This window comes from Rhipicephalus microplus, chromosome 1 (genome assembly GCF_043290135.1).
Source record: "Rhipicephalus microplus isolate Deutch F79 chromosome 1, USDA_Rmic, whole genome shotgun sequence".
Classification (NCBI taxonomy): domain Eukaryota; kingdom Metazoa; phylum Arthropoda; class Arachnida; order Ixodida; family Ixodidae; genus Rhipicephalus; species Rhipicephalus microplus.
In genome coordinates this window covers 299514932-299659110 of record NC_134700.1, presented here as the reverse complement: position 1 = coordinate 299659110, position 144179 = coordinate 299514932, and positions in this window count along the sequence as shown.

Here is a 144179-nt window from a genome sequence, read left to right as displayed (position 1 = left end):
CTGAGGCAACATACTTTGATATCATATCCCCTAGGGTACGGTTGAATCTTTCCGTCAATCCATTCGTCTGCGGATGGTAGGCGGTGGTAGTCCGGTGAATAATACGGCATTCGGCATGGAGTGCGTTGACGACTTCAGAGAGGAACACACGTCCTCTGTCGCTGAGAAGTTCGCGCGGTGCGCCGTGACGAAGAATCATCGGAAGTGCCGCAAGAGAAAAGAAGATACGTCGCGTGCTGTGGCAGCAGGCAAAGCGGCTGTTTCTGCGTATCGCGTCAGATAGTCGACGGCGACAACAATCCAACGGTTTCCGGAAGCCGTGAATGGAAGAGGTCCGTACAGATCGATCCCAATGCGGTCAAAAGGCCTGGCTGGGCAAGGAATTGGTTGGATCGGACTAGAGGTGTGATGAGGCAGAACTTTCCGTCGTTGGCACTGCGGGCATGACTGAATGTACTTGCGCAAAAATGTGTACATGCCTCGCCAATAAAACCGGGAGGAAATCCGAGCGTATGTTTTGAAGATGCCCGCATGTGCGCACTGAGGGTCAGCGTGGAAAGCTGAACATATTGCAGCACGAAGATGGCGAGGTATGACAAGTAGCCACTTTCGGCCCTCAGACTTGTAATTCCTGCGATAAAGGAGGCCGTCGCGGACCTCAAAGTGAGCCGCTTGACGGCGCAACGTTCGAGAAGATGGAGAAGTCGACGGATCTGAAAGGAATCGCAGAACAGAGCTGATCCAGTCATCCTTGCGTTGCTAAGACGCCATATCACAGTTATCTGGGAACGCAACCATTTCGTCCACGGCAGATAAACATGCAGAGCTTTCAGCGGACATAGGCGAGCGTGATAAAGCGTCGGCATCAGTGTGACGTCGGCCAGACCTGTAGACAACACGCATGTTGAACTCTTGCAACCGCAAAGCCCAGCGAGCTAAACGGCCGGAGGGGTCCTTCAACGTGGATAACCAACAAAGCGCATGGTGATCGGTGACTACGTCGAAAGGGCGACCATATAGGTACGGTCTAAACTTACCTAGAGCCCATATAATTGCCAGACACTCCTTCTCTGTCACAGAATAGTTCTTCTCCGCTTTGGTGAGGGTACGGCTTGCGTATGCGACTACGTACTCCTAGAATCCCGATTTACGCTGCGCGAGCACGGCGCCGAGTCCAACACCGCTGGCATCGGTGTGTACCTCCGTCGGAGCAGTCGGGTCGAAATGACGCAAGATTGGTGGCGAGGTTAACAGACGGCGCAACTTTTCGAAAGCATCGTCACAGGCGGGTGACCAAGCGTAACTTTTCGAGTCACTGCGTAGAAGTTCAGTCAAGGGGGCGGTGATCATAGCAAAATTCCGAATAAAGCGGCGGAAATAGGAGCAGAGGCCAAGAAAGCTGCGCAGGTTTAGGGAACTCTGCAACTGCCCGAAGCTTGGCTCTGTCAGGAAGAATACCCTCTTTAGATACAACATGACCGAGGATGGTGAGCTGACTTGCGCCGAAGCGGCATTTCTTAAGGTTGAGCTGAAGGCCGGCATCAGTTAGGCACTGCAGCACTTCATCTAGCCTGCGGAGATGCGTTGGAAAATCCGGGGAAAATATGATCACGTCATCCAAGTAGCACAGGCATGTTTTCCACTTCAGGCCACGCAAAAGATTGTCCATCATCCGCTCGAATGTTGCGGGTGCGTTGCAAAGACCAAAAGGCATGGCACAGAATTCGTAAAGGCCATCAGGTGTGACAAAGGCCGTCTTAGGCTGATCTTCAGGTGCCAGAGGGACTTGCCAGTAGCCACTCCGTAAGTCAATAGAAGAGAAGAACTCCGCACCTTGGAGGCAGTCAAGGGCATCGTCGATTCTCGGTAACGGGTAAACGTCCTTTTGAGTTATTTTGTTAAGACGACGGTAGTCAACACAGAAGCGAATTGACCCGTCCTTCTTCTTAACGAGAACGACTGGAGATGCCCAGGGGCTGTTCGAAGGCTGGATGACGCCACGCTTGAGCATGTCAGCTACTTGGTCATCGATAACCTGGCGCTCGGCTGCGGACACGCGATAGGGTCTTTGACGCAATGGCGCATTGGTACCCGTGTTGATGCGGTGACACACGGCTGACGTGCGGCCGAGGGGAGTATGCTGGCAGTCGAAGGAATAACGGAACTTGTTCAGTAGTCGTAGAAGCTGAGCACGTTGCGAAACGGTTAACGTGTCGGCGATGGAGCTGCTCAGTACGTCCGGCCATGTAGTCTGCGGCGAAGAGGCACAGGTAACTCCGGCGACTTCGTGTTCGGCGGAAGGACCAGCCGGCATGTCGATAATTGCAGAAGGGTCGAGACTGTAAACACGCCCGACGCACTCACCCCGGAGTAGTGTTACAGGACATGACAACAGGTTCGAGATGAGTAGTCTGCTGACGCCGTCATGAAGTTCTAGAAGGGCATAAGGTAGCGGCGAACACTTGCGACGAACGAAAAGAGCAGATGGCGTGAAAAGGGCACTAGACTCGGCGAGAGAGTTGCAAGACACCATGGTGAGGGCAAAAGAGTGCGGCGGTATGATGACGTCTTCAGCAACAAATAGTTTGTCCCCGGTTTCATGAGCATCATATAATGGAGCGTCGTCAAACACTTCAAATGTCACCTCAGCGCGCGAGCAATCGATGACGGCCTTATTAGCGGAGAGAAAATCCCAGCCCAAAATGAGGTCATGGGAGCAGAAATCCAACACTAGCAATTTAACGACATAAATGAGGCCATCAATCGCGATGCGAGCAGTACAAGCAGCGGCCGGTGTGACGTGATCTGCACTGGCTGTACGAAGTGATATACTAGCTAGTGGCGTCATAACTTTTTTCAGCAAGCGGCAGAGTCTAGCACTTATCACTGAAACTGCGGCACCAGTGTCGACAAGAGCGAGTGCAGCGACGCCGTCCACATGTACGTCCAGAACATTCGTTGGTGAAGTGAGAGGCCTTGGTCTTTTCGCTGGCGACGCAGTTCCTGCCTCTGGAACTGCGGCAATTAGTTTTCCCGCTCCGGCGATGAAGGACGACGACGCATCGGCGATGGCGAACGGCGTCGAGGTGATAGCGAGCGGCGGTTAACAGGAGGGCGGTGGTCGGCGTACGATGACATCTGGTCGGGTGGCTGAGAGCCTGTGAACGAACGGCGCGGTGGCACATAAAGGGCAGGTTCGAAGGTCTGGTCGTAGGTCTGTCGGTAGACAGGATCGCGCCGACGGCAGTATCGCGCTATGTGGCCAGGTAGCCCACAGGCAAAGCATATTGGGCGATTGTCGAGTGTACGCCATTGTCCACTACTCTGGACGGACCTTGACTGAGCGAACCGAGGAGTGGGTCGGAGCGGCACGGCTGAGGGAAGCGACGTAAAAGTCTGAAGAGGTGGTCGAGCCGCTACTTCAGCATAGCTTAGAGGTGCATTTACCTCGGCACAGGCAACAGGGCTCGGCAAGGGTGAAGTGTCACGGGCAGATGGCAGAGCCGCGCAAACTTGCTCCTGGATGACCTGGCGAATGTTTGCTGGCAGAGGTGACGCTGGTTGGCCGGCTGTTGATAGCAGCGATAGCTGACGAGCGACCTCAGCACGAACAAACTCCTTAATCTGCGATAGCAGCGACTGAAGGTCAGATGTGGTGGTCAGGCTGGAGAGGGTGTCATCCGGGACGTCAGGGCGTCGAGTGAGAAGACGCTGTCGTCGCAGCTCGTCGAAGCTCTGACACAACTCAATGACCTCAGAGACAGTGACAGGGTTCTTGGAGAGCAGCATTTCAAAGGCGTCGTAGGAAATGCCTTTCATGATATGTCGCACCTTGTCAGTTTCGGCCATCGACCGATCGACACGCCGGCAGAGGTCAAGGATGTCCTCTATGTAGCTGGTGAATGTCTCACCAGTTTGTTGGGGCCGGCCTCGTAGGCGTTGTTCTGCGCGAAGTTTGCGCACACCAGGGCGTCCAAAAACATCTGCGATGCAGGTTTTGAAGGTATTCCAGGTGGGGATATCCGCCTCATGGTTTCTGTACCACAGCTTGGCAACATCCGTTAAATAAAACATCACGGTGCCAAGCTTTGTCGGATCGTCCCATTTGTTAGTAGCGCTGGCTCGTTTATTTATTTATTTATTAGAATACCCTCAGGGCCCGTAGGGCATTACAGAGGGGGTGGGTACAACATATATAACACACAAGAAAAAAAAGACAAAATAAAGAAACAAGTGTCAGATGCGCAAATCAGGAAGGCAACATAAGTCAACTAAAAATGTATAAGAATTCAAGCACATACAAGACAGAAGATAGATAATGGAAACTGCGTATAGTTACAAGCATTGCTGAGAAATTGCAGTCTTGAATAACAAAGGGTCTGTTATTGTTACAACGGAAGAGGGAAGGTGGTTCCAATCGGCGGCTGTTTTCGGTAAAAAGGCTGCTGAAAGGAATTTGGTGCGGCAAAACGGAATGGCAACCTTATGCTGATGATCAATGCGCGATGAGTGGTATGACGGTTGTGAAATGAGGTCTCGCTTCATTGATGGATTGTGAAAAAATATCTTATGAAAAAAATGCAGTCGCGCCAGTTTCCTCCGGACAGTTAAATTGGGTAGGTCAAGGTTAGATTTCATTTCTGATATGCTAGCAGTACGGGAATAATTAGAACAAATGAACCGAACTGAGCGGTTCTGAACAGATTCTAACGCGTTAATTAAATTTTGCTGCACGGGATCCCATATAGCGGACGCGTACTCAAGCTTTGGGCGAATTAGTGATCGGTATAATAGAATTTTGAGGGACAGCGGAGCGCGAGAAAAGTTGCGGCGTAAGTATCCTAGCGTTCGGTTAGCGTTATTACAGATGTAGGTAACATGCGTGTGCCAAGATAGATTGTTGGTAATGTAAACGCCGAGGTACTTATATGAAGAGACATGCTGGAGGGGAACGGCGTTAATTCTGTAGGTACAGGGGGGAGAAATAGATCGCCGGGTTATTGACATGCATTTAGATTTGTTAGAGTTGAGAGTCATAAGCCATTTATTGCACCAGGTTGAGACAGTGTCAAGGTCTGACTGTAGAAATTGGTTATCATATTCATTGTTTATTTCGCGGTAAATTACACAATCATCTGCAAATAACCTTATAGCGGAGTTAATGCTGTCTGGGAGATCATTAATATATATAAGAAAAAGTAAAGGGCCTAATACGGAACCTTGGGGTACGCCGGATGTTACTTTAGAAAGAGGTGAGTTATAGCCATTAGTTGTTACAAACTGAGTGCGATTAGTCAGAAAGCACTCAATCCATTTAAGAATGTTCGGGTCAATGTTTAAGGCACTAATTTTCAGGAGGAGTAATTGGTGAGGTACTTTATCGAAAGCTTTTTGAAAGTCAAGAAAAATGCAATGCACAAGTGAGCCGCGATCTAAAGCCAATGCTATGTCATTAGTAAAATACGTTCATACGATTCCAGCCAATCCTCAACATCTTTCTCGTCGGTGCCGCTGAAGATGTCGGGTTCTCGCAAGAGCTGTGCACCGGGACAGCTCCTGCGTGGCGAAGCCGGTGGGGGTGTGAAGACAGCGTCGTCAGGCATGACGGACGGCAGCTTTCGGCTACGCAGTTCCAGGACTGGGGAAGACCGCAGCACTCTCCACCAAAATATAATGTAAATGCAAGGTAAACAGCGGTAGCGGCGTCGGTACCGAAGCAGCAAGAGCAGGCCGAGTATACGGGCAGCGTCGCAGCAGCAATCAGGCAGTCCTAGCTCGTGCCTCGCGCCCACGTGTCGATGTCGCTGCAGTAGTGGGCATTCCTCTACAATATATATATATATATATATATATATATATATATATATATATATATATATATATATATATATATATATATATATATATATATATATATATATATGAGATCTAACAGACAGTAATGCCAAGGAATGTACAGGGGAAGTTATTAGAACCAATGGAATGTAAATAAGAAGAAAGAAGAGTGGATGAAAAAATAACCAGCCGTGAGCAGAAATCGAACCTACGACCTTCGAATAACGCGTTCGATGCTCTAACCACTGAGCTACCACAGCGGCCTTCCCTCCATCCACTTTTTTGGGGTTTATATGTGAATTTAGGAGTAGGAGTGAGAGTCAGCGCCATCTATAAGCCAAGCGACGAGTGTTAAAACACCCTCACGACACGACATCGCAGTCGTGCCGACACGACATCGCAAACACGACATCGCAGTCGTGCCAGAACTCTCTTCGACTTCTCGCATACGATCGTCGGGGACGCAAGGCTGCCGGTCATCACACGTATGCCTTCACCTGTTTATATCTCCGAACTTTCTGCTCCGTAGTTCTATTGTTGTTAGTTTGTGTAGTTTGTAATAGTTCTCTCGCGTAAGCTGATTTATTGTTTTTATATGTATTTTTTAGTTATATCAAGTGTTGATATATTTTGTTAGTTGTATTGAAGTGTTGTATTAGATCCCGTGTGCTGCAATATCACTAGAGTAAAGTTTGTTTTGCTTTCTCACGTCTCTGATCTTTTCACTGTTTCTGCTTGCGTACGGATCGAACCAACCTGCTGTCAGTCCCGTCGCCGACTTCGTGCTGGCGATGCTAGAGTGGCAGCTTGTAACAATGTACAATAACTGAACCCATATCACTGTACGTGGACAAATTATTGAGCCACATTCCAGGCAGTGTCGCATCATACATAAAAAACACCCCAAATTTTCTACGAGACATTGCAGATATGTGTGTTCTAAGGAACCTTGTACTTGGTTACTCTTGATACGTCTTCACTGTATGCAAGTAGTTTTCACGATGACGGCATAGCTGCATCACATAACAGGTGCACAGACCATAGACAACCTGACAGCCCAGAATTCTCTGTCATTTCAACTTTGAAGATGGTGGTCTTTGAACTAAATTCATTTGTATTTAACCAATAGTATTTTTGACAAATTAGAAGGCCCGCTATGGGCACCCGAGTGGTACCCAATTATGCCAACATAATTATGAAAAAGCTAGAATTCGATTTTTTCGCACAAAGTTCCTTAAAGCCACTCTTACACAGAAGATACATAGACGACATCTTTATTTTCTGGACCCGCAGCGAGGATGAACTTCTCAGCTTTGTCGACACTTACGACGCTGTACATCCAAACATACACTTCACACACATCTACTCAAAAGCAACCGTAAGTTTCTTGATCTTACCATAACAATAGAAGAAAAAAAACTTTCTAAAGCGCTATATCGCAAACCAACGAATCGACAACAATACCTCTATTATCAAAGCGGTCACCCGCGTTACCGTAAAAACAGTATTTCATACAGCCAGGATCACCGGCTTAAGCGAATCTGCTTAAGAGACGCTGATTTTGACTCGAGCTTCCAGACCCTAAAACTTATGATCGATAAACAAAAATACCCCCCACATGTAACTGACGCCGCCGTTCAGAAAGCGAGAAGACTGAAGCGTGATGACTTATGAAGCGACCACCGCAAGAAGACGCGCAACGGACAAACCTCTGCTTAACTTACAGCACGAACTTCCCCATATGTAAACAAAATCCTTTAACGACATTACAACATTCTGGAACAAAGTGAACGTCTAAAACGCGCATTCGTATCCGGTCCAGGAGTCGTATACCGACGACCACGCAACCTCATAGACACAACTGTGCACTCCCAGATCAACACTTCACCTCCTGATTGTTCACGCCGACCTTGTTTAAGGTCACAATGTGTTGTATGTAAAGCGACGCGAGAAACCGACAAAGCACCGAGCACACGATCCAACTTTTCGATTAACATACGAGGCAACCAAATATGCGACTCCTCTAGTGTGGTATACCTACTCGAATGCAATGTATGCAGTATGCAGTACATCGGACAAACAGAAACACCATTTTTGATTCGTTTCAATAATCACAGAGTTCATGCAAAATCAGCCCCAAGTCTACCTCTACGAAAACATCTCGACCTTCCCGACCATGCTTTCGAGAAACTATCAGTAACGCTCTTGAAAACAGAATTTAAATCCAAGCGAGAACGTGAACAACAAGAGTCATACCTCATGCACCGATATAACACCGTCGAAAGAGGAATAAATGAAAATCCGGGTGCACTTGCAACAATGAAAGCATTAGAAAACAATAACGGCAATGAGGACAATAATACCTGAAGAGTTCACGGCACTCAGCTGCGACGGTCACCGGAGAACTGAAAATACTTCTAAGTGTAACTACTCTTCCTAAGTACAGCTGTCGTCTGTACCTGTTTCTATCTTACTAACCAATCAATTGTGCCACGCATGACATATCCAAAAGCAACCTTGTGCACATTCTGAAGCCCTCTACTGTGTAACCCAGGAACGGGCTAGAATTGACATTGCACCCGCTTGCCAGCCCCTGCGACAATGCGCGGTGCCCCTCTTTCGATAACGAGACATGCAAGAGGCACTGCGTAGTTAAAGGCTTCAATTAAAAAAAAGCTCTTGTTCTCCACAATGAACCACCGGTGCCATGCGGCGCCGTCTGGTCTGGAACAATACGTTAGTGGAAGGAAGGATATGCAGGCCGTGGACATCTTCAAGGTGATCGCCCGTAAATAAAGGGTGGAAAGGAACGGCTGAAGGGGGAAGGGGGGGGGGGGTGTCCATCTCATGTTCTCAGTTTATTTTCCTCGTGTACCCTCTGTCGTTTAAGAAAGTATAAAGCTGAGCACCAACGAACTGTACCCTCATTCCTGATGAAGGCCAGATTCTGGCTGAAACGTCGAAACCAACCACGTATTTAATGCTCACGAAGGATCTACTTGACTATTTGCAACGCTACGGCTACTCCACCACCATGCATATATATATATAAATATATATATATATATATATATATATATATATATATATATATATATATATATATATATATGTGTGTGTGTGTGTGTGTATTTTAATGGGATCTAACAGACTAACAGACAATAATACCAAGGAATGCATAGCCGAAGTTGGGAGAACCAATGTAATGTCAATAGGAATAAAGAAAAGTGGGTGAAAAAATGAGCTGCCGTGAGCAGGAATCGAACATACGACCTTCGAATAACGCGTTGGATGCTCTAACCACTCAGCTATCACGGCGGCCATCCCCCCCCCTCCACTTTTTTTTTCGTTTTTTATGTGAATTTAAACGTGGCAGTGTGAATATATGTGAATTTAAACATTCCTTGTTAATATTGTCTGTTATATCTCATTATTATTGTCAAAACACGGAAAAACGAGCGCTTAAGTATACACTTCTTTCCCATATATATATATATATATATATATATATATATATATATATATATATATATATATATATATATATATATATATATATATATATGCCGAACACAAGAAAAACCAAGCCTCTCTTATTTCGTTACGTTATAAATGACGAACCACTCTGCCGTATGTCAGAATATAAATACCTGGGTGTTTACGTCACAGATAGCTTGAAATGGAACCGCCATATAGATTACATCTGTGTAAATGGCAAAAAAAGCTTTGGATGCTTCGTCGGAGGCTCGGTGACGCGACACCTGAAGTAAAGCTTATTGCATATAAAACCACAATACTTCCGTTGCTGGAATATGCATGCCCGATATGGAAGCCATATAAGCAAAATAATATCGGTAAATGTGAACAGGTCCAAAATAGAGCCTTAAGATTTATTTTTAATTCCTACCGTAGAACGCAGTCCGTAACAAGTCTAAGAACTAGGGCTCATATTCTTACATTGCACGAAAGAATCAATATCAACAGCATGAAATTCTTTTTTCAGATATTCCACGGTACCTACAAAACAGATATAAAAAGAATTTTAACTCTAGACACGTCGCATTCGCGGACAAAGCACACCAAACACATTAAACCTCTGAAGCATAACACAAAATCGTTCAAGAATTTTTTTATTGTATCCGCTATTGACACATGGAATAAGTTACGGAATGACGTTGTACTGTGTAACAATGTTAAAGATTTCGAATGTGCGTTTCAAATGTTGAACTGAGCTGTGATAAGGCACTCACTTGCTCACCTGTGTTCTGCCGTATTATGCTGCAGGGTGCGCATTAAATGTTGGATTTTTTTTATTTATTTTTTGCATTGCTTTTGCTTTCTTTGTGTCAAATGTCAAATTGTTAGATGTTCTACTTTTGCATTGACTTTTGAAATTTGTGGGCCCAGATGAGCAACTCCTCTTTTGGCATGTATGCTAACAGTATGAATAAATACATAAATAAATAAATATATATATATATATATATATATATTGTTATGCCAGCGAGTCCTCGTCAAACGTCCGTGCCTCTGAAAAAGGCAATCTGGGTCAAGGCCAGCCCGCAGTCCGCCTGACGCGAACAACTCAACGGCGTGAACACGCGCGGCGCCTCTCTGGCCCACGTGCATTGAGTCAGCAGCGCACGTGACAGCGAGCCGGTGTCCTCGTGTCTGGGGGTCTGACGTGGCCCAGCGGCGACCCCATTGGAGGAATCTGCCCTGACGACCAGCGGCGCTTCTGATTGGACATTTTGGTTGGACCCGGTGCAAATAAAAGAAGCCCTGCGGCGCGTCGCGATCGGCGGTCCTATGAGAGAGGAGTCCCCATGTCGGAGAGCCGACATGTGTGTGAGTCGGCGGTCTTAGGCGAAAAGCTGACCTATGTGTTAGGGAGGAGAGCTCGGCTCTTCGAGTCTCTGTCGGCCCCAGTGCCGAAATTGTAACGCCTCTGTAAATATGCTGTACATAAACCTTGTTTAACTCACCGTCGTCTCGTCCGCTCGTCTTATCAGCTCGGCGCAGAAGCAGTCGCGAGCTGAGAAACATACGCTACCAAACGGCTGGTGACCTTCCCGGCGGAGTTGAAAGCAGTGGCGCCTTCGGGACCGTGTTGGCGTCGCCGTCTTTCGCAACAGTGGTGGCTTCGGCGGGATCGGTCCGTCTTTCGCAACAGTGGTTGGCAGCTGCGGGATCGGCCGGCGTCAGCGACATCGATGCGGTGAGTGCCTGATGTTTTCCCCTCAGTTCACCAGACTACTCTAGCTCAGGTTGTAGTAGTTTAGAGAAGGGCTGTGTGAAGCATTGAAAGGAGCTTTGATCGTTTCAAGCCAAGTCGAAGCTCTTTGAAACCAAAGTTAATGCGGAGGGGGTAAACACGGGAGAGTGAAAAATTGCTTGCGCGTCTTGCTAGTTGACTTATAGTGGGTACGGCAAGTAAATTGTTAACAGGGGCAAACAGCAAGAGGCTAGTGTGAACGATGGAGAACCTTAAATTGAAGGAACTCATCGAAATTTGTGAGGAACTCGGCATTACTTTGGGCCGTGCGAAACGAAAGCAAGCGATCCTTGAGATCATCAAGGATGAGGGAGTGTCGGCTGAGGAAGTCGATGAGGCCTGGGTGGATATTAAAGCACGCCGCGAAGAAGCTGAAAGGCGCGAAGCTCGCGAAGAAGCTGAAAGGCGCGAAGCTCGCGAAGAAGCTGAAAGGCGCGAAGCTCGCGAACGTGAAGAAGCTGAAAGGCGCGAACGTCGCGAGGAGGCCGAGAGACAGGAGCGTCTCGAGTTGAAACGACTAGAATTGGCAATCCTACAGTGTTCGCAGGCGCCTAGCGTAGCTTCTCCAACAATTCAGGTCAGCGGTTTTAGAATTCGGAACCAACTGCCACCGTTCGTAGTAGGCGAGGACATGGCGAAGTATCTCGTCAAGTTTGAACACGTCTGTGAGCGAAACGCTTTGGAGCGGCCTCTTTGGGCGCGGAACCTGCTAGCTCTTCTTCCCGGCGAAGTGTCCGACGCGATAACTTGCTTGTCGAGGGAAGCGTTTGAGAGCTATGACGAGGTTAAGGAAGTGCTCTTGAGACGTTATAAGTTGTCACCCGAGGCTTTCAGGCAAAGGTTCCGGTATGCTGAAAAGGGGAATGAGTCACACGTTGACTTCGCGTTTCGTCTTAAGGCCGATTTAATTGAATGGCTCAAGGGCGAAGGTGCTTATGACGACCGCGATAAAGTGGTGGAATGCGTTGCATTGGAGCAATTCTACCGCTGCATCGAGGAGGATGTCAAACTTTGGCTGCAGGACAGACTTGGGGACGTACAGTTAAACAAGGCAGCTGAGTTAGCTGAGGAGTATTATACTCGCCGAAAGTTGCATAGCAGGGCAGTGCGCGTTGAAAAGGATGAAAGGAAAGAGGGCTTTTCAAAGAAACCTGATCAACGGAGACCCGATCCGCACCGTAATTTCAAGAAGGACCCGTCTCTTACGAAGGACAGTGTAGGGGAAGGGCAAACAGAAGCGGAGAAATCGAGTGAGGTTTCTACCACACAGGCATTTGAATCGGAAAACAAACGGAAGCCGCTAATCTGCTACAACTGCAAAAAGGAAGGGCACATCGCGAGAAACTGTCAGGAAAAGTTTGCTTTCGCAACGATCCGAGAATCAGAAAAAAACATTCGGTTGTTGGAGCCGTATCTCCAAGAAATTAGGGTGAATGAGAAAACGTGCCGAGCACTTAGAGACTCAGCGGCAACCATGGACGTTGTCCATCCTTCATTGGTGTCTCCGGATGACTTCACAGGAGAATGCGCGTGGATCAGGCAGGTCGCCGAGGAGCAGAGTGTTCGCTTACCAATCGCCACGGTTGTCATTAAAGGCCCGTTTGGTGAGCTTCGCACCGAAGCGGCTGTGTCTGCCGCGCTAAATGATCGTTTTCTATATCTTTTCTCCAACAACTCAGAGCAGCTTCTCAAAGAGCAGGGCAAATCGTTCTTCCCCAACTCAGCGTGCATGGCTCTCACGCGATCGCAAGCGCGGAAGCTATCGCGGCAGCTTGATCTGGTTCAATGCGGTGAACTCTCAAGTGACCTTGTCGGCGGGTCGACGGAACCCCAGAAAGGAAAGTTTCCGCATGAGTCATGTGAGCAGTCACGCGAGCGGCCCGTCGCCGAACCGACCGGCGCGGTTTCCGTAGAAAGGGGAGACGACATGGCGCCATTGAGTCAGAGCGAGAGGGTTGCAACGCTCTCGCCTGTAGCGGAAAGTTGGAGCGAGCTGCCGAGAGTTGATCGAGAGACGATCATTCGAGAGCAGCGTGAGGATCTCTCGATTGAAGCGCTAGTGGAAAGCCAAATTGAAGCGCTAGTGGAAAACCAGAAAAACGCGGCAAAAGTGCTGTCGAAGGAGCACTACGAGGAATCGGTGAAGAAGCGTGCTTTTGAAGTAGGGAGTCAGGTAAGGCTGCTGCAGTCGTCCAAAAGGAACAAGCTTGAGGTTCATTGGGAAGGGCCCGCCAAAGTATTATCGAAGCCTTGCGATACAAATTATGAAGTGAAATTAGGAACGCGGCCGCACAAAATTTACAACTTGAAAGCAGTCGTCAATCAGCTGTTGAATGCTTCAGAGGAAGAAGGAGCAGAAATTTTGAGTTCTAGTGAGGTAATTGAAGGGGGATCGAAAGTAACCCGGGAGCAGATAAACCTAGAGCCTAGCTTAAGTGAAGGAGGACCTGAGAAAGAGGACCTGAGAAAGATTGGTTCCGAGTTTGAAGACGTGTTTTCGGACCGCCCCGGAAACACGAGGGTGATCGAACACGATATCGAGCTAAGCGGTGAGGAGTCAATCCGTAGCAAGCCGTATCGTTGTTCCCCTGTGCAACGTCGAAAGTGTGAGCCGCTCTTGGTGCCGCATAGGTATCGTCGCCTAAAAAGTGGCCGGTTACTGAGGTGGAGCACGTTGCTCCACAGCGCAACTTTGACGTTCGCTAAAGAAAAAAAAAAGAAAGCTAAACGCTAATGGAGGTGCATTGAGCAGTGCGTTCTAGCTAGTACCTTCTCAATCTTTCGGTTTCTCGCTGGCGATTCGGGGCAAAATTTTGACCTCATCACGACCTGGGCTGAGCGCTCTCGTTCAGAGTGATCTCAAGGGGCCAACATTATGTGGTATTCTAATTCGTTACGTTGTTGTACGTGGGAAAAATTTGAGTTGTCATTTTAAGAGTCTTTTGTCCCACATGTGCCTCTTGATGTAGAGGGAACAAAATTCCGATAGACACGTAGATAGGTATATGTGGTACTATACTTTGTCTGGTGTTCTGTCGGGTGACCGAAGGCACTTGCGTGTGTCGTGTGTTGTCTGTTGTCGATCCGTTCTTGGCAAGTTGCAGAACCATCGACAAGTGCTGAAACCGAAGGTGGTCAGAAGAGACGAGTGAAGCTGGTCGATAAGTTGTGGCGACAAGCCAGTGGAGCTGGGATCCGTCGTCAAAAATGGGATGTGTTCCCGGAACAGTCTGGAGCTGTATTCTCCCCATGGCCCTGGAGGCGAACCTGGAGGGACCTGGCGAACGAGCGCACCTGACATCCGAGCCCCGTGGAAGCAGCTCGTCTTTCCGGTGCATTGTCTGGCGGCGGGGGTGCTGTTATGCCAGCGAGTCCTCGTCAAACGTCCGTGCCTCTGAAAAAGGCAATCTGGGTCAAGGCCAGCCCGCAGTCCGCCTGACGCGAACAACTCAACGGCGTGAACACGCGCGGCGCCTCTCTGGCCCACGTGCATTGAGTCAGCAGCGCACGTGACAGCGAGCCGGCGTCCTCGTGTCTGGGGGTCTGACGTGGCCCAGCGGCGACCCCATTGGAGGAATCTGCCCTGACGACCAGCGGCGCTTCTGATTGGACATTTTGGTTGGACCCGGTGCAAATAAAAGAAGCCCTGCGGCGCGTCGCGATCGGCGGTCCTATGAGAGAGGAGACCCCATGTCGGAGAGCCGACATGTGTGTGAGTCGGCGGTCTTAGGCGAAAAGCTGACCTATGTGTTAGGGAGGAGAGCTCGGCTCTTCGAGTCTCTGTCGGCCCCAGTGCCGAAATTGTAACGCCTCTGTAAATATGCTGTACATAAACCTTGTTTAACTCACCGTCGTCTCGTCCGCTCGTCTTATCAGCTCGGCGCAGAAGCAGTCGCGAGCTGAGAAACATACGCTACCAAACGGCTGGTGACCTTCCCGGCGGAGTTGAAAGCAGTGGCGCCTTCGGGACCGTGTTGGCGTCGCCGTCTTTCGCAACAGTAGTGGCTTCGGAGGGATCGGTCCGTCTTTCGCAACAATATATATCCCGTGACAAAAAACAACATTCGAAGCATGCAAAGTTTTCTCGATGGCCGAAGGCCGCAGGGCGAAGTTGCCATACCTGAAAATTTCGGTACTTTAAAAGACAGCCATTTTGCAACGATATTATATGACACTGCAGTAACCTAGCCAAGTTATTCGGTGGCTCCTAATATAATGCTCTTTTTAATCTGCCTGTGGTGTGCCATTTTGTAAAGTGCACATAAATTGTATTTCTGTCACTTAAATTTCTGTAGAGGGAATGATTATTCTACCCCACGCCTTCACATTATCTCCTTTCTCGTAATTGCTTTTTATTGAGTAAATTTCTCAATTTAAGTTCAATTTTTCACCCCACATGGTCAATTAACTTGAATGCTTCTTTTTTATAGCGAAGGCGGTATATGGCTAGGCTAAACGAATAACCGTTTACCACGAAAAATGCTAAACGTCTGCATTGGCTTCTTTATCAGTTACGCCATTCTCCACGTCCCACTGAAGCGCGCGGGCCATTCAAAGAGCCATCAGCGGCGTCATTGGTCTAATTGCAGCCGTGCCCGCGCGCACCAGATTCATCGGAGTGACTTTAAGAGGAAAAAAGTGCCGTCTCTTAGTAGATGTTACCTCAACAGCGCTCACGGAGGAGCAGTGTGGGAAAGAAAGCAGTGTGAGAGAGAAGGAAAGTGAGATTATTCGGCCGAGCCCCGACGGTCGTGTCTCGACCAAGGAAAGCCGCAGGCAGGTCGACAGTCGCAGGCCAAATGCAAACAAACATTATGTCTGATAAGCTCGATTGATTGATTGATTGATTGATTGATTGACATGTGATGTTTAACGTTCCAAAACCACCATATGATTATGAGAGACGCCGTAGTGGAGGGCTCCAGAAATTTCGACCACCTGGTGTTCTTTAACGTGCACCCAAATCTGAGCACACAGGCCTGCATCATTTCCGCCTCCATCAGAAATGCAGCCGCCGCAGCCGAGATTTGATCCCGCGACCTGCGGATCAGCAGCCGAGTACCTTAGCCACAAGACCACTGCGGGGGGGTGCGTCTGACAAGCTCACGGGCGCGTGAAGGTTAAACTTGAAAACTTCCACATGGGGAGAGCACGGATCGTATGAACGCCCGAACAGCAGGCATTTTTTTTTCAATAACAGCACTGACAGCCAGATCCGTGTGAAAATTCATTATCGCTGGGCCGGTGTGGCCATCCAGGTACACAAACATACCCGGGTAGCGAAGCCCAAGCAGCAACAGCGTAACGAGGATCCGGCAGCTCTCTGAGCTGAGGAAACGGCGTTGTACGCAGAGCAGACTGAAAGAAGCAATGACGAAAACGCGCTCACCGGGGCTGACGCCCGCTTTCAGCGGGGTTTCTGTAGCGGTTTCAGCTGCGACGTCTGCAACGACAAGTTTGCAACCGCACTTCTGCAACCGCAACCGTCGTCTGCAGCCACAAGTTTCAGCTTCAACGGTGGTTAACCATCTATGCCGAGTGCTTGGGCGGTGATTTTCAGGGGTGAAGCTCCTTATAGCGGCACCCGTTCGTCCCTCGTAGTCATAGTGTGTAACCAGTCTTACACTTTGACCTCCAAGGTGGTGCCGGTGGGAGATTTCTCCTGTGCGTTATTAAACAATAAAAAAATTCGCGGCGTGCGCGTTAACTAAAAGCCGAATTCTTCTGTCTCTCATTCCCCATTAGCAGCCATTGGCATGTTCCAGTAGGAAACTTTAACAGAAGTAGAAGTGTTAAAAGCCGACTTCTGCTGTCTCTCATTCCCAGTAGCAGCCATTGTTTGCCTCCGAGGTAGTGCATGGTGAGATTTCTCCTGCGCGTGATTAAACAAGAAAATTTTTGTTCAAAACGCCATTGATTAATGAAATAAATCAATGAAAGACGCCAGATGTTTTCTAAAAGCAAAACGAAAAGATTCCAGATGTTTCTAAAGCAAAACAAAAAAATTGCCCGCAGCTTCCCTCGGGGGAACACTGAGGAGGATGCGGACCATATAATTGGATAACGGGGTGTTAAAGTGCGACTTACTTGGGTCGATGGCTAAATTGGTTAACGTGGTTGTGAAATGGGGTGTTAAATTGCGACTTACTTGGGTCGATGGCTAAATTGGTTAACGTGGTTGTAGGAGGGGGTGTTAAATAAGTGAACACGTACACACGTATGCGAAAGGGCGGCGCTGGTCGAAGGGACGTCGATCATTGTGTTTGTGGATTCGTTGGAATTCATTTCACCGCGACCTTGGACGTCGACGCGCCGTACAAACCAACCGACGAGCGGCAACTGAGCGAGCGAGCGCCGACCTTGAGTATATATACAGCACGACGGCGCATGCACTGTCAGCTGTTGAATGTTCTCGAAGCGCGACGCCACATGCGCGTCCACTGGAGAATCAGGAGAATTGTAGATGTCGAACGCGGTGTGTAGAGGAGGAAGGGTGCACAGATGGTGGAGGAGTGAAGCGCGCGCGGTGTGTAGAGGAGGAAGGGATGCGCAGATGGTGGAAGAGTGGGCGACGGCGCGACGGCGCATGCGCGCGCGTCAGCTGTTGAATGTTCGAGAAGTGGTGTGGACGGCGCGGACGACGCGGACGGCGCACTACAAGGCGCGAGTATAAGATGCTCCGCATCTAAAAGAAGACGCCAGCTGCTTAACGAAAGACACCAGGTGTTTTTTAAAGCAATGGTTTTATATTCAAAACCATGTCGATACAGGTTTGTAGCTGCCGATGCTCGTTGCCGTCGATGTGTCTCGTATGGATAAAAATGCCGAAAGGCGGGCGCGCAGGGCAGCGGTGGCACCCGCTCGCAGGCAGGACTCTGAAGTGAGAGCACGCGAGTTAGAAGTGCGCCGGGAAGCTGGGCGACGTCGCCGCCGAGATCCTGCTGTACGGGAACAAGAAGCCACATCAGCAATGCAGCGTCGGCAAGATCCCGCGTACGTGAAGAAGAAGCTGCAGCGGCCCGTCAGCGTCGGCAAAATCCTGCTGTACGGGAACAAGAAGCCACATCAACAAGGCACCGTCGGCAAGATCCCGCCGTACGTGAACAAGAAGCTGCAGCGGCACGTCAGCGTCGGCAAGATCCTTCCGTACGGGAACGCGAGGCCGAGGCAGCACGTCAACGTCGCGAAGCAGATCTTGAAAACGTTCGACAATGGGAAGCGGCGAGGAAGCGCGCATATCGCCTGGCGAATTAATGGAAGAACGTTTCATGGTATTAATTCCAGGAGCTTCGCCCAATCTCATCATCATTAACCTCGCGGATATCATATCAATTTTTTTCTTTTCTCTTTGTTGCGAATGCCATATGATTTGGTTGTGCATGAAGGGTGATGAACGTCAAAAAGAGATGGAGAGAGGGAATGTTGCATATCTGAACAGCTGGTAAAGCAGAACTGCCTTATAAGCAAGAAATGGCGTCTATCCTCGATTACGATGCCCCTTCGCCCCGTAAGCATAAAAAACCCGCCGTGACGTTATGTGCCACAAGACCACCCATAAATACCGCAAAACGCAGCCTTATATTTAAAGTACACGTGTCAGAAAGGCGGAGGGGAGGAGCACGTTGGAGAAGTGATGGAGTGTCTCCTCACGATGGCGGTACATACGTGGGGTTTGTCGGTGAGAATTTTCGGTCTAAGCTGTCAGCTGTACAGGACGGAGAAACGTCGTCAGGCTTGTGCCAGAAAAAGCTAGGCTGCGGCACGGCTTTGCAGAAACGGAAACAGCACCTTTATTCATCATCGAGGGCTTGCATCACGTTTACTCTCAGGTACCTCGTTGGCCTATGGAGATCGGTGTGATGCAGGCGGCTGGATTTACTTGTTCCCTTTTTAAAATTGTCGCACTGATGGCAACTTTAGAATTCCTGCGGCTACAGCAGTGCCAGTTGATAAGAAATCAACAGTGGGAAAGGTGTGGTGGCGATTGAATTACGAAGCTTCTGTCTAGCTTTCTTTCGTGTCTTTTCATCTTTCTGGTTTCATTCAAATGCAAATTTTGAGTTGCCGCTTATACGACGGGCCGATACGGTAGCTAGGCAATACCAACGTGTACATGAATATGTCAACGTCCCTGAGACGTCCTGCCCCCTTGCCACTCCCAGCACCCTTGCTTGTTTTATAGTGTTAACTGTGGCTTCTGGCACTGTTATGAGAACAACGTACGTAACATGGCGGCTGAAATATTCTTTATGCAGCAGAATAGACGGTGCCCTGGCAAACGATATACCGAAAAATTGACGATTGATCTAGTGTTGCGAATACACGATGAGAATCAGATAAACTAACCTTGCTGTACAATAAAGGCCTCTATGTTAAAACCTGTATCCAAGAAGATACCGTCGCGCAACCTTCAGAAAAAAGACAAAAGGCGTTCACGGATTCATGCACTTAACATGCGGTACGCTAACCACAGATCCTTGTTAGACTTTAAAGATTTATGGTTGGCTTAAAAGAGTTCAACGCTGAGGATGAGTGAGCACCAAACTCACGGGCCCTATATTAACACGACCGAGGACGAGTAATGGGGAAAAGTAAGACAAAGTTATTTGTTAGCTCACACGTCAACACTGTATCATAATTCAATTGTGCATGAGCCTTGATATGATATGAAAAAAAGAGGTTTCTTACAAACAAATTCGTCTTGTCTTGTTTTCAGGACATTCGAAGAAAAACGATAGGCAGACCCCACGTACAGTGGGAATTGATGATATGAGAAGCAATAATGAGAAATGTTGATATGTCACTTTAAAATGAGCATGACGTTACGAAGTGAAGGTAAATGATGCCGTATATGAGCCCCGCCGCGGTGGTCTAGTGGCTAAGGTATCGGCTGCTGACCCGCAGGGCACGGGTTCGAATCCCGGCTGCGGCGGCTGCATTTCCGATGGAGGCGGAAATGTTGTAGGCCCGTGTACTCAGATTTGGGTGCACGTTAAAGAACCCCAGGTGGTCTAAATTTCCGGAGCCCTCCACTACGGCGTCTCTCATAATCATATAGTGGTTTTGGGACGTTAAACCCCACATATCAATCAATGCCGTATATGACTTCGGTGCCATGATTATCATGTCTGGATGTGCTGTTTACCACTGTCATCTGTTCACGTCTCCTGATACCAAATATAATATATGTGGAGCTAGCAAAACGCCAGTGAGCATGCTATGAGTGTGGTATGTTGTCATGTTCTTACATGACACGAGTGTCAGGATTATCATGGTTGCACCAGTCATTTATTTCGTCATCCATTGACGTCACGTAACACGGAATTTGGTACATGTGGAGCTAGCGAAACAGCCACCAGCGCATCATGAAGGGCCCAATATACTATATTGTAGCGTTGACGCGCGCGCACGATGGGCACAGCGACGCTACGTTAGCAAAACGCGAGCACACTATAGTCTGACGCCAGACGCTAACAGCGTCCGTCGGCGCGGCCCAAGGGCAACTGGCGCGAAATGCGACATGCAGCATTTCGCGCCGATGCGCTAACTCTTTTTGTGAGGGAGGGTTGCCGGACGTGCTGAAATACGCATGCGTCAAAGCAACGCAGCGCAGCGCATGCCTGCGAGTGTATGGTATGACCGGCGCCTGGCGTGGCAACGCCGGCATGACGTGACCAAATGAACGTTGGCGAGCATGTGTACCGCGTCACGCTGAAATGTACTGTGACATGTAGTCATGGTCTCACATAACACGCATCTCATGATTGTTATGTTTGCACCAGTCACATACCTTCGCCATTCATTGGCATCGCGTAAAACCAATTACGGCATATGTGAAGCCAACGAAATGGCCGCAAGCGCATTACCAGTGTTGCATGTAGTCATGTTGTTACATGGCACGCTTGTCGGGATTGTCATGTTTGGATGTGTCATTTACGTATGTCGTCCGTTCGCGTCATGTAATACCGAGTTTGCTGCATGTGAAGCGAGCGAAACGGCCGCGAGCGCATCATGAGCGTGGCATGTAGTCACTTGGTCAAATGACACGCATCTCACGATTATCATGCTTGCACCTATCACATACCTTCGTCATCCATTCACGTGCTGCAATACCAAATTTCAATACCAAATTTGGTATATGTGATGGTGGCGAAACGGCCGCGAACGCATTATGAGTTTGGCATGTGGTCATGTTATTACATGGGATGTATGTTATGATTCATGGTTAGGGCCCGTCGCTTCTATTTGCCATAGAACATGCCAAACCATACCAGTTTTGCAACATGTCATGTGAGCGAAACCACCGCAAGAGCTGCAGGACGCTGAAATGTAAATCATGATATTCGTGACATCCATGTCATAATTTTCATGGTATGACTACTCCAATATGTCCCTAATACTGTCATGTTATGCCATACCAAGTTTGGTATTGATACCAGTATCGGAACGGTCAGGAGAGTAAAAGTTGTAGGCAGATAGATAGATAGATAGATAGATAGATAGATAGATAGATAGATAGATAGATAGATAGATAGATAGATAGATAGATAGATAGATAGATAGATAGATAGATAGATAGAAACGGTCATAGTCACCGAAGTTCAATTATTATAAGCGCACCCTACTTATCCCACGTGTGATTGCCGTGGAAATCAAATTTTGCGAGCTTCAGGGCACTGTAGAATTCACCGAACTCCATCAAAGCTCAACGGAATCTATCTATTAAGCGTTGAATTTTCGTTATGCGCGTGACCCTGCGACAGTATGGATGAACTCCTTCTCCGTTGATCACTCTCAGCTGTCCTCACGAGGTGTTATTTCATACACTCGAGCATAAGATGTCTGATTGAAGGGGCAACAAAGCAGCCCACCGTGGCAGCGAACGCGGCCGTCACCTTGAGCCTGGAACCCCGCGCGCTCCTTTACAGCGCTCGCTCGGCCGCCATCACCGGCTGCCTTCGTTAGCGATTGAACGCCACGTCTCATTGAATCCGCGCAAACCCAACGGATAAAATAAACGAGTCAATTTCTACTTGGGTGTCTCGCTCCGCCCCGCTAACTTTGCTCGCTTTGCTCCCATTTCGCAATGGGAAAGCATTTTCTTTCTTCGCTTGGCTTTTAGCTGTGTACACCATCTCCTTTTCGCGTTCTTCTTTTGCCGCGGACACGTGTCGAACATCGCGAGCAGCTGTGGAGCAAGTAACGCGAGTGCGAGGGTCTGCCTTCCTCCGGTGCCCTATGACTGTGCCGGCGTACCTTGTTTGTATGCCTGTTCAGGACAACCCCTGGGAGAGGGGTGTTGACGTGCACCGAATTAAAGGGAGGGAGTAAGCTTCAAAGTGTGCACTTCGGGGGAGTAAGGGGAGGAGGGGTATTAGCAGTTACGGCGTGAGTTCGAGGTCATGCGCGTGCAAATCTGGAGAGGAGGAGGTTGCGAGCGTCGAGGGTGCCGCGCTTCGGTTTTGTACGTGGGATGCGTTGCCGCACCACGAACGCGCGTCAATGCAGAGACGGTGCAGGAGAGGTAATGGACTGTGGCTCTTGTTTCGACGAGCAATAATTACGTCGTGACTCATCGCGGGCTGCTGCCGCCAGCTCACGAACATCGCGCATTGACGGCGACGCCCCGGCGATCGACCCCCCTTCTAAAGGCACGGTCCGCTTCGCTGCGGACATGGGCGCGTGACTGGGCAGCTTCGGGCGCGTTTAGGCTGATCCCTTCATTTGGAAACTTAGGGCTTTTTTTTTTTCTTGTACGATCTGCGCCATGTTGTAGCTGACTAATGTCGCCTTTTCGGTGCACACAGGCTCGCCTTATGAGGTTCGCACTTTCAGTATGTTCACCTTTTACTTTGAGCCGGTCCACCAGGTATTTATGCTTATCATTTTTTCGCTGTTTAGACTTTAAATAGAATTTTTTTCAGCAAGAGAGTGCCACGTTTTTGTGGCTGTCGAACACATTTCTGTGACAGTAATACGTAAGCAGCTTCGTTGAGCAAAAACGCGACTCTTCTCAGTGTCTGTGAATGCGACAGTGTGAGTATGACATCCTATCTAAACATTAACAAAATTACACCGAAATTCTGCATTGTTTTTCACCCATATATAGCACTTTGGAGCATCGTTCAGCAGTAAACCCATGCAGATGAGGTGAATGCCACCCAGTCTGTGTTCTAGACTAAAGAGTATTCTCGTGTTGATGTTGCGACCTCTGAATATTGGCAAATCGTGACGCGTGAGAAGCACCGCAGTGAGTCGGCTTTTTTCCTCGAGGCTCACACAGTCATTTCCTGGCAGAGGTGCGGTCTATGGACATTACGACTACTAATGATCCCAGATGCGCACCCACAGTTGATCCCCGAGCGTGCACGTTCTCTACGCTTCATTCGCATCCTCAGAGACACAACCTCGACGCCGCCCACTGTGGCTCAATATCATTTCCCATTCTCCTCCTCCTCGCATCTCTTCCCCCTCTCCCGTATCATTCCTATGAAGCCATCAAATCCCCGGGGGCCGTTCATTAGAAAGGGAAGGGGGGTTCTCTTCCTTTCAGATTAATTTATGCCCCTAAGATCCCCTGCGGCCACTCCCGGCAGCGTCACCTTTTTTGTGTGTGTGTTCGGCATGCGGCGGTCTGTGCGAACCCGCGAAAACCCCCGTTCGAGTTACGAGTCCGCTGAATTGGCTGGGCCAGGAATCCCGCCTCGCACCAGGAAACCTGCCGCAACTCCGACTGTTCGGCAGGCCAGCAGAGCTCGTGTTCACCTTCGGCTCTGTTTCTAGCTGCCCCAGGGAGATGTTAACAAACTACTGTCGCGAGGCTTTCGGTCGGCTCAGCGACGCGCACGCGTGAGCACGTCGGGGCGCAAACAGCCTCGGATGGAACACGACGCATCGGGAGCTCTTTTGCATATGTGGGGCTGGGCCGGTCACTGCGCGGTCATTCGTTACGCGAGTAGTTGCCTGCCGCCGACCGACACAGTTACGAAAAGGTGATTCTTGCGTATTTATTTCGCTTTGTGTGAGTGTGTCTCGGAATGAATGAGCGAATCAGATTGTGAGTGGTTCTGGCGGACTTCAGACTGTCAGGCTGCGAGGATTACTGTACAAACAAGTCAGGCAACTCCTAGGCAAGGCTTGACCTGTAGGTGACTGGATAATTTGGTTTTTGCCTGCGTCACTAGCAGAATTATAGCATCGCATTAAAAAAAAGCAGATCTCACGTACAGGAGGAATCGATTATAAGCAAAGAACGAATTGGGAAGGTTGCTATTTAACATTAAATCAGCACAACTTTACGAGCTAAACGTAAACTATGCCGTACATGACTTCCATGTGACGATTATCACGTTTCCAAGTGTCATTTACCTCCTTCGTCTATTCTAGTCACTTGACGCCAAATTTGCTATATCTGGAGCTAGTGAAACACCTGTGAGCACGCTATGAATGTAGCATGTGATCATGTTTCACGTGACACGCATATCATCATTATCATGTTTTGACGTGTCATTTACCTTCATCGTCTATTGACGTCACGTGGGGTGTAATCATGTTTCCCATGACACGAATATCATCCACATCTTGTTAGGACGTATCATTTACCTTCGCCGCCTATTCACGTCACGTGATACCCAATTTGGCATTTGTGGAGCTACCGAATTAGCCGCGGCGCCTCATGAGCGTGACATGTAGTCGTGTTCTTAAATGACACATCTCATGATTACCATGTTTCCACCAGTCATATAGCTTTGACATTCATTCTCGTCCCGTAATACCAAACTTTGTATATGTGAAGCTAGCGAAGCAATGACGATCCACCATGAGCGTGGCGTGTATTCATAACAAGACATAACATGAAAATTATGACTTGCATGCCATGATTTCGACGTTAGGGTCTGTCACTTATGTTCACCATGCAGTCATGTCAAACCATACCAGTTTTGCAAAATGTTATTTTAACGAAACCACCGTGAGAGCAGCAAGACCATGAAATGTAAATCCTGACATTCAAGACATACATGTCATGTTTTTCATGTTATAACTAGTCAAATATGTTCTTCATACAATTATGTTATGCCATATCAATTTTGATGTGCCATAACTTTTTGGATTACTTTCTAATGTTCATCAGGCCAGATCCCCTAGAGAAAAGTGTGAACGAAGTTCTGAACGTGTTTAACCAATATGGATGTAGACTTTACAGTTGAACTTCCCAAGGATGACGAAATTCAGTTACTACATTTAAAATTACACCGTGAAAATAACCACATATGCTGGGCATACATACCACGCTCAAAAAGCCCTTACTAAACTTTAACCCAGGACATTATAAAATCTTTTTAATGGGAGTATACCTCTTTCTGCTAGGATTTTCGCGAATGAAAACTCTGCTCCGATAAAACGACAGAAAGTTCCTCAAACAAGCTTGAAAGATTGAGCAGTGCTGGCTTCCCTCAGGTTGTCCTACTCAAGGTTGCGCAGAAGCTGCTTAAAAAAATAAAACCGGAGGACCGGGACAATGATAATATAAGGAACCAGTCAGAAAGCCCTCTGTCATCCCCTTACCTGATTCATTTATAAATATGTGGGGTTTAACGTCCCAAAACCACCATATGATTACGAGAGACGCTGTAGTAGAGGGCTCCGGAAATTTCGACCACCTGGGATTCTTTAAAGGGCACCCAAATCTGAGAACACGGACCTACAACATTTCCGCTTCCATCGGAAACGCAGCCGCCGCAGCCGGGATTCGAACCCACGACCTGCGGGTCAGCAGCCGAGTACGATAGCCAGTAGACCACCGCGGCGGGGCATCCCCATACCAGAATAAGCTGTCACATGGTATACAAAACGTTGCAAATCTACATAACGTTTAGGAACGACAGACACTGATACGCAAGAAGCCAATCAATGAGCTAGCACTGAGAGGGAAAGTGCAGGAATTCAGAGTCTCGCTTCAGAACAGGTACTCGGCTCTTAGTGAGGAAACCAACCTTAGCATAGATACAATGAATGATAATCTGACGAGTATCATTACGGAGTGTGCAGTGGAAGTTGGAGGAAGGGTAGTTAGACAGGACACCGGCAAGCTTCCCCAGGAAACGAAGAATCTCATTAAGAAGCATCAAATCCTGAAAGCCTCAGCACAACAGACAAAATAGAACTGGCAGAGCTTTCGAAGTTGATTAATAGGCGTAAAGTATTCGATGTAAGAAGGTATAACATGGAGAGAATTGAACACGCTCTGAAAAACAGAGGAAGCGTCAAAGCTGTGAAGAGGAAACTTGGGATAGGCAAAAATCGGATACATGCACTAAAGGACAAAGAAGGCAAAATAACTACCAATATGGATAGGATAGTTAAAATAGCGGACGAGTTTTACAGAGATCTGTACAGTAGCTGGGAAAACCAAGACTTTAGTACTATAAGAACTAGCAGTAACCCAGATGACACCCCACCAGTAATGATAGAAGAAGTCAGAAAAGCTTTGGAGAGCATGCAAAGAGGCAAAGCTGCTGGTGAGGATCAGGTAACACCAGATCTGCTGAAAGATGGAGGACAGATTGTGTTAAAAAACTAGCCACCCTGTTTACGAGGTGTCTCCTGACGGGAAGAGTACCAGAGTCTTGGAAGAATGCTAACATCATCTTAATACATAAGAAAGGAGATGACAAGGACTTGGAGAATTACAGGCCGATTAGCTTGCTCTCTGTTGTATACAAGCTATTTACAAAGGTAATTGCTAACAGAGTAAAGAATACATTACAATTCAATCAACCAAAGGAACAAGCAGGATTTCGAACAGGCTACTCAACAATTGACCACATTCATACTATCAATCAGGTAATAGAGAAATGCTCAGAATATAACCAACCACTATACATAGCCTTCATTGATTACGAGAAGGCGTTTGATTCAGTAGAAATATCAGCCGTCATGCAGGCACTGCGGAATCAGGGCGTCGATGAAGTATATATAAACATCCTGGAAGAAATCTACAGGGGACCAACTGCTACCATAGTGGTTCATAAAGAAAGCAACAGAATACCAATCAAGAAAGGTGTAAGGCAGGGGGAAACAATCTCCCCAATGCTATTTATCGCGTGCTTACCGGAGGTTTTCAGGAGCCTAGAATGGGAGCAGTTAGGGATAAGAGTTAATGGAGAGTACCTTAGTAACCCGCGCTTCGCCGATGACATTGCATTGCTGAGTAACTCAGGGGACGAATTGCAACTCATGATTACGGAGTTAGACAAGGAGAGCAGAAAGGTGTGTATTAAAATGAATCTGCAGAAAACGAAAGTAATGTACAACTACCTCGGAAAAGAGCAGCGCTTCGAGATAGGTAATAGTGCACTTCAAGTTGTAAAAGAATATGTCTACTTAGGGCAGGCAATAACCGCGGAGTCGAACCACGACATTGAAGTAACTAGAAGAATAAGATTGGGGTGGAGCACATTTGGCAAGCACTCTCAAATATGACAGGTAGATTGCCACTATCCCTCAACAGAAAGATATATAACAGCTGTATCTTGCCGGTACTTACCTACGGAGCAGAAACCTGGAGACTTACAAAGAGGGTTCAGCTTAAATTGAGGACGACGCAGCGTGCAATGGAAAGAAAAGTGGTAGGCGTAACCTTAAGAGACAAGAAGAGAGCAGAGTGGATTATGGAGCAAACGAGGGTTAAAGATATCATAGCTGAAATCAAGATAAATGGACATTGGCCGGGCATGTAGCGCGTAGACAGGATAACCGCTGGTCGTTAAGGGTAACTAACTGGATTCCCAGAGAAGGCAAGCGGGTTAGGGGGAGACAGAAGGTTAGGTGGGCAGATGAGATTAAGAAGTTTGCGGGTATAAATTGGCAGCAGCAAGCACAGCACCGGGTTAACTGGCCGAACATAGGAGAGGCCTTTGTCCTGCAGTGGACGTAGTCAGGCTGATGATGATGATGGTGATGGTAACGTAGAGGTAGTTTTTTCTGCTCCAAAAAATTAAACCAGCTATGTAGCATAATAGAAAAAAAATAGCTCAAATCGCTAAGGGTCGAAAACGACGAGGGTAGGCAGTCGTATGTTAAGTGATAAACAGGTGTGTATTTGGTGCCATTGTCTATGGTCTCTTCTACATAGGCCAGGCAGGAAGATGTGCCAACACCAGGGGTGCAATGCAGGATGGCCCGATCTTCTCGGACAGCCTAGTTTGCTGCGAGCTCGCTTGTGGTGGCCATGGCATGAAGACAGTGCGGAGCGCGTGATAGCAGCGCTTATAAAAATGACTACACGAACGCGCGTGGCATTGAAAACGCATGTGGGGCATTTGCGACGGTTATCAAAGAAACACCACGTGCGTTTCATCTAGGGATCTTACGCGTGCGAACACGTCAGTGCCGCCACTCACACAGTAGACATTTTCATAATGCAGCGATGTCAGCGTGATTGCCGTGCTGTATTTTTGCCAACTCAACACGCGCCTCCCACAGGCGTGTTCGGGGGCGTATGTCCTCTTTCACGCAGGTTCTTTCGTTACACCTGAAACATGGAAATTTCCGCTCTCGAAGGCATCAAAGCTGCACACGCAGCACTCGCAAGGTATATGTAAACTGGTAGCATAACTTCCTTAGAACCCCATGCGTCTAGTAGTCGGCTACTCGTTGCCACCGTCACCATCTACGTGAGTAGAAGACAACTAACAGCAAAAAAATAAAGAATAAAATACGATGTCACAACCGGAAGTGGTAGCGACGTTACGCATTTGTCCTACATGGCGCGAAACTGAAATCTTCCTAATTGCTGACCTGCTACGTGCATTTATTATTACGCGAGTTTATTGTGCCTTCATTGCGTCTCGCTAAGTGCATGCGAGAGCAAATAAAGAAAAACAACAAAGATTGATGACGCTAAGTTGTTTTATTAGCCAAGTGACGTATTTGCAATATGCTCAAGAAAGTTCGCCGAGACAATTGTTAGACACCTGTTCACGAGCACAATAGCATAATAGTTCGAAAACGCTCGTTGCGCTATCGTTGAAAACTACTGCAGCGAAACAGCAGCTTGACAAATATAGCTTTCGCAGCCGTAGAGTACACCGTCTTGTTGCTTAGCCTGTCGCGCTTAGTCACCAAAGACGAGAGCACGCCGGCCGTGCGCCCGCGAAAGCAGTCGGCAGTCACAGGAGCAGCTATGTACACATTCTGTGATCTAGTTGAGCTACGAACTGCACATTTTATTTATATTTATAAAATACTGCGGACAAAAAGTCCAAGCAGGGTCCAAGCTGTGAACTGCACAGGAAAAAATTGACCCCGTATCTGCTTGTTACACCGCAAATGTCATCGAAAGACGACAGTCTTGCGTCTGGAGAGAGTGAACAAAACGTTTACTTGAAGTTTTGCGCAAGAAAATCTGTGAATGGTATTCTGGAGGCACTGCGTTAGAGTGCCTCGTGCGTGCAGAGGAGGCAAACGAGCGCATCAAGTCACGTCACACGTGAGACGTGAGTGCTATCTGGCAGTTATCCTGGAAAACAGGGCGCGCGCCATGCGAGCCCGTCTCTGAGTTGATAAGGTGTAGAACACAAGGCGATAGGTACGTGCCACCACAGTGTCGTCTTAGCAAAGCGTTGGAAACACTTGCCTTTTCGTGGAAGCGTTGCATGGCCAGCGCAACGTTATAGAGACTACCATCCTTAAAATCACTTATGCATACCTGTTCTGTTAAAAAGTATACATGCGTAATGTTGACGTGTTGTTGGGTGCCTCAAATATATGCAGCATTGACTTTTTAACTAGCAATCATACAATTATTAACGCTGAACCTTAAGCAATATAGGTGGGCGCTGCGGATCAGGTCGGCCTTTTGAAGGATCGTTAGGTCACGTTGGTGCCGTTTGGGGTACCGTTAGAGGTGGACAAATAGAACGGGTGCCGCTATAAAGAGCTTCGCCCTGTGCTCGTGTTCCCTCGTTGTATTCGTTAGCGTCTACGGGCGTCCCTGAGCTGGCGGACGCCCGTAATGGCAAGCCAGCCCCCGAAGAAGGAGCTAGCCTTCGACGTAGTCATCCCCGAGGGGACTAGTCCCGAAGACGTCGTTGACGCAACGTCTTCAATAGTAGGAATCGAAGAGGTCTACTGTGTACAGCACTTTGGAGGCCGGAATTACAAAGTCACCGTTAACAGTGATGCCGCTCTGGCTCAAATCGTCGACGCGTCCCACCTCATCATCAGAGGAGAGCGCGTTCCTTTCGTACCCTTGGGACCCCAAGTCACTAAAGTCCCCGTTCTGTTCCTGCCGGGCCACGTCCCCAGCGATGTCCTCGCGCAAGCACTGTCTCCCTATGGGAAGGTGCTGCACATCAGCACAGGACTCATGGGGTCGCGCCTAACCGTGACCACTGGGACGCAATTTGTCCGGATGGAAATGAAGACATCGTCGCCGGTGCCCAACTACCTCAAGGTCGCTGGCCATCGAGTGACCTGTGACTATAAAGGGATCCAGCGAGTGTGCCGTCGATGTGGAGACAGTGGGCACTTCCGCATGAATTACACAGCTCCGTTTTGTGGAAGGTGCGGCGTTTACGGCCACGACGGGAAGGGCTGCTCGCTGCCGTGTCGCTGTTGTGGTGACCCGCATGCCACCGTCGCCTGCACCATCAGGCCGTCCTATTCCGGGGCGGCCTCCAAGAATTACCCACCACTTCAATCAGGCAAGAATGAGGACGTCGTATCATTGACGCCAGGCCCGGATATTTGCCAGGACGAAGTTGGGTGCACCACAACGCCACACCAGACGCCACACCAAACGCCCACAGCGTCTCCAGCCAGCCCGACCAGGCAGCCCCTCAAGGTGCGGATGATCCATCTAGCGGCCCGCGACCAGTGGTGGTTCCCACAGAACCACAGGTCGAGCTCTCACCAGAGGAGGCGCCACTTGGCGAACGCGTCGCAGATGCTGACGTGATATCTGTTGCTCACCCCATGGCTGCCCACTCCTCTGTTAGTCCTCCTATCATTGAAGAGACTTAGTCCCAAGGTGACGACGTTTGCATCAACGAGGACTCGAGCAGTACTAGGAGTGACACGGCCCTGCAGATAGACACCGACAGCACTCCAAGCGAGATCAGTCGGGACAGTTTTGACGAATTTGTGCCATCTTCACTCATGAGCCTCTACACCAAGCGCCACTGAATATCCAGCAGCGACTCGGAGGCTCCCAGCAGAGACAGAAGTCCCCTGCGGACTACGATGCGGCCCCGGAAGCCCCGCGCTTCCGGTGGGTCGCCTGGTCGTAATAAGTGAATAAGCTGCTTGCGGGGACCCCGCTCCCGCGTCTGTCAAAACTGTGAGTCTAGTATCCAAATTTGTCTTTATTGTTTACGATGGCTACCGCATTGAACAAGATTTCCTTCAACGTAAAAGGTTTTCGCTGTCCGGTAAAGCAGGCCGAGGTGATTAGTGTAGCCCGTGCTGCAAATTGTGATGTTTTACGCCGGCAGGAAACTAATTTCTATTCACTGTCTGACGTTAGGACTTTTAAACAAAGGTTTAACTTAGATTGCCATTTTTCTTTCGCTACAACTCATTTTACGCGAGTAGGCATCATTATATTTAATCGGGCTTTATTGAGAGGTCACCACGTTGTTTATGATGGCGTCGGTAGAATTATTGCTCTAGATTGTACCTACTTTTCTTTTCGAATGAGGATACTATGTGTGTATGCGAATGCACAAACTGGACACTCTAATAACTTTTTTCGAAATTTAGATGTTTTTTTTCCTAGACGGTCGTCATGTAATTCCGATTGGACACTTTAATTGTGTGCTAAATACGCGATGCGATGTACAAGGTCCTGGCTGCGGTCGGTCTGCTTGGAATTCACGTGAGCTGTGACGCCTTGTCCAGCGTTTTTAATTGCTGGATGCGCATAATGTCATGCACGAGAATACTTTTGTGTGGACATGGCGCCGCGGACACTCCTCCAGCAGACTCGACCGGGCTTATAATCCACATGCTTTAGAGACGTTTGTCTCCGACTTACGTGGTCCGCCCATCCCACCTTCGCCTGCGTACATCTCTGACCATCCTCCGATTCTCTTAGAACTAAAAATTTCATTTTCTTTTTCGGAGAAACCATGGCGTCTTGATGTTCACGTCCTCCAGGACGCGTACTCTCGGTAAAATTTGTCCTGTGCAATACGCGTGTCACTCGCTGCGTCTGATTCATTTGATTGGGATGCGCTTAAAACCCAGTGGCGCCTGCACTGCTCAGTTGAAGGGCGTTCCTTTCGTCGTCGCATTTCTGAGGAGCTGGCCGATACTGCAGCGAAGTTACGCATCGCCTTGCGCTCTGAAACACCGTCTCCCCTGATGCGAGCTTGGCAACATGAACTACGTGAACGCTTCCAGCGTTTGATTGCCAGCTCGTCTCTGGCGGCGGCTGCATGACGTTGTAGGCACAACCCTTGTGCCCACCCCGAGGTGCTACGCTATGCGAGGCAATCGTGTTTTGGGCTGTCACAATCACCTGTTTTTACGACCACGCAGGCACCACCTACACAGCCGCTTCCTAAGCGTGATCGATCTCTCTTTCTGGCGCATTTTGAAGAGATGTCATGTTCGGTCATGCGGACAAACTGTGATATAATACCACCTATGCTTAGAGGTTTGCCTCGCGTTCCTCGACAAGCTGCAGATTCTCTGCGCGTCCCTCCATTAGTTGAAGAGGTAAAGGCAGCACTACGATCTATGAAATGAGGGACAGCTCCTGGGCCAGACGGTTTTCCAGTTGAATTTTACTTGTCATTTTGGAATGAGCTTGGTACTGCATTAACCGCGGTTATCCGGCGATGTTTCGAGGATGGTGTCTTTCCATCAAGTTTTCGAGGTGGACGCATTGTGCTTATTCCAAAAGGTGATGCTTCTTCTGTTAATCCTGAAGATTGAAGATCTATCACGCTTCTTAACATTGACTATAAGATATTCGCGACGGTGATTGTTCAACGTTTGAAGGCTCTGTTGAACACCCTGGTGGGTCATCACCAGGCTTCATCTATACCTGGACAGGAAATACATAGTTTGTCCTTTACCACCCGGGATGTCATAGCCTATACTCTGTCGCGATCTGCGCGTGTTTTTTTGTGTCTTTAGACCACGAGAAAGCATTTGACCGACTAGAGCACACGTATATCTTTAAAGTGCTCACAGCCCTTGGTTTTCCTGGTACTTTTGTTGAATTAATTAGACATACCTACACTGGTATAAAAAGCACACTAGTTCTAGATAGTTTGGGAGAGTGCTGCCTTTTCTATTACAAGTGGGGTCAGTCAAGGATGCCCCTTGTCTCCTGTTCTATTTTTCCTCAGCCTTGAGCCATTTTTGTGCGCTCTAGAAGCGAAGTCGCATGTCCAGGGTCTTGCACTTCCCGGCAGCAGTACCGTGAAAGTCACAGCTTTTGCTGACAACATAACCCTGTACTTTTCAGATGAAGATAGTCTTTCACATAGCTTGCGTTTATTCTTTCAGTATGGGAACATTTCAGGTGCCGCACTAAACGTCTCTAAATCCCGGTATTTGTTCATCGGCTATCCCAACTCCACACTTAGCTCCACATCTCTTCTTCAGCTGGCTGCGTCTTTTCGCATTTTAGGAATTCTGTACAACCACTACGGCGTTTGTAACTCCGTTTGATCAAACGCCCTCGATGAAGTAAAACAAGAAATTGAGAACGCCCGGGAATTCGACTTCCCGCTTCTTGAGCGGAGGTACCTTGCGCAGACGGTGTTCTGCGGTCGCATTTGGTACCTTTCTCACGTGGAACAGCCGCCTTTACGCATCGTAAGGTCATTACAGTCGGCCTTGTGTTCCGTCTTTTGGTCTGGTGGCACTGAGTTGGTTTCTCGTGCGGTGTTAGGACAGCAGCGTTCCCAGGGAGGTTTTGCTTTCCCTTCGGTACCAATACGCTGCCAGCTATCAGCCCTGTGCTTCCTGTTGCGCCTCGTGCAAGAAGAGGAATCCCCCGCCTGAACTCTGGCATATTATTTTCTAGGCACTCACCTTCGGTATTTATTGCCTAATGTGCGCCTTAATCGGGGCCCACAATCAGTAGTACTTCCTTCGTTTTATGCAACAGCTGTCGCGTTTTTTCGTCATATCCAGTCGACTTGCCCTGAGTTAGATGTGTTAGACAAGCCTATCGTTGACACAACAGCCGCTTTGTTGCTCCCGTTAGTTCCTCCGGCACGCCGCACCCGCTCTAGTCGTATATCTTCGAGCACGCTGACGGCATCATTTCTATCTGGCCTCCTCCGGGACTTCATGTGGCGGCTAGGGTGGGGCGTTCTTCCTACCCTTGGCCGCCTAGAAAGGTGGAGAATGGTTCAGTCATCAACATGTCCAAACTGCTCCCTACGGGAAACAAATCAGCATGTTTTAAGACAATGCGTCGTTGCTCGTGTCTTCTGGAAGGCTGTGCATGCAGGATTTCGTGGCCTCGGAGTAAACCGCTTTGTTTCTTCTGGACGTTGTTCTCGAGGCCGCTTTGCCTGCCTTCTCATTGTTGCTGGTGCCTACCGTCTTTGGCGTAACCGTTGTGAAGCTGTTGCAGCAGGTCGTCGCCGCCGGGCCCTCTTCGCGATTTTGGAGCGACTGTACAAAGAAATACTATCTGTTTTGTTGGAGGAATTCTTCTTTCTGGGTGAGGAGGAATTCCTTCGACACTGGTCCTGCCGTTTTGTGTTCGTCTGTGAGAGACGTGTAAGGCTTATTTTCAAGCCTGCCTGGTACTGTAGGTTAATCTTTGTTTAGTAGTCATACAAATACCTTGTAAATAATATGTAAATATCTGACATATAGATCTCTACATTTTATTTGTGTGTTCTTCGTTTACCATGTATTGTGCATATGTAGACATTGATTTTGTAACAATTCCTGTGTAGTTGTGTATGTTGTGTTCCGTTTACATATGTAAACATATCTTTTTGTAACAACTTTTGGTGTGGCTGTGGATGTTGTGTTCTGTCGCAATGTTCTGTTCGATTGTAATTGATGTTAAATTTCTGTGAGAATAAATTTCTCTAAACCCAAACGGACCAAAACTTTGCGTCGAAGGTCCCCAAGAAAGACTATTGTCGTTAAAATGAGTAAACTTCTGAAGCTACGCACGAAACCACCACGGAAAAGTGAGCGATGCGTCTTTGACCTGGTAATGCGTCGAACTAAAAAAAATGTTGCAGCATATCCACGAGTTGAATGATAGACATCGCCGTCCATTCGTTCTTGCTTCGGTCTGTCCATGCGTCCTTCTGTGTGACCATCCGTGTGTCCATCCACCCGTCCATGCGTGTGTCTGTTCGTGCGTCCACACGTCCATCTGTGTGTCCGTTTCTGCGTTCATCCATGCATCCGTCCTTGCTTCTATCCGTCCGTGCAGCGATCCCTGCGTCTGTCCATGCATCTATCTGTGTGTCCGTTCGTCCATCTAGTCAACACTCCAAGCACCACCATCTCGCATCTTTTCATCATATATTCCGCATAGAAAAGCACCGTCATCCAGCGGACATTCCAAGGACTAAACGAGAGGTGGCACACGCACACTTTCTGGCGGCTTGCGCTTCGGTTCTACTTCCCGCCTTTAACCACCTCGAGTTCATGGTAAATACTAGTTCACTGTATTCATGGCACTGCGGCCCAACGCTCGCTAAACCTTTTTAAAATCAAGGAGGTTATGCCCAGCGAGTATAACGTAGCAACCCTTCCTTGTCAGATAGTGCTCAGTGTACATGCCAATGCTTGCTAATGGGGAATGACAGACAGGAGAATTCGGCTTTTAGTTAACGCGCACGCTGCGAACTTCTTATTGTTCAACAACGCACAGGAGAAATCTCCCGCCGGCACCACCTCTTAGGTCAAAGTGTAAGATATGTTACGTACTACGACGAGGAACGAACGGGTGCCGCTTTGAAGAGCTTCGCCCCTAAAACTCATAGGTGCCATTGAAGACGAAGAGGAAGTGATCCTGTTGACGTCCCTGCGTGTTCCACGTCAGGGACGTCCTCCTCATCTAGCCATGGCGCCATCGATGTCGTGGACGCCTTCGAAGGCGCAGGCCTTTGACGTTGTCGTTCCTGCGGGGACTAGTCCGGAGACCGTCGTCGACGCGATGGCCTCAATAGTTGGCCTCTCAGAGGTACACTGCGTTCAGCCCATGGGAGGCGTGAGCTTCCAAGTAATTGTCAAGCGCATGGCTTCCATGACTCTCATCGTCGACGCTGCCTACCTGACCATCGGTGGGGAGCGTATCCCTGTCGTTCCCATCAGCCCGCAGGTAACTAACGTCGCCTGCCTGTTTTTACCAGCCTTCGTCTCCATCGAGGTACTCGTCCAGGCTTTGTCTCCATACGACAAGGTATTGACTGTGACCGCTGGCGTCATGAGCGCAAGACGCGGAGTTCTCACAGGCACACGCTATGTCCGGATGGAAATGAGTCCCACAAATCGCGTACCCAACTATCTTCGCGTTTCTGGTCATCGAGTCATCTTCGACTACCGTGGTCTGCAACGTGTTTGTCGTCGGTGTGGCTCTAGTGGTCATTATCGAGCACAGTGCACAGCACCATTCTGTGGCCGCTGTGGTGTGCACGGACACGAAAGCGAAGGTTGCGACCGCCCCTGTCAACGTTGTGGAGATAACCACCCTACCACCGTCTGCCCTGTGCGTCGTTCATATTCTGACGCTACTGCGGGGACCTTTACTGCTTTACCGTCCGTGTCACCAACGGCAACAGATGAACGAGAACCCGGAGCTGTACTAGAAGAACGCCAGAATCTGATTCTGAGAGCTCCATTAAACGATGAAGAAGTGTGCAGCTTGGCCGACCCGAGCACGCCACGTTCTGCCAATCTCAGCGATAAAAACAGCCACCGCGATTCACCTTGCGTCTGTTCCAGGCAAACATGTCATGCCATGTTTGACGTCGGCGCAAGCGGAGAAAGAAACGCTGGTAGGCACCGAGGCACAGGACTCATCGTTAAACCTAGCAGCTGAGTGCCCAGAAGACGCCGACGTTGCGAGATCTACGGGCGCTGGTGTCTCGCCAGGAGCAGAATTGAAACCGAATGAGCAAAGCCCATTTGATCATTCCGAAAGCCAAGCTCGTGACTTCCTTGAACAAGTAGCAAGACGCCATGGGAGTTCTTTACTGACGCGTCTCGACAAGCAATCCGTGATCAAGGTCGTTGGAGGCGGCGACAACGTTAACGCTGCAGCCCTACCACCATCTGATTCGTCAGACAGCAGCTTCAGCCTCGAAGTCGACAGTAGCATTGGACTCTCTTCTAGCCCAGACGGATGTGACGTGGAAATGCAAGCCCCGCGAGAGGTCAAGCGTGCCCACAAGTCTGGCACCAGCTCGGACGGCACCCAAGATAGCCGCTCCGAGTTCCAGCAACCGAAGAAACCTCGACCATCTTCTAGAGGGTCGAATTGTGCTGTGTAGTGTACGTACTCCAGTTCCCCCGGACAGATCTCCGGGGTATACTGAATCGAAAAACACGACCAGGTCAGTCACCCACCTTTTTTCAATTTGGCTGACACCCATAAAATTCTTTCTTTAAATGTTCAAGGGTTTCGTAACCCAGTGAAGCAAGCCGAGGTTATCAGCATAGCCCGAGCAGAACATTGTGATATTCTGTGTTTACAAAAAGCAAATTTTTTCAACATTGGCCACGTTCGTGCATTCAAACGCGCATTTAATTTAGACTGTTATTTTTCCTTCGCGACATCTCGCTTCTCTGGAGTTAGAATTATTATTTTTAACCGCGCTCTTCTGCGCAATCATCATGTTTACTATGACGGGTTTGGACGGGTATTGGCTTTTGACTGCGTCCTATCATCCTTCAAGCTGCGTATTTTGTGTATTTATGGGCCAGCTTGAGCAGCGATGTTTAAGGACTTTTTCTGTGACCTGTACGTGTATTTTCTAGACAGTCGTCATGTCATACTCACTGGAGACTTTAATTGTGTATTACACACGCGAGCTGACGTTCAAGGTCCAGGATGGGGTCGCTCTGATTGGAACGTGCGAGAGCTGCGTCGCCTAGTGCAACATTTCTCTGATAGATACGTACAGACTAGTGCATGGACCACAGTATGCCTGGACTTGGCGGCGTAGCACGTCGTCTAGTCGTTTGGATGGTTTCTATGTGCCGAGTGCGCTAGCTTCTTACATATCGCACTCTGATGTAGTAACATTACCATCATCGCCTGTTTATATATCAGACCACCGACCAGTGACGCTCGAAGCTCACTTTCCCTTTTCATCATCAGTGAAACCTTGGCGTCTTGACATCCGCATTCTGCACGACGCGCGTACACGCTCCAGTTTATCTAGAATCTTGCGCGCCTGTCTTTTGGGATGCAGTCCGGAAGTGTGGGACGCGCTCAAGACACAGTGGCGTTTACACTGCTCAGTAGCAGTGCGGGCCCTTAGATGCCGTACGTCCGAAGAACTAGCGGACACTGCCACAAAGCTGCATATTGCTCTTCGGGTTGATCCACTAACTCCCTTGATGCGCGCATGGCAGCGAGAGTTAAGGGGTCAATTTCAGCGCCTAATTGCAGCTTCGTCATTGACGGGGGCTGCTTGGCGTTGCAGACGTAATCCATGTGCTCACCCTGAGGTTCTACGCTTTGCGAAAAGCTCGCTTCTAAACTCGTCGAGTCGACTAGGAACTCCGGCTGCCAGATTCTTACACACTGCGTTGCCGCCGACACGTGATCAATAAGTTTTCCTAGCTCACTTTGCCAACATTGCTCGTACGACAATGTCATCACATCGTGGTACCACCAAGACAGCCACAATGTTAAGTAGGCTCCCTCAAATTTCATCTGAAGTAGCTGAACAACTGTGCACAAGTCCGTCAGCTGACGAAGTGAAAGAGACACTGTCTTCCATGAAGCGTGGATCGGCCCCCGGGCAGGATGGGTTGCCTGTTGAGTTTTATTTAACGTTTTGGGACTACATTGGTGCTCTTATCACCTCTGTTATTTGCCGCTGTTTCGAGAACTTTGATTTTCCTGATAGCTTTCGCGATGGTTGAATTGTTTTAATACCTAAACATGACCCATCGTCAGTTCGCCCAGAGGAGTGGCGACCAATAACACTCCTCAACGTTGATTATAAAACTTTCGCGGCAGTTATCACTCGGCGTTTGAGAAACCTGATGCCCTCCTTAGTAGGTGATCATAAGGCGTGCTCTATTCCTGGAAGAGAAATCCACAGTCTCTCCTTTGTTACGCGCGATATGGTTGCGTACACGTTAACAAGATCAGCTCGGGGACTCTTGGTTTCACTTGAACAGGAAAAGGCATTTGATTGCCTCGAACACAGCTTTATATTTAGCGTAATGGCAGCATTTGGCTTCTCACAAAACTTCGTTGAGCTTCTCAGAAACGCATACCAAAATATACGCAGCACGTTGTTTCTTGATGGTTTAGAGAGTGCGCCATTTCCGGTTACCCGTGGTGTTCGCCAGGGGTGTCCTTTATCCCCTGCACTTTTTGTACTCAGCCTCGAACCATTCCTTCAATCGATAATCGCTGATCCTTACGTTAGAGGCCTTCCTCTTCCAGGTAGTGGAACCGTAACAGTGACAGCATTTGCTGATGACATCACGTTGTATTTGAAGAATGAGGACAGTTTATCCCGTAGCCTACAACTTTTTACTACGTATGGCACGATTTCAGGTGCTGCGTTAAATTTTTCCAAATGTCGATATTTATTCACTGGTTCCCCAGACGCATGTCTAAGTTCCTTTTTCGGTCTTCAAAAAAGTGACTCTATTCGCATTCTGAACTTGATTATACTTGCTATGGCATATCAGCCTCCTTGTGGGATTCAGTAGTCGAAGATGTAAAACGACACGTCCAGGAAGCACAAGAGTATGATTTACCGATGCTCCAAAGAAAGTATTTAGCACAGACGGTGTTTTTCGGCCGTGCATGGTGCATTACTTATGTCTTACAGCCCCCATTACAAATCAGCAGGTCGTTGCAATCCCTCATTGGCTCCTTTTTCTGGTCAGGTGGAACAGAGCTGGTTTGCCGAGCAGCTCTTGGGCAACCGAGAAACTGTGGTGGATTCGCATTCTCATCCGTCTCTGTTCGCTGCCGGCGGCTTGCCCTACGATTCTTACTTCGGTTGTTGCATGGTGATCAGTGCCCCGCGCGTGATCTTGCCTGCTATTTCTTAGGCACCAAGTTACGCTATTTACTACCAGATGCACGGCTTAATTCTGCACCGCAAACACTTAACGTGCCTGAATTTTACTCAACGGCAGTAGCATTATATCGACACGCGCAGCAGGTTTTTCCCGATGTGGACATTCTCGAAAACCGCATTGTAGATACAACGGCGGCTCTTCTGCTTCCTCTGGTTCCTCCAGCCCGTCTAGCACGATCGAGACATGTCTCGTGGAGCGCGATAACGGCATCGGTTTCGCCTGGTCACCTCCGTGACTTTATGTGGCGTCTTGGATGGAGAGTTCTCCCAACACGGGAAAGAATGGAGAGGTGGGGCATGGTCTCATCTTCCACTTGTCCTAACTTCCCGTTACAGGAGTCTAACCAGCATATGCTGTAGCAATGTGTCGTTGCAAAGGTGTTTTGGAAGTCAGGTATTACTAGTTTTCGTGGCCTAGGTGTTAATCGCTTTGTAACATCCGGTCGCGGCTCGCGTAGTCGCTTTGCATGCCTTCTAATAGCTGCGGGAGCTTTTTGTTTATGGCGTAATAGGTGCGAAGCTGTTGCGGCAGGTCATCGTCGTCGGGCTCTTTTTCCGATTCTAGAACGGCTCTACTCTGAACTCTTATCGTTTCTGTCGGAGGAATTGTTCTTCCTTGGTGGGGAAGAATTTCTGCGACAATGGTCGTGCCGCTTTCTGTCCGTAGTTGACAGACGCGTTCGATTAGTCTTCCACCTGGCCTGGTTCCTATAACCAGGTCACCTGTCAATGTCTGATTGGTGCATGTAATCAGTATGTGTTTACTATTTTTATGTGTTTGTGTATGTCCCATATGGGTGTGAGCTCTTCTATATATGCACTTCATTCTAACGCTGTAAGTTATGCCACTTTTATGAATATTGATACCTGTTGTACATGTTTTCTAACATCTTCACCAAGTCTTGTAAATTCTGTACATATATCCTGATGTACATTGTCCATATTGTGATTAGTGAATTTATGTAGTGTATGTGTAGTTATTAGTACAATGGACTATGGACATCCTACGGACTTGGACACTTTTGTTTAAATGTGTAATGTATGTTGTGCTTTGTCTTTTGTTTGTTATTGTGCCTGTTATACAGACGCTTGTCCCTTAGGTTTGTTGCGTCCCATGAGAGAATAAACTTTTTCTAAACACACGCCAAACTAAACACAAGCTCTGATATTAATTGCTTGGAGGCTGCAAATACGCCCCAAATCCGTTGGCCCATGTTACCAGACTGCCTGCATGTGCCCGCTGTTTCTGAAACCAAACAAGAAAAAAAATGGGTGCTCAACCACATACCAAACACCAAAGCTTTATTAAAGTGATGTACTAATTTTTGTAACAAATAAAGTTAAACCTTTTGAAAAAAACGTTGAAATATTTTTTTTTTGTTTTTTGCTGGTTATCCCCCCATCACCTAGTCGCACTTCAATTTTCACACGGCTGTTCATGTCTGTCGCAATAGGTTTCAGACCACTTTTCGTTCCAACTTTCACGAATTATTTAGATTGACCTTGGTACACGCGTGCTGCTCGTTTCACTTCTATCAAGTATTTCAAATAAATGTAAGAACAGCTGGTCACCAGGGGCGCTCGCATTTTGTCGGCAATGTGGCTGTGATTCCTTACGTCGTGAGCGCCATGAAATTGATTACGGAACATAGAGAGGTTTAGAATAACGTTCGCAAGTGTTGCGGGTGTTGCTTTGAATAGATTTACTTTGAATATGAGATTTAGAATAGCGCTTGTTCCCCCTAGGGCAAAGTGTAGAGACTTTCGGGCCGACCGCAAACCCAAATGGCCGGAAGCTACACACAGCACTTCGCAAGCCCATTCTAGTACACTCTACTCACGGGCCGCGATCGCTGCATGCCATTTCGGATTTTCTGCGGGGGGGGGGGGGGGGGGGCGGGCGAACGCGAACGGTGGCTCGCATGCGTGCGCTGATGTTGTTTATCACATTCCTGATTTTTCGCAATATTCACTCCCGTATTCACAAACGGTCCTCGACTCGACTTTCACGACGATAGTTTTAGCTCGAGAACAAAACGACGACACAGAAACAAGAAGGACACGAAGGACACGAGCGCTCGTGTCCTTCTTGTCTCTGTGCCGTCGTTTTGTTCTCGCGCTAAAACTATCGTCATGCCATACCAACTAGCCCAAGCTACCACACTCGACTTTGACCTTTCACTTGACAGAGTTGAGCAGTGCGCCGCTGCTCGGCTGAAAATGACGCTGTGATACTCAAGAATCTCAGCAGATTATCCCTATATGCAGTGACTTGCCGTTCTTAGAGCTGGCGCTCTCATCGGCTTTCTCAAGTGAAGGTGAAGCGTTGGGTGAAGGGTCGATCTAGAATGCTGGGGTAAATGACTGTCGCATGTATTCTGAGTTAGTTGTGAAGTTAGAATTGTTCCTTCTTTTATAGTCTGTAAGGCTGCATACATTTGTTATTACTCTGTAAAGCCCAACAAGTCACTGTGATACACTTTGCATATCGTACATGAAATGGCTTATTTGGGTGTGCAGAGCCTATCGAAGTAGCCCATAGTGTTTTTGAATGCCTTGAAATTTGCCTTGCGATCAGAAGTTACTGTTGTGAAGAGTGTGTTTTTGAGAAATGAATGTAGTATCTATTACATAGAAAGGTGCTGAAAAATTAAAACCTTTAAAATGTTAATGATGTGCTGAAGCTTCATGAGGTTAAGGCTGATCTGTTAATCTTATCTTTCTTCAGCCACTGAATGCACATTACCTGTTTGGATACTGTCTGTAAAATGCTCTAAACTGTAGTGTAAAGAATAATAAATCAATACTTTTACAAAGTTTCGTATACATGTAAATGTATATTTCAATTACAGCAGCCGTATTATGCCGCACCATGCAGACAGTGCAACGGGCCTAATTTCTGGCCTGCGTGAAAGGTGGCTACTTACAGCACACATCATGACGGAGACTTAGAGGTGACCTAAAAGCGGCGGCCAAATTGCGACAGCTGGGAGACATACAGAACGGTCACAAAAGGGAAACATAGAGGACGGACATTTTGAGGCGACATAAAAGTGGCGGGCAAATCGCGGCATTTGGAGGCATACAGGATTGTCACAGATGGGAACATACAGGATGATGCCTTGAGGCAACATAAAAGCGGCGGCCAAATCGTTACAGTTGGGAAACATACAGGTTGCGCCCTCGTGTTGCCTCGGGGAACCATACAGTATACCCTTTCAGGACGTTGCCGTTTTCATAGGGGTACGACACATGCGCAGTAGCAGCGACCTCACCGCAAGGGATCGCGGTGCGCTAGTCTAAACCTCCTTTATGGTAGTCACATGGTGATATCATGGAGTTTGCTAAAATTAACTAGAGGGGACTCAGGCGCTGCGATCGTTCAGCGACCATGGGAATGGTGGGTAGTACACACATGTGCCTAGTCAGCGTGCTTGCGGGCGGCGAATCGTACTTGCGGCTTCGTTTATTGCTATGTTTCGGTTTTGTTTTGAAAAAAAATTCAACATTTTTGCACTTCGTGACCATATTTGGAAAGGTAAGCCTCAAAAAATAAAGTGGTGAAGCGCAACCGCTGAACATTTGCTGATTTTTGTTTCGTAAGTAAACAGCTCCAAGCCACACGAACACACATGGAGCCGAAAGCAGTCCAGAAGTACGAAGATTAGACAAAGGTGTGTACTACCCAGCATTCCCATGCTCGCTGAAGCGCCGTGCGTTTCAGCTCCCATAGAGTTACTGTATTTGCTACCTTTAGGTAGCAGAGTTACGCCACTGTTTTGCGGGCACCGCTCGCTCCGCCTCCAGGAGTTCAGTGCCCCTATTCGCCGAGCGCCATCACATGGTCATAGGTGGTTCATTTGCACTGCGGAGAAGCGAACGCTAGGCAGATTCCGGGCAGACCAAGTGGGTTTGACAATGGCTGTTGTCATTCTCGCCGCGCTTTTTCGCTAATGTAGCCATGCTACCTGTTGGTGACGAGATGTGTGGCAGCAAATGCATTCTTTGTTGAATTGTACTACGTAGAGCCCATGCCGTTAGACGCGGGGGCAGCGGGTGTTGCTATACAAAGATTAGTGTTCAGTCAGTAGGAATAAACGCTTGGCCATTGTCGTCGGCAGGATTTTCTCTTGGGGGTACAAACCTTTGTTCCATTGCGGCTTAGAGAGAGCGAGAGCACTAGTATAGCTTGAATGAGGGCAAGCCACAACAGCACTTGCCCTCAAGTCGTGGCTGCGCGTGCCTGCGCAGCCACGACTTGCTTGAGATCGGCAAGTCGTCATAGGCAAGTCGTCATAGGTATGGATTCATCGCAGGCGTCAACCTCGACTGCGATACCTCCAACAACGAGTACAACGCAATCGAATGCGAGCATTGGACGCGTTGTTGAAGATGTCGCGCCGGTTGAAGACAAGACAGCGCGGCGAAGGGCCCGTAATGCCGAGCGCAAGTGGGCGAAGCGGGCCGCGGACATAAACATCAATATAGTGCGAATTGACTCTCACATATACGCGTAAACTCACCAAGATTTCCCAAGAGGGTCTAATGGTTCCTGGGAACCGCAATGTGATCTCACGGGGAAGTTCACGTTAACTCACTGGTGAATGCTAACGGATTTTAACTTTACTCCCCCTCATAGCATCACCCCATGCATTCGCACTTAACCATGTTCACCCTCGGGGAAATACTTGGCAGTTTTAGGGGCGAAGCTCCTTAGGGCGTGGGCTGTGCGTCCCCTGTAGCCTGTATGTAGCCACCTCTAGTTTAGTTCTTGCAGTGTTCACTAGATGGCGGTACCGTCCCCTGTATGTAGCCACCTCTAGTTTAGTTCTTGCAGTGTTCACTAGATGGCGGTACCGTCTCCTGTATGTAGCCACCTCTCGTTTAGTTCTTGTAGTGTTTACTAGATGGTGGTACTTGTAGCTGATGATGAAAAGATGCAAGATGTTATAAGCTAGAAAGCGGTACTTGTTTTCGTACTGCTGTCTCGTTCAAAAAGGGGTGTCACCAAAGCTCATGAAAATCCCGAGTTTCGCCAAACTCGGCTGATCCTGCATAGCACCGTTGGTTGCAAGAACTTAGATATTTCGACAAAAAAAAAAGAAAAAATTGGCAGATCCCACGCACAGGGGGAATCGATGATATGCGAAGCACTAATAAGAAATGGTGATATGTCACTTTAAAAACCAGGAAAAACATTACGAGGTGGAGGTAAATGATGCCACATGACTTCAGTGTCATGATTATCATGTTTCGATGTGTCGTTTATATTCATAATCTATGCACGTCACGTGATACCGAATTTAGTATACGTGGAGCTAGCGAAACGGCCACGAGCATGCTATGAGCGTGGTATGTTGTCATGCTCTTACATGACACGCGTGTTATAATTACCATGTTTGCACCAGTCATATATTTCGTCATCTATTGACGTCACGTAACGCCAAATTAGGTATATGTGGAGCTAGCAAAACAGCCGCCAGCGCATCATAAAGGGCCCAATATACCCCAATGTAGCGTTGGCGCGCGCGCACGCTGGACTCAGCGACGCTACGTTAGCAAAACGCGAGCACTCTATGGTCGTAGGCCAGGCGCGGTCAGCGTCTGTCGGGGCGCCCCGACAGCAACCGGCATGAAATAGGACATGCTGCATTTCGCGCCAATGTGTTACCCAGACAGAACTGCGTCTTTCTCTTTTCGTGATGGAGGGAGGCCGGACGCGCTGAAACGCGCGTGCTTCAAAGCAACGCAGCTCGGCGCGCGCCTGTGAGTATATGGCAGGACCAGTGTCTGGCTTGGCAACACCGACGGGACGCGACGAAATGAACGCCGGCGAGCATGTGCACCACGTCACGTCGAAGTGTATTGGCGGCTTGACTGCGCCATGTCATCATGTTATTACATGACACGTATCTCATGATTATCATGTTTGCGCCAGTAACATACCTTCGTCATCTACTGGCGTCACGCAATACCAAATTTGGCATGTGTGAAGCTAGCGCATCATCACCTCATCAGCACTCTGAGGATCTGATCTGAAGCACGTACGTGTTTTGTTTTATAGCCCTATTTCTGGTTTTCTTCTTTCACCTGTTAAGTCATGTGACAGAAGTGATGTATATGTACCCACCGTTTGTTCGAATAAACTTTAGTTGCGAGTAGGCTCCCTTGGTCTGTGCAATTTCCTCTTCTAGTGACCGTGTCGGTGTGGGCGCCCTTAATCAGTTAAAAGTCGGTAGTGATACCATTCTCTAAACGGTCAGGAGAGCTAAAAGTGGTAGGCGGCTGGGTGGATATAGATAGATAGATAGATAGATAGATAGATAGATAGATAGATAGATAGATAGATAGATAGATAGATAGATAGATAGATAGATAGATAGATAGATAGATAGATAGTCTCAAAGTCACCGAAGTTCGCGAAGAAATGCTTCACATTTAAAAGCTTATGAAGGAAAAGCTACGTGAGTTTGACCCTTTGATTGTTGAACGAAGGGAATTGCTAAACGCGTCATTGATATGGCGAGGGCTACACTAAAATAAGAATAGATAATAAACAACGTGTGCACATACGAAAAAGCTACAAAACGACTGAACATATAAAGATGAGGGGGAATGTGCCCCGTGCGTCACGTGGTGAGCATAATTGATCACGCACCGTGGCTCACGGCGGTCACGCAGCGTGACCACTCCGCTTCGCGAAAGGCTGCAGGGACAGAAAACATCGCTAGGGGGCGGCGAGACGGCGGTGTAGCAACGCCGTATGTGGAAAACTTGGCAATGACCCGCGCGATTAATCGGATTACACGCTACTCCTCCCTTCCCGTTGCCAGAGCTCCCAAGCGTGGCCGCACCACGTTGTTTGTAATCCTCGGAAGCGTCGTAGCATGCAGTTGTCACCGGCTCGTCGTCTAGGTTGCCAAGTGTTGTGTTCAACACGGCTGCCCGGCGGCGTTATCCGCGACGCGCATCTGAATAGCGACCTTTCTGTGCTCAGCGCAAACACTGGCCACGGTGGCGTAGCGCTGGTTTATATGATGAACACGCCAGTGTCCGCAGGCTCATCCGTCGGTCTTGATTCGTAACCTTTCGTATCCCTACCGGGCTTTCTGTCTTAATTAAATAATGGCCTTGGAGTCCGTTGGTTGAATGCGCGCTGGCTAACTTAATTTGTGAGCGATGTCTTAGTTCCCTTGCTCCCTCGAAGTATCAATCCAAATTGCAACGAGTCTTTCGCGTCTCTTTAGAAATCCTGCTGTAGCCGAAGCGGCTTATTCGAAAAGTGTGATGTTGATGGGGTGGCTGAAAGGTCATCACGTCGATATGTTCTTGTCGAGGTGCACTGTACAGTGTCGCTTCGATTGTCCAGGCACTCGGCGGAATGTTGCACCGAGATAGGTAAAAAGAATTAGCTGCTTTGTGCGTCAAGACTTTCGCAGCATCCAGGGCAATAAAGATGGGCAGTAATTTATATGAGGTTTAGAGTTCAGGCCATTGAATAGTGGCACGCTGTATTTTGAACCTTAGAGCCGCTTTACTTGCAATATACCTACTAAAATTACTCCTTTGTTAAAAAAGTGACACTAGTGTATCTTCGGCAGACGATAAACTATGAACATAAGCAGCAAACTTGACTAAAAGTAAGTCGTCAGTGAATATCGACATTAGAAAACCTAAATTCTGGATACTTCAATTGTTGCATTTCATTTCATCTCATGATCATGTCTTTTGAGATCACATAGCTTTAAATTGTCCAGCTTAAAGACTGTGCTGCTTGGTTATCGGAATACATGGAGACTACATGTTTCTATCAATAGTGATTTCATAGCAAACACCGTTTTGTTTCCGATATTTTTTGTGGGAAGTTCATCGGCCGGAACGCGTCTCCTCGAACCCCGCTTATGCATGGGCACACCACCGTATGGTAACGAGAAAATGAGAAAACGAGAAGGTGCGCCATGGTGGAGCTGTGGTTAGGGTTTCGAAAGCATGTTTAAACTGTGCGAAGAAGACAACACGTCAGTAACATAAAACACACACACCAAGTGCAGTGTGTGCGTTTTTTGTATGTACCTAACGTGTTGTCTTTTCTCGCACAGGTTAAACATGTCTTCGTTATCGATAAACCAACTAGCCCAAATGCATGGCGTGCTTCAATAGTTGTGGCGATTCGCTGCTGACATGAAGGACATGGTTTAAACTTCACCCGCGGTGGTCACATTTCAATGGCGGTGAAATGTCAGAGGGCAGTGCACTATACAAATTCACATGACGTTAAGACGTACCAGGTGGTCGAAGTTTGTGGCGCTTCCCACTGTGGTGCCTCCCGTAATCATGTCGTGGATTTAGTATGTAAAACACCCCATAATAGTTGAAAACAAAATTGCGAGAGAGCGCACCAAGATAAGCGAAGCTTGTCACGCTGTAGAACTAACTATACGTGCTATCAACAGCGAAAGTTTGCAGCATGTTGGATCGACTACGAATGCGATTTTATGCTATATCTCTGCTTAATGCTTGTAATCAAGCTGGTGACTATATAGGTCGGAATGCCAAGTGCTTTATGGAACGTTTATTTCGAAATTACATTCCCAGAAAAAGCTTGAATTTACTTTTGTCGAACATTTCGCGTCCCACAAACTTTTGCTATTGGGAGTATGTGTCGGCGGTAGTCGAGCTCCTGGCTTGTTCTCAAGGTTTAAAAAAGAAACAAAACATTTGGCAGATCCCACGGACAGAGGAAATCGATGATATGCGAAACACAAATGAGAAATGTTGAAATGTCACTTTAAAATCAGCAAAACTTTATGAGGTGGATGTGAATTATGCCATAGACTTTCATGTCATGTTTATCATTTTTGTATGTGTCGTTTACCTTCGTCATCTATTCACGTCACGTGATGCCAAATTTAGCATATGTGGAGCTAGCGAAACGGCCGCGAGCATGCTATGAGCGTGGTATGTTGTCATGTTCCTACATGATACGCGTGTCAGAAGTATCATGTTTGTACCAGCCATATATTTTGTCACCCATTGACGTCTCGTAACTCCAAATCGGGTATATGTGGAGCTAGCAAAACGACCGCGAGCGCATCATGAAGGGCCCAATGTACTCCAATGTAGCGTGAGACTGCCGCTAGGGGTCGAACAAGGAAGACGTGCCTCACATGGGCTCCAACTTTAACAAGCTCTGTGAGTGTTGTATACCAGTTTTTTGTACGAGAACTTCGGTGCTGACGTTGACAGTTTCATGGGTGGAACTACCTTTGAGTGTTTGAGCTTTGACGGATCTCCAATCCTTTTTAATTAATTGGCCTCGCTAAGTGAAAAGCGGGTGCCGGCTCCGCTAACCCTAACGCCGGCCGCGTTGACGACAGGAACGCGCGTTCTCCTCTAGTCTGCTGCCTCCATGAAGTACACGGTCACAGGCACAAAGCTTCAGCCATTTGCGCTTAATCTGGATGAGTGGAGGGAAATACTTGATGCTCGACAGAAGCACAATACGCCTAACTCCAAGACTAACACGCTTTCCCAACCGGAAAACGCCAGCGTTGCTGCCCGGCCACAGCTCGTCCACCTCTGTCAAGACGCCAGCGGAGAACACAGGCACCAAAGCGTTCCCGGCACGCCTCAGACGCGGCCTAATACCACAGTTACCGACGGATGATTTCAAGGTTGTTTATCATCCAAACGTTGGCATCAACGAGGCAGCGTTCATAGAGCGAGAATTGTGGGCCGCATTGCTCGACAGTAGCAGCCTTGTGGAGTCTAGCACCCAGGATGAACTGACACGCACCAATGTGGTGAAGAAAAAGAGAGAAACTGGAAAAAAGGAAGGTCGGGAGGTTGACCATATACTACTATTCGGTATGCCAACAATGTCAACGGCGTGCCATGAGACAGTGGCCAAGTACCCACAGATAAGGCAAATCACTCTTCACCGCAAGATAATTGCAGTCAAGGCCTACATAACACCCCCGAATCGAGCCATTCAAGGTATTATCTATCGAGAACATAATAGAGAATCGCCTCAGGAAATCCTGCACGAACTTCAGCGATCTAATCCGCTGCTTCCCATTGTGCCGGCTCGGGACATGGGCCACACATCAAAGTCAATGCTGATCCACTTCATGTCCGACACTTTTTCAGAGTCAGTCAAATTTTTTGGCTCAGCTTTTGGAGTATACTCCTTTAGGCCCAAAGTGGAGGCTTGTACTAATTGCCGACAGACGGGGCAACATTGTAGAGACGTCTGCCCGGAACCCATGCGCTTCCATTGCCTCGACTGCGGACAGCAACGTTCGGCCGACCAGCAGTGCTCCCCCACTTGCATTGCCTGTGGCGGAGCTCACAAGACCGGCGACAGACTTTGCCGCCGTCGATACCAACGTGGCAAGACCCAGTGGGGAAGAAATCCTTCACCACATCAGTCCCAGGAGACGCCGGACATTCACTTCGACCTGACTTCGTTTCCTCCATTGCATTCAGCAACCGGTGGACAAACCGGAAGTAGGAGTCTGAAACAGAATAAAACCCAAGTGATGCCAACGGTGAACGAAGACCCGCAAAAGGTGAGCTGTGTAGGTGGCATCTCCCATGGCTCCAGTAGTCGCTCAGATTCCAGAGATCCCTACTATCAGTCCACTATAGACCGTTTCACCAAGAAAAATCAGGACCTGAAACAACAAATCTCTTCAATCCTCGTACGTTTAACTGCACTCACGCACACCAAATTTTCCTAGCCCACTAAGTGCCAAGAACCAATGGAAAATCGTGACTTTTTTCCGGCAGACGCAGGCGATCATTCAGACCCAAATCAATCCCTAGCTTATGAGCATCCACCCAAAAAAAAGCGTCCTCTAGAAATCACGCATGATGTGTCCGACCCATCAGCTCAAGCTCTTGAGGAGCATATTTATAAAGTAGAACGAAGAGTGGATCTCGGATTCACACAAATTGCGGAACGATTCGCTCCTCTGGAACAGGTGATTACAGACCTAACGACTAAACTTCTCACCCCCGAGCCCCCTCCATTGTCTTCTCCCACCTAATGATGACTTCTAGCCTCTCCGATAAGACCTCATTTCGTCAACCATTCAGGACTTGAAATGGAATAGTAAAGGCCGATAGCGCAAAAAGGATAACTTATTCCTCCACCTGCAGCAGGCGACGCCAGTGCCAAATGTCATCGCCATACAGAAACCAAACAAACAATGCAATTTAACAGGCTACCACACTATACAGCCGCAAACTTATTCCACCCTATGGGTCAACACTTAATGTTCATCGCAACATTGCACATCTCACCAATGCCCTCTTCAATATATATTCTGATGGCATCTTCCTTGTGCTCCTTCCACGCAGTCTTTCACTTTGTTGATATTAAATATTTACAACCACCACGCGAAAAAGTACCTGACCTGTTGCGCGCGCTCACATGAGCCCTCTCTATCGCAGGCACCATGCCTATAATCATAGTAGGGGATTTTGATGCCTCACATGTTGAAAGGGGATATAGGGCTTCTTCCGTTAAAGGACGACAAATCTGCAACTTATAAAACAATGTAGGGTGTCCCTTGCGACGAATACCACGCAAGCCACCCGCATAGGAAACAGTGTTAGCAAGGACGCGTGCCCAGACTTAACACTTGTTAAGAGCATCACCCAGTCACAAAGGGCCTCACCCTATAGGCAGTGATCGCTATATAATTGACGTCAAGCTTCAGGCCGGTATTTTAGACCACGGTACCAGCTCAAAGCTATTGTAGACTGGGATCAATTTAAAAACTTTGTGCGCTGAAACAAGCCACCTCCACTTCAGACTATAATACATGGGTCGCAGAGCTACAATAAGATCTCAAATTAGCGACTGAACAAGCAACAACTGAGCATGCGAACGAGCCGGTGGATAGCCGTTTGATGCACTCATAAGAGAGTTACCAGAGCATGGCTTAGGAAAAAGCACAAGCGCACATTTCGGCGTCGCATGTCGATTCTCGACCTCATTGCAGAGTACGCCAATAATCTTGTCTCCATAGGTCGGCAATCCGAGGAAGTACTCACTCATACTCACTCACCACAATTTTTTCAGCCTTCGCACTCACTCGGGTTCATGCTCCTGCCCACTCACACTCATACGCCCTCACTCACGTTCACACTCACGCCTACTCACACTCACACCTACTTACACTCAGAGTACTTACTTACGTTCATACTCACTCCTTCCCCCACTCAATGTACTCACTCACGTTCATACTCACTCCTACTCACAATCAGATTCCTCACTCACGTTCGTACTCACTTCTACTCACACTCAGATTACTCACTCACATTCATACTCACTCCTACTCACACTCATGAGTACTCACTCACGTTCGTACTCACTTCTTCTCACACTGAAAGTAAGGCGAAAATGCTGTAGGCCCCTGTGCTCAGATTTGGGTGCACGTTAAAGAACCCCAAGTGGTCAAAATTTATGGAGCCCTACACTACGGCGTCTCTCATTATTATATGGTGGTTTTGGGAAGTTAAAGCTTACATATCAATCAATCACACTGAAAGTACTCACTCACGTTAATACTCACTTTTACTCATACTCATGGGTACTCTCACGTTCTGCTCACTTTTACTCACCCTCAGAGTACTCACTCATGTTCATACTCTCTTCTAATCACAGTCGGAAAACTCACTCACGTTCATACTCACTTCTACTCTCACTCATGACTACTCACACTCACCACGTTCAAATGAGTATGAGTGAGTGTGAGTGAGTGTACTCATGAGTGAGTATGCCGAGCTGTGCTTAACTCTCAAAGAGGGACGCAGTTATTTAATCGGCTCGATTGAAACCTTCACTTTGAGAAAACTTGGTCTTTCTACATAACTTACTGGAACCATAAAAATCGAAGGCTGAAACCAGCAAACTTATCACACGACTAATTCACCTAACGAAGAAGCGCGGACAGGACATAGTGCGAACCCTCATACAAAGCTACTTTCCGCATCATGGGACCAAATTCATGTTGGAATACGGGGGCCTTCGCAACCAAGATTTAGAACGTCCCATAACAGAAGTAGAGTGCGCTACATTACATCATCTGCGCCCCACCTCAGCTCTAGGACTTGATCGCTTCACCAATAAATCGCTACGCAACTTACACGCAGGCTCTCACTGAGTATTTAAGGTTCTCACTGAGTATTTCACCAGCACTGAGAAAAAGGCACACTGCCTCCCCAGTGGAAACATGCCAAGGTAACATTCATCACAAAGCCACAAACCCCTCCACTAAGCTAACTTGTGCCCTATAACCCTCACTTTATGTGCATTCGAACTTATGGAGCACGTCACCCTCAATCGCCTTAACAAATTCATGGAGACAAATCATCTCTTTCCTCCTACTATGTTTGGGTTCAGGGCAGGGCTCTCCACCCAAGATGTGATACTACACCTCAAAGAGAAGGTACTGAATTGCAACTCCCCACGTCTTACAAAATCGATATTGGCACTTGACTAAATTATTCAACAATGTCTGGCATGCGACCATTCTAAAAAAAAAAACCTCAGTGCGCTCAATGTAGGTTCCCGCACTTACAAATATGTTGCAGCCTTTTTTAACGAACAGAACCCTCGAGATACACCTAGGATCGGTTAAATCTCCTACCTTCACCCTCGGAGGTAGGGGCACTCCGCAAAAAGCCATCCTATCTTATTTCCTCTTTATTAGAACTCTGATTCCTCTCGCGTGAAAATTAGCTACCATACCGGCCCTACAACACTCACTGTACGCCGATGACATCAAACTTTGGACCACCACGGGCAACTGTGGCACAATCGAATACACCCTCCAGAAAGCAGCACTAATGATATAAGAAAACGCGTGGAGCATTGGCCTCAGCGGCACAGCTCCTAAATCTGAACTCCTTCTCATTCCCTATATTTTCCTATATTTGGAGGATCAAATCATCCCTCAGGTAAACATTATCAAAGTTATAGGCCCCCACATTTCCAATAACGGCTCCAATTCTATAGCCATAGGTACTATACGGCGTTCGGTGCAGAATATATCTGCCTCATAAAGAGGATTTGTAATCGCCACAGAGACATGCGTGAAGTGGACAAACGCCGCCTTGTCCAAGCATTCTGCCTGTGTAAAATTACTTATTCCCTCCCTTACATTTCCCTTTCATGCCTAGAGAGGGATCAGATAGGTCGCCTCATTCGTACAGCATATAAAACTGCTCTGCACCTGCCTAAAGGTCCCGCTACGAGCAATCTTCTCCAGCTGGGGGCACATAACACAATTAATGAACTAATTGAAGGGCACATCATCAGCCACTATGCCGGACTTTCGCTATCCAAAACAGGAAGGCTGCGCCTTCAGCGCCTCAAAATCAACCATAAATTGGAGCAACAGCCGATCGGGCGCATACCGCTGTGCTCTTCAGCCGGAGGAAGGTGCCCTCTTCGACGGGCGCGTGAGCAGCCGTTTTGAGCAAGTCGGAATAGTAGGCCAGGTCCGCGCGTGGAGGTGGGGCATGGGCTAGGCAGGGGACGATGGACCGGGACAGCATTTTTTTTTGTCGGCCGTGAGCAATAATGCCTGCCATATCCTGGAGGTCATCGGCCACAATCTTCTCCGGCAAAGAGTAATTTGCCAGCTGGTCTGCTGCTCCCTGCCGGATTCGCACTCCCATCTCCGCTCAACCCACAACTTACCAAGCTGTACCGACATATCAACGACTCAGTCTTCGTATTCCTCCGATCCCCAAGCACATGCACCCTGAACATCATGCGGATCGTAGCACTGACCGATTGCGCCAACTACAGAAACGTCTCTTAAATCGTTCCGATGTCATGTACACAGACGCTTCGCCACACCCACATTGATCAACAATGGTGGCTGTCACCCTGGCCCCACACCGTGGGTGGAGCACGGCATGTAGCGTAATTCGCTCCACCGATATGACAGTTGCCAAAGAGGTTTCTATTGTTTTGGTAATGACCGACCCAATAACAGAGGTGATCGTGATTCCCAACCCGCCATACGAAATTTCGATTCGGGCCGTATCTCCACACAGGCATACTCAGTCATAAAGCATCCCACCCGCCTGTCTCACCTCGTTTTCTTCTCTGGGCCCCAGCTCATGAATCCATTAGTGGAAATGCGCAGGCACACACTCTCGTCCGAGATCTCAACTGCCAGGCAGAGTTCCTTACGCCTTAAACTTCTCATTCTTCGCCCTCCCAGGCTTGCGAAAAACTCCTTTGGTTACTTACACAGACATTCTACAGCACTGCAAACTAGGCCGTCTCCGTTATCCTCCATCTCACAAAAAAAATTGGCAGCATATCGACAGAGTGAATGATGGAGAGTGGGGCGAAGCATTCGTCCGTCCATTCGTTCTTGCTTCCGTCCGTCCATGCGTCCGTCTGTGTGACCGTCCATGCATCCATCCGCCCGTCCGTGCGTGCGTCTGTTCGTGCGTCCGTCCCTGCGTTCGTCTATGCATCCGCCCCTGCGTCCGTTCATGCATCCATCCATACATCTGTCTGTGTGTCCGTTCATCCATCTATTCAACACTCCAAGTACCACCATCTCGCATATTTTCGTCATATATTCCCCATATAGAAGCACCGCCTTCCAGTGGACATTCCAAGGACTAAACGAGAGGTGGCACACGCACACTTTCTTACGGCTTGCGCTTCAGGTCTACTTCCCACCTTTAACCACCTCGAGTTCATGGTAAATACTAGTTCACTGTATTCATGCAACTGCGGCCCAGCGCTCGCTACACCTTTCTAAAACCAAGGAGGTTGCGCCCAGCGAGTATAACGTAGCAACCTTTTCCTGTCAGATAGTGCTCAATGTACATGCCCATGGCTGCTAATGGGAAATGAGAGACAGAAGAATTCGGCTTTTACTTTCCTACGGCTTGCGCTTCGTATCTACTTCCCACCTTTAACCATCTCGAGTTCATGGTGTATACTAGTTCATTGTATTCATGGCACCGCGGCTCAACGCTCGCTAAACCTTTCTAACTAAAGAGGTTACACCAAACGAGTATAACGTAGCAACCATTTCTTGTCAGATAGTGCTCAATGTACGTGCCAATGGCTGATAACGGGGATCGCAGCGTGCGCGTTAACTAAAAGCCGAATGCTCATGTCTCTCATTCCCCATTAGCAGCCATTGGCATGTACATTGAGCGCTATCTTTTATTGTTCCACAACGCATAGAAGGAATCTCTCACCGGCATCACCTTGGAGGTCAAAATGTTATACTTGCTACACAATGCTACAACGGCTACAAGGGACGAATCGGTGCTGCTATAAGGAGCTTCGCCCCTAAAAACCTCCCTCGTCGTGATGCCGTCCTGTAGCGCAAGCTTCAGACAGGTGTATTTCCCAATCCCTGCCTTCATAGCAAGGTATACCCACACCTCGTGACACCATACTGCAAATACTGCTCACAATCGGCCACCCTCATACAGATGACATGGACGTGCCCACAGTACGCTGATGCTTCTCACACAGAAGATACATGGTAGTCCCTTCTGCATATCGCTGACTCGGCACAGCAATGCCGGGTAATCTCACGCGCATTGTAGGCCACGGTGTCCCAAGGGATCTCCACTGACCTCCTCTAAGCAGCGTAACTGACCTCTCGGCCGGTCCTCTGTTTTGGGAGTAATAAAGTTTTGATCATCACCATCAAAATAAACCTCACAGGATGCACCACCTCCACAAGATCACCCCCAGAACACATTAGCGGCAGTCTCTTGATACCGCCATTGCCTAAAAATACCCACCCCATCCATAATCAAGACCGGTGGATAGCCAGAGCTAGATCGCTTCATAAACGCTGCGCATCTTCGACTCTGGTCGCTTATGTCGATGCCGCGGAATACTCCCATCGTCCTGCCTTTCGGGCGGCAGTATTATAATATACGCACAAATTACTTTGTAGCGCCACCTTTGGCCAAGTGGCTCAACCAATCAAGGCGGAAGAAGCAGCGATTGCATTAGCAATTGCTCACACCCAGGCGGAGTATATCTTGTCAGACTCAAAAACGGCCATTCGCAATTTTTCTATGTGTCGAATTCATGCACCTGCACACCGTATCCTAAAATTCTTCCCTCCCTCTTAACCAATAATCACCATTTTGGGGGTTCCCGCACATTGTGGCCATCCCGAGAATACAGCCGTCCATGAGCAAGCCTGAGCACTCGTAAACTAGGTGGTCGACGGTCTGCCTTCCTTTCGCAGTGCGCAAAAGTGAATATTCACCTACCATGAGATTACGTTACCGCAATTACCGCATGATCTACCCACCAGCCCATAAATCGCTGTCCCAAACTGAGCAAATGGTTCAGCCCCAAATCCAAATGGGCACCTTGATTTCCCCCTTCACACATTCTATAGTTGACCCTCATGACACCTTACCTCAATGTCGCCTCTGCTCGAGTCCCCTAGCCTACTTTCATCATACATATAGAACTGGTCCAAACAAGCCGAATCTCCCCTTTGCGGGGGCTGAGCGACAGGAGTGACGGGAGGCTGCTCTGCGCAGCTCACGACCGGACGATCAACTTCGCATTGTATGATGGGCCATAGGGGTTGCCAAAGCGCACGGACTTTCGGCCACCTAGAGCAGACTGAGGGCTCATTTTATTTGTCTTCCCTGACCCCATCCCCCTCTCTTACCTGACTCATTTTTTGTGTCATTAAAGTTGTTTCCTCCTCCTGCTCCTCCAATGAAGCGTTCACGTGCGCACGCTGGGCACAGTGACGCTACCTTAGCAAAACGCGAGCACTCTATTGTCTTATGATAGGTGCGTTCATCTTTTGTCGGTGCGGCCCGACGGAAATGCAACATGCTTATAGTGAACTAGACTATAATCTAGTGGCACGAACGGCTCGGCTCCAGCCTCAGCTTTCACGCGGATGTCGCCAAGTGGCGCCGCTGCTAATTTTCTTTGGAAAAGTAGCAAGTAGTAGGAAAACAACCAGGGAGACTCTTCGACAGATGGTATGGACAGATACGATTCCAAAGTGGCACCAATATCTAAGATAAGTAGAGTCCGGGGCATAAATAGACGTAGGCACGAGCGCCGAGCCAATTCAGACGTAGGGTATATTAACATGCAGGGTGGTAGGAAGAGGCTGAAGTGGGAAGAGATAGAATAACAGCGAAAGGAAGAGAGGCCGATGGTATACGGTTTTGTAGAATTACATCTCAGGGACATGGAACAACCTCCGAACAATCCGGACTACGCGTGGGAATATTGTAATAGAACAGATGGCAGCAGAAAGGGGGGTGGTATTGGGGCATTCATTCATAAAAGTACAGACTGGCAAAGGGTCAAGCAGGAGTGCAAGGAACATTTATGGCTTAAAGGGAAAGTGGCAGGGCAAATGACGCTCCTTGGTTTCGTGTACTTGTGGACGGGAGCAAAGGCCAGAGAGGAAAACCAGGCAATGGTAGAGTGTATATGAAAGGACATTCAGGAGTTTGGAAGAGAGTGCGAGATAATTATACTAGGAGACATGAATGCGCACAAAGGAGATATGGATGGTTATACCGACCCGACAGGCAAAATGATCATAGATATGTGTGAAAGGCTTGATTTGATCATTTGCAACAGTACCGAGAAGTGTGAAGGGCAAATAACATGGGAGGTAGGAAGGCTGCAGTCGACGATAGATTATGCACTTATGTCACATAGGATGTATGATAAGCTCAGGGGAATGCACATAGATGAAGGTGGCTCCAGAAGTCTGGGTCGTGATCACAAACGTATCAAGCTAAGTTTTGGAAGAGTGGTGAAAGGGGGAAGGAGACAAGATGAGCAACTACAACAAAATTTTTATCCAGAAAGGCAAATTGAAATAGCCACTAAACAAATTGAGAAAGTAATCACGGAGGATAGTAAGACAGTGTGGACAAACATGAATTTAATTAGACTCTTTCAGCTAGAGCTTGCTAAGACGCGTGACAAGTCACCCCGGAAAAGAAGACACAAACCCAAAAATTGGTGGGATGAGGAAGTTAAGAGAGCCATAGCAAAACGTCAGGAAGCCCCTAGGAAATACAGACATGCTAAGCAGTGGGGTGAACCGACACATGACGTTGAAAGAAAATTGGAAACCTTTCTAAGCTATAGAAGGGATGCATCCCTTCTGATCAATGAAAAGATTTGAAGAAAGGGAGCTCAGTGGCTGGCAGAAGTACATAAGAAAAAAAGGCAGCTGCGAAATTTTGGAACCATCTAAACTCCCTAAGAAATGCGACGAGCCTAGAGCAGAGTTTTAAAACTACAGCCCAAGGTGCTAGGCTAGAAGGGGACGAAGCTATTGAATATACAAGAACAAGGGTGACAGAAAAAATTCAACAAAGAAGTACTTTATGCACCACAATAGACAAGGACGAATCAAGTGGTGCAATGGCTCCATTTTCACAATGAGAGTCGGAAAGGGCTGAGAAAACGGTTCCTAGTAGTTCATCAACAGGCCCAGATGGCATTCCAATTAGGCTGATAAAGGCATTAGGTCCGAAGTCTAAGCAGGCTTTGAGAGAGGCAGTGAGCAAAATAATAATCGATGGTAAAGTTCGCGATGGATGGAAACTTAGCAGGACGAGCATGACCTATAAAAGAAGGGGGACAAAGCTGACATAAATAACTACCGTCCTATAACAGTGACATCAGTGGTCTACAGGCTGGCGATGCAGATTATAAAGGAAAGACTGCAGACATGAATAGAGGTTGAGGGGGTGCTGGGGGAACTGCAGAATGGGTTTCGGAAACACAGGAGATTTCAAGACAATCTGTTCTCACTGACGCAGTGCATCGAAATAGCAGAAAAGGAACACAGGCCCCTGTGGCTAGCATTTTTGGATATCAAGGGAGCGTACGATAGCGTGGTTCAAGAGGAATTGTGGGGAATACTGGACACACTAGGCGTGGAACATGTAGTCACTAATCTTTTAAAGGGTGTCTATAAAGGTAACAAGGTAGTTATAAAGTGGGAAAAACAGGTATCCAAGCCTGCAGAGGTAAAACGGGGGCTTAGGCAGGGGTGTCCCCTGTCACCCTTATTATTCATGATGTACCTACAAGGATTAGAGGCCAAATTAGAGGGAAGTGAACTGGGCTTCAACCTCTATTTAGTCAAACAAGAAAAACTTATTGATCAGGCACTACCAGCATTAATGTGCGCAGATGATATAGTGCTAATGGCCAACAACAAGGAAGATTAGCAGAGATTGATGAACATCTGCGGTAATGACGGAGATAGGTTAGATTTTAGATTCAGTAAGGAAAAGTCAGCAGTCGTGATTTTCAATGACAACGAAGGTAGTGAGATTAAAATACAGGAATTCACGCTAGAGATAACAGATATATACAAATAACTGGGCGTGTGGATAAGCAATGGGACCGAGCACCTGAGGGAACACGAAATATACGTGACGACTAAAGGTAACAGGAATTCAGCAGTGATGAAAAATAGGGCACTGTGGAATTACAATAGGTATGATGTTGTGAGAGGAATATGGAAAGGGGTCATGGTTCCTGGGCTGACGTTCGGCAATGCGGTCTTGTGCATGAGATCAGAAGTTCAAGCAAGATTAGAAATCAAGCAACGTCGAATAGGTAGGCTTGCTTTAGGAGCTCACGGGAATACACCAAATCAGGGAGTACAAGGTGATATGGGATGGACATCATTTGAGGGCAGGGAAGCTAGCAGCAAGATAAAATTTGAGAAGCGATTGAGAGAAATGGGGGAGGAGGGTTGGGCTAGGAAGTTTTTCAGCTACTTGTACATGAAGAATGTCGATACAAAATGGAGGAAGCGAACCAGGAAATCGACTGGTAAATGCTTAGAAAACAGCAGGTGGCCAAACCAAAAAGAACTATCGGTTAAGGAGAAAGTGAAGGAAACGGAGACTGACATGTGGAGAATGGGCATGATTAAGAAGTCCACACTAGAGATCTATCGAAGTTTTAAGCAGGAAATTGGCAAGGAAAGGATCTATTATAATACTCGTGGTAGTTCTCTACTGTTTGAGGCCAGGGCGGGAGTACTGCGAACCAAGACATATCGGGCCAAATACCAAGGGGTAGACACAGTATGCAGTGCGTGTGGAGAGGAAGAAGAAACTGCCGAACACTTGATAATGTTCTGTAAAGGGCTTCACCCTATAGTTCAGGATGATGGCGCAGAGTTTTTCAAAGCACTGGGGTTTAGGGACCGGGAGGGCAAAATAGACTTTAGGCGGGTAGATTTAACTAGAAGGAGGTTATCTGATTGGTGGCTGAAGTCAAGGCACGAGTGAAAATTAAACTCTTCACTACAAAGTACGAATCCTCAAACACACTTTTAAAAAAAAATCTAGTTTTTGGTTCATTAAGTATTACGGCTTGGTGGCGCTAGCCACCGCCCGATCTAAAGGTACAGCCATATCCATCCATCCATCCATCCATCCATCCATCCATCCATCCATCCATCCATCCATCCATCCATCCATCCATCCATCCATCCATCCATCCATCCATTGGAACCATCTAATTTTGGAACCATCTAAACTCCCTAAGAAATGAGACGAGCCTACAGCAGAGGTTAATAAATACAGCTAGAGGTGCTAGACTAGAAGGGGACGAAGCTATTGAACATATAAGAACAAGGGTGACAGAAAACTTTCAACAAAGAAGTGCTTTATGCACCACAATAGACAAGGATGAATCAAGTGGTGCAATGGCTCCATTTTCACAACAAGAGTGGGAAAGGGCTGAGAAAAGGGTTCCTAGTAGTACATCAACATGTCCAGATGGCATTTCAATTATGCTAATAAAGACATTAGGTCCGAAGTCTAAGCAGGCTTTGAGAGAGGCAGTGAACAAAATAATCGATGGAGAAGTTCCCGATGGGTGGAAACTTAGAAGCATGAGCACGATCTATAAAGGAAAGGGGTACAAAGCTAACATAAACAACTACCGTTCTATAACAGTGACATCAGTGGTCTACAGGCTGGCGACGCAGATTATAAAGGAAAGACTGCAGGCATGGATAGAGGTTGAGGGGGTGCTGGGGGAACTGCAGAATAGGTTTCGGAAACACAGGAGATTGCAAGACAATCTGTTCTCACTGACGCAGTGCATCGAAATAGCAGAAAAGGAACATAGGCCCCTGTGGCTATCTTTTTTGGATATCAAGGGAGCGTACGATAGCGTGGTTCAAGAGGAATTGTGGGGAATACTGAACACACAAGGCGTGGAAGATGGAGTCACTAATCTTTTAAAAGATATCTATAAAGGTAACAAGGTAGTTATAAAGTGGGAAAACAGGTATCCAAGCCTGCAGAAGTAAAACGGGGTTTAGGCTGGGGTGTCTTCTGTCACCCTTAATATTCATGATTTACCTACAAGGACTAGAGGCCAAATTAGAGGGAAGTGGACTGGGCTTCAACCTCCCTTTCGTCAAACAAGGAAAACTCGTTGAACAGGCACTACCAGCATTGATGTACGAAAATGATATTGTGCTATTGGCCGACAACAAGGAAGATTTGTAGAGATTGATGGACATCTGCGGTAATGAGGGAGATGGGTTAGATTTCAGATTCAGTAAGGAAAAATCAGCAGTCATGATTTTTAATGACAATGAAGGTAGTGAGCTTAGAATACAGGAGGTCACACTAGAGATAACAGATAAATACAAATATCTGGGCGTATGGATAAGCGATGGCGCCGAGTACCTAAGGGAACACGAAATATACGTGACGAGTAAAGGTAGCAGGAATGCAGCGGGAATGAAAAACAGGGCACTTTGTAATTACAATAGCTATGGTGTTGTGAGAGGAATATGGAAAGGGGTCTTTTTTCCTTGTCTGACGTTCGGCAATGCGGTCTTGTGCATGAGATCAGAAGTTCAAACAAGATTAGAAGTTAAGTAACGTGGAATAGGTAGGCTTGCCTTAGGAGCTCACGGAAATACACCAGATCAGGGAGTACAAGGTGATATGGGATGGACATCATTTGCGGGCAGGGAAGCTAGCAGCAAGATAAAATTTGAGAAGCGATTGGGAGAAATGGGGGAGGAGCGTTGGGCTAGGGAGGTTTTCAGCTACTTGTACATGAAGAATGTCGATACAAAATGGAGGAAGCGAACCAGGAAATCGACTGGTAAATGCTTAGAAAACAGCTGGGGGCGAAACCAAAAAGAATTATCGGTTAAGAAAAAGGTGAAGGAATCTGAGACTGATATGTGGAGAATCGGCATGATTAAGAAGTCCGCACTGGAGATCTATCGAACCTTTAAGCAGAAAATTGCCAAGGAAAGGATCTATTATAATAGTCGGGGTAGTTCTCTATTGTTTGAGGCCAGGACGGGAGTATTGCGAACCAAGACATATCGGGCCAAATACCAAGAGGTAGACACGGTATGCAGTGCGTGTGAAGAGGAAGAGGAAAGTGCCGAACGCTTGATAATTATCTGTACAGGGCTTCACCCTATAGTTCAGGATGAGGGCACCGAGTTTTTCAAAGCACTGAAGTTTAGAGACAGGGAGGGCAAAATAGACTTTAAGCGGGTATAATTAACTAGAAGGAGGTTACCTGATTGGTGGCTAAAGTCAAGGCACGAGTAAAAATTAAACCCTTCACTGCAAAGTACGAACCCTCAACCTCACTATTTATTGAAAAAAAAAATCTAGCTTTTAGTTCATTAAATATTACGGCGTGGTGGCGCTAGCCACCGCCCGATCTAAAGGGTATAGCCATATCCATCCATGCATCCATCCATCCATCCATCCATCCATCCATCCATCCATCCATCCATCCATCCATCCATCCATCCATCCATCCATTCATCCATCCATCCATCCATCCATCCATCCATCCATCCATCCATCCATCCATCCATCCATCCATCCATCCATCCATCCATCCATCCATCTATTCGTTTATCCGTCCGTCCGTCCGTCCGTCCGTCCGTCCATCCGTCCATACATCAATCCATCAATCCATCTATCCATCCATCCATCCAGCTTCAGCTGTGTTGTCGGGCTGTTGCGGGCTCCTGCAAAGCTGCAGCTGTGGTTACTTGGAACGCGTGTTTGCTTTTTTGTTCATGCAAACGTAAAATTACGAGGTTAGTTTGTGCGTGGCTAAGTGGTTTATAGATACATATTTTGGCCAAGCTACGCGACCCGAGTTCGTGCTTGACTAGATTTCGGCTGCTTGTCGCCTATTGTTTCATCACGCTCGCCCTCAACTTCTGTAGTGTATACTGGACGTTTACAAATGAATAAATCACGCATGAACGCCCCTTGCGCTGCTAAGATTCGCATCACATGCACATACTCACGGCAGGTTCCCACTATAGTGGGTCTGGCTTTTTGCATATGAGGTCACGGCACAAGACACAGTGGAATGCAGAGATTATGAAAAAAAATGGACAGTTCTTATTTTATTGTGGCCCCGCCGCGGTGGTCTAGGGTCTAAGGTATACTCGGCTGCTGACCCGCAGGTCATGGGATCAAATCCCGGCTGCTGCGGCTGCAATTCCGATGGAGGCGAAAGTGTTGTAGGCCCGTGTGCTCAGATTTGGGTGCACGTTAAAGAACCCCAGGTGGTCGAAATTTCCGGAGTTCTCCACTACGGCGTCTCTCATAATCATATGGTGGTTTTGGGAAGTTAAACTCCACATATCAATAAATCATTTTATTGTGATGGTTGAGAGACGATAACCAATGTTACAATGTAACAAGTTCAAGCTAACTCTTATAACACTTCATGCAAACAATTACGAAGATTCGCAACAAAAAAAACTTAACATCTACTCAACCCAAGGTGCTTACCTACTTCGCGTTTTTTGGCAGTGTTTTCGTTCACGCTTTTATTTAGAAAGTGCAGGCGAGTAGTAATGTAAAAAACTACGACCTTGGCAGCATTGCTTTCACAGTGGTCAAGACAACCGAGCTCATATTCTTGTTTTGCCTTAGCGACGCTGAAGATGTCCCGTATGCCATTAGCGTGTACCTACAGCAAACTGAAACATGTTGTGAAGGCTTTTTCTAAGTCATGAACGAACCTATGTAACAAGCTAGATGGGTACAGAAGGCCACCATTGTTTTTCATTCGTGTCAGCAGTGGGAGGTGTTTCAGACTTTCAGCCGACTCCTTTTGCAATAGAAGTTTTTTTGTACACTCTTGGCACCCAGGCTTCACTATACATTTTCGAGCGACGTAAGCTGATATATAAAATGTAAGCCGATTATCGCTGGTATGTATGACACACGATGCATGGTCAGGTGCACTCTCTGGCAGTGAGCTCTGCGGGGCAGCTACATTATCACTGCGAGAAAACTTCTCCATTAAACGCTGCTTTCCAGATGGAACATTTTCAGCACTAGAATGTGCGGGTAGAAGGGCATGGAGCACTGCAGGCTCACAGTTTCCCTTTGAAACTGAGCGGGCAAGATTGTTGAAGCTCAAGCAGTTGATTGTGGCAATGAAGTGCTGTGGTGCCGGGTGCGTGTTGCATTCAGATGATTGCCTGGCAATGCCGAAAACGTGCTCAACTGGATCTTGGCTTACTCTGAACGTCATTAAGTATGCGTAGCCTTGTTTCTCGGTGAGATATTAAAGCAATGAAAGCACACTAGACACTGTCACTTGCAGCCCTGCAACTGTTGACTGGCTCAAAAATCCTTTCTGTCCCTACATGTCTTCCCGTGATGAAAGATATTCCTGAAATAATCGTAGCTTCTCAAAACTTGTTGAGTTCGGGCGCAGAGCTTCAGCTGGATATCTTGACGTCATGATTTGCTCAAGGTCATTGATCATCCTGTGATATGAACCGAAGCAGACTGAATTAGGTGCCTTGTAACTTACGGTTTTCCAGGTATACCCAAAATACTTTAAGAAAAAAGTTAATATAAAAACACGAAAGCAAAACAATGGCTTTTAAAAGTGTGCTAACACGTATATCTGGTTGAATAAATGCAGTGAGTATTTTTATAAGTAATTACGTGTTGCGAACAGTGCGGACTACGTAACATGTACACTTCGAGCCGTCTCAGGCAAGAACACATTGGACATTGGGTCGTTTTTTTTTTCTGGGCACATGTACTACAAACACATTACAAGCATGAAGACATAGCACCTACTTGAAAAACTTCAATGTAGCTGTGGTGTCACCATAGGTATCTTCAATTCCAGACTTGTACAGCTGCAGGCCATGGATCACCTTTTCTTCGAAAAGCTGGAAAGCTATAGATACTGTCAAGTTTTCAAAATTGTTAGGGTTCGTGTGGGTTCCGGTCATTCCGTGCATTGTCTGCAATGTGACGCTGCTACCATCCAGTGCCAAAGCTTTGCATATGAATGCCAAAAATACCTAAAATAGTACCAAAGTAAGCAACTGCAGGAAGTAAAGAGACTGTGTTCATGAAAGTGTACAGCAAGCTTGAAGATTAAAAAAAATACAAATTACCCGGCCGTCAGGTGTTTTGCAGTCCGACCTTAGTAGTCCATTTCTCAGGCACCTAATAACGTGTGTAAAGTCCGACAAAAAATGTGGCTTGCGCGTTGGGTCCACTGGATGCAATTTGCTGCACTTCGTTTCGGTCAGCGACGCTTTGATGCCCCTTATAGACCACATTTTGCGATACCAAGTGGCACCATCAGATGTTATGAAATTAACATTGAGTCCGGCCTTCTCAGCTCAAATGACTGCTTCAAGCATTATCTTCGTCAGCAGGGCGCCATTTATGTCTCCGTTAGTCACGAATGCAGTAAGTATTTGCGTCCATTTTCCAACAATCGGCACGAAAAGTATGACCATCTCGTTATCACAGACGCTGTGCTTATTTTTGCCACACGTAAATTGTCCCAAGTCGACGAAGCCATCGATGCTGCCTTCACTGAGAGGTGCTCCCAGAGTTCCATTACTTCCACGATGAGTCCTTCATGGCACGAAAACTCGTTCATAGTGCATGTCTTTTTTTCAGTACACCAAAGATTTTTTTGCTAAATTCAAATCCAGTTCTGTAACACTTTAAGTATTTGCGAAGCGTAGTCTTAATGGGGAGAAGCAAGACTTTTTTTCCTTAATGCTCATACAACTTTGAACTTTTCAGCTCCATAATCAACCATTCAAGCACCCACTCATTTGAAGATAGCATGCCTTTAGAACCCTTCCGTGAAGCAGCTTTACATGTGGAGAGTCGCCTCAAGCCGCTTCTCTGGCAGGAGAGCTACTTTTGCATAGAAGTATTTTGCCACAATTGCCAAGTTCTTGACTTGAATGGCACTCAGACTTTTTTAGGCACATTTCCTTGATTTTGAAAATGTGCTGTCTTCTTCAATTCCAGCATAAGCCGTGAAGGAATACCTTTGTTTACAAGCAGATGAACACGGCAATTAATGTACGACTATCTTCACAGTAACGTTTTACTGGGAGACTTGCATTCTGGGCACCTTGAGCCTGAAAATGAAATATTAAATTCATATGTTAAAATCCCACGTCTGAATGTTTGAGGCAATGTGTGGCCATCTATTCACACCTGGTTACCTTCAGAATGAACTTTTCCTACGCAGCGTGCGCTTCAGCACGCTGCGTAGGAAAAGCATGTCTTCAGCATGTCTTCAGCAGTGTTTGCTTCAGCTCGCTGATATGCGGTCAGCCAGGAAGACAGCAGCCCGAATTATTACATACAGGGCTTTCTAGGACTTCTTCCTACGTGGATGGGACCTCAGTAAGAGATTGCACGGCTTTCTCTTCACACAAAACACCTCGATACAAGACTTGGGCCACTACTTCTCTGTCTGTGAACACGATGCATACAGCCTTTTCATGTAAAATCTCCAGCTTTGTACTCTTGTTTATCACTGTCGTTGCAAACATGAGATTGCAGTGGTCAACTGTTTTGATACGATACCAGTAGTTGGGAGAAGCTTCAAGCGAGCAAATAGCTTCATCAGGGAGTCGCGAACTTGGGGCAGCAATAGCGTCCATATCTTCCATTACGTCACACACTTCGTCAGGTACATCAGCCTCGCAAAAGCGTTGGCAAGTCATCAGGAACCAGTGAAGGTTTTCCTTGAGGAATGCGCACTTCGCTGCCGTTTATCATGTGCACATATTGGTGCAAAATCTTTCTTGGCCTGAAATGATGCTCACACACCGCTGAAGTTTCGGTCAGAGGCTCGTCATCCCTCCGGAGGTTGCGCTCCCACTTTCTGTGGAGATCTTCGTCCTGGGATCTGCAAACAGCGATGCCTTCTGAGCGCACCAGTTACCCCACTGGGCAACCCGGAGCAAAGTAATAAGAATCAGTTCTCCGCATCGACATGTCACGAGCTGCATGTTTGTTGGTGCGGAATATCCCACAAAGTACAGCCTCCACCCCGATACTGGCGAAAGCATGCAGAAGATTGCACCAGCACACGTGCAGTAGAGTAGCTTGTTAGAACTGGAATTGCAATAATACGGCCTGCAAGAGACGCTCATTGGATTCTCTCTCTTACGCGGCACGCGTCCTGCAAGATCAATGGTTGAGAAGCGCGCGCACGAACTTCGGGAATAAAAAAAAAAACGCGTCTCGTGCACAGTAACACCTCCCTGTGGCCAGTGTCGCTGGACCTTAATCTATATCAATTGGGCTAAAAATATTTCGAACATCTGCGAATGACGAAAAAGCGACAGCATATTATGCTTCCCCTTTATGGTATCGGCCTTAACGCGTACTTCAAAACGTTCGCATGGGAAAAAAGTGACACCGAATAACACGGTACTAAATGTAACCCAATGCACGAAACGAAAGAAAAGCTGCATATTTACTTTTAGATGCGGAGCATCTAATACTCGAGGCTTGTAGTGCGGCGCCGTCCGCAAGCTTCCTCTTCCTTCTTCCACCATCTGTGCATCCCTTCCTCCTCTACACACCGCGCGCGCTTCACTCCTCCACCATCTGTGCACCCTTCCTCCTCTACACACCGCGTGCGCTTCTCCTCTTCACGAACATTCGCTAGCTGTATAATGTAGCGCGCATGCGCCGTCACGCTTCGAGAACATCGGCAGCTGACGCGCGCGCATGCGCCGTCGCGCTTCGAGAACATCGGCAGCTGACGCGCGCGCATGCGCCGTTGCGCTTCTCCCCCTTCTCGAACATTCGAAAGCTGACAGTGCATGCGCCGTCGCGCTGTATATATACTCAAGCTCGGCGTTCGCTCGCTCAGTTGCCGATCGTCGGTTGGTTTGTACGGCGCGTCGACGTCCAAGGTCGCGGTGAAATGAATTCCAATGAATCCACAAACACAATGATCGACGTCCCTTCGACCAGCGCCGCCCTTTCGCATACGTGTGTACGTGTTCACTCATTTAACACCCCCTCCTACAACCACGTTAACCAATTTAGCCATCGACCCAAGTAAGTCGCAATTTAACACCCCATTTCACAACCACGTTAACCAATTTAGCCATCGACCCAAGTAAGTCGCACTTTAACACCCCTTTAACCAATTATATGCTCCGCATCCTCCCCAGTGTTCCCCCGAGGGAAGCTGCGGGCAATTTTTTTTTCATGTTTTGTTTGTTAGGCAATATCCCCTAGAATAGCCCGTGTCCATGCTTTCAGCGTGCCTTGGTCAGTCGGAAATTCGAATGCATACCTTCACGGCCCAGAGTCATGGTTTCCACAGAAACGTGGATACAACACCTCGTTGACACCGCAGCTGCTCGCAATCTCGTGATTCACCAACGAACATGGCACAACCACAAGCAGCACACATCAGAACTCCGAAGAGCTCAACGGCACTCAGAGAACAATGCAACATTCGTTGCTTCTCCTCGAATCTCAGTAATGCTGCAAGGACTGCAATGCCGATGCGAATGCGCCACCACAGCACACAACGCAACCAGCGTCGTCAGCCCGTTCACACATGCGGTAGAGCTTCCAGACCTTGACAAACTTTTTTCAGGTGGCGGTGGCTCAACGCGCCAAACTCACACACATACTCACGCACACGCACTGATGGACTCGCGCTGCCCAGAGAAGACACCGACGGCGTGCGTTCTTATCGTGCACATGACATGAAAAGGTGCAGTGGCGCCGCGAAAATTTCTAGTGGCCATCCGTGTCGTTTTGGACTGCAGATACAGCAGAAGTGGCCTGCCGGTCGCAGCACTAGATCATATTCTTGTTCAATATACACCTTTTCACAGGAGGGGAAAAAACACCGCCATGATGCGCTGCGCGCGGGAGTACAAAGAACAAAGGCGCCGCCTTGTCAGTGCATTTTTGAGGGGTCTCGCCAACTAGCGCAATTTTTGAGGGGTCTCACCAACAATACTGCCCGAGATATTACAGCTAATGTGATTACAACAAAAAAACCCTACAGCCATCGCTGCAAAACGCCTCAGCAACACAACGACGGTGATCGTACTGTTCGCTGGCCTTCGCGTGCCAACATACGTTCGATACGGTGGGGCAATGTTGAAGTGCTCCCTTTACCGCAAACAGATAGAGACGTGTTACCAATGCGGTCGCCTGGGGCACCGCGCAGATGTATGCCCAAACCCGAAAGACCACGTGTGCCGTGGCTGTGGTACGACCAACCCCCCCCCCCCCCCCCCCCAAGATCACCAATGCCAGCCCACTTGTTAACTATGCGGCGGCGACCACCAGACGGCCGAGAAGGCGTGCAGGGCACGTTACAAGACGCCGTACGTGGCGAAACGCCGGCGATGGGAGCGACAACAACAACAATATGAAGACTACCCGACGAAGCCAACGCCTGTCGACAACAGCCTCGAGCAGCGGGACACTACCCCTCCCGGAAGCCCGGAAAGAAAGCGTGGTCGAGATCTCGGTCACGGTCTCGGTCGTGGTCTCGCCCCCGGCCCCGCTCCCGGCCCCGCTCCCAGCCCTGCTCCCGGCGCCGCTCCCGGTCGCAGTCAACATCTCGGAACCGTACACCTGGACCTGGCGCAACCTTCAAGGTGGGCTGGGTAGACATAGTCAAGGGGGCGCGCTCGGGGTCTGAGGAGGCCGCTTCTCAAGGCAAACTTGATAAATTAGAGGCTGAAATAGCACAGCTAAAGCAGATGTTAGCACAATGTAACCAGAAAATGACAGCTTTAGGAGAGGAAAACAGGACCCTCAAGGTGGAGTTACACAAATATAAAAAAACAAAACATGCTCCACCAGTAGTACCACCGCTCTCAGCTGTTACACCCAGTGAAAAAATGGAGGAAGGTACAACACCACCACCTCCCAAGCGCAGAGCCGAAACCCAGGCCAATGAATACAAACCCTTACGCGTGACGCCCGAGAATAAAGTCCTAAAGGAAGTTCAGCAATCAGTCAAAGAATTAAGTGAGTGGATGAGCAACGCATCCCGACTGATCTCAGCCCTTACTGACCGCGTAGAGACTATAGCTAAAATTACCCAGCAACAAAACGAACACCTACAACAGCGACTCATCGCTGTGGAGGCTAGAATCACCCCTTTGCCACCTAGCGGACTGGACCCCACAGCGAATGTAAAGCAACTTTCCTCGTCGGCATTCAGTGTGATACAGCCGGCGACATTCCTACCCCCTGCATCTCATCATAGCTAAAAATCACGCCTACACAATTTGGCAATGGAATCGTAGAAGCTACGCGAATAAGCAAGCATATCTTAACCAATACCTTAAGGGGAAAGTTAAGCCCGATATCATTTTATTGCAGGAGACACATTGTCTCACTAAATTGGCAGGTTACCGCTCGATCGGACATGCCAACGGGGAGACGACTGTCCTTACCACCCTAGTTAGACGAAACCTTACGTTCACGCAACACGACATGGAAATTACCAATATAGACAATACATTTATTGAACTCGTTCCGCAACGCAAGACACCGGAAAGTCTTTTTATACTAAACATATACAGCAACCCTAAACAAAAGAAGCACAAATTTCTCACACTATTTAAACGCGCCCTCAACATCGCTGGCCAAAATCCCATCTTAATAGCGGGAGACTTCAACGCACCACACACAGCCTGGGGATACTCTTATGTGTTTCCTAAAGGTAGGGCCCTCTGGTTTGATTCGTAGCAAGAGGGATTAACTCTCATCACCAACCCTAGCACACCCACACGTGCGGGCACTAGCTCCAGTAAAGACACAACGCCTGATCTGACGTTCACGAGAAACACATCAGCAGCCACCTGGAAAAATACCCTAGAGGACCTGGGTAGCGACCACTACATCATCGAGGTACATGTTCAAGGTGGCCCACGTAAACCCACGGGAAAAGAGCTAAAGTTGGTAGACTGGACCCAGTTCCGCAAATCACGTGAGAACCAGGTCCAACCCATCAGCGACATAGAGGACTGGATACACACGCTTAAACAGGATAATAATAATGCCACCCGAATCGTACCTCCCGAGGCACACCTCGAAGAGATCGATAGCCGGCTCCTCCACATGTGGGAGGCAAAGCAATCGCTCCAAAAGAGGTGGAAGACACATAAACACAACAGAAACCTCAGGAAACGCATAGCACTCCTCAACACAGAGATAGAGATGTATGCAACACAGCTAAGCCGGCAACACTGGGATGAAACCTGCGATGCGATGGACAGGCAGCTAAGTCTTAGTAAAACTTGGCATTTTCTACGGTTCCTGCTCGACCCAGAAGACAGCAAAACCACCCAACGACAAACCATCAACAAACTAATACATGCTTACAAGGGCACCGACGAGGAGTTTCTTAGGGAGGTAGAGCTCAAATATATCTCTCAGGCTCCTACTCAGCAGCATCCAGATTATACGGGCCAGATCAACACTACTCTAGACGAAGAATTCACCGAAGCGGATATCCGTGCCACCCTACAAAAACTTAACACCAAATCTGCACCAGGTCCGGATAACATCACGAATAAGATGATACGCAATTTGGACGATGAGTCGATCGCGCATATCACAGACTATATTAATAACTGCTGGAACACCGGAATCTTGCCCCCGCGTTGGAAAACGGCCAAGGTGATTCTGATTCTGAAACCAGGCAAACCACTGAATACTGACAATCTTAGGCCCATCTCCTTAACATCTTGCATAGGCAAATTGATGGAACACGCTTTCCTGGCTAGACTGACAAATTACCTCGAAGACAATGATTTTTTCCCACACACCATGATTGGCTTCCGCAGGCATCTTTCAACGCAGGATGCCATGTTGCAGCTTAAGCATCACATCATAGACAGTACGGGACGCTCCACTAAGGCCATACTTAGTCTTGATCTGAAGAAGGCTTTTGACTCTGTCAAGCATATCACCATTCTAAATCAGGTCAATACCCTAAACTTGGTGCTTCGCACGTACAACTATATTAGGGCATTTCTTACGGGCAGAACGGCCACGATCACTGTGGGAACACTCAGGTCGTCCGAAATAACCATAGGAAGTGCGGGCACCCCGCAGGGTTCCGTGATATCTCCCATGTTGTTTAACCTCAGCCTCATTGGTCTTCCTTCAAAACTTCAAACCATCCAAGGACTTCATCACACCATTTACGCCGACATCACCCTCTGGGTGTGCAACGGCAGTGACGGTTCCATTGAACAGAGATTACAGGAGGGGATTGACACAGTCGAACGGTATTTACAAGGAACTGGACTATCCTGCTCGGCGGAGAAATCTGAGCTACTGCTATATCGCCCTACACTTAGAGGTCGGCCACCCAAACAACATCCCCAAGCGCAGGCGCACGCTGATATGAAACTCACTACAAGCGATGGTCACGCCATACTAAACCGTGGACAAAATCAGAGCGCTAGGTTTGATCATAGAAAGTAAGGGTACCAACGGAGAGACAGTTCGCAACATTGAAGCCAGAGTGTCTAACACGATGCGCCTCATTAGGCGCATTACCAATAAACACAAAGGCATGAAAGAGGCCAGCATCATCCGTTTGATCCAAGCGTTTGTTCTAACTCACATCACCTATACGGCGGCGTACCAACGATGGTTCACCGCGGAAAAGTCAAAACTCAACAGCCTAATTAGGAAAATTTACAAACAAGCGCTAGGTTTGCCTCAAAACACCAGCACCGAACTACTCCTTCAACTTGGTTTACACAATACCCTTGAGGAACTTACTGAGGCGCAAGAAATCTCCCAATTCGAGCGTTTAGCCAAGACTAAGCCAGGCCGCCAGATTCTATGTAATCTCGGTGTTACTTACCACACTCAACACGGAGACAAACACGACATACCACGCACTATCGTGCTAAGCTAACAGTACCACCCATATCAAGAAACATGCACTCTGAACACAACAAGGGCAGACGTGTCAGTAGAGCCAGGACCCTGTCAAAGATGTTTGGGCGCAACCATGAGGCAGTCTTTGTCAACGCGGCACGCTACCAGGAACGTCACCACTTCGTGGCTGCTGTCGTAGACCACACACAACAATGCAAAATCAGCGCGTCAATCATCACACGGAACGTAGAAACGGCAGAGGAAGTGGCTATCGCGATGGCCATAGCCCACACTAACGCCTCATGCGTAATCAGCGACTCGCAGACAGCCGTTCGAAACTACGCCAGCGGCAGAATTTCCCCCGAGGCATTGCGGATTCTTAATACATGCAAAATTCACGAGGCGGACAAATAAGTACACATCTTGTGGTTCCCTGCCCACACACCACTAGGTAACGCGGAGGCCAATCCGAATGAAGTGGCGCACAACGTAGCTCGAGGTCTTACGTTCCGAGTCACGTCAGACGAAGCGGCCATCCAAATGAAGCTTTCTGCGCCGGTGTGGGAATGGGACGATCGGCTCACTAAATTTAATGACATAATTCAACACTATCGACTGCAAAGGCGGGAGTACCCGCCGCCTCACTCCAAGCTAAATCGGGCCCAGTCCGTTCAGTGGCGACAGCTACAAACACGCACATACACGAACCCTGTCATCATGCACCACATGACGTCTATAGTTCTAATCTATGCCAGTACTGTACCACCAGAGCCACTCTCGACCATATCCTATGGGAATGTCCAGCATTAGTCAGAAATTCTGGGGTCGCGGCCTCCAATGAAGACCTTCGGGCGCGTTGGCGGACTGCGCTGCTCAGTTCGGGCCTGGACAAACAACTTTGGGCGATCCAGCAGGCCAAAGAAGCTGCCGGGAGACATGGTCTCTCCGTTGGCCCCTGGGTGGGAGCCCATCCCAGCAATCTGCCGGAAATTAATAAAGTCTATCTCTCTCTCTCGCCAACAAACACCCAGAGAGGCGTTTTTGAAAAGTTTCATCGACATGCTGAATTTCGCGCCGATGGGTTACACAGACAGCACTACATCTTCCTCTTTTCGTTATGGAGGCACGCCGGACATGCTGCAACTCGCATGCGTCAAAGCAACGCAGCGCGGCGCACGCCTGCGAGTATATGGCAGGACTGGCACCTGGCATGACAACGCCGGCGTGACGCGACGAAATGAACGCCGGCGAGCACGCGCACGGCGTCTCGTCGAAATGTATTGGCGCCTTGACTGTGGCATGTAGTCATGTTCTCCCGTGGCGCATCTCGATTATCATGTTTGCACAAGTCACATACCTTCGTCATTCATTGGCGTCACGTAATACCAAATTTAGCATATGTGAAGCTAGCGAAACGGCCGCAGGCGCATCATCAGTGTGGTATGTAGTCATGTTGTTACATTACATGCATGTCGCGATTATCATGTTTGGATGTGTCATTTACCTATGTCATTCATTCGCGTCGCGTTATACCAAGTTTAGTACATGTGAAGCAAGTGAAACGTCCGCGAGCGCATCATGAGTGCAGCATGTAGTCATGTTGTTACATGACACGCATCGCATGTTTATCAATTCGCACCAGTATCATACCTTCGTCATCCATACACGTCCCGTAATACCAAATTTGGTATAATTGAAGCTAGCAAAACGGCCGCCAGCACATCATGAGCGTGGCTTGTAGTCATGTAGTTACATAACACACATCTCATGATTATCAAGTTTGCGCCAGTCACATACCTTCGTCATCCATTCGCGTACTGTAATACCAAATTTCGTATATGTGACGCTAGCAAACGCCGCAGCGCATCATGAGCGTGGCAAATTTTGTTACATGACACACATGTCATGATTTTCATGTTAGGGTCTGTCGCTTTTGTTTGCCATGCAATCATGCCATAATACCCGTTTTGCAACATGCCATGTGAACTAAAGCACCGCAAGAGCTGCAAGACCATAAAGTGTAAATCATAACATTCATGAGATACCTGTCATGATTTTCATGTTATTACTAGTCAAACGTGTTCTTCACACAGTCGCGTTATGTCATACCAAGTTTGTTATCGATACCATTATCGAAACGGCCAGGAGAGCTAAAAGTTATAGGTGGCTAGATAGATAGATAGATAGATAGATAGATAGATAGATAGATAGATAGATAGATAGATAGATAGATAGATAGATAGATAGATAGATAGATAGATAGATAGATAGATAGATAGATAGATACGCTCAAAGTTGCTGAAGTTCGCTAAGAAATGCTTCGCATTTAAAGGCTAGTTGTACGAAACCACGAAAAAAAAAACCACAGTCTTGGCGCAAAGGCGAAGCAGTGAACGCGATAGCAACGAATTGGAACGTCACGCACAGAATGCAAGCAGATCAAAACGTACCCCGCGTTTCTTACACACGAATGACGTACAAAACGTACTAACACGTAGAGATGAAAATGAATTAATGTCTCAGTGGTTACTTCGCTGTGTCTGAAAAGCGTGGCCTTTTTGCAAACGGAGAGTGTGCAACGATAGCAGTGACATTTGTGTGACCGGTAACTACAACAGAATCGTTCTAATGGAAGCCCGAGGCCAGCCCAGACGAGCTATTCTCTCCACCGCGAGTTAAGGGCGCGTGAGTGAGCATCGCCCCCTCCTCTCCACGTCACAAAATACGCATGGGAGATGAGAGCGCGCGCCGCCGCATTGTAACGATGTGGCGACGCGCGCTCATGCACCATCTTGCTGGTAATGCATCCTGAAAACACGATTGTTCCCCCCGAAATGCCCGTGACCAGCGGTAATAGGTAGATATAAATAGCTTGCTATTTGCACGTTGAAGGTGGTGCTCCTCTCTGTTGTTCAGTGGTTCACGTCTCGTACCCAAGATTCAGAGGTCTCAAGCTCGATTCCGCCTGCCGGAGTCTTTTTCTAGATTATATTCTATTGCGTTTACATATATAGATAGATTAGTATACATAGACGGTCAGTGATAATGACGTCAACGCCAGCGGCGAAATTTGGCCGAGAGTGTTCGTATCATTTCTATCGCAATAAAAAAAATCGAAAACGTATTGGCGTGCTATGCTGAAGGTGTCGTCGAGAGATGTTAGTCTTTTGCTGGCCGCGGTACATGAGTCCTGGTCTCATGCGCGGCACCCGTAATGCTGTTGTACCAATTCTGTCCTGGCATGGTAAGTTCAATGCATGTTTGTTGCAACCACAGCTGGCATAACATATGCTCATACCCACACCACATGTGAGCAATGTCTTGGTCTCGTGTAGTGCTGCTGTGTGGCTTGATAATTTGCAGAGACGAATTTGTGAGACATGAAGGTATTTTACTGCGTGGAAGCGTCAATGGCTTCGCACATGCACTATTGCTGTGCAAAAGTAGACGCCTGCCGAAGCAGGCAGCACCATGTCATCGGAAGAGGACTTTTATTGCAAAGTACTGCATTTTCAGCACAGTGTAAAAAATACTGGTCTTTAAAATTGATAATAATTGTTGGGGTTTAACGTTCCCAAACCACCATAATATTATGAGAGACGCCATAGTGAAGGGCTCCGTAAATTTCGACTACCTGGTGTTCTTTTAACGTGCACCCAAATATGAGCACACGGGCCTACATCTTTTCAGCCTCCATCAGAAATGCAGCCGCCGCAGCCGGGATTCGAACTCGCTACCTGCGGGTAAGCAGCCGAGTACCTTAGCCACTAGACCACCACGGCGGTGCTTTGCATCTATGTAATTAACAGTAAATCAACACACCACCTCTCACAGCGATATGTATGTTTTGCCTCAGGTAAGCGTTTCATTTGCGTTTCGATACTCAATGTTCAAAGTATCTACGCGGCCACCGGATCAAGATGGCTGGGCGTTCAGCAAGTGCTTAATACTTAATACTCTGGCCGGATGGCTGAATCGTGTGATAAACAAAAGACCGAAATTTCTTCGTTCAAGTATCCCAAGAAGGACCATTGTTTTTTAAACCACTGGTTTCGTGAATAAATCTGCAACGCCCCTGTTACTAGATCCACGCAAAGTAAACTCAGCGTCTTCTTTGAGAGTGCCCCCCGCGCGTGCGAGCCCTCACGCCACCGGATACGCCGGAGTCAAGTGCAACTGCCGGTCGACTCCCAATTCGGCCACCGAGTTCAAAAGGCACGTCCTCGTCGTGACATGACTCGGCAAAAGAGCACTACCCGCCGCGAAAGCGAAGAAGAACGACAGAAGGGGTGGTGTCCGAGTGAAGGGCGCCGTGTTGGAGGAGAGCAGGAACCGACAAGTGTGTTCCACTCGTCTACTATAGCCGCACTTTGGAGCGGCGCCAAGAGATACCTCCGGCTGCGACAGCTACACTGACTCGATGCCTTTTCAATTAGAAGTGAGACCAACGGATTCTCGCGATCGCTCGCGTCTGAAGGCCACGTCTCGCGTTTCTCCTTCGGTCACGTGTTTTACTTATTTCTTTTTTAACACGAAAGTATTTTACGCCGGGGTTCAACGCGGCTCCGCTGACGTAATTACGTACGGAAGCGACTTTGAAAAATATATACTAAGAGATTGCAAAGAAAAAAATCTAGAAGACAAGCATCTGTAGCGGCAAATCGATTCAGCAACCTCTCCATTCTCAGCGCGTGGCAATAACCACTACGCTATAGAGCGCACGTTGTCTGGAATGCTAACGGTAAGCCATTTATATACCCTATACACTGTTTGGCAGTCCTCATAGCTTCTCAACTCTAGCGAGTTTTCTTTATCAGGGGTTACACGGCGTGACAAGCTCGCGTTGGGCGCGCTCTAAAGGTTGTCACCTCCACGAACCACCGCCTCCACAGAGCGTGGTCTCTCCCGTGCGCGCATATCGGACTTAGAATTCGAAAAATGACGAAGGTCACTTCGCACGCTGCCACGACGTGTTTACAAAAGGAGTGCGCTGCTGACACATGACGCTGGAAGGATTGTGATAGTTGTTCGCCCTTGTCCTTTATACACTTGTGCGCCCGTTTCGTGCGTCTTTCTGTTTGAACAGCACGCTTGAAGTGTCGAGATGTGACAGTTGTTTGTCCGCGCTCGTCCTGGGTATGCTATTTTGATGCGTGCCTTTTGCTTTAGGTGTGCGTTGCAAATTTCGAGCTGCTTGGCCTTCCTATCGTGACGTCGCAATTTGTTGCTGTTGCTGAAACAATGCACAACAAACACTCAACTACCTCTTTTGAGACACGTTTCACTTCCATGCTATAGCGATTTCTATATATGGGGATCAGGGACGTTTTTATTCTTTTATACAGTGACCGCGTCTGGCCGCGACTCGCATTGCGGCATGTCTTTTTTTTTGGCCTCTGTTTCTCGCAATTTGCGTTAAACTTTGAGGGTTTGCGTAGATAACGCATAGACTTATCTCTGTATCAGACCTTCCTCTGGAATGGCCACTGGCTGAAACTGTTTTCTTTTACTCGCTGTATTTGTTCTCTAAATGATGTTCGCGGTCGGGAATCATTCTTCCGTTTCCCCACTTTCCTTTGAATTGTACGCGCGTTGTACTTAGTTGCCGAACAGTTTTCCGCCTACCTTTTTGTGTATTATTAGGTCACTGGCTTTGAGCTTGAACTACGTCGATCATCAGCGGCTTTCTCGTGTGTCCATATGTCTTTTCTTTTTCTTTTTGCGATGCCACTGTAGTTGACACACGCGACGTGGTCTTGTCGACAGTCGTCTCTCGCCCACTTACGAAGCGCACCAACCATTGTGCGCTAGCAGTTGTACGCGACTGCTTCACATCTTCTGAGTTCTGTTTTATTTCTTTTTGTGTGTGCGTGTGTTGTGTTGTTCGAGTGTCCGTTGGCCACTTGAAGGGACCTTCATTTTTGGCAGCAGTGGTTGCGGCTGTGTACAAACATTGACCCTTGTGTTCGCTCCGTCCAGGTGGTGAATCTTATCTGCACGGCTCACTGAACAGCACTGCTTAGCTGCTGCTGCTGCATCCTCGGCACGTGCAACTACGTCATTGAACTTCAGCCGCTACGTTCGCCATCTACCGGACAAGGAGCCCTACAAATAGACCATCGTTTGCTATTGCTTGTCATCTTGGCAGCAGTAGTCGCGGCTGTGCACAAGCATTGACCCTTGTGTTCGCTCCGTCCAGGTTCGTTGTTTCTCGGTGCACTCCTTTCTGTTTTGCGTTTTTTCTCGCTTCCACTGCTGCCTTTATTATAGTTTATATAGATTATTTTCTTTTTTATTTTGTGTCTTGTGTTCCGTATTTTGAGTTTACTTTTCTTCATTACTTATCTTGAGAATGCCGGCTTGCGCGGAACAAGCAAAGGAATTAGAGGCTCTTCGGCAGGAGGTCACAGAGATGAAAACAAGCCTTGTGATGTTCAATGACCTCTGTGAGCGTGTAAAGAATGAAAATGAGGCACTAACTAAAGGAAAAAAGGTCCTGAGGGATGAGAATAAGAAGCTCAGTAAACAAATGTGTGATCTCGAACAATATTCGCGACTTAATAATGTTGAACTGAAGGGAATCTCTGAAACAAAGGGCGAAGACTGCTTGGCAGTCGTCCAGGTTATCGGTGAGAAGATTGGTTGTGCAATTGACGATATAGACATAGACGCTGCACATCGGGTGCCCGAAAAGAATGGAAGCAACATTATTGCGCGATTCTGTTCGAGAAACAAGAAGGCTGAATTCGCTAAGAAGGCAAGAAAGGCACGCCTGTCTACCACAGATATAGGGTTTTCTCAGAGCACAGGCCCTAAACCTGTGTATGTGAATGACAATCTCACACCAGAGCGAAACCACCTTTTTGCACAGGCACTTGCGCTTAAGAAAGCCAACCAGTGGAAGCATCTCTGGACTGACAATTGTACAATCAAAGCCAGAAAGGCCGATGACAGTCGCGTGTTTCGAATTGCATGCGCAGAAGATCTCCGAGTATTATCCTATCAGTCCCCATTTTAAACCGACCTTAGATCAACATGGCTGCGTTCTCGTGCCAGCAAACATCAGAATTGCAACTCGAGAAGTCACCATCCCTATAACTACTTCACTTAAACATTCGCAGTCTTAGAAAGCACCAGGATGACCTTGTTGCGTTGATTTCCTTGCTTAAACATTCATTCTCTGTCTTATGTTTATCTGAAACTTGGTTGTCTGGTAATGAGGATAACTTGTACGGATTGCCAGGTTATTATTCTGAATACTGTAATCGGGAGCTCTGTCGTGGCGGTGGTAGTGCCATACTTGTCAACTCATCCTTAACCTACACACGCTGTAGTGACATAACCTTCAACAATATTTTAGGTGAATCTGTTTGGCTTGAATTCAACCATAGTGTTATACCATTTAGAGAGAGAGAAGGAATGTAGGAAAGGTAGAGAGGTTAACTAGACTATGCGTCCAGTTTGCTACCCTACACATGGGGAGGGGGAGGGGGAGTAAAAGAGAGAGAGAAGGATAGACACATGTCACATCACACACACAATGCCGAGTTTCACAGGTGGTGCCTCAATGAAGTTGCTGACAAGTATCTCAGGAGGGCTCGTGTGGCTTTCTGTGCTGATGTGCTGCGCGACCAGGCTCCTAAGATCTTTGCTTCATTAAATGGCCGGTCATCGAGTCTATTTAAGGCACACTGGAGAGTCCGGCGATCTTCATCAAATTGGGCACAGTGGCACAAGAGATGTTCAATAGTCTCTATACAGTTGCAGCTTTCACACATGGATGAATCCGCCATGCCCCTGCGATGGCTGAATGACTAAGTAAGCGCTACCCCAGTCCACAGCCGGCACAGCATTGTAGCGTCACGTCAAGAAATCTTGGATGGCAGTTGTTTCTGACGTAATGACTTAAGATTCGTAGGGTGATGATTGGAGTTAAGTGGAGAATTCCAGTGCGCAAGCGTGGCATTATGCGCCATGTGACGAAGTTCTCTAGCTGCGTCTACACTTGAGAAGGGTATTAACATTGCGGGCGCTCCATCTTGGGCACATCGGGCAGCGTCGTCGGCGAGGTGGTTACCACTGATGCCACAGTGGCCCGGCAACTATTGTAAAACAATGTCATGCCCTTGATCAGCAGCGCGATGACTAATTTCGTTAATACGATACACCATCTGGTGGTAGTTTCCACGTCGTAGACTTCGCACGCATTGAAGGGCTGCCTTGGAGTCGCAGAAAATGGCCCATCTACTAGGGGATTCTTGCGTAACAAACTCCACAGCGGTTCGAAGAGCGGCGAGCTCGGATATATGAACTGTTTATACTGCTATGGCTTTACGTCGCATATCTCAGCACCAACTAGAAAAGATTTACTAGGTTCGAATACCCTAATAGATAATATCATCTCCAACATTTCCACTGAACACGTTGCAGGTGTACAGATCATAGCATTACAGACCATAATCCCGTATTTTTCATTCTGGGCTCCGAAAATATCAAGGCCAGTAACATCTTTACGAAACGCCGATTCGACGCGGAGAAGTTTGTGCAAATAATTAGCACAGTAGACTGGACATCGGTGACTAATCTAGACTGCGCAGAAAAGGCCTTTAATTTTTTCTCAGAAGTAATAGCTTCAGGTATAGATGCATGCACCACTTTCACTACTGTCACGAATTGGTATCGTTCCCCTAGAAATCCATGGATAAGCAACTCGTTGTTGAAGTCCATTAATAAAAAGAATAACCTTCATAAAAAAGTAAAGTCGCGGCCTTGTAACCTCGCATTAAAATGCCGCTTTCACAAATACTCAGCAACATTATCTTCCTTACTTAGGCGTGCTAAGCGCAATTACTACCGGAATCTCATTGTAAAAAACACAGGTAACACGAGACGCTGCTGGGAAATCATTAAAGAATTTTTGAACATGAAAAACTGCTCAGAGCCCACAATAAAAATAAACCAAGGCGACAAAATGTATACCAACCCTGTAAGAGTGGCCGCCACGTTCAGTGAGCATTTCTGCGCATCTGCGGATACGCAGCAATCACCAGGTCATTTACGCAATATACTATGGTGTACTCATTCTTTTTATCTTCATTCCACGTCTGCAGATGAAGTCTTTCAGGTCATCACATCACTAAAGACCACAAGTGCTGGTTTAGATAATATTGATCCTTTTAATGTAAAACAAGTTTCCAACTTAATATCACCACCTTTGGCAGTAATTATTAACAAGCTGTTTTCAGCGGGTGTGTTTCCGAGCTGCCTTAAGGCTGGTAAAATAGTTCCAGTTTTTAAGAAGGGTGATAAGACTTTTGTACAGAATTATAGGCTAATCTGTATCCTGCCTTTCTTCAGTAAGGTAATTGAAATGTTATTCCACATTAGATTATTGCCTTATCTGAAAAAAATTTAATATTTTATCTCCACAACAATTCGGATTCCGTCAAGGATCAACTGAGCTGGCACTAATTACCTTAACGGAGGAAATTAAACAAGCTATTGATAGAGGGTTACTTGTGGGATCTGTGTTTATCGATTTGACGAAGGCTTTTGACACTATAAATCATCAAGCTCTACTTGCTAAACTCGAATCATTTGGTATGTCTGGTCCGCCACTAAGTTTTATTAAGAGCTACCTCAGTAACCGGTCTCAAATGGTTCATGTTAATGGCCATCTTTCAACGCCCAAGTTAATTAACGTTGGTGTTCCACAGGGATTAATTTTAGGTCCACTTTTATTTTTGATGTTTATTAATGATCTACCTACCATTCTTACAAGGACCAAGTGCATACTTTACGCTGACGACACAACCATCTTTCAGTCATCTAAATCAGTTTCTTCACTCCAGTCTGACCTCAACACAGATTCACATAATATAACTTTATGGTGCCAGGCAAATTATCTTCAAATCAATGCTACTAAAACCGTGTTTATGTTGTTCCATTCCCTGCGCATTTCACTTGACATACAACCTTCCCTTCACATTGTAATACCGTCATAAACATTTCCAGTGAAGCGCGGTTTCTTGGCGTCATCTTAAATAGCGAACTAAAATTTCATAAACATGCAGCATCACTCGTTAAAAAGATTGCATTTGGTATTCACGTTACCATCAAGACACGAACTTATTTTTCGCCTAACATCATACGTACTTTGTATTTCGCTTATATTCATAGCCATATTTTGTATTTCGTATCCTCTTGAGCCAACACATATTTCACGCACATCGAACGTTTGCAGCGACTTCAGAATCAAGCAGTTAGATTAATGACTTTCAGCCCATTTTACTTCTCCTGCAGCTCGTTGTTTCCTCAGCTTAACATATCCCATTGAGACAATTATTTTGTCATAGAATGTCCATTGTCGCCTTTAGACTCATCACGCATGACATTTTTATTGCATGCATTGATCATCGTCACTTAACTAATGGTAACATCACCCGGTTTTCCCAGTGCAATTATCTTCTTTTGCCGGCCGTAAGGACAAACTACGGCAAGTTCTCAACCTTATTTACTAGCATAGCCATTTGGAATTCATTGCCTTTCGAATTGAAATCATCGCATAACATACATATTTTCACTTCGCGCAGTAAGAAATATTACGTTCAGGAATTAATCAATTCCACCGATTTGTGTAATTAACTGTTAATAGCTCTCCACAGTTCTGGGCTATTTTACTACTTCAATTTGCCTTTGTATATTGGATAACACTGATAATGAAACGTGTTGCATTTGTCACGTAGAGTTCATTAATATTGTTTTTTGTCTTCACTTACTTTTGACTATTTTCTTGTTATTTTTCAATAGTGAGTATTACCATTATGTTGTGTATTGATCGTATTTTTATTGTTAATCAAGATTATTCATTATTACTCACAAGTCCGTATACTATTGCTGTATTTTTTGTAATTACCCCATCCATCTAGCCATAGGAGGTCCCCCTGTCAGTTTCTCTGAAACTTTGGGACCTCCTGCTGTAATAACGCTAACCATGTAACTCAACTGAACTATTAATAAACTTGACTTGGCTTGACTTGACTTCAACCTTGTTTATGGGCAGCTGCGATCGGCGTGCCTCGCAGGGCTGCGGGCACCGGGTTGAGACAAAGTCGGCAGCCCCGCTTTATTTCACTTTGCGAGTTCAGATGCAAGAGGGGGAAAACATGACACTTTGCGTATTCGTGGTCTGCAGGACGTTCGACACTGCTTCCCCGAATGGCGAAGCGAAGGACATCACCCCCCGGCTTCGTTGTACCATTAGTGCACGTGCGTGTTTGTGTTGCGTGTGCGTGTTTGTGTCAGCGTGCACGTGTGTGTGCTCGGACCTGTGGTCAATAGAGCAGGGCGAAAAAGAGCGGGAAGAGCCAGGCACAGAGCGAGAACAGCGACCGATGAGGAGTCTGTGAATTGCGAGCGACTTCAACGGTTGTGCGTTGTGCGATGTGTGGTATTGAGCGGTTGTGCGAACAATATTGTAACGCAGTTTTCTTAATTGGATACAAGCTTATTTTTTTACACTTTTCAACAGTGCGGGAGTCGTGTGTTGCGTCTTCAATCATATTTTACCTTTTCACGGCCATATATGTGGAACCCCAATATTTAACAAAAGCAGGATAGAAAATTCTAACACAGTGGACGAACGAATGGGCCACGGCACACGGGGTTTTCGCGTGCCCTTGGCGAGGTTGTCTGCAAGCTGAACTAGGTGTTGTAGGGTTGGTTTGTTTCTTTGAACAGGGTTGATGAGCTGAATAGAATGTGTCTACCATGCACCGACACAGAACAGCTCCCCCGGAACTACTACTGTAAGAGGAGTGCCGCCAGTCTTGCACTGACGCAGAAAACAGCACCAACAAAGATGTGACAATATTTGTCTGTTACGCAGCATTTTCTATGCGGTATGTGAAAGAGTAATGTGAGAAGATTTCATCTTCATTTTATGTTTTCGGCACGAAAACTAAGAAATAAAGTTTATGTGGTTGTTTCAGTTTTCGTATAGCCGATGAGCGTAACACAGTCAAACACTAAAGCTAGCGCGAAATCAGTATAATAGGCAACATGAACCCTCTCGTAAGCGATCGTTAATGCAAGCGACTTATTGATGTCACTCCTTTATTTTATGCCAGTGTTATTGACGTAATGCTTCATTCGGTTACAAGTTTTCACCTAACTTCGAGCTTTCAATCTCAGTTATGGTGCGCAGGAACTGCATTCGGTGGTTTGTATGCACTAGTGCTGCTTTTTTCTTCTTCCAGCCATGTAGTTAACGTAAGGAGCCAATGATACTTATAAACATATTGAGGAATATTATCAATGGGTGCCTTCTTTCCTTTCACTCGTGGTCGAATCAAGAAGCCAGCTGACGGCACGCCTTGAGGTAAATATAAGCAAGTTTCGAGCCGCAGGAAGGGAAAACAAAGCGAGCGCTGCCGGGGTCTCCTGGTGACAGCTGAGCTGCGCGTTAAACTGCGCTCATAAACGCTGTAGGCCGCTGTTCAGAAACATTGGTCCTTGTAAAGCTGTTGCCGCTGGTTGACGGTCAAATGAGCATGTGGTCATAAAGGGAGTGCACCGAAGTACAGCCTGAAAGAAAGTGAAGCACATGTGAGTGGCCCAGCTATAGGCATAAATTCCAAAAAAGTCAGCAGGCAGCGATAAGGCACTAGTATTAGGTAAAAGCGGTCAAATGTTCTTGATCGGCCCCAAACAGGGCAGCCTTCCTATAAGCGCACTTGAAGGAAAAATACGCAATATTTTTGGTTCTTGTAGAGGCTCTGCAGAAGTTTTTTCACCGGCTGGCGGCTGAACTGGTTGTAGAGAAAAGTCGTGCAAATAATTGTAGAATGTCATCTGAGTGGGAAAAAAACAAGAATACTAACAGATGAATAAGAAACGTAGGCAAAACTAAGCTCGATGTGGGCAAAAGCAACGCAGCTTATAACCGTAGAGGGACATTTCCTGAGAGAATAAATGGTACAGAAAGAAAGGTTGGGAGGTAAACCCGTCTAGGATTATCAGTTTATCCGTGGGAGCCATATAGGGGAGATTAAAAGAAGGTGAGAAAAGAGACAAAAAGATAGCACATCACGCAACACTTGCATAAGCACCTAGTCCGTAAAAGTCCATCAATCTGTTGTGGAAGGCGACATCACCGTCATAGCCACTTGTCCAGGTACGTCTTCCTCAAAAACCTCAACAGTTCCTTGGTCGCATTCAGCTGCAATATTCCTTGTCAGCGACTTGCTCGAACAGATTCGACAGCCCCGCCGTGGTGGTCTACTGGCTAAGGTACTCGGCTGCTGACCCGCAGGTCGCGGGTTCGAATCCCAGCTGCGGCGGCTGCATTTCTGATGGAGGCGGAAATGTTGTAGGCCCGTGTTCTCATATTTGGGCGCAGGTTAAAGAACCCCAGGTGGTCGAAATTTCCGGAGCCCTCCACTACTGCGTCTCTCATAATCATATGGTCGTTTTGGGACGTTAAATCCCACTTAGTAGTGAGAACAGATTCCACAGATATTTGTATAGTGTCAAGGCATTTGCTGAGGCCTCTTAGAAAAGTATTGCAGCCGAGGTGGTCTAGTCGTTACCGTGCTTCAGTGCTGACCTGGAGGTCACACGAGCGGATTCCGGCTGCATTTTGGTAGAGGCAATATGCTGAAAGCTCATATATTGAGAATTAAGTACATGGTAAAAAAGAAGAAAAAAAAACCTGGGTGGTCGAAGTTGTTGGAGACCTTCACTGCGCCGTCTCTCCATCATATCGGGGTTCTGGGACGTAAAACCTCAGCAGTTATCATTACTACTAAAAACCGCAAATCTCAGGTCCCAGTCAGGAAAAGTATTGTTATATATTGTGCTTTTATAAAACTTGACAATTTTCTATGAACATATGCATTTGTTATGCCGTCTGTGCCAGGCTATAGTCGTTGTTTAAAATGCATTTTCTGACTGCCCCCGCGAGCAGTGTTTAACCATTGTGTTGAAGAGATGAACGGTAAAGGGACACACCACAATGTTCACATGGCTCACAATGTAATTGCCAAAGAAATTCCGTTTGCAGCTCCCAGCGGGAGTGACACAAGGATACCAACCATGATGATGTAAATACTAATAACGATAGTCTGTCATGATGCATTACCATCAATGAACGTTTCGAGACTTTATCAGGGGTCAATTTTGTTGCACGTAGATATTTATCTTAACGAGAACGTCTAGTACACACAGGCTTTTTTTGCTGTATCGACATAAGTGATGGATCTAGGCCCGGTGCAATGCTGATAAGAAGCTTGTGACGAAATATATGAGGTCCTCATTCGTCAAGTTTTCTATGTGGTGTGACAATTGTAAGAAGAAACGCTGGCTAGTAGTCATAATGAACGTGTCAACGAAGGGAGGCGATCAACGACAAACTGTTTTCATGAAAAACAACTCACACAGAATAGGCCCAAAGCTTTGGTAAGTTTATTTCACACGAGAGATAATTGCGGAGATAAAGGGCGCTTTCTGGTTAGGGAGCTTAAGGTGCATCGCACTAGCTCACTTTTTCTTGACTTTAGAATTAACCTTTCGTAAAGGAATGTATTTTAGCATGAATGACCAAACCATGCGTTGATGTCGTTTAACATAAACAAAATAAACGTGAATGTCTTGATTGTCAAGAAGTTGAGAACAATTGTTATAAGTCACATATGGCCAATGAGTGGAAACACCGACTTGGAAGTGTGGTGTTGTATAGAAAAGTAATAGGATAGAATAACGAACCGTAAACTAATGAATTCATGAAGCATGTTTTTGATACAATTACGAGTGTGCAACCTTGTTTGCTAGTAAAAATAAAGTTATATTGACAAAAAACAAGAATGATGCAGCCGACTCGATTTCTAATGCATGGTCGGCGTTTCTCCTCATTCAAAGTTCAGCAAATAGAAATGAATGTGCGGCCACGTAAAGAGGGTGAGACTGGTAACTCAATTAAAAGCAACAAATAACCAAAACTGGTTTTAATCTTGAAACTGTGTACTCTTTTTTTTTGTAAGAACAACTCAATGCTAGCGAGGTTCGTGGAGGTGAGAATGAAAAGCTTGTCGCATCACTCGAAGAGGCTAGCATTTCTTTTAACTGATTTGCAGGACGTTACTGACGAGAGGGTAAAACATGTGCGTTTCTTTTTCTTCCTTCTCGATTGCTCTCCTCGCTGTGCATTTTTAGTTTTCTTCAAATTCGGGCACTCGTTCTTTCTGGTACTTTGGTGGCTGGGCCATTCGGTAATTGAGTTTCGCCTCTGTGCTGGCCTTTGTGTTCCTGGCTTTCGTTTACCACTCAGTGAAGTCTAAATTAGGATTCATGTGCCCGTAATTAAAGTTTGACAAAGGTTCGCCTCGAAGTCATTATTCGGAGGGTTATCAGCGCTCGCATGGTGCTTGCTAAGCGTGCTTTTTTTGCAACACGAGCTTTGCTGAGGCAAAGCCACTGCTTCAGGTGGCAACGAAAACAAGAGACAAGGTCGAGCACCGACTTCCAACTGATTTATTACTTCTAAGACGCACATATATATGTTACAAAAAAGAAGGTAAGATCACTTGCTTAAGCAGAAAGCAGTAGAAAATAGAAATGGGCCCCTCAGTGATCTCTAAAGCTGAATTACAAGAAACAATGTCAATGCTGAAAGACGAAGGTGAAAATATAAGGTTTTGTTTTTGCGACAAAATAGAAAGTTGGGCAAGTTGGATCTGCACAGTATAACTGTCGTTAAGAGAAAACACAAAGGAAGACAGGAAAGCGCCTGTCGTCTGTTCTTTTCTGTTTCTTCGTGCGCTTAAACGACAGTTATACTACTGTAAATAAGGTGTCATCTCGTAGAGGAAATGATCTCGAGCTTCAGCGCTTCCCTGAAGCTCTTGGGGGCGAAGCTCCTTACGCCATGGCTCGTACGTCCCGTGTTTGTAGTAGTAGCCATATCTCATTTGGTCTTTCAATTGTCCGTTGGATGGCGGTACTTGTATAAGATGAATATATGATGAAAAGAGGCGAGATGGTGGTACTTGGAGTGTTCACTAGATGGATGGGCGGACGGACGGATGGACGAACGGACGAACGGACAGACAGGCAGACAGACAGACGGACGGACGGACGGACGGACGGATGGACGGACGGATGGACAGACAGACAGACAGACAGACAGACAGACAGACAGACAGACAGACAGACAGACAGACAGACAGACAGACAGACAGACGAATGGACTTACGGACGGATGAACGCACGGGCGCACGTATGGAAGGACGGATTCATTGATGCACAGACGAACGCATGCACGGACGGACGGATAGACGCATGGACGCTTAACTCTACTTATCATCATTCGCTCCATGGATACGCTGTAATTTTGTTTTCTGCGATGGAGTATATTTAGTGAATACGCTCCAGCGATCAATATAAAAACATGGATGCTATAAAAGAACAGAACCCTCCTAATATCACCCGCAGAACGGACTTTAGTTTATGCTGATTCAAAATGTGAGAACACAATTTGTGTTTCAATTATGCAGCATAAGCACTGGCGTCAGACCACTAGCGCCACGGAGCTTTATTCTTTAGGCTTAGTACCACAAGCTCTCTCATTATTTGTCACTTCCTTGTTATTTTTCTTGTACTATCACAGTCAGATGTAGCGGCAACACTGAGGAGAGCCTCAGAGGTGCGTGGACGACGACGACGACCATTCTTTTCGACTGTGTTTAGAAGCGCAGAACTCATGTCATCGGCGCTCTCCTCGAGCACGCAACCATTTTTATCATTATTGCGTGACTAACGGTTTAGCAGCGGCAAGAAGAGGAGCAACCGCCGCCGTGGGCTGAATTGGGTAATCCGTACGCATCGCCTGGGTCATGGTTCTTCTTCCCGTTCGTGTGTGTTGGGGTGGGCGAAATGGGGGTGAGGCTTAGCTTTATTAATAAATGTCGCGCGCAAGGCAATTACCGGCGCGTTATCGCCCTAACGGCCGCGGCTGCATGTGATGCGTCCTGTGTCCCAAATCAGGCCTGGCCCAGCGTCAAAAACCACCCAAGCGGCGTTCGTGAGCTGTGCCACTTCCTCGATAACGCCACGTATCATTTTTTTTTTTTTTGCTTTCTGACAGGGTTGTGTGTATTTTGAGCACTTGCGTCTCCGGAAGACATGATGAGTCGGTGGCCAGTGCCGTTGGCTGAACAACTGTCCGCCCGGGCACCGCGCTTACGAAATTGTGCATATTAATATTTTGGTTTTTGTTGGTTTTGTCGTTGCGATGACTATCGCTAAGCATGGCTTGGAGGTTTAGTTTGGGTGCACTGTACTGCGACCCTCATAGAGTATTTATTTCTTGTTTATCTCTGAAGATATGTAATGGTAAAGTACAAAAAAGAGCAGTTAGTACCGTGAACAAATGATATCAGATACAGCTGTACAATCTTTGTTTGAAGATTGAAGATTGTTTATTGTCTCTTTTTCATTTTCACCAAATACATGCATGAATGTCTGGATCCTTAGCCTATTGTCTAGTAATAGATCCATTAAAAACATAATGCAAATGAATCAGGGGCTATGTATGTACAATCACATGTTTGGGGGGAAATGCAGTATATACAGGTGTTCAAAAAATTGTCCATAAAAAGCATGTGTATGAATAGGAAAGATACATTCAAGATAAATTACAGTGCTAAAAACAAACGCTCGGTTTATACAAAAACTATAAATAAGACAGCTGTGTATAGTTATCATTGCAATAACACACATACAGAAGACCACACGTCAGGACTGCAGTACATCGTCAGTGGTAGAGGCTGCAAATTTTTATCGTCGTCCCCAAAACAGCAGCAGTAGGAAAAACATGTACAAGGTAATATAAGTTGATGTTATTTTCCTACTTTTGGTTCTTCGATAAGCTGGATGTTAAACTAGCTCAACGTTTCAGCAGAGTATCTTGTCGGGTGAGTTGTTTCAATCATACGGTAGCTTTTGGCGCGAAATAAAATTCCTAGTTTCCTAGCTTTGAATTTCGTCTATGAATTATTTTCTCACAGTATTTATTAACTTTGCCATTTTCCCGGCTACCGATGAGTCTTCGGAAAGACGGATACTTAGTTTGCAGATTTTCAAAAATGAGCAGGCATGGTTTAGGCCTCTGTTTCATGCGGCTTCGAGGTAACTGATTGTTTACGTTTGTTTTCTGAATTCGAAGCATTTTGTGGACCGTAGACGCTTGTAGCATGTCTATCTATCTATCTATCTATCTATCTATCTATCTATCTATCTATCTATCTATCTATCTATCTATCTATCTATCTATCTATCTATCTATCTATCTATCTATCTATCTATCTATCTGTCTGTCTGTCTGTCTGTCTGTCTGTCTATCTATCTATCTATCTATCTATCTGCCTATCTGTCTGTCTGTCTATCTATCTATCTATCTATCTATCTATCTATCTATCTATCTATCTATCTATCTATCTATCTATCTATCTATCTATCTATCTATCTATCTGTCTGTCTGTCTGTCTGTCTGTCTGTCTGTCTGCCTGTCTGTCTGCCTGCCTGTCTGTCTGTCTGTCTGTCTGTCTGTCTGTCTATCTATCTATCTATCTATCTATCTATCTATCTATCTATCTATCTATCTATCTATCTATCTATCTATCTATCTATCTATCTATCTATCTATCTATCTATCTATCTATCTATCTATCTATCTATCTATCTATCTATCTATCTATCTATCTATCTATCTGTCTGTCTGTCTGTCTGTCTGTCTGTCTGTCTGTCTGTCTGTCTGTCTGTCTGTCTGTCTGTCTGTCTGTCTGTCTGTCTGTCTGTCTGTCTGTCTGTCTTTCTGTACGTACGTACGCCTACGACTTTTAGCTCTCCTGGCCGTTTCGATATAGGTATCGTTACCAAAATTGGTACGGCATAACATGAGAGCATAAGTGACTAGTCATAACATGAAAACCATGACATGTATATGTTATAAGTGTCCACTTTACATTTCATGGTCTGGTTGCTCTTTCGGTGGAGTCATTCACATAACATATTGCAAAGCTTGAATGATATGAAATGGCTGCATGGCGAACATAAGTGACAGAATCTAACGTGGAAATCATGACATTCATGTCATGTAAGCCATGGCTACACGCCATACGCTCATGGTGCAATCACGGTCGTTTGGCTATCTCCACATATACCGAATTCACTATCACTTGACGGGAATGGACGGCGAATGTAAATGACATGCCGTAGCAAAATAATCATGATATGCGTGTTATGTAAAACATCACTACATGCTACACTCATAGGGTGCTCGCGGCTGTTTGGCTAGCTTCACATATACCAAATTTGGTATTACGTGAAGTGAATCGACGACGAACACAAACGCCAGGCGCAAACGTGATTATCATTACTAAGAAGTCATGTACGGCAACATTTACGTCCGCCTTGTAACGTCGTGCTGATTTCGAAGTGACATATAAACCTTCCTCATTCGCGCTTCACATATCATAGATTCCTACTGTACATGGGATTTGCCAATTTTTTCCATGTATGCGCAATGAAAAATCTTGCAAATATAAGGCAATTCAAGTATATATGCCTTTACACCTCCTGCTCAGACTAGACTACTGTATTTATCTTCTTCTTCGTTCATAATTGTGGCACAATCACAAGAAGCTTATTACGCCAGACTTATTCATGAGATGAACTTTCAGCCAGATTCGGGGACGGACACATTATTAGCGAAGATGATTGGTCAGTGGCTTATAGCAACTACGAAGCTTTTCGTGGACTTCGTTACAATTTTTTGAAGTCTAACGTCACGCAAGAACAGCAACCATAATAATAAATAGCTAAAGAAACACAAAAAAACAGAACCATATTTAATAACAACAGGAGCCAATTACATTAAACATTTCACTTCACCAATAGTGCTTTATTGAATGAGCAGTTTAATGTTCCGTATAGGAGTCAGTAGCAGTTTAAAACATTCAGTTCCTGTTTTAATTAGTGAACTAGAGAGGAAGAAACTTAGCCAATAAGCCCCGTTCCCAAACAAACAAACAAATGAATAAATAAATATAACCTACACGTATATGACCATTATATTTAGATAACAGCTTGGTTTGTGAAGTCGATCACAGCGTCGTTGACCGTCAAATCTTTCTTTTTTGAAGTACTCTGCCTGCTCGGCGGTCCTGACGTTAAGAGACAGAGTGGGAGGGCAAACAAAATTTGCAAACTGTTTCGCTTTCCGCCTCGAGCTCACGCCCCAGTGTCTCGCTCTGCGTCCGTGAGTTGGCCCATTCGCAACCGAGTCACGATCAGCGCCCACCATTTCCCCTCTACGCGCTTTGTGCTTTTCTTTCTTATTTTTTTGGGCACGGAGTAGACCGGTTCTATCCAGCGTATAGCATGGCTACATAAGTTCTTGCCGCCTCTTCTTCACTCCGTGCCTAACACCCATGCTGCCCGTTTGTCACTGGCGTTTAGCCCGGAGTCGTTTTGTGGTTGCTGCTGATGCTTTCGCGATTGCGAGCAGCGCCGACACCATTGCCTCCGACTGCATTTCTTTGCTAAGTCGTGCCTTACATCCTTGACGCCCCCGCGTGTCAGTAATACAATAGCAGCGTGCTGGTGGGATGATGAATTATTTGCTGCATCTGTCCTATAGAGAGAGAAACGAAATGCAAGAAGGCGAGGAGGCTAACCATACTCCGTCAAGCTGGCTACCATGCACAAGAGAGGGGTGAGAAGGTGGTAAGAGGGAGAGAAAACTCTCAGTGCACACATTTCCCAGCACATGCACAGTGCTTTGTATGAAAAGTGGTCACTCAATTATGTCGCATTAAAGAATTACAAGATGTCTCGTGTGGCTTTCCCAGCTGATGAGCTGCGAGGTCCCAAGATCTTTCAAGTATACTGCAGGCTGCTATATCGTTGCGAGGCCACGAGCGTTGTACTGGGCTTTCCGCATGTTCGTAGGGAGAGAAGCAGAAAAGGCGAGAAAGTTGCGCTAGTCTATGCGTGTTCGTGACTAATCAGAGTAGGCTTGCAAGCATGGACACAAGAAAAAAAACAGCAATGCAATGCAAGTGCTGATTATGAACTTATATGCAGCAATGTGCCTTTTCTGTCTTCTCTTGGTCTTTTCTGTGGTGTCCGCTTTAGTACGCCTGCCGAGCGGGTGAATAGAGCAGAATCAACCATCAGTAATAACCGCAGAGCAACTTTATCCTGGCCTTGGTTCGTCAACGGTGAACAGAAGTGCTCATCATCAACTGGATCACGCTCCCTTCTAATCCTCTGTTTTGATCCTCGTCATCATCTTATGCTTCGCCATTCGAACACGTTCGCCAATATGCCCGAATGGCGTGCGGTGACTCTAAGGGGCAAGGGAACGAGTACAGGGAAGGCGAGGAAAGAAAAAAAAGTAAATATATAAATAAATAAACAGTAAATGAAATAAATTCTCGACAAGGTAAAATTCGAACTAGCGATTCTAAGACCGAAGGCAACAGTAACTACTGGCTATCTAGTCATGCTAGCAGCGAGTAATGTAGCCCTGTATAGTGCATTGTAGCATACGCGTCAGAAGAACATATGTGATGATCCAGAGAGGGGAAAGCAGAACAGAAAGAGATGGAGCGATAGTGACAGATATATATATATATATATATATATATATATATATATATATATATATATATATATATATATATATATATATATATATATATATATATATATATATATATATTGTAAGATGGCATCCAGTACCCTCAAGACTCTTCTTTTTTGTCTCGAGTATGTGCCCCACAACCTAAACTGGAGTGGTGATGATGAGTATGTACAGATGAAAAGATGGAACGAGTGATGAGGCTCACACTTATTTTCCCCGCGCACTTGAGCGGCCGGCCCGGCCGAGACTTAGGCGGGAAAGGTACGGCGAACAAGGGGTTTAGGGCGTGAAACGTGAACTATCTCGGATGCACGGTAACGACGGTCCGAGGAACCCTCAACGGGAGTGACAAGGTAATTGACAGGTGATGTTCGTCCACTAACAACGTAAGGTCCGAGAAAGCGTGACTGAAACTTTTCACACAATGCAGGTGTACGAACAGGCGTCTAAAGTAGTACTTCATCTCCAGGACGGAAGGTGACGTCTCGACAACAGCTGTCATAGCGTTGCTTGCGGTCTAGTTGACTGGCCTCCGTGTTGAGTTGAGCACGTTGCCGTGCGTCAGCGAGCCTGGAGACAAAATTTTCTGGCGTAGTCGTGGACGTTTTTGTTGTTACATTGAAGAAAGAGGCGTCAATAGTGAATGTCGGCGCACGACCACAGACGAGGAAGAAAGGTGAATACCCGGTGGTTTGTTGAACAGCGGTGTTGTGTGCAAACGTTACGAACGACAAGATTTTGTCCCAGTTATCGTGGTTCGGTGTGATGTACATGGATATCATGTCGATTGGAGTCCGGTGGAATCGCTCTGTCAGGCCATTTGTCTGCGGGTGGTAAGCGGATGTGGTTTTATGAACTGTGCACAAGTTTTTAGAATTTCGTCAAGAATTGTCGACATGAAGGCCTTGCCCCGGTCACTCAACAACGTGCGAGGTGCACCATGATACAACACAATGGCTTCTAAAAAGAAGGCGGCAACGTCTGAGGTGGAGCTAGTGCGTAGAGGAGCGGTCTCCGCGTATCGTGTGAGGTGGTCGACGGCTGTGACAATCCAGCGGTGGCCCGCTGGCGTTACGGGAAGTGGTCCGACGAGGTCTATTCCCACAACAACAAAAGGTGTATCGGGACATGGAATGGGCTGTAATAATCCAGCAGGAGCAGAAGTTGGTCGTTTCCGGCGTTGACACAGTGCACAAGAAGCGACATAATTAGCCACAAAGGTTGAAAGACCAGGCTAGAAGAAACGGCTCCTAACGCGGTTGTAGGTCTTCTGAAACCCCTAGTGTCCAGCTGATGGGTCGTCGTGGAGTGCTTCGAGAACTTGTTTTCGCAGTGAACGGGGAAGTACTGGCACCCACCGATGTCCATCCGCATTGTAAGTATAGCGGTGCAGGACATTGTTGTCTAGCTTGAACTGCCGTAGCTGACGATGTAGTCTGGCATTAGGTGGAGAAGGCGAGTCATTCAAGTACCCGATGATGCGGTTACAGTATGGGTCGTCACGTTGGCACGCGGCAAACTGAGCGCTGCTGTTTAAAGATAGTGACCCAGCAACTGCCAGGGGTGATAACGTGAGTGCACAGGAAGACGCTTGATCACCTGATGGGCATCGAGGATGCGTGGTTGGAGATGAAAGTGGCAGAGGGCAGCGAGAGAGAGCGTCGGCATCCTGATGCTGTTTGTCAGACCTGTACACAACGTCAAAAGTGTACTCTTGCAAACGGAGTATCCAGCGCCCGAGTCGCCCAGACAAATTATTCAGCGAGGACAACCAGCATAGGGCATGGTGGTTGGTAATGACAGTGAAGTGGCGTCCATACAGATAAGGTCGAAACATCTGGATGGCCCAAACGACAGCAAGACATTCCTGCTCTGTTATCGAGTAGTTCTGCTCCGCAGGTGTTAGTGCACGGCTGGCATACGCAACTACTCGCTCACGTGAAGTGTCGTCGCGCTGGAGGAGGACGGCACCGATTCCGTGGCCGCTGGCATCTGTGTGAAGGAAAGTGGGTGCGCTCTCATCGAAGTGACGGAGGACGGGGCCTGATGTCAAAGCACGTTTAAGGGCTTGGAAAGCACACTAGCACTCGTCAGTCCAAGTGAAGGCCGTTCCTGACGTCAGAAGCTTGTGTAACGGCCCCGCAATGGCAGCAAAGTGACTGATAAAGCGGCGGAAGTAAGACGCCAGGCCCACGAAACTTCGCAATTGTTTTTGATTGCCCGGACGTGGAAAATTAATTACGGCCGCAGCCTTGTCGGGGTCGGGTCGAACGCCATCTTTGCTGATAAGGTGACCGAAAACTTTGATGCTCCTGCGGGCGAAGTGGCACTTCTTTGTATTGAGCTGAAGCCCAGCGTTCGAAATGCACGTAAGAACTTCGTCCAAACGCTTAAGGTGCTCAGGAAAAGTAGAAGAATAAATTACGATGTCGTCCAAATAGCATAAGCGGGTTTTTCACTTGAGACCACGTAAGACAGTATCTATCATGCGCTCGAATGTTGCTGGAGCGTTGCATAAGCCAAAAGGCATGACGTTGAACTCGTAAAGCCCGTCAGGCGTTGCAAACGCTGTTTTCTCCTTGTCTGCTTCGCGCATAGGTATTTGCCAATACCCGGATCGAAGGTCAAGGCTGGAGAAATATTCTGCGCCTTGTAGGGAGTCCAGGGCATCATCTCTGCGTGGCAAGGGATATACATCTTTTTTCGTTATCTTATTGAGCGCTCTGTAATCAACACAAAAGCGGACAGAGCTATCCTTTTTCCGGACCAGCACCACAGGAGACGACCAAGAGCTGGATGAAGGTCGAATAATATCCCGTTTGAGCATGTCGGCGACGTTTTCCTCGATCATGTGGCGTTCCGCCGAAGACAGACGGTATGGGCGGTGGCGCACAATGGAGCTGCCTTCGGTTTCGATGCTGTGCTCTGCAATAGAGGTGCGGCCCAAAACTTTGAAATGTACGTCGAAGAAAATGCTGTGCTTTCGGAGAAGGTCTAAAATGTCCCTTTTTTGCTCAGCAGTGAGGTGAGGATTTATGGTAGCATTTAAAGCAGCAGTGGTTGCCTTGGTATCGGTTGTAGCAGACAAAGGCGGTGATTCTGCGTGAAGAGAAACCAGCGAAAAAGGCTCGCTGTCAGCGAAGCAGCTCACAGCAGTGTCCTGGGGCAGCATCACTGGCGAAGAAGTTGGGTTCAAGGCGGTGACCAGTGCCTTACCGTCGTTGAACCGCGCAAGGCCGGGTGCAATGGTAAGCACCGCAGGTTTGGAGCGAACTGATGGAGCAATGAACACGTCACCGTTAACAATAGTATCCGAAGCGATCGTGAGAATTCGTTCATCTCCTGGCGAAATGAAACAATCCGCGGCAGCAACGAAACGGAAGCTGTATGGATCGACATCAGATGAACTCTCAGTAGCTGACATATGAATTACTCGCTGACGACACGATATAAAAGCTGATGCCAAAGAAAGGAAGTCCCATCCTAAAATGACTGTGTGAGTGCACAAAGGAAGTACAAGAAACTGAATGTGGTGAAGGATGCCATCTATGAAAACGCGGACTGTACAAACACTTGAAGGCTGAATAGGGACTCTATCTGCGCAACGAAGGGGAGGGCCATCGTATGGCGCCCTAACTTTTTTCAAGCGGGCACAAAAGTCTGCACGAATTACGGTAAGTGATGCGCCTGTGTCTACTAGTGCCTCTGTCTGTATACCTTCAACATACGCAAATAAAACATTTGATGGGCGGTCTGGAGGAATTTGACGCAGTTCGAAAGATGCAGCTTTCTCTCCCGAAGCTGCACTGTTTAGTTTTCCAGTTGGCGGTCGGGAATCGAAGTAGAAGGTCGAAGGGGAGAGGAGGAACGCCGCATCGGTGAAGGTGAGCGGCGACGTGAGAAACGGGAACTGCTAAATGAGGCAAAGTTCTGCGGAGACGGCGACCAGCGTGTGCTGTTCTGATACAGTCGGTGATATGGTGGTCCAGTTGGGTAGAAGCCGTCCCGTTCATAGTCACCGTAGCTTCGTCTTTCGTCTTGTTGACGGCGTCGGCCAAACCTTGAAATATGTCCACGGATGCCGCAATAAAAGCAAGTCGGTCATGTAGTGCGCCAGGTGTTGTAAGGCTGGGAAGATGGTCGCTGTGCGAGAGAGTTGAGCGAACCATGCACATCGGGCGCTGGTAGCTGCATTGGGCTGTGCTGGGGTGCAGGTGTCCTAGCAGCAACCTGAGCATAGGTTGGCATGGCCACGGGATATGAACTCGGAACAGGTGTGACAGTCATCTAGGCCAGGCTTTGGTGGGGCGCAGGCGTCGTTGCAGCAACGCGAGCATAACTTGGCATGGGCACGGGATGTGAGCTCGAAACTGGTGTGCCTGTGATCAAGGCCAGTTCCTCCCTCACGACGTCGCGTAAACTAGTAGCAGGTGGCGTCGTTCGAACATCAACGTGGCGAAGTGAAGCCTGCGCATGAATTTCCTCGCGGATGATAGAGCGGATCAATGCACGCAGTTCTGTTGTGTCATGACTCGAGCTGAGATCAGGCATATCAGGTTGCACCCGAGTGGTTTGAAGCTCCCCGAGGCGCTGACAGGTATCTACAACATCAGCTACGGTCTGGGGATTCTGCCCCACAAGCGCGTTGAAAGCGACAGTCGCAATGCCTCTTAGCAGGTGGCGCACATGGTTGTTTTCCGCCATATGGTTGTCGATGCGGCGGCAAAGGGCGAGAACATCTTCAATGTAAGAAGCATAAGACTCGCCGGGGCGTTGAACGCGTGCACCAAGCCGTTTGTTGGCGATATCCGAGCGCACCGACGAGTTGGCGAAAATCTGGCGGAGCTGGCGCGTAAAGGCGGGCCATGTCAAAAACTCTGTAGCGTGGTTCAAAAACCACGTTTTTGCGACGCCACTCAAGTAGACTGCAACGTGGGTGATTTTCGCAGGCTCATCCGAGTTGTTGATGGCACTCACGCGGTAATACTCTTCGAGCCAGTCTTCCACGTCCTCACCCGGAAGCCCTGCGAACAGCGGAGGATTCTTTTGAGGGCTGGTGACCAGGTGAGAAGGGTTTCATGGCAGTGGGAGCGGTGGCGCAGCTGCTGCGCGGGGCTGGTCGGCTTGCGACATTACCGAACCCAGGTCGTTTAAGCGGCGGCCTGAACGGAGCTCCAGGGATGTGTTCTAGAAAACTCTGGGGTTGTCCGAGAGCGCGAGAGGACGCACCACCACTTGTAAGACGGCGTCCAGTACCCTCAAGACTCTTCTGTTGAGTGCCATCAACAACTGGAATGAGCCTGCGAAACTTACCCACGCTGCATTCTACTTGAGTGGCGTCGCAAAAACGTGGTTTTTAATATATATATATATATATATATATATATATATATATATATATATATATATATATATATATATATATATATATATATATATATATATATATATATATATATATATATATATATATATATTATGATCAGCCTGACTACGCCCGATGCAGAGAAAAGGCATCTCTCATGATCAGCCAATAAACCCGGTCTTGTGCCTTCTGTTGTCACGTTATACCTGCGAAGTTTTTACTTCATCGGCGCACCTAAATTTCTGGCTCCCCCTTTTGCGTTTGACTTCTCTGGTAAATCAGTCAGGTACGCTTAATTACCAGCGGTCATCCTGCCTACGTGCTACGTGCCCCACTCACGTCCCTTTCGTCTTCTTGATTTCAACTATAATATCCTTACACGCGGTTTGTTACCTGACCCACAATGCTCCCTTGCTGTCTCTTAAGGTTACCTATCAGCTCCTTTTCCATCGTTCGAGGCACCGTCCTCAATTTGAGCTGAATTATTGTTGTACGCCTCCAGGTTTCTGCTCCGTAAGTAAGTACCGGCAAGATGCAGCTGTTATATACCTTCCTCTTAAGAGTTAGTGGCCGATTAACATTCAAGATTTGAAAACGCTTGCCATATATGATCTACCCCATCCTTATTCTTCTAGTTATTTCACTTTCATGGTTCGGTTCCGTGGTTACTACCTCTCCTTAGTAGACATATTCTTTTACAGCTTTCAGCGTCTCTCCACATCCGCAAAGTGCAGTCTTCTGCCGATACTGTTTTGTGCATAACAATTTTCAGACCCACTCTTCTGTTTTCCGTGTCGAGTACCAATATTTTGAGCTGTAATTTGTACCCTGAGTTATTCATCAAGGCAATGTCATCAGCGAACCGTAGCAACACCACCTAGACTTTTTTTCAGGCCTCCGCAAGCCTACGTGACGTCATCAGTGTGACATCTGCCTGGAAGCTGGCTTCACTCAAATGACCGGCACACGTTCGCGTTTTGTCGTTCCGCGGCCCAGTTGCACTCGTAGCATTTTCCCACGATATCCGGATGGAGGGGGCTGTTTTACTGAGAATAAATAGTGAAAATAGGGGTTTGTCAAGGACTTCAACAGGTGCCCCACCACCCTAAAAATTAATTTTTGGCTACGGGCCTCCCTAGAAGGAATTTTTGTTAGCAACAGGTGTAAATGTTATAGACCCCGAAATGTTTTTGATATTTACACCTATATTTACAATTGTAGCAGAACCTTGTGATGAGCTCATCGTGCAATGGACAAGTTCACACCTAGCAGCAGAGCAGTGATAACGGGAAACGTAGCTATAATATCACACGTGAGAAAGTGTGCCTCAGTAAGTTATGATTATACTGAAGTAAGGCGTGTTATCGGACTCGTTGGTTTATGTAAAGTTTTTGAAGGCATTGGAGGGTCTATTTTGCATTTCAGTAAATGAACCAGAAGATTTGTGTCAAAACAAGACTGCATGTTTTATTATATAAAATGCTTTAAAAACAAACCAACAATGAAATAAAACCATTGAACGAGAATTCATGCGAGGAACTTCAAGTACTCGTCCGGTTTTCTCATCTTGATAGGTCCACGTGGTCACAAAATCACTTGTATGAAAGTGCTTCTCACTCACCTGAAAAAAAAAAGAAAAATGAAACAGAGCTTATAGCACAAAAATTAAGCAAGAAAAAGTTAGTGGACATTCGTCAACTACATATCAGAAAATGTGGCTGTAATATTAGGCATTATCATTGTAGCAATGCCTTGTTAGGCAGCCCAACAGGCGAGCGCTGTTTATTAAATCTAACTCTCATAGGATTATATGAGGCGCTGCAGTCCGTTTAGAGCGACTCAGGCCATCAGCTAGGCGTGAGATTGCGAGGAAAGTACCTGTTTGTCAAGACTGATCGCGCGAAAACAAAAATTAGGCAAACAGCACGATTACTAATACTGCGTGTCTCATGTCCTTCGTAATATATGCTGGAAGTGTCCCGAAGGCATAGCTCACAAATAATGAAAATTGAAAGGTTTTTAGTTGCATAGCTGAGTGAGTTTACACATGCGTAGGCCCCTGCGACAAGTGAAAGAACGCACTTACCACAGTGTACTTTGGGGCGCAAAATTCTTGCGAGGGATCGCTCGCGTCCATGCGGTTCTTTGGTCGGCGTCCATCGGAAACCGATAGACGCGCGCTTTAGGTCCATGAGCATAGTTAGAGTTGCACCCCGGTGCACAGCAGCATCCAGGCATATTGCGTAGTTTACCTAACCATGCTCACACAGCACAAGAGAAAGAAAAAACAGCGTGAGCGGTAACAAAATGCAACTAGCCTACAACCACAACAGCCAGCAAAGCAAGCGAGCACGTAAGATCAATGTGGCCAGACGCACTGTCATGCGCTGCCAACTTCGCTCGGCTGTGCATAAAATGTTTAAAACGTGAATAAATTAAGTAAATAAGTACATCATTTGAAAGATAGAATATTGCTAAGCTTTTTTTGTTAGACAGTAGGTAATAATTTTCTACAGTTTGCCTAATGAAAAGTTGTTTCGAAGCAAAAAAGATTGTCTGTCTATTTGGCGAACAGAATCCGCAAGCCATTCCGACCTCAGCCAGTCGAGCGTTGCTTTCTCACAGATCTCACAACAGTGACGTCACGCTGACGAGACGGAGGCTTGCTGAGGCCTTGAAAAAAATCTAGGTGGTGTTGACCGTAGGTTACTAAGATACTCCCTATTGACTCCTATCCCTAAGTCTTCCCAATCTAGAGCCCTATAAACCTTCTGTAAACATGCGGGGAATTGCATTGAAGCGATCGTCTCTCCCTGTCTAACACCTTTCTTCATTGGTATTATGTCACTTTCTTTAAGGAGAACTATGGTGGCTTTGGATCCGCTTTAGATTTCTTCCAGTATATTTATGTAGGGTTCGTCGATGCCCTGATTCCGTAGTGCCTGCATCACTGCTGATGCTTCGACTGAACCAAACGCCTCCCCATAATCCATGAAGACTATGCATAGAGGTTGGTCGTATTTCGGGCATTTCTCTATCACCTGATTTATAGTACGGATATGCTATATATATTATATTGTAAGTAAACAACATCGTCGCTGCTTCCCTGGCGCGCACTCGGCTAGGGGAAAGAAGAAGACAAAGAAGTCAGAGAATAGAACAGCCGGCCTGGCGATCAGGCGTTGTATCAATGTCGCTGTGTAGTTAGTTTACAATGGCGCAGTCGATGAGAAAGTTCCAGAAGAAGGGCTCAGAATCTTTAAGTACTACACTGGCTTCTGTGGAGATGGCAGCCAAGGCAATGACTATACCTCCTCAACATCGATGGTGTAGGTTGAGGCACGGTGCCGGATATGACTATCGTCTTCCCGTGTGGCGGTGACGACGGCGAGACGGAGACGCCAGTGAGGTGTAAGGAGCCGCGTTCACGCAAACGACGGTTGGGTACTTGGCGTATTTGTTACGAAGTATGGCCATGCGGGCTTGGCGGTAGGCGTCATGGTGGCCTGCGAGCGTATTAAATGCGAAGCATTTCTTAGCAAATTTCGGCGACATTGAGCGTATCTATCTATCTATCTATCTATCTATCTATCTATCTATCTATCTATCTATCTATCTATCTATCTATCTATCTATCTATCTATCTATCTATCTATCTATCTATCTATCTATCTATCTATCTAATCTATCTATCTATCTATCTATCTATCTATCTATCTATCTATCTATCTATCTATCTATCTATCTATCTATCTATCTATCTATCTATCTATCTATCTATCTATCTATCTATCTATCTATCAAGCCGCTGTTATGCCTGCGAGTCCGCACCGAACGTCCATGCCTCTGAAAAAGGCAATCTGTGTCAAGGCCAGCAAGCCAACCCGCCTGACGCGAACAACTCAACGGCGTCAGCACGCGGCGCGCCTTTCTGTCGCGCACGCACAGCGAGCCACCTCAGCCCACGAGCCCGTCGAAGCAATCGGCGCCTTCCTGTCTGGCGAGTCTTACGCAATGTGTGGCGACGTCACTCGTCCTTGGCTGCAACCACGCGCAGCGGCTCCGGATTCGACGAGAATGACGCGGCCCAGTGGCGACCCCATTAGAGGATTCTGACCTCACGGCCAGCGGTGCTTCTGGTTGGACATTTGGTTACTCAAGGAATCCACCCGGTGCCCTGCGGCGCGTCGCGAGCAGTAGACCTATGTGTCCGAGAAGAGAGCTCGGTTCTTCGAGTCTCTAAGCTGTCGGCACCAGTGCCGAATTTGTAACGCCTCTGTATCTATGCTGTACATAAACCTTGTTTAACTCACCGTCGTCTCGTCCGCTCGTCTATCAGATCTGCGTAGAAGCAGTCGCGAGCTGAGAAACCTACGCTACCAAACGGCTGGTGACCGTGTCGGCGGAGATCGGAGCAGTGGCGCCTCCGAGACCGTGTTGGCGTCGCCGTCTTTCGTAACAGTGTTTGGCATCTGCGGGATCGGACGGCGTCAGCGACATCGATGCGGTGAGTGCCTGATGTTTACCCCTGAGTCCACCAGTATACTCTAGCTCAGGTTATAGTAGTTTAGAAAAGGGCTGCGTGAAGCATTAGAGTGAGCTTTTATCGTTGCAAGTAGTCAGAGCGCCTTGAAACCAAAGTTCATGCGGAGGGTGTAAACACGGCAGTGTTAAAATTGCTTCTGCGTCTTGCTAGTAGACTTATAGAAGGCACGGCAAGTGGATTCTTAACAGGGGCAAACAGCAAGAGGCTAGTGTGAACGATGGAGAATTTTAAAGTGAAGGAACTCATCGAAATTTGTGAGGAACTCGGCATTACTTTGGGCTGTGCGAAACGAAAGCAAGCGATCCTTCAGATCATGAAGGATGAAGGAGTGTCGGCTGAGGAAGTCGATGAGGCCTGGGCGGATATCAAACACGCCGCAAGGAGGCCGAAAGGCGAGAAGTAGAAGCTCGCGAACGTGAAGAAGCTGAAAGGCGAGAACGCCGTGAGGAGGCCGAGAGACAGGAGCGCCTTGAGTTAAAATGTATCGAATTGGCAATCCTACAGTGTTCGCAGGCGCCTGGCGCAGCTTCTGCGACAGTTCAGGTCAGCGGTCAGAGAACTCGCAACCAACTGCCACCGTTCGTAGTAGGCGAGGACATGGCGAAGTATCTCGTCAAGTTTGAACACGTCTGTGAGCGAAATGCTTTGGAGCGTTCTTTTTGGGCGCAGAACCTGTTAGCTCTTCTTCCCGGCGAAGTGTCCGAAGCGATATCTTGCTTGTCGAGGGAAGCGTTTGAGAGCTATGACGAGGTTAATGATGTGCTCTTAAGACGTTATAAGTTGTTACCCGAGGCTTTCAGGCAAAGGTTCCGGTATGCTAAAAAGGGGAATGAGTCACACGTTGACTTCGCGTTTCGTCTTAAATCCGATTTAATTGAATGGCTCAAGGGCGAAGGTGTTTATGACGATAGCGATAAAGTGGTAAAATGCATTGCATTGGAGCAATTCTACCGCTGCATCGAGGAGGGTGTCAAGCTTTGGCTGCAGGACAAACTTGGTCAAGTACAGCTAAACAAGGCAGAAGAGTTAGCTGAGCAGTTTTATACTCGCCAAAAGTTGCATAGCAGGGCAGTGCGCGTTGAAAAGGATGAAAGGAAAGAGGCTTTCCAAAGAAACCTGATCAACGGAAACCCACTCCGCACCGTAATTTCAAGAAGGACCCGTCTCTTACGAAGGACACTTTAGGGAAGGGCAAACGGAAGCGGATAAATCGAGTGAGGTTCCTAAACAACGCACTGATACCACACGGGCGTTTGAATCACGGAAGCCGCTAATCTGCTACAACTGCAAAAAGGAAGGCACATCGCAATAAACTGTAAGCAAAAGTTTGCTTTTGCAACAATCCGAGAATCGGAAAGGAACATGCGGTTGTTAGAGCCGTATCTCCAAGAATTTAGTGTGAATGGGAAAACGTGTCGAGCACTTCGAGACACAGCGGCAACCATGGACATTGTCCATCCTTCATTGGTGTCTTCGGATGACTTTACAAGAGAATGCGCGTGGATCAGGCAAGTCGCCGAAGAGCAGAGTGCTTGCTTACCAATCGTTACCGTTGTCATTGAAGGCCCGTTCGGTAAGCTTCGCACCGAAGCGGCTGTGTCTGCCGCGGTTAGCGATCATTTTCCTTATCTTTTCTCTAACAACTCAGAGCAGCTTCTCAAAGAGCAGGGTAAATCGTTCTTCCACAACTTAGCGTGCATGGCCCTCACGCGATCGCAAGCGCGGAAGCTTTCGCAGGAGCTTGATCGTGTTCAATGTGGTGAACCATCATGTGACCTTGGCGGCGAGTTGACAGAACCTCAGAGGAAATTCTCAGTGTGAGTCATGTGAGCAGTCACTCGAGCGGCTCGTCGCTGAAGCGACTGGCGCGGTTTCCGTAGCAGGGGGAGACGACATGGCGCCATTGAGTCAGAGCGAGAGGGGTTCAACGCTGTCGCCTGTAGCGGGAAGTTGGAGTAAGTTGTCAAGGGTTGATCGAGAAACGTTCATTCGAGAGCAGTGTGAGGACCTCTCAATTAAAGCACTAATGAAAAGCGTAAACTTGAGAAAAAAGAAAAAGAATGTTTCTTTTTTTTTTTTGAGAAAGCAGGGCTCCTGTATCGAAGCTACACAAATGCGCAAAGTCGCAAGTATGAGCAGCTCTTGGTGCCACAAAAGTATCGTCGCTAACTATTAGAACTGGCGCATGAAAACGCATGGGCAGGGCATCTTGGCATAAAAAAGACCAATGCTAGAGTTTCCCTTGAGTTTTATTGGTCGAAATGCTGGAAGGATATCGAAGACTTTGTACGCTCATGCGACACTTGTCAGAGAGGGGGGAAATCCACTGACAAGTGGAAGGCACCCATGAAGCTTGTGCTAATTATCACAGAACCTTTTCGGCGCCTAGTAATTGATATCGTCGGGCCACTGCCGGAGTCAAGACAAGGTTGTCGGTACATCCTGACGGCTCTGTGTGTAGCCACAAAATTTCCGAAAGTGATACCACTTAAAGAGCTCAATTCCCCTCATGTCGTGGATGTACTGCTGTCTATATTTGCACGCGTCGGATTTCCTTCTGAAATCCAATGCGGCAATGGTAGTGTCTTCCCCAGCTGCCTTACCTCTACCTTTATGGATAAATGTGGAATAAAAGTAGTGCACAGCTCGATCCATCACCCGCAATCTAATCTGGTAGAGCGTATACATTCCGTTCTGAAACGGATACTGAGAGCTCTTTGCTACAAGCACAAGTGCGACTGGGAAGCGTGTATTCCTCCTGCTATGTTCGCTTTGAGATCAGCTCCTCATGAGAGCACTGGTTTTAGCCATGCAGAGCTTGTGTATTGCAGAAATTTGAGAAAACCATCGGGAATGCTGCGCGAGTCCTGGGAGATATTCGATGAGCATCCTAATGTAGTTGCGTATGTTCTAGACCTCCTTCAGAGGCTTGGAAAAACGAAAGATCTAGTGGAAAGCCACATGAAGGCTCCACAAGTGTTGTCGAAGGAGTACTACGACAAATCGGCGAAGAAGCGCGCTTTTGAAGTAGGAAGTCAGGTAGTGCTGCTGCGGCCGTACAAAAAGAACAAGCTGGAGGTTCATTGGGAAGGGCCCGCCAAAGTAGTATCGAAGCTTTCTGATACCAAGTATGAAGTGAATTTAGGAAGGCGGCCGAACAAAATTTACCACAGTAACTTGATGAAACCATAAGTTCAACGTCAAGTGGTCGTAAATCTGCTGTTGAATGCTTCAGAGGAAGAGGGAGCAGAAAGTTTGAGTTCTAGTGATGTAATCGGAAGGGGATCGGAGATAATCTTGGAGCAGTTAAACCTAGATCCTAGGTGAAGTGAAGTTCAGAAGGAGGACCTGAGAAGGATTGTTTCCGAGTTTGAAGACGTGTTTTGGGACCGTCCCGGAAACACAACGGTAATCGAACACGATATCGAGCTAACTTGTGAGGAGCCAATCCGTAGCAAGCCGTATTGTTGTTCCCCTGTGCAAAAGCAGATCATGAAAGAGGCGATCGATAAAATGCTGGAGTTGGGAGTCGTAGTACCGGGCGAGAGTGACTATACATCCCCTATAATATTGGTTCAAGTGCCAGGAATAGATCCGACGCCATGCATCGATTACCGGCATCTTAACGCCATTACTTGAGACCAAACTTACCCGATACCAAAAGAGGGTAGAAACTGTGTCATAGTCTATAGCTATATTTCCACGTTAGACCTCGTACGAGGGTATTGGCAAGTCCCCCTTACGGAGCGTGCTATCCGCTACGCCGCATTTGTTTCTCCATTTGGAACGTATCGTCCACTTAAGCTGAGCTTTGGATCGACAAATGCGCCCTTTTGTTTTTCAGGCTTAATGGACCGCGTTCTTAAAGGCCTCTCTGAGTTCGCTCTGCCGTATCTTGACGATGTCGCCATCTTCTCAAACAACTGGGAAGAACAAGTCGAGCATTTACGCGTCGCGCTGAACAGGTTGAAAGAAGCTGGTCTTACCGTGAAACGTACTAAATGTCATCTAAAGGGTGTGGCGAGGTGTCTTACCTGGGACACGTTGTGGGGCGTGGCAGGCGTAGACCTTGAGAAATTAAGGTAGCCGCCGTCGTGAGCTATCCATGACCAACCACAAAATCTGAGATAAGGGCATTCTTGGGCCTGGCTGGATACTATCAGCATTATGTGCAAAACTACTCTAGCATTGCCAGCCCCCTAACTGACGCACTTCGAAAATCGGAGCCGGCTAAAGTAGTATGGGACTCAGAAAAGGAGAATGCGCTTTGCCAGCTGAAACAGGCCCTAAGCGAAAAGCCTGTTCTCATGGCACCCGATTTCTCTAAGAGATTTGCGATTCAATGCGACGCGAGTGATCGCGGTATGGGAGCTATATTGTGCCAGGAAGACAGTGCTGGTAACAAAAGGCCAGTTTTGTATTTAAGTCGAAAACTCAGTGTCACGGAAGAGGCATACAGTATCTCTGAAAAGGAATGCACTTGCCTTGTGTAGGCCGTTCAAAAGCTAGCTTGTTATGTCTCCGGTTCGAGGTTTGCGGTCGAAACGGACCACTGTCCTCTAACTTGGTTAAATAACATGTCGCCTAAAGTGGCCGGTTACTGAGGTGGAGCATGATACTCCAACAGCACAAGTTTGACGTTCGCTACAAAAAATGAAAGCTAAACGCTAATGCAGACGCATTGAGCCGTGCGTTTGATCAGTACCTTCTCTGCCTTTCGGTTTCTCGCTGGTGATTCGGGGCAAAATTTTGTCCTCATCATGGCCTTAGCTGAGCGCTCCCGTCCAGATGAGCTCAAGGAGCCAACTTTATGTTCTATTCTATTTCGTTACGTTGTTGTACGTGTAAAAATTTGAGTTCTCGTTTTAAGAGTTTTGTGTTCCACATGTGCCTCATGATGTAGAGGGAACGAAATTCCAATAGACAAGTGGTTAGGTAAACGTTGTAATATACGTTGTCTGGTGTTCTGTCGGGTGACTGAGGGCACTTGGTTGTGTCGTGTGTTGTCTGTTGACGAACCGTTCTTGACAAGTTGCACAACCATCGACAAGTGCCGAGACTAAAGATCGTCAGAAGAGATGAGCGAAGCTAACCGACAAGTTGTGGCGACAAGCCAGCGGAGCTGGGATCTGTCCTCAAGAATGGGATATGTTCCCGGAACTTGGAGCTGCATTCTCCCAATGGCCCTGGAGGCGAATATGGAGGGACCTGGTGAACGAGCGCGCCTGACATCCGAGCTACGTGGAAGCAGCTCCTCTTTCCGGCGCATTGTCTGGCGCCGGGGGTGCTGTTATGCCTGCGAGTCCGCACCGAACGTCCATGCCTCTGAAAAAGGCAATCTGTGTCAAGGCCAGCAAGCCAACCCGCCTGACCCAAACAACTCAACGGCGTCAGCACGCGGCGGCGCCTTTCTGTCGTGCACGCACAGCGAGCCACCTCAGCCCACGAGCCCGTCGAAGCGATCCGCGCCTTCCTGTCTGGCGAGTCTTGCGCAATGTGTGGCGACGTCACTCGTCCTTGGCTGCAACCACGCGCGGCGGCTCCGGATTCGATGAGAATGACGCGGCCCAGTGGCGACCCCATTGGAGGATTCTGACCTCACGGCCAGCGGCGCTTCTGGTTGGACATTTGGTTACTCAAAGAATCCACCCGGTGCATATAAAAAAAGCCCTGCGGCGCGTCGCGAGCAGTAGACCTATGTGTCCGAGAAGAGAGCTCGGCTCTTCGACTCTCTAAGCTGTCGGCCCCAGTGCCGAATTCGTAACGCCTCTGTATCTATGCTGTACATAAACTTTGTTTAACTCACCGTCGTCTCGTCCGCTCGTCTATCAGCTCTGCGCAGAAGCAGTCGCGAGCTTAGAAACCTACGCTACCAAACGGCTGGTGACCGTGTCGGCGGAGACCGGAGCAGTGGCGCCTTCGGGACCGTGTTGGCGTCGCCGTCTTTTGTAACACCGCCTACGACTTTAAGCTCTCCTGGCCATTTCGATAATGGTATCGATACCAAACTTGGTATGGCATAACATGACTGTATGAAGAACATATTTGACTAGTAATGACGTGAAAAGCGTGAGATGTATGTCATGAACGTCATGATTTACATTTCATGGTCCTGCTGCTCCTGCGGTGGTTTCGTTCACATGACATGTTGCAAACTGGTATGGTATGACATGTTTGCATGGCGAAAACAAGCGACCGACCCTGACATGAAAATCATGACATGCGTGTCATGTAACAACGTGACTACATGCCATGCTCATGATGCGCTCGCGGCCGTTTCGCTAGCGTCACATATACCAAATTTCGTATTACGGTACGTGAAGGGATGACGAAGATATGTGACTGGTTCAAACATGATTATCATTAGATGCGTGTCATACAACAACATGACTACATGTGACGCTCATGATGTCCTGTCGGCCGTTTCGCTAGCTTCACTCATAACAAATTTGGTATTACGAGACGTCAATAAATGGCAATGATATGCGACTGGTTCAAACATGATTACCTATAAACGCGTGTCGTGCAACAACATGACTACATGCCACGCTCATGATGCGCTCTCAGCCGTTTCGCTGGCGTCACATAAACCAAATTTCGTATTACGGTACGTGAATGGATGACGAAGATATTTGACTGGTTCAAACATGTTTATTGTTAGATGCGTGTCATGTAACACCATGACTACATGTCACGCTCATGATGCCCTGGTGGCCGTTTCGCTAGCTTCATTTCAACCAAATTTGTTATGACGGGACGTGAATGGATAACGAAGGTATGATACTGGTGCAAACATAATAAACATGACATGCGTGTCATGTAACGACATGACTACATGCTACGCTCATGATGCGCTTGCGGCCGTTTCGCTAGCTTCTTATGTACAGACTCGGTATTACGCGACGCGAATGAATGACATATGTAGATGACACATTCAAACATGATAATAACGAAATGCGTGTCATGTAACAACATGACTACATGCCACACTCATGATGGGCTCACGGCCGTATCGCTAGCTTCACATATGCCAAATTTGGCAGTACGTGACGTCAATGGAAGACGAAAGTATGTGACTGGTGCAAACATGATAATAATGAGATGCGTCATGTGAGAACATGACTACATGCCACAGTCAAGGCGCCAATACATTTCGATATTACGCGCTGCGCGTGCTTGCCGGCGTTCATTTCGTCGCGTCACGCCGGTGTTGCGATGGCAGGCGCCGGTTTCGCCATATACTCGCCAGGCGTGCGCCGCGCTGCGTTGCTTTGATGGATGCGCGTTTCAGCGCGTTCGGCGTCCCTCCGTCACGAAAAGAGGGAGACGCAGTGTGCCTGGGCAACACATCGGCGCAAATTTCGCGCTGGTCCGTCGGGCCGCGCCGACGGACGCTAGTCGCGCCTGTGGTGGTGGTGAAAACATTTAATAACCATTAAATGGTTACAGAGAGGTGATTGGGTTGGGGCCTTATTGGCCTCCTACCCTCACAGCACTAGGTGGAACCCCTATTCCGGGGCTCCATTGGCAAGCAACGCCGCCCGCGCCCGTTGAACCAGAGCCTCTTGTGCCTTCAGGTCTTGACAGCCGAGCAGGGCCGCCTCCCAGTCCTCTCTCGTGGGATTGGGGTTGGGGGGGATAGATGGATTAGACTGGCAAGCCCAGACGATGTGAAAGGTGTCCGCCACCTCACCACAGAACTGGCACGTGCCATCAAGGGATGAATTGAAATGTTTTAGCACCGCCGGGCACAGTACAGTATTGGTAAACAGTTTAAAAGGAGGCGCTCGTCAGCACGATGCAGTCCCTTACAAGGGTCTGGATAGCGCCGGTGCTCCTCCTTGTAGTAATTGGTAATATCTTTGAATGAAAGGGCCGAATTGTCTGATTGCGAGTAGGCTTCCAAAGACAGGGAGATAGCCCGGGAAGAGAGTGCGCGGGCGGCCTGATCGGCCTGTTCGTTACCCCCGAGTCCTTGGTGACCGGGTGCCCAAACCAGATTTCGCGGAGTTGGATTAACGTATCGGCAGCTAGGTTCCAGTATGCGCTGAGCAAGCGGTGAAGCCCACCCTAGCTGATAGTTCCGACAGGCCCCTCGTGAGTCGGTGATGATATGTTTAGAAGAGGGATAGGTGAGAGCCAGAGCGATGGCAATCTCCTCCGCGTGTGTTGCGCTGTAGGCTTTGAAAGTGAGCCCGTTTACGGTGTTTGCGTTGTCTATGACTGCGGCAGTATACCACCCCCCATGGTGCGGGCCGGCAACGTCCACGTAGCAGACGTGTTCCTCTTGACCAAAGTGTCGCTGCAACGCTTCCGCGCGCGCCTGGCGGCGACCACTGTGGTTTTATTTGGACATGTTGCGGGGAAGGGGTCGGACCCGGAGGGCGCGTCTCCAAGGTTCTGGCACTCTCACCCTTTCCTCAATATAGTAATCGTGTTTGATGTGTATTCGGTCCAAGAGGCGGCGACCGGAATGGGTCTGTGCAAGGCGCGTGTATTGGTTAACGAGGTGGGCTTCTCGAAGTTCCCGGTAGGTATTCACCACGCCTAGGGCCAGAAGTCTCTGGTTGGACGTGGTGATAGGGAGGTCGAGAGCCCGCTTGATAACTTTACGGTGGATGACCTCGAGTTGATCATCCTCGTGTTTGCGTAGGTGCAAGTAGGGAGTCGAGTAGAGTGTTCTACTCGTTACGAAAGCATGGGCAAGCCGCATTGCATCCCTGCTTCGTAATCCGCCCCGCTTGTTGGAGACCCGGCGGACCATACGGCCCACCTGGTCTCCCACCGTGCGAAGTTTGGCTATTGTGGTGTCGGCCTTGCGTTGGTGGTGTATGAAGAGGCCAAGGACGCGGATCTCCTTGGCCTCACGGATCGGTCCCGAGGGAAGACTGATATGGAGCTGAGTTGTGTAGTCGCGCCGGTCGCATCTGGAGTTAGACTATAGAGTGCTCCCGTTTTGCTCACGTTAGGTTATAGAATGCTCGCATTTTGCTAACATAGCGCCACTGTGCCCAGCGCGCGCGCGTGTCAACGCTACATTGGAGTATATTAGACAATTCATGATGAGCTCGCGGCCGTTTTGTTAGCTCCACATACCAAATTTGGTGTTAGGTGTTCTTAATGGAAGACGAAATATTGGACTGGTGCTAAAATGATAATCCTGACACGCATGTCATGTAAGAACATGGCAACATTCCCCGCTAATAGCGTGCTCGCGGCCATTTCGCTAGCTGCACATATACTAAATTTGGTATCACGTGACGTGAATAGATGACGAAGGTAAACGACAAAACCAAACATGACAATCATGACACAGAAGTCATGTATGGCATAGTTTACGTCCACCTCGTAACTCTGGCTGATTTTGAAGTGACATGTCAACCTTTCTTATTCGTTCTTCGCATATCATCGATTCCCACTGTACGTGGGATCTACCATTTTTTTTTTTATTTTGTGTCATTTTAATCTTGCGTTTCTTGAAATCTCGCCACGGCCGTGCGGAGGTTGGCGCTTCGCGTACTTCTGTCTTCAGCTATTACCAATGCGATATAATTTGCAACTTTAATTACTGCAACTTCTTGGCGCTTTACTCGGGCTGCGGCAGGCGTCAATCGCCAAGGCGTTCGCCTCCTCGAGACGCCAGCCACACTTTAGGGCGCCACCCTCCTCGAAGTCGAAACAAGCGGCGAGAGACTCGCCGCACCAAGTAAGCCGCGTCTTTCCGAACACGTCGCGTCGCCCGGGGAGTCGGGATCGCGTCGAGAAATAAGCGACAAGGATGCGGCGTCACGTTCACTGTTTTTCCCGCGAAAGGAAACCATTTACTCGGGACATTGCGTCGCTCAAAGGAAAAGAAAAACTGATAACGCTAAGAGAAAAACAAGTACACCGTTTGGGCAAGGGCAGGCAGAAGGCGTTTCGCCCCGGAAGGAGCATATAGGTAAAGGAAAAACTACACAACTCGCTGCTGGTACACATACAGAATAGGAACGGCAAGATGGTGGAGTGTTGGCTCAAAGTGCAACGAACCGACGAAAAACTCTGCGAATGATTTATTACGCAGTCGGCGGGGGACCACAGGAGAAGAGCGCTTGGCGAATTTTCCCTTCGCCGTCGCCGCCCGCCGCTGAACCATCGCCACCTGTGATCCTTCGTTCTTGATCTAGTTTTATTACTGATTCTTCGAGCGTACAACACGCACATTTCAGACTGAAACTCATGTGCGACAGAATTGCAGTAGGCGAGAGATTAAACTAGCTCTCCGAGCCGCAACGCGAAAAATTAGGAACTGCGACTGGCCAGACTTCTCAGGAACACCTGAGTTCCATTGAAATTGGGGATCGTGCGTCGAACCAGACCTAGCGCGTAAGGTGTTTGTGGTTGATGCTGTAGGATCAAGTTTGGCATAGATTTCAGTGAAGCTTACTTTACAAAAATGCGAGGTTATTCAAATTACTGCCGAGCCACTGCAGCCTTGCAATATTTTAATGAAGGCAAGTTTCCCACGAGGCTATTCCAGGGTAGAAATTGTGTGTAGACCCAGAAGAACTATAGAGAAGCAGCTACAGCAAAGCGTTCAGCAAGAATGATACCAGCTTACTTATGTAATTCCATGTAGAGCGCAATGTTGCGTAGTTCAGGATTATGAAAGAAGAAGTTGAGCATACGCATCTTTGAACAATATAGCCTTTTGCCGCATGTATGGTTGTTCGCGTCATGACCAAAACAGCGTCGAAAAAAAGGTAACAAGCACACAAAAAACAAATGCGTATGAATGAATGTAAATAACAACACTCGCATATAAAAGTGCAGCCTAATAAACAGCAACAACAACAACAATGTTAAGCAACGATATTAATGCATAGTTCTAGCACTTATAGTTTGATTCTAGAAAAAATTACTGTTGGGGTGGCCAATGGTGACGGATGTGGTACGTATTTATCTCTAATATGCTCCGGCAGCAGTGCTCCCCTACTATGACGTACTGAAGTAATAAGAATGCTATCATATTTCAGCCACGCTACAACACACTACCAGACGATCGCATTAAATCCGCCACTTCAGGTACCGATAATGTACAAACTTCAGACAAGCGTAGTGTAAATGCGGAAAAAGAATAACAAGCAGGGCTTGAGGTTGACAGCATCACTTTATTGACAAGGTATGGGACGCCGTAGTTGAGGGTTGTGCTTTGTCTAAACACACAAACCTCAAGTATTCTAAATCTAAAATGTGGCCCAGATCAAACTGGCGACATTCGGGTCACCAGCCGAGCACAACCGCACAGCATCACGCTATACTACGGCTCACCTTCAGTCGAAGGGGAGTATACTTATCCAAACTGTAGCTCTCATTGGTGTTGGTAAACGCTCGAGAGACAGTGAAAAAAAGTGAATGCATTCGTGGGGACACGTAGCTTTCTTTCGCCTTATAATTATTTTTCGTTTCTTTACTCTTAGCTTAGAGTTGGTCTTTCTATTTACAGTGATACATAACAGCCACCGACTTGATTTACCTCTCGTTTTCAACCCGACCAACGCACTGCAAAGCTGCCTCTGCTGCATTGATTTCACAGGCCTCTCGCCCAATTCTGTCACACACAGGTAGATTTAGCCTCCATGCCACCAGTACCTGACGGTGATCACATGGTGGCCCCGATTTCGGCCGTGATGCCTACGCATGGAGTTGCTGTGTCGCATATGATTCTTACGATTACTGGAAAACGTGCCTGCCTTCCGCTTGTCAACGTCTCACTCACTACGCAAGTTCTACCTCAGGGTCTCTCCCTGGCCAAAATTACCCCTGTTTAAGACGACCACTTCAAGCCCTTCAGAGTGGACGAATGCTGCAGCTCAGTCCCGATGTTTCAACTCCGTCACGTTCCTCGAGCGTCGATATCAAGCGGATGGTGTCATCAGACGTCTTGTCTGAGCAAGCTGCAGCGCTTTCCAACGTTCTTGATGGCTATCACGGCATTTTTGACTTCGCCAGTGTCTCTTTAAGCCAAACGATCGTGGTACTCATCGCATAAATACTTGCCATGCGACTCCCAGACACCAATGCCCATAGCGTGTTCCCGCATTGGAGCATGCAATAATACAGCAGGAAATGGAGAAGATGCCTGCGAAAGACATTATCGAGCCTTCATGCCGCCCCTGCGCTCCTCTCGTCATCCTCGACAAAATGAAGGATGTAACATGATGCTTTTGCGTAGATTGCTGTCCCCTCGACAAGATTACGAAAAAGATCTTCACCCTCTGCCTCGCATTGACGAGGCCCTTGACTGCCTATACGGTGCTACTTACTTTTCAATTATCAACGTTTGGTCGGGCTACTGGCAGATAGCCGTCGACGAAACGGACCCCGAGAAGACCGCATTCATATCTCCTGACGGTATTTATCAGTTTAAGGTGATGACCTTTGGTCTCTGAGCCAGCCACACTTGAAATAATGATGGACTCATTGCTCGAAGGGCTCAAATGGTCCACCTGATTTTGTTACTTTGACGATGTGATTGTCCTTTCGCCAACATTTGACTCAGATCTCAATCATTTATCAGCAATGCTTGACATTTTCTGCAGAGCATGCCTCCAGTTGAATGTCTCCAAGTGCCACTTCACTATTCATCGAATCTCCCTGCTTGGTCACCTTGTCGATGCCCAAGGCGTGCGTCCAGACCCAGAGAAAATTCGCGCAGCTACAAACTTTCCCTTTCCGAAAACCAGAAAAGTTGTCCGCAGTATTTTGGGGTTGTGTTCCTATTTCAGGCGTTTTGTTAAAGACATTGTGCCCATTTCATACCCCCTCACGGACCTTCTGAAGAAAGACGCCTCGTTTTACCGGGGCCATGACCAAGCGTCATCGTTTCCTGCTTTACAGTGCCACCAATATTGGCCCACTTTGATCTATCAGCCCGAACCAAGGTTTGCACGGGCGCCAGTGGACAAGGTATAGGAGCTGTGCTATTGAAGCAACAAGGGGGACACGACCGTGTTATAGCCTACGGAAGCTGACTGCTATCTCCAGGTGAGCACAACTATTCTATCACGTAGCGCAAGTGTCTCGCCCTTGTGTGGGCAGTAGCCAACTTTTCTCCACACCTTTACAGGTGCTCATTCTGTGCCGTCACCCATCACCACGCACTCCGCTGGCTAGCCTACCTGAAAGAACCCACAGGACGTCCCGCTCGTTGGGCCCTACGCCTTCAAAAACACGTGTGCGCGTTCTCTGTAATCTATAAAACAGGGTGATTGCATCAAGATACAGATTGTATATCCCGCTACCCACTGGAAGAAGCAGCCGATACTGACACTATCGCGGACGTCTTTTCCATGTTGCAGCTACTGAATATTGGTGAAGAGCAATGTCCGGATGCTTCTTTACGGGCCATCGTTCACAAACTGAAGTCAACGCCTCGCGACCCGTCCCTGCGATCGTTACTGGTCAAACACTTGATACTATACCACCGTAACCTTGATTCCTTTGACTCCGACTTACTTCCTTCCATCAGCGCACTTGCGTTCCACTGCCCTCCACCAACATCATGACGTTCTTATGACGGGCCATTCTGGCATTTCTCGAACATACGACCATGTACGACGTCGGTTTTTTTTAACCTGGATTTGCCCGTTCTGTTCTACGCTATGTCACCGCATGTGAGCCCTGACAGCATCGCAAAACACCGTCTGCCTTTCCAGCTGGATACCTTCACCGATTGACGTTTCTACTGAACCTTTTTTTTTCGAGTTGCTCTCAAGCTGCTCGGCCCTTTTCCACTTTCCACCGCCGAAAATAAATAAATTGTTGTCGCCACGAGCTACATGACGTGGTACGCAATCACATCAGCACTCTCGACCTTGTTGCGCTACCGACGTTGCGGACTTTTTGTTGTATGACATAATTTTAGTCCATGAAGCCCCCGCCAACTCCTCCCCGACCATAGCCGCACCTTCTTCTCAGCTGTCGTTGACAAATTCCTGAGGTCTTTTTATATCGAGCTGAAATGTACTACTTCGTACCATCTCAGGTCAAATGGCATCACGGAGCGCCTCAACAGGACCATAACCGATATGCTCGCCAAATACGTCGTGGCAGGCCACCAGGATTGGGACATTCATTTCCCGTATGTGACGTTCGCCTACAATTCAACCCTCCACAGCACTGCCACCTATTCGCCCTTCTATCTCTTATACGGCAGTAACCCAACACTACCATTGGATACTTTGGTATACCTGCGGCCACTGAATATGCCGAGAAAGCCATCGCCCACACAGACGACGCGCGCTAAGTAGCTCTTAACCGTTTACAGCCCCACAGGCGCACCAAGGACATCTCTACGATTGTCACCATTGGGACGTGCACTTTTCCCCGGGTTCACTCGTGCTCATCTGGTCTCCCACTCGGGCTGTGAACCTGTCTGAGAAACTGCTGTCGCGCTACACTGGACCATGCCGTATCGTTCGCCAGGTTACTGACGCCATGTGCGAGATCGTCTCAATTGATCCAACAACGTCATCGTCAGCTCCGAGCGACATCGTTCACGTGGCTCGACTAAAGCCCTATTACGCCCCTTCGACTTCATATGCGTAGGTTAGGCACCGGGGGTTATGATACATAACAGCCGCCACAACGCGGCTGCATGAAAGAAAAGGAGGACGAAGACAGTTTTGGTTGTTGCTGGGCTGGTGCCATCTTGCTCGCCGAGTTCTATACATTGTGTGTACAATATTTAAGAAGTTACTTGTAACATTATTATCGTAATTGTTTTTTTTCTTTAATTCAATGGCATCTGGTGGTGAGTACTTTACGCCGGCTAGCACAGGCGTTTTTCTGTGCAGTGAAGTGCTCTTGCAGATTAGAGATTGGGGCACCATGTGCTTCACGGTATCTTTCTTCGTAGCTCGTACGTACTGAAGATATAACTTGGCACATGTTAAACCAGCCAACATGCAGCACAGTTTCCCACCGGAAGCTGTAGCCTAATATAGCGGATCCACCGGCCTCTCTCTCTTCACATTTTTTTTCTTTCGAGAGGGCAATAAATCTAACTCAGTACTCTTCTTTTGCAGCGTAAACTCCAGACCGTGGCCGTCTGACTACGAGCTCAAAACAACCGTACTGTTGCGCCACCTGGGATCCAGGATAAAAAAAGAAAATGATGAAGAAACGTGGAGCGATGCGCTCCGCTCCTTTCCCTTCGAAGTTGTCGCCGAGGCTCAGAGGACTTTCTCTCCGGTGCATCTTCAAGCACAACGTGTGTCTTCTTTTGTTGAAACCAGCCGTGGCTCGAAAAAAAATGATAAGTCCCAGCGCGACCACATACGGCGCGTGCGTCCTTGCTGCATCTTGTTTCATCTTGCCAATTCGCAGCGAGTTGCTCCCTGTTGTTTGCGTTTTCTTCTTTCTCTGTGCTAACTTTGCTTCGCCAATGGCGCGTGTGCACTAGTTGTTTAAAAAACAGGTGGTGTCAACCAATGAGTCGGTTGCTGCGAAGAGTTATTCCTTTCGCGCTTCTCCCTGACAACGCGCGCGGCTTTTCGAGGTTCATCAATCACTTGTTCGTTTTGGAGGTGTCCATGTCGCCGCCTGTTTCTCGTCTAAGGCGTCGTGGATGATGATGTTCGCGTCGAGCGTGGCCCATTTTCTTTTGACTTTGGATATACCTGTCTTTTCTTCTCTCTCTTTTTTTTTCCTGAGCTTACATGGTAACACGTTTTCTCTCGCAAGCATTTCGCCCGTACAAATTTTCTCCATTCGGCATACGGCTTGTTTCAATGGACGCCGTTATTTTGTGCGTATCACGACTGCGCGAAGTCAAATACCTGTTTTATTTTTTCTCTTTATTTTCAGCCTTTTCGTATTATGTGTGTGTATCACACGTGTGTGCGTCACGAAAACAACAAAAAGAAACAACAAAACAACGCATGCACCCTTGTTTTTTGATGAAGCGACTTGATACGCCAGCGAGATACGTGCACGGCACACGCATTGCACAAATTGTGAGGAGCCGTGCGAACGACATGGGGAGTCGCGTGAAACGAAGAGAAGGTGCTTTCAAAATGGGGTTCAGCAAAACAGTAAGAAGGGCAGAGAAAGATAAGAGAGGTTGGCGTTATGGAGTGGGCCCGGACGGAGCAGGATGGGCAGCGCCTCTGACGTGCCAAACTTTTGCGTGTTACAGGTTTCGATGGCAGCCCTTGTGACTCTGCTCCTGCCGTCCTTGCAGGAAATGGAGGCTAACGTCACCGTGCTACATTTCACCGAAAGCTTCAGCTGTGCGCAACTCGCCCACCTGCGCCAGATCCTGCAAAGTGGCTTTCCTCTGCGCCGCGACACGAATGCTCCCTGCGCATTCGCGGAGCCAGTGCTGACGTCAGATTCACTGGCCGGGAGAAAAGCTAGAAAGCTGGACTGTTGCTTCAGTGGGCACGAATGCAGCAGGATGGGCGGCACCTCTAATGAACCACGTTTTTGTGCGTTACAGGTGTGTAAAAGTTTACCTTAGCTTGCTCAAAAGAGCGACAATTGTTGCCTACTCCTGCTTCCGTACCCACAAGTGTTATGTTAGACGGTGTGGGATTGTTTTTCAGTTATGTTTTGACTTCTTGGTTGTGGCCGTATTGAAGTTAATCCAGGCCCTGACACGCGATCTAAGGGAAGCGTCCCACGTGCCTCCCTATCTGAACATCCTTCGGAGCAAATGAATACCATTGCAATCTTGAAATACCTAGAACGTGTTACGCAGCTATCCAAAACGATTGATTGATATGTGGGGTTTAATGTCCCAAAACCACCATATGATTATGAGAGACGCCGTAGTGCAGGGCTCCAGAAATTTTCACCACCTGGGGTTCTTCAACGTGCACCCAAATGGCCTTCCAAATGCCCATCTGATCTAGCTACTGACATAACGTCAATTAAAAATTTCCGAAAAAGCATCCGCGGGAAGATTAGTGCTATTAATACGAGACCGGACGAGCTGGAAGCAAGGACAAAGTTGGTTGATGAACTTCGGAGTCTACGTGCGGCATTCAAAACTCGCTGGTTGTAGTTCATTCCCTGCTTAACAATGTAGATTTTTGTGAGCCTGCCACTCGGCAGGCTCACAAAAAGCTCACCATTCTTGCTAAAAATCAACCCGATGAACCAAACTATCAGTTACGATATGAAAACTTGTAATCAACAAGAAACAGTACACGCATGACCCCGCAACTGATACAGAGCTTCCCACAATTCTCATGACTAAAGCTCTTCAACATGGACACACGCATGCGACACCTGCAGCCAACGGCAATCTCTGCGTCACAAACTACTACATTAGAATCGGTGAGGCGATGCGCAAAAAAAAGGGTCCTTTCTTGTTTGTAACATTCGTAGCATTGCTAACAAAGGCAAACTATTAGCAACTGAAACCTGACTTCACTCTGATATTGAAGATGTCAAAACATTTTCCGCAGCACTACACTTTTCAATACATCGTTATGATCACAGTGAACGTCAAGGCGGTGGTATGTTATTGGGCATACGTGAAGATCTACGTACTCATGCTATCAATGTAGCAAGCAACTTAAAGACCATCTGGGTGACAACCCAAATATCTTATCGAAAAATTGTTCTTGGTAATTACTTTCGGCCTCCTAATTTAGCACAGTGCTTCATCAGTGAGTTACACGATGCTCTAAATTTTGTAACTTCGAGCCCCAGCCATCTTCCCATTCTGTTGTTCGGTAGTTTTAACGTACCAAACCTAAGGTGGTCCTGCAATCCTCCTCTTATTCATTCATCTTGCTCCTCGGCTAAACAATTGCTAGACTTATGTTCCCTTTTCTCCTTAACCGAACTTGTTAGGCAACCACCTCAAATAACAGTCAGTATCAAACATTTTGGACCTCTTCCTTACAAGTGACGCCAACTTTGTTTCTGACATTATGCACTTGCCTGACCTTAGTGACCATGCCCTACTTTTATTCGAAATGATTACAGTTCCACCTACGCCTTCTAAACAGAAAAAAATCATAAAGAATACAAAAACGCGAACTATTATGCTATAAATGAACAGCTTGCAGCCTTTCTTGATGATTTCGTGATAGGATTTGAGAGCCGTAATGTTGAGACAAATTAAAGAAGGTTTGCATGAAAAATTCATAAAAAACAGCTAAATATGTATTGGTTATCACCATCAGCGTGGATTCGAATGCTCCATGGTATAACAAGCGCCTAAAGTGCTTATCGAATAAAAAAAAAGCGTCATTTTAATTCCGCTAAAATATCCCCTGTGACTCATCGCTGGACAGATTACACGGCAGCATCAAACTAATACGTAAACGCAGAAAAAGAAGCAAAAGAGAACTTTCTAAGGAACATCCTATCATCGATGATCTTACAGGCGAACCAAAAAAAAAATCTGGCGCATGAATAAACCAAGGAAAGATCACTGCATCACCTTAACTGATAGTTAAGGCAACACGATCTCTGACAACGGATGCTGTGAAATTCTTAACGCAGTATCTTCGAATAATTTCTCCCAGATTTGGGTGCACGTTAAAGAACCCCAGGTGGTCGAAATTTCCGGAGCCCTCCACTACAGCGTCTCTCGTTATCATATGGTGGTTTCGGGACGTAAAAACCCCACAAATCAATCAATCAATCAATCAATCAATCAATCAAATGATTTCTCCAGCACAAACACAGCAGTGCCAACATCGCATCCTTACAACTACACAACTACTTTTCTGGTACAAAAACACTTCGACGTTGTGATAAAACATAATAATTAAAATATTTTCTGCGCCTGAATCCGACCAAATTGAAGCAAATTTTTTAAAAATCGCACTGACGTATCCATCTGTTTTCCTTACAATGATATTCAGACAGACTCTTGACGATGGTTCTCTTCCAACAAACTGGGAAACAGGGAAGGTAATTCCGTTCTATAAATTGGGTAACAGGCATTACCCTCTTAACTACCGGTCCATCTTCCTTACTAGCATACCATGAAAAATTCTTGAACATATCCTGTTCTCACATATACACTTCCTTGAATCCAGCTTGTTTTTTTCCATCATAACAACAAGGCTTTCGTAAAACCTACTCCTGCGATACACAACTAACGTCTTTTATGCACAAATTACATATAGTGATGATGATGATGATGATGATGATGATGATGATGATGATGACCTCTTATGGATGGCGCTCACCCACAGAGGTGGATGGGCCAAAAACCGGGTGGCAGGATACTTAAATGAAACCAAAATGAAAATCAAGCCAATCTGAAAGAGTAGTTTAAAAATAATACTACAAAAAAAAATGTTTGCTGAGCAAGCGGTCAAACCATCTCTTGATTTTGATAGACATAACTACGAATTATAAACTAAAGATCTGAAAAGGTTGGGGTTCACTAGCACGGTAATCTTTACATATCATTCTAGACAACTCTTCATTTTCTGACTGCACTTTCCTCGAGTTCACAAAAGCATTCGACAAAATTCGCTATAAATTAATTCTACCAAATCTTAGTCTACTTGCATTGACCCTAAACTTCTGACCTGGATTGAATGTTTTCTTTTTAACTGGTCTCAACTCGTCTCAGCAAATAACACTAACTCAGGATTTATCTCTGTAAAATCTCATGATGATGATGGTGGTGATGATGATGATGGCGATGATGATGATGCTCTTTGGATCATTGGCACCTACCCACTCTGGTGGATCGGCCATGAATCGGGCGGATCATACATACCGAATTTGTGATGAACATTTAGTAAGATCTAAAACAATTTTGAGATGATTTTTAATGTAACAATAATGATGAATAATTGTAATTTTAAGTCGCGCTATTTGGTCTAGTCTCCAAGACACTGAAGATTTTTTTACTAGGAAGGCTGAATGAATAATTAGTAGTAGTTGATACACCTACCAAATGTATTCGAGTCGCATATAAACGTTTTTACAGCTTTGAAAATATTCCTGTCCGAGTGCCCCAGCGCGAAAGCCCCAAATGATAGCAGAACGGCCGACGTAGCCGGTAGACCACATTTTCTGTGTAAGGAAAAACATCGGCAGCTCAACAAGAAGTGTTCGGTAGTTTCGAGTTCGTTGCAATATGAGCAATAAGGGGAGACCGCCAAACCCGTTCTGTGCATATAAAAACTTAGATTTGGAATTCTACAACACATTCTGGTTATTGCAACTTCAGCTCGTCTTGGTGCACACCATTTCCTTCTCCAAGAAAACTGTACGTGCAGAAAGTCCGGTGATGAATCGAGACTTTGAGTAAACACAGATAATGCATACTTTCGGAACCTTGCAGTAGCGCCAAACGCCGTAACAGGATGGAGAGAAAGAACTGGACCTGTCAGAGAAGCTTCGCCAGGGAGTCCGCAACTTTATTGAGTACAATTCCTTTGTGTACCGGCACCCAAATTATTCGCAGGTTTAGCAAATCATAAGGAACAATTAATCGCAATAATCTTAGAATACCCGAATCCGTTGAAGCAGTTAGTGCCGAACACAATGACAATGAATCAGTAACTATAGGCACAGAAGAAATGGTTAAAGAAATTTAGGTAGGGCTTATTTAACAGCCAAGAACTCGGCCAAAAATATTTGGGTGTAATCAAGAAGCCTAAAAAACAAGCAGTCTAGTTGTGTAGAAAAAAATTCTCACCGTGGCCTTTTCTTCACACTTCAAAGCATCAGTTGCTATCACAACCATAGAACCAATTTGATTTAAGTGCGCTTGAAAAATGCCCTTCAGATGATTACTAGGCAGTAATTTCGCATTGTTAGGAAGTATAACATCAAAAGATATGGCTAATTCACTGAACCTGCCACTCGTAGGCACTATACCATTAAGCTGTATCTGCAATGGGCACAACAGCTTCTGGGTGACGATTACCTGAGGGGTATGAAAGCGAGGAGGCCATGTTATATTAAAAAAACAGACTTGTATCACTGATAAATCTTTGTTCTTCTCGTCTTATCAGCGAGTCATAGACTCTTAAGAATGTTTGACTTGTTAATAATTTGAATGTAACAGGTAAAGAAGGAGTTCGTGATTCCTTATATAAAACAGACTTTGCTACAAATTCGGGTAACCCAAGGCACTAGTGGAGTGCTTGGCACTCAATTAGAACTAACGGACGTATCTTCCATGATGGTACGCTAGAGAATAAGGCACACCCAAACTCCAGTAGCAAGCGTATGTACATCCGGTAAATCATTATTAGGGCGTCTGTCCGCATGCCCCATCGGCTGTTACTAATCCTACTGAGTAGGCCCGACGCACGCGACGCTTTGGCCACTGTATGTTCAATATGCATCCTCCAGTGCAGCTTTCCATCATAGATGATTCCGAGGTACTTGAGTGTTTGCACTTGGGGAATATCTGCTTGGTGGGTTGAGAGTGATATATATTATATTGTGTTGTGCGAGGAACGCTAGAACTGCACATTTCTGTACATTAAGTGTTAAAGAAATGCTCCATATCCAAGCTTCCATGGTAGATAAGTATCTTTGTAAAAGGATATAAAGTACTTTTATGTCATGCGGAGATGCGAAGAATGCTATGTCATCCGCGTAAACATACGTGTTCGCTCTTTGATGACGAGGAATGGAGCTAAGCAAGATATTCAAGAGTAGCGGGGACAAAACCGCTCCTTCGGGAACACCTCGTGTCTGTCTGAATTTCTCTGCTTATATCCCACCCTGTACACAGTAAAACTCTCTGTCCAGCAAGAACTCAGTCGTCCACGCAATAAAAAAGTCAGGCAAGCCAATCTCTCTCATCCTTCTTAGTAAAATTGGGTATTCGACTCTATCGTAGGCTTTAGAGATATCTAGTGTAACTAATGCTGCATACTGTTTCCGTCACTGTGCTAGCTAGATTCTCCTCTCCAAATCAACGTGAGCACTCCATATAGACATTCCTGTTCTAAAACCAATTCGACAGAAATCTAATAATTTAATAACAGTAACAAATTTAGTTACCTGAGCAGTAATAGTCTCACAATAAATTTTACAAAATTGCATGTTAACGAAATCAGTCGAATGTTGTCTAGAATAAGTCCCTTGTTGTTATCTTTAAGCAGGGGTATCACTTTAGCTACCTTTCACACAGAAGGAATCCAAGACTGTTTTATAGAATAATTTACGGTATCCATTAACACATTCGGAGCAACATCAAAGAAGATTTTCAGCATCTTCGTAGTGATACCATCAGGGCCTGGTGCTGCCGCTGGTAAACGTGCTATAATTGACAAGAGGACCGACAATGATATATCTTCAATATTTTGGAGAGTGTCTTGCCTCACAAGAGGTGAATTAATGCAGGCAGAAAATTTAGCCTCCAAACCCCTAGCGATTGCACCAAGCGAATCTTCTATTTCTTGGGTAGTATGCACTATTTATTCTGCATTTGAGGGACGTGAGGTTAATTTGATAGATCTGAGATACCGGAACAATGCGCTCTTATTGTTTGATTTTGAAAGTAACTCAAAATGGCCAGCGTTATAATCAACTTTTGCTTTCGCGACAGTACGCTTGAAACTCGCTGCAATAAACTTGTAGTTGTTTCAGTTACTAGGAGACTGATTATGCGTGAGTTGCTTCCACGCTACTTTTCGGTGTTCGTAGTCCCTCGAGCAGTCGCCATTCCACCAAATATTAGCTGTAGGATCTTTCCTTCCGTGTATCTTGAGCTCCGACCTCTTACCAACAGAGTCAAGAATATTATATTACCTGTGTTGCTTGCATTTTCAACCACAGATGTAAAAATTGACCGTGAATTCATTTTAAACCTATTGCGGTCAATAAGCGAATTAACGAGACGCTGTGAATGATACTGTGAGCCGTGGATCTCGAATTTCACGGGAACGTGTTTGCTAATCGAACCACTGTCAACAGTCTCCCAGGACAACACCAAAAGTTCGGAAGCCGACAACGTAAGATCTAGCACCGAACGGGATTGTCCCCGTAAAAATGTTAATGATCGAATGTTTTGACAGGTGAAATTGTTCAATGCCACCCAGTCCCATAGACGTTTTCAATTGTGATTCGTTCTAAATCCCCTTGATATATGATGAGAGTTGAAATTTCCAGCTAGCACAGTCTTTTTTTTTAGTTTAGAAGAAATGAATCTAGTGACTGAGTATTTAGCACACCCAAAGGAAACTATGCATTAACCAGAGAAAATTTCAGACCTCCTGGAAGAGTTAGTTCTACTGCTAATATTTCACTTTCTGTAGACATTAGCTGAAAGGATAGCCTTGCGTTATGGCAGAGTTTATTAGACAGAAGAGTGAGTAAACCACATCCTCTGGATAGACGATCTTACCGAAATGGTCGGTAATTACGCTGACTAAAGAATTCATCTGGAGATAACCAAGTTTCTTGTAGTATGATAACATCTGGATGAATCTGAGAAGTTAAAACGTTGAGATCAGTAGAAGCAGCAAATACGGATCGACAGTTCCACTGCAGTACTCTCATCTATCTTCCGGCTACAAAAGCACCGTAGAAGCTGCAGCCTCCTGCAAAATGTTAGCTGTACCTTGACCTGAGATGAAACTTTCTTTGATTTGTAGTTAGTATAGGTATCGGAACCCTTTAGCGGAGGCCCCCTTCGTTTCTGTGCACGCGGGTCAGCATCCATGCTTGCACATTCCTGTAAATCTGCATGGAGATTTGTGAGTCTGAAGAGCTACCACTCTTTGCAGACAAGCTGGAACTGAGACCCTTATTCGAGGGCATCGTCTGAACATCGTCTACTGGTGTTCCACAGGGTTCTGTGCTTGGTCTTCTTCTTTTTCTAATTTACATAAACAATTTATCTTCTTGCGTTTCCTCAAGTATTTACCTTTTTCCAGACGATTGCGAAATCTTTAGGAAAATATCTTGTGACATTTATACGAAATTTCTGCAGTCTGACCTAAAAGCAGTCTCTTTTTGATGCAAGCAGTGGCAAGTGAAGTTAAACATAACTAAATGTAAATTTATGCGAGCAAACTAATCGAAAATCATTTAATCTGTTTACAGACTCCATAGCGAACCATTAGAACCTGCGTCACCGTACAAGTATATTGGTGTGAATATAACGTCGAATTTAACTTGAAATTATCATATCACACGCATTATGAATAAAGCAAAAAGCATGCTGGATTACATTCGTTCAAACTCTTCCTTAAAGCTTCTCTTTTACAAAACCCTAATCTGATCTAAACTTGAATATTATCATTCATCATTTATTGAACTCTTAAAGGCCCCTTGCGGGGTATTACATAAGGGGGAGGCAAAAACAAAATTCAACAGATGCATGATTGTCAATGGTACAAAGCATAATCGAAAGTGAACTACATGATAAAAAACATTGTCAACAGAAGGAAAAATTTATATATATATATATATATATATATATATATATATATATATATATATATATATATATATATATACGTGGAAGAAAACGGCAACAATTGTAAATTAACTAACATATCCAGTGATTTCTGGTTAGCTGTTTAAATTTTTAAGGGGTTTTGTTCGTGCACTATGGATTCAGGCACGTTATTCCGGTCTTCAATGGCAGTAGGTAAAAATGATTTATTGAAAGCGTTAGTTGAACCATGTAAGCGCTGTAAACATAGAGAGTTAAAGAGGCGACGCGATGAACGGGCGGGAGAAGAACGGTATTGCGTTGCGACGGGAAATGATGGTATAGTTTGTGCAGAAGGCAGAGCCGAGTGACTTTGCGGCGAATTTTTAGAGAAGGGAGTTTGAGGGATAGTTTGATACTGGTAATATTTAAGCGAGAACTGTATTGTGAGGTGATAAATCTGGCAGCGCGATTTTGAATTGCTTCTAATGCGTCGATTAGGTAATTTTGGTGAGGGTTCCAAATAGCAGAAGCATATTCAAGTTTAGTACGCGTGAATGTTTCGTAAGCTAATTTTCGGATTTGCGGTGGGCAGGACGTAAGCGATCTTTCAATGTAGCCAAGTGATTTTGCTGAAGCGGTGACTAGTTGTTCTATGTGCTTGGACCATGTTAGTTTACTTGTTATTATTACGCCAAGATAACGATAGGAGTCGACCTGGGTTAAGAATTGGAAGTTCACAGAATACTGGAAGGAAAAGTAACTGCGCTTGCGCAAAACTTGCATGAATTAACATTTTAGGGGCGAAGCTCCTTAGGGCGTGGGCTGTGCGTCCCCTGTAGCCTGTATGTAGCCACCTCTAGTTTAGTTCTTGCAGCGTTCACTAGATGGCAGTACCGTCCCCTGTATGTAGCCACCTCTAGTTTAGTTCTTGCAGTGTTCACTAGATGGCGGTACCGTCTCCTGTATGTAGCCACCTCTCGTTTAGTTCTTGTAGTGTTTACTAGATGGTGGTACTTGTAGCTGATGATGAAAAGATGCAAGATGTTATAAACTAGAAAGCGGTACTTGTAGTTGATGAAAGACGCGAGATCTTATAAAATAGGAATGATGTCACATATGGCGCGTGTCATTGGTTGAAGGCAATCGTTCGATTTAGTGCGGCGACGTACGCTCGGGGGAGCGATGTAATAAAATCGAGTGGGCAAAATGTACAGAGGATTCGTGGTTTACCAGGTTTACCTCCGGAGCTTCGCCCACTCATCATCATTCACTTCGTGGATATGGCGGATTTTTTTTGTGTATTAAGCTGCATTAGCCACAGCGAACACCAATTGTGTATGTTAGACAAGTCATTCTGGAGTGTAATTTGGTCAGTGCAACATAAGATGCGATGGTAAAGCACACAATCGTCTGCAAAAAGGCGGATGGTGGATGAAATTTTGTCTGGAATATCATTATTAAAGATTATAAACAAAAGAGGCTCAAGAACGGAACCTTGCGGTACACCGGAAACTACATCAACACGGGTTGATTCATTATTCGCGACAACAGTATACTGAACACGACCGGTTAGAAAATTTTTAATCCAAGATAGGGCTGAGGGGTCTATACTGAGACAAGAAGGTTTACTTATTAGACGGCGGTGGGGAACACGGTCGAAAGCTTTGGAAAAGTCGAGGTATATTATGTCTGTTTGAAAGGAAGAGTCTAGGTTAAAATGAAGGTCAGTAGAAAATTCGTACAGCTGTGTCTCGCACGACAGTCTACGCCGGAACCCGTGCTGGTTAGAAAAAAAAAAGAAGGAATTTTGGTCCAGATGACTTGCAATGTGCGAGTAGATTACGTGTTCTAGCAGCTTGCAGGCAATGCATGTTAGCGAAATAGGACGATAGTTTGAGGGGTCTGAAAGGCTTCCTGATTTGGGCACGGGGGTGACTTTACTTATCTTCCAGTCTTTAGGAATAAAACCAGTGTCAAGGGATTGGTTAAAAATAAATTGTAGGATAAGACTGGATACTATTTCTGTGCTTTTCAGAATTTTAGCGGGTATATTGCCTGGGCCAGGGGAACTCGAGAATTTAAGGTTGTCGATTAGATTTGCTGTTCCTTCGCTTGTAACAAAAATGCGTGGCATCTGCGGGAAGTCTCTGGGCGGCATGGACGGAACATCGGTGGAGGGTTCATGCGTGAATATAGATGAAACATGGGAATTCATGATTTCGGCGGAGTCAGTGGCAGAAACTGCCGAACCATCGGGATTAGTAAATGGCAAGTTTTGAGCAGCGCTGTTTTTAGGAGACAAATACTTCCAAAATTTTTGTGGGTTATCGCGCAGGATGCCAAGAAGATCATGACCGAAGCCTTTTTGCATTTTTGCATTTTTTAACAGTGAAGTGTACTCGCGCAAACATGTGCGATACTTTTCCCATTTAACAGGGGATTTCGATAACTTGGCTTCTATGAAGAAGCGTTTTTTTTTCTTTTTTGACAGCCTCCTCAAGGAATTAGAGTACCATAGTCTTTCGGCATCCCCGTGAATATAGATTATAGGTACATGTCTGTCAATTAAGGACAGCAATTTGTTTTTAAATAACAACCAGTTTTGTTCGACTGTTCGCGAAGCAGCACAATGAAAAAACATTTCATAGAAATCTGCCAGTTCTTCACTATTTTGAAAAAATTGGCTTTGTTATAATCGCGGATGTACTTATTCAGAGGTTGTCGGGTAGAAATAGGAACGGAAAGGCCAATTAATAAAATTTTATGGTCACTGATACCATCTACGCATTAAACTCAGTTTAAAAGATCGGGAGTTGAGACCAAAAATAAATCGAGTATGTTGGTACCACGAGTGGGCATAGTAACTATTTGGGCAAAATTAAACATAAGGCACAAATCTAGAAAGTTTCTTGAAAGGGGTGAGTGAGCAGCTAGGTGAACCCAATCAATGACTGGGAAATTGAAGTCGCCACACAGCAAGAAGTTCGAACGGGGAAAGCGAGAAGTTAGGTGTAAGACAACAGGGTAGAGTTCTTGTGTAAAATTATCGTCAGAGTCGGGGGCTCGATAACATGCGATTAGTACTGTTTTAGTGGTTGGGAAGGTTAGATTTACGCACAGGATTTCATGACGGCATTCTGTATCAATTCTGGAGGAAGGCAAACTAGGCTTTACAAGTGCCCTAACCCCGCCTCCCCTGCGCCCCAGCCTATCTTGCCTGTGAATATAGTATGAAGATTTTGCGGAAAGTAGTTCGTTATCCTGAATGTCCGGGTTACGCCAAGATTCAGTAAATATCGCGAGATAAGTACTGTTATCTTCCAGTAGAGCTTCAACGGTTTCTCTTTTGGGCAGGTAGCTCCGGGCGTCAGTAAGCATTATAGAGTTGCGTTATGGAAAGCTGAAATGGCTGTGAAGAGCTTGCTTGGAACGTAAGCATGAGAGAGAGCGGACTTGTCGGCCCGTGGAAATTGCTATGTGGTTAGTTCAGCAACGGAATCAGTCATTGCATCGCAGGTGTATTGTTTCGTATCAATTGTCAGTTTGTCGAAGCGGATTTTAAAGGCTGCGTTACTTTGCTGCCCAAAAGAGTATAACTTTTGCCTTGTGAGGCGCACGCGTGCTGAATAGTCTTCCCGTATAGAGAAGGTTGTTTGCTTCAGTTTCCGAGAAGACTGGAGGATTCTAGATTTATCTTTGAAGTGCGCAAACTTAACGATAATTGGGCGCATTTTGTCAGCGCAGTAGCAACCGAGCCGGTGCGCACGCTCTAAAGTTGCGTCGGTGATGATTATTTCGAGGTTCGTGGCGCAAAAAGAAATTATTTTGCTTCAGATTCGGCCCGAGTTTCTGTATTTTCGTCTTTAATTCCGAAGAACAATAGATTTGATCGGCGTAGGCGGTTTTCAGCGTGATCACATTTGTCATCGAGTTGTTTTACCTCAGAAGAAAGAGAAGTGATTTCGGAGGGAGGGGAAGGTTCGAGCGGTGGGCTTTTGCACTGGTTTATGTCAATTTTTTTTCAACCTCATCTAGACGCGACGAGAGGTTGCCGACAAGATTTTCGATGTTAGCATGAGCCAAGCGGATAGATGCAAGTTCGTCCCGAATGGTAGATTGCGTAAGTTCTAAGCAGGATACCTTTTCTGCAAGGCTTTCTAAAGTTTCCGGGGGTCCCTGGTACATCTCAAGATCACCCGACAGAATTAGAAGTAGACCGATAAGATGGCACGTTGCACAGTATTCAAAAAGGGATTCATATACAGTTTTGCGGCAGAAGTCAAGCACTTCAGTGGGGCACGACATCGCTAACAAGAAAGGATCGTTAGAACGAATACACAAGGCGCGGGGTACGTAACCAGCCTGCATGAAAAACGACAATTTGAAGGCCATGCTCGCAGCGGTAGCGTGCCCCAACTGGCTACGGAGGGAGCAGCGCTTTTGTAGTCGGGCAGATAAATCCGCAGCGCTGATTGTGGCTTGTGGTGTCCCGACCAGGTAGCGGGGTGATTCCAGAATCGGCGGGAAGGGCCAGATGGGCCATATGCTGCATTAGTATAAGATACTTTTCATGAAACTCTCTCACACGCACTAAAAATGATTCAGAACAATTCTATTCGGTTTTTTTTTTTGCTCTAAGTACAGTCGCACTGCCAGCATAACAGCAATGAGAAGTGATGTTAATTAACGGACTCTCGCATCTCGACGTATTACACATAATGTAGTTCATTTTCACAAGCTTTATCGTCCACACTTACATAACGAAATAATCACTCTTTCCAAGTACGTTTCCGATAGACTAGACTATATACATAAAGTCGGGATTCCACCATGTAGAACTCACGCATTCTTGAATTCATTCGTACCGCGTGTATCAAAAGAATGGAATTGCCTTCCCGCACTAACGGTAAAAACTTGTGATTCTGATTCATTCAAGCGTGCTTTACCAGTGAGAATATATATTTTTTTCTCAACATTTAGTTTAAACGGCATAATGCTATGTGTTATTCTACATGACGCATGGCCGTATTTTACTGTTCAGTGCTTCATTGCGTTACTACTGTTTCTTTTTCTTCGTCGTCCTCCGCAAATGCCAATGGATAATATTGTTGCGTTACTTATTGTGTTATACATACTTACTCGCGTAATCCTCGCACTCGCATAATTCTCGCACCCCCCCCCCCCCACATCGCCCAAGAAAAATACATTTTTTTTCCTCGAGTAATTATCGCACTCCCGGAAAACTCCCACAATAATGTTCTCTGCTCGTTCCAGCCACTGATGATGATAGCGTGCGTTATCTGGCGCCATCTATTAAGCATCAAGCGTACTATTGCACGGAGATTCAATCCAATCCAAGCCAAGCCTAAGTGGCCAGTGCGCGTTGCGGCGTGTTTTGTAAGTTGTGTTGGTAATCTTGGCACGTTATGGAGCGATACTGAAGCCACACGGCTGCTTCAAGTTGCGAGTGATAGATCATGCGCTAAACAACGGCAACAGGGCCGCAGGCAGGCCTTCCGGAGCCTACGAGTTTTGTGTTCGCTACTGGTGACGGTAGCTGAAAGCCACCAAACGCGTTGGGTCTGCTGTGGGCCTAAAACTGGGATTGATGGTAAACTTTATTTCTTCAGAAGGAAACTGTGAACGATTCTGTTAAATAGCCATCAGCCCAATACTGACGCCCTACGCTTACCTTTTGAGGACTGCTGTTGAGCGCCGACCGCTACCGCTACGCCCGCAACGCCCACAAACTTCGCGTATGGTATTCTAATTCTCAACTATTTGCTTCCACTTTTTGTTTCTCAAATAAATCTTGCCTTGTGTAGAACCTCTACTTTTATTGTTGAGGTAAGCCCTAACTAGTACTTCTTAAAGCTTGCTGTAAGTTGCTGGCGTGAGAATCCCGATTTGCGGCCACTTCATTTTCTTTTTCGCCCTCTGCGTTTTCGTGGAAAGTTTTCCCCTTGTAACTCTCGCACCCCCCAACTTTGCATCAGTTTTCTGGCAAAAAAGTGCGAGGATTATGCGAGTAATACGGTATATACTAATAATCTTTACATATTGCTCAAGCTTTTACCATTATTGTATAACTGAAACACTTCTTCGGTAAATATAACCACTACCCTCTGTAATATGTCTCTTGACCCTGAGGGTAAATAAATAAATAAATAAATAAATAAATAAATGTAAAAAAGAAAGTGTGTCCTTGTCACTTGTGTGACGGTGTTATCGCAGGTGCATGTTGGTTATGACAATGGGAGATCGACTCCAATGCATCGAAAATCAAGCGATGGTGCCTTAATACTCCAATTTGTTGTCTTGTCTGCTACACTGAACTTTGTTCAAATATTCTTGCCGTAAAACAAGATGTTGGCTAATAATGCATCACCATTTCCATTTTAAGCCCACTAATCCACAGGGTCAGCTCCAATGCATAACGAAGCAGTTTAATTGTTTCATCATTCTCGAAAGTGAGATTCAGGTACTATTGTAAGTGTGGCAGTGGATCGACGAACTTTGCCTAGAAAAGCAGAAGTCTGCATATCTTTTTGTTATGGGGGTGGGGGGGGGGTGGTATGAACGTTGCTCCAGCAGGCTGTGTTTTGGTGAATTGAAATGTTTGGAATTTAGCATTAGGAAGTACGATTGCTTACACTCCCCTACATATTTCGAAAAAAATTTGTTATAGCATACTTATACGTTTGCGAAGATTTCTTCAAATAATTACAGTTCACAATAACTGAAACTATCTTGACTCCTTGATTAACGCTTCTCCCATTTATAGGAGCCTCACTTTCTGTTTACGGAGGTATGCCCGAAGCCAGCCACAAGAATTTATACATGCAAAATCACTCCCGTTAAAGAGGCCACAACATACGGGAAAGTTTCATTTGACGATGCATTTTCCTAAATGCTTCATTTCTGCAGAAAATACATGAGGGCGGTCACTCATATTATCGTATTGTCTATATCGTATATATGAATCGGTTATGCAGCTTGAGCAGCGTGTGCATGAATGAGTCAACAGAAACTGGTTGTAGGCTATAGCCTTTGAGTCCCGAACTATTAACGAACACGAAAGAAAATGGAAAGGGTTGGAATATACATAGCGCGCAGTCTGTGAATCCTGGATCCTATGTCACGGTCACCATATAACGTGTCTATGCGGACCACTACACTAGAAATTAGTTGAGTGTTAGTTAAGTGAGCTCTAGGGCATCATGTTGTGGTTTATTTGATCAATGAATTGATAAATTGTCAACAAATATTGTTAATTACTCGAAATGAAAATAAGGATTCTAAATAATACTGTCAACTTTTGCTGTTTGTATGATTCTTACGTTAACTTGCCCTGTAGATATTGCAATGGGGCGATTTGCCCACACCGCCCCCAAGAGAAACGCGAGGATATGTGAATGCATTTCCTGTGCCGGAAGTACACGGCATAGTAATTTTAATTGCGTAAATTAATGAAGGGACGATAATTTGTACTGTAACCGTTTATATACACATTCTTCAGCCAGCGAATGGTCGAGAGGGAGGCGCGCGCTTCGCTCTATTTCTATAAACGTACGAGCGAGCGGACAGGAGTGTGGGGAGCCCGAAGAAGAGAGAGCAAGCGGCGAGAAAAGAATAGGTGAACACTGCACGTACCACGTTTTACACTCACTCCACACATGTGGGTACAGTGGCTAGAATAGGAAAGTGTGATGAGCGGCAAGCGGCGCCTGCCCCGCCACGGTGGTCTAGTGCCTAAGGTACTCGGCTGCTTTACTCCCGCAGTCCCCTTTACTCCCGCAGGTCGCGGGATCAAATCCCGGCTGTGGCGGCTGCATTTCCGATGGAGGCGAAAATGTTGTAGGCCCGTGTACTCAGATTTGGGTGCACGTTAAAGAACCCCAGGTGGTCGAAATTTCTGGAGCCCTCCACTACGGCGTCTCTCATAATCAAATAGTGGTTTTGGGACGTTAAACCCCACAAATCAATCAATCATCAATCAAGCGGCGCCTACGGAGTGCACTGAAGCCTCCGAGGAGGAGCCGCGTGGGGGCACGCGCAGCCGCTTATACGTTGTTTGCACGTTTCCGACAGTTTCGCGGGCGCGTTCGTCCTTGTTTTAGGGGTGAAGCTCTTTAAAGCGGTACCCGTTCGTCCCTCGTAGTAGTGCTTAACATGTCTTATGCTTTGACCTGCAAGGTGGTGCCGGCGGGACATTTCCCTTGTGCGTTGTTGAACAGTAAGAAATTCGCAGCGTGCGCATTAACTAAAAGCCGAATTCTGCTCTCTCTCATTGCCCATTAACAGCCATTGGCGTGTACATTGAGCACTATCCGACAAGAAAGGGTTGCTGCGTTATACTCGCTGGGCGTAACCTCTTTGGTTTTAGAAAGGTTTAGCGAGCGTTGGGCCGCAGTGCCATGAATACAGTGAACTAGTATATACCATGAACTCGAGGTGGTTAAAGGTGGGAAGTAGACACGAAGCGCAAGCCGTAAGAAAGCGTGCGTGTGCCGGCTCTCGCTTAGTCCTTGCACTGTCCGCTGGACGGCGTTGCTTCTATAAGCGGAATATAAGATGAAAAGATGCGAGATGGTGGTACTTGGAGTGTTGACTAGATTGACGAATGGACACACAGACAGATGCATGGACGGATGGCTGCAAGGACGGATGGACGCATGGATGGACGCAGAGGCGGATGCATGGGTGTACGCAGAGATGGACGCACGAACAGACGCACGCTCGGATGGGCGGATGAACGCATGGATGGACACACAGACGGACGCATGGACGGACGGTAGCAAGAACGAATGGACGGACGGAAGCTTCGTCCCACTCTCCATCATTCACCACGTGAATATGCTGCCATTTCTTTAATTGCGGTGGCACTCTGACACCAATGCTTCTGTATGCACTCTCATGGTGCGAAAACAAAGTCACTGCTTCGTCCCGGGGTTAGCTACAGGCTACAAGTAAGCTAAAAAGAAGCATGCGTTGTTCGGCGTTCCAAAGGACGAAGCTCTGTTCGGCCGCGTTCACACTGAGTATTCCGGCCGCCGAAAGTGCTTCGAATCCGGTTCGACGGCGGCGAGATCCGCCGAAAGGGCCCTTTCCGCGCCGATCGCTCTCGGACCGATTTTTGCGGCGTCTGCCGCCGAATCGGTCACCGCGAACCAATAGGAGCGCTAGTCAAGGAATTTTGAAAAATGGCGGCCAAGCCCTACTCACTTGTTATGCTGCATTGCACGTAACTGAATGCTGAAACCAACGGGAGTTTAACCTACTCTGTGCCTACTTCGCCTCCGTATTTCGTGAAAGAGGTGACCGAGCTTGCGGTTGGCGTGACCGAGCTTGTTGCGGTCTTGCAAAGCAAAACGAACCCACCAACACCGCTGGCGTCGGTAGTATTTCTGCTCTTCGTGCATTACAAAAGAGCCACTTGCCAGCAAAGTAAGCAGTACTGTCTTTTCTTGCGTGCGAGAATCGTCGAAGTATGCACCGCTGGATAGCGTAGTAGCGTTTGCGAGCCGCGACAACAACCGGGTGACACCGCATCCATCCCGCGTTCGCCCCGTAGTAGATGGCATATTCGGCGGCGCGGGGCGCGTCCAGTGCGAACGACGCTGTGTTTCGGCGGCAGGGGAATTTCAGTCGCTGTAGACAGTGGATGTTCAAGTGTGAACTAGGCTTTAGCGACGTGGCCGAGAGCGATACCGCGCACTGGCAAGCTGCTTCGAGAAAACTCGGCTGTGTGCGAGCTGCACTTCGGCGAGAGGTATGCATCTCCCGGCACTTAGAGCACACTGTGAATGGCGAAATTGTCCGCATGGAAAGGGGTAGGCCCATATGCGTGCTTGCCGTTAGGGGGGAAGGGGGGTGAAGGTTCATTGCAGGATGCCTCCTCCCTAGTAAATCAGTGTATGAGGCAGATTTCACGCCCCTTTTTAGAAGGCTAAAAGAGTGCCCCGCTGCATAGTCAATGTATAGAACAGATTTAGCGCCCCTTTTCCAAATGAACAGTCCCCTTTACTCCCTCGTGCGGACGCCTATGAGTAGGCCTTTCAGAGAAGCTCTTCGCATTTGCAGACACCCTTGAAATCACGTCTTCAAAGTGGTTTAGCTTCTTGTCTTAAGAAAAAAGTCACACTGGACTGAGCACAACATGATCCGAGCCTCACCAATCAAGGAATAAAGTGTTTTCTGCCCAGCCATTTGCCTTTGTACACAAAGGTACTCCACAAGGAGCAAGCATCTTCCCGTAAAAAGAGGAAGTACCTGAAGCTCAGGCGCATCACATGGACTTGTAGCCCAATGTTCTGTGGGGCACTTGTAAAGTATAAAACTTTTTTTCTTGCGGATAAAAAAGACGCACTACCAATTATTAAGAATGCATTGTTGTAAACAGATAGTGATTCACTACTCGGCAATGCATTGTATAACCTGCGTGCAGAAAAGGTTTTCATCCAGATACCGCTCATGGTTCTCGCCTCTGAATATGACGTTATGAGTAATGGGGCTTTATTTACAGATTAGTGTTTGAGGAAATGATGGTTCGCCGTGGAAAGTTTCGCAAGCAATGGCTCACAACTTAGTTCATCGTTCCACTCTTCTACCACTTCTCATCGATAAAATGTTTCAGTGCTGTTACGCGCCCACTTTCGGCATCCTGCCGACCTGACAGTATTTCAGTTCAGTCGCGCACCCACGTAGGCGTCCTGTTTTCCAGAAGCTAATTAACACATTTTCTTGGTCGCTATTTGATGCCATACATGAGCAAAAAAAAAATATATTTCAAATGTTTCACCATGCCCACGTGCGTGGTTGATTCCCGTCTCTGCGCAGCACATTGTAAATTTGTAGTATAAATTTTTCTGGGGAAAGGGGCCAGTCAAGCTGTGAAATGCAGCTGTGAATACACTGTGTGAATACACTTTATAAGCGACCCCAAACCATCCACCGCCGTCGGCGGCGTCCGCAGTCTTCTCTCTATCTTTAAATGAAAGAGGACTTGGCGGGCCGCAGCGCGACGCTCTACTGAATAAGCCACGGACGCGACGCTGATATCGGTGTCAGTAACGCGCCTTATACCCCCTCCCCTTCGCTCGCTCCTCCGCTCTCCTCGCTCGCTGCAGCTGCGCGCGCATCCCTCTCTCTCGCACGCCCGCCTTCTCTCTCAGTCTGCCGTCGAGAGCGGGTCTTGCGATGGATGTCCCGGAGGCAACGCTACCATCAACAACGAATGCAGTACAACCGAATGCCAGCACTGCACCCGTCGTTGGAGGTGACGGTACCGCGGTGGTTTTGCCGACGTTGGAAGACAAGGCGGCGCTGCGAAGGGCTCGTGAGACCGAATGTAAGCGGGCGAAGCGTGCAGCGGATGCCGAACTGCGTGCTCGCGAGGTCGAGTGCAAGCGGGCGAAGCGTGCAGCGGATGCCGAACTGCGCGTTCGCGAGGCCGAGGACAAGCGGGCGAAGCGTGCAGAGGATGCCGAACTTCGCGCTCGCGAGGCCGAGGACAAGCGGGCGAAGCGTGCAGCGGATGGTGAACTGCGCGCTCGCGAGGCCGAGATGAGGCGTCAGCATCGAGCCGCGAACGCAGCCCAAGAAGCGGAACGACAACGCAAGTGTCAGGCGGAGAAGGGCGATGAAGGCCGGCGTCTCTCGCAATCGTCAACGGCGAGTGGACGTTCCCGAAGCCGTTCGAGCCAGTGAACGTGCCGCGCGGGAGAGGGTGCGAGCCCTGGACTTTGCTCGTCCGGACGTGTCGTGAAGTGTAAATAAATAATACTTCGTATATAATGTATCTGTGTACAAATGCTTCATGACAAACAACACTTAAATTCATTAATTACATTTTAATCACCATCATCAGTAATAAAACTCCCAAGCATTTCCCCCTAAGGTTAACATGGTTAGGTGCGAATGCACGGGGTGATGCTATGAGGGGTAGTAAAGTTAAAATCCGTTGGCATTCGCCAGTGAGTTAACGTAAACTCCCCCGTGTGATCAAATTGCGATTCCCAGGAACCATTACACCATAAAGGCACGATAGTGTGATAAATAAATATAATAGTGCGAATTAATAAATACCCCTCATAGCATCACCCCGTGCATTCGCACTTAACCATGTTCACCCTCGGGGAAATGCTTGGGAATTTTTTCCCCTTCGAACTGAACCACGTATACAGTGTATTTCGTGTACTTGTCACGTGGTTGAATAAACTCAAACTCAAACATCGCTGCCTTGGGTGACGTATAGATGGATGGATTGATATGGCTGTACCCTTGAGATCGGGCGGCTAACGCCAGCAAGCCGTAATACTTAGTGAACCAAAACCTAGATTTATTTTTTCCTTTTAAATAGTGAAGTTGAGGACTCGTACTTTGCAGTGAAGGGTTTATTTTCACTCGTGCCTTGATTTTAGCCACGAATCAGATAACCTCCTTCTAGTAAATTCTACCCGTTAAAAGTCTCTTTTTCCTTCCCTGTCCCTAAACCACAGTGCTTTGAAGAACTCTGCGCCATCCCCCTGAACTATAGGGTGAAGCCCTTTACGGAACATTATCACGAGTTCGGCAGTTCCCTCTTCCTCTCCATGCGCACTGCATACCGTGTCTACGCCTTCGTATTTGGCCCGATATGTCTTGGTTCGCAATACTCCCGTCCTGGCCTCAAACAGTAGAGAACTACTCCGAGTCTTATCATAGATCCTTTCCTTGGCGATTTCCTGCTTAAAAGTTTGATGGATCTCTAGTGCGGACCTCTTAATCATGTCAATTCTCCACCTATTGGTCTCAGCTTCCTTCATCTTCTTCTTAACCAATAATTCTTTTTGGTTCGGCCCCCTGCTGTTTTCTAATTATTTACCAGTCAATTTTCTGGTTGGCTTCCTCCATTTTGTATCGACATTGTTCCAGTACAAGTAGCCGAACGCCTTCCTAGCCCAACGCTCCTCCCCCATTTCTTTCAATCGCACCTCAAATTTTATCTTGCTGCTAGCTTTCCTGCCCTCAAATGATGTCCATCTTATATCACCCTGACCTCCCTGTTTTGGTGTATTCCCGTGAGCTCCTAAGGCAAGCCTACCTATTCCAAGTTGCTTAATTTCTAATCTTGCTTAAACTTCTGATCTCATGCACAAGACCGCATTGCTGGACGTCAGACCAGGAACCGTAACTCCTTCCCATAATCCTCTCACAAAATCGTACCTACTGTAATTCCACAATCCCCTGTTTTTCATCACCGCTGCATTCTTGTTACCTTTAGTCGACACGTATATTTCGTGTTCCCTTAGGTACTCGGTCCCAATGCTTATCCATGCGCGCAGATATTTGTAGTTATATGTTATCTCTAGTGTGACCTCCTGTATTATAGGCTCACTACCTTCATTGTCATTAAAATTATGACTGCTGATTTTACCTTACTGAATCTGAAATGTAACCTGTCTCCCTCATTAACATAGATGTCCATCAATTTCTGCAAATCTTCCTTTATGTCAGCCATTAGCACTGTATCATCTACGTACATCAATGCTGGTAGTGCATGTTCAATGAG